Genomic DNA, 110284 nt, shown 5'->3' with positions numbered 1-110284 from the left:
TGCTGTTGACAAACTTTAACACATCAGAAAAGCGGATTAATGGCATGGACAATTATCGAAGGCTGTTTAGATTGTTTCAAGGTTCCACCCCAACTAAATTGGGATTTATTCAACGGATTTAGTTTTTTTCAATAAATGTAAATTAACTTGAATGGTCAATAATTTCTCCTCCGCAACATTTTTGTTTTACCGTTGTTTCTATTTCTGTTATGTCTACCATGTTATCCAGTATATATATATAATCACGGCAGGATAGACATAGGATAGAATAGACATTACAGAAATTAAGAAATGGACCTCTATTTAAAATAAATTGTAACATGTCTGCTTTATGTGGGACATACCAGAATAAAATGCAAATTTACAATATTACACCGAGAATTGTGTGCCTCAGACTGCCCATCTTGTGCCTACTTCTTTTCAGTACATCATACTATATTTAAGGACAGTCCACTATATTTGTCCATTCATACAAATGAATTACAGCGCGTTGACCTTTTCAGTGTCATTTTCATGTTTTTTTCTTCTTCAGACAAATGGCCTGTGCCATTTAAGACACAGTTGTCGATTCATGTCATTCAGTTGTAGATTAAGCAACATATAAACGAATCGGATGCTTCAGCCAAGTGCAGTGTTGAAAGTAACATAAAAGCAGTAACAGATAAAGTGGGCTGGATATTTACAAATCCTTTTTGAGAGGAAAGCCATAATTAAAAATAAATAAATAAAAGCATTGCAGTGGTAAAACAGCCCCCCCACCCCACCCCCATCCCCGCACCCCATGTTCTAATCCAAAGTTTTTTTAGTGTCAAATGAAAACATTGTATTTTTGTGACGTGTAAACTAAGACAGGCTGCTTTTACATCTAACACCTCACAGTGTTGAAGGACATTCATATGTAACATTACAGACTCTGGCAGTGATCATCTGGCATGTCAGGTTGGTATAGAGATGGAGACATTGTGCCTAAATGCATCGCAGATGAAACCTGTGTTACTGCATACATTGGCACTACTGCACTTGACTAAAGCATCCAATCAGTTTATACCTTGCTTGATCTACTGGTGAATGACATGAATTAATGACTGTGTCTTAAATCACATAAGCCCGTTGTTTGGAAAACAGTAAAAATGACAATGAAAAGGTTGTGCACTGTAATTTATATGAATGAACAAATATTGTGTACTGTCAATGTATGCAGTAATACAGATTACATCTGCTATGTATTTAAGCACAATGTCTACATCTCTATACCATGGCATGCCAGATAATCACTGCCAGTCTGTTATGTTACATATGAAGCTCGTACAACACTGTGAGGTGTTAGATGTAAAAGCAATGTGTCTTAGTTTCAACGTCGTGAAAATACAATAATTTCATCTGACACAAAATAAACCCTTTGACAATAACTTTGACAATAATGGGGTCTGTTTTATCACTTCAGTGCTTTTATTTTTAAAAGTTACGGCTTTCCTCTCAAAGAAGGATGTCTTAATATCTGACACATTTTTTCTGTTACTAATTTTGTGTTACTTTCAACACATTTTATGTCAAAGTTGTCTCTTTTATGTTACAAATATACAATTTATGTGTCACAACGGGCGACCGTGTTGAAAGTAACACACAATGAATCGTCTTTAATTACACACAGAGGTATGTTTAAAAAATGACACATTATGTGTTGTTCTTAACACATTTGTTTTGAGCGTGTTTATGTCTGAAACCATAATACCTTTCTTGTTTTAAATTAAATCTGCTTTTCAGACACTAAGCTGTAGGTGTAATTGGTCTATTGCATATCACTAATAAACAATCATCCTTGGCAATTTGTCTTCATGGTTATTAATATTGGCTTTTTTTAAATCACAAATTTACTTTTGTTCCAAATGGAGATTGCAACAGCAATGACATGAAACAAAGAAATGATTCTCTAATACCTGACTGGAACAGTCTCATCTCATAAATCATTATTACTAAGACTGTCAGAATGAAAAAAGCAAAGGGTGCCAAGCAATCAATCATGAATATGTATGTATATATAGGAAAATATATTTATCACCGTGCCATGACGCTGATACAGTGTACACAAGTCAAACTGGTTTGTGCTACATGGAGTTATTAGTACAGTAATCACTACTTCCAAGTAATAAAAGACAGCAAAGAAAATAAAAGGAACAACACCAACAGCAGCCATTTTAAATAGTGTGGTGGTTTTCTGCAGATTTTTCTTCGTGAGAGTCATGCTGTAATGTGAGATTTGTTGCCATACCTGTGCCTGTGGATTCCGGAAGAGGAAAAATGTTTCCGTTCTGAGCGGAATCTGTCACATGAACATCAAACTTTAACACCCTCCTCCATCTCTATTTTGTGAGCTACAGGTCTGGGGAGGTTAAAAGGAGGTCATTTCAAAGTGCATATTAGCACACACATAGCTAACGCTACTCAAATTAGCTTCTCTGTATCACCCACGCAAAATCTCATTTTATTTGTCTAATCATAAAAGATGATCACAATAGAAGCCTACAATTCCAAAATGGCAATACATGACACTGAGTGGAACTCTCGTCTAGATTGTCGGCCTTTTTGGTGCCTCGTTTTAATTAAAAATCATATTTATTTCTTTAGATATATAGCCGGGCACCCAAAATAAAATGAAGCAAAGCAAAGACGTGAATGGCGGTGGAAAAGTCCCGTAATTTTATATGTAAGTGGGTGAAGTAACGCGATCCTCCCGATCTGCCTGCTTATGATTCATTCGCAGGGAGGGTGGGCAGGTTCCATTGTAACCCAGAAATGTGCCTTCGGAGTAATGAAGGCCTCTATTGTCTGGCTCTTCCTGTCATGAACTCAGATCACGCAGCCTGAACAGGTAGCAGGGGAACGCTGGTACTGCACAGATAGCCGGCCACACTGGAAATTCACAGGCATGACGGTTTCACAGGCGCTGCACAGGTATCATGGACTCACAGGTGCTAATGTTTCTCACTTTCGCTCCTTTCCAGATTTATTATTCATTACTGATGATGTCTTCCCTAACAAAAGTTGATTTTAAGTGAATTCACACACTCTTTTTTATTTAATCTAATTTATCTGGAATGCGTTACATTCTCATCCTGACAAATTAAAAGCACGAAATGAGTATTAACGTGTCCATATGTAGAGTGTTTCCCACAGAATTAAACATTTGCAGAAAAAAAACAAACAAAAAAACAAAAAACAAAAACATATTCCTTCAAAATATGTGAACACACACAACACAGAGAACTCGGGCACACTGGGCAAACGCCCACATCTGCGGGAGACTATGTAAATCGTGGGCCATTACACAGCAAGGAGCTCCACGATAGATCCTTATCAGTGACTCCCCCATTTGTCAAACTTCTCGGAACACCCCATGTCCCCAGAAAGAGCCCACATTGAGCCAGTCACTCGGCAAGGCTTTACGGTGGGCCAGCTCGAACTCTGTAAAGCGAGGGTGATAGTGCTTTACCCGCAAACCAGCAGCCCCCTTCCTCCATTCCTCCCGCGCCGTGCGTCCCCCCCGTTTCGCACTGAAAACTCCGAACTGTTCCCTTTGTAAGGGGTGTGTGTGGAAATGATTTCCTTAATTTTTATAAAGCAGAGAGCTCCCTTTGGTTCAATTTTCACCAACACCATAAAGAGCTGAGGTGGCGGGAGGGGCTTCGCGCATCTGTTTTTCCCATTGCCGCGCCTTTAATGATCAGGTAATAAAAGTTCAATTTGACAGAAATTACAACAGATGTTTCAGACCATAAACCTCAGATAAAACACATTTTTCAGGGTGAAACTTTAACCGCTATGGCCACCCCAACTTCCCACCTCAGATCTGTTTCTTAGCTCATGTGACTTTATGTTACTTTCTTTTTTTTTAACCTGGATACGTATTTTGCTACCCAGGACACGAGTAGTCGCGCATAATACCACTATATTATGTTTATATGGATAAACGTTGAGATTATACATATAATGTGCAGAAATATAGCCGACAATAAATCATTTAATTTAAAAACCTATATTTAAATATTTGTTACAATATTACACACTGTTAAATATAGCACAATTAAATGCATATTATTATTGCCATTGGTATTATTCGAGTTGTTTTTATGAAGATAATATTCTTGTTCTTTATTCGGAAATGCCATAAAAGGGCGGTGCGTAAAATACGGGGTGCAGTGAAATTTGTAAAATTTAATTCACTTGAGAGACAGGCAGCGTGAGCCGAGGCTGCAGTGTACCCCAAGGAAGGCGTTCAAAAAACGCAGATTGTTTTTTAAAATCAATTTACATTTCACATTGATCATTTATTTTAAATGATAATTTTCATTATTAAAAAAAACGGCATAGTGCTCGTAGAGCTACAAATGGATAAAACTACATAAACGGAGGGAAAATATATCCTAAGATCCACCAGCATCTACGTCCTGCTGCAACAATGCATCCGTGGCTGCTCAGGTACCAGAGTGACTGTGCTTTCTCACACGATATTAATTGCGGCGCAACATAATTCTAATAAAGCCAATTCATATGGTGTCACCGCTCTTCATGATGTATGTGACGCTGTGAGAACTTTCTTGTTTTTCAGGGCTCGTTCCCCTCTCTCACTTCCTGCAGCCCCAGAGGTGTGACAGCTAAGTTCACATACAGCTTTTTGCGGTTCCCACGGCAGTGGAATCCGTATCGCGCTCTAGGGTTTATGCAAGAGCGGCGGACAAGGCATGGCAGGAGTAGCCTACGGACCTGCAGTTTCTCCAGGGCAGCGAGACGTAGTTTTCGCACATTGCATGTGCACGGGTCCGCGCACGGCCCATTGACAACAGACTGTGGGAAGATCGTGCAGTGACATATTTTTGACATTTCTAAACAGCGATACGCCTCCGGATTTGCTGTGAGGTAATCATTTGTGTAAAAGGGGAAGAAAAGTCCTGGCCAGGGGCGAGGGAAAGTGAATAGCTGGGATAATGAAGCGCTGTGAACTGTTTGCGTATTTTCCATTGGTGCGGTGTAACGATGGAATGCCTGAGAAAAATCGCAGAGAAAAGTGCCAGAGGGCCTGCTGATACGATTTAAAGGGAAAAAGCAGGTCAGCTTCTTTTTTAAACTACTGCCACACATCGCTGGCGCAGAACATCCTATCCTATACTCCTAGCCATCACTGCAAAATCTGGGTAGCATCCTTATCGTCCAGCAACGACCCAACTTTTGGGCTAAAGCTAAGAACTTTTTAATAGCAAGTAATCTAACCACTTTTTTGATGCACTTAAGAAGGGGACCTACGCCAAATATTAAAATGGAAGAGAACCTTTTGTCTTTAATCAATGTCAAACCAAATGAATGTATCACGCCTTGGTTCGTGTGTAAACAACTCTTCAGATGGTCTTACGATCATAATTTGAATGTCATGTGTAAGACAGCTTTAGGAGGGCTTGGTTACCGTGTGAACGGGTGACCTGGGAAAAGCAGGATGTCGGGTTCATGGGCCAGGTGGGGGCAGTCCTCTCTCTGGGCCACGTGGAACAGCTGATGCCTCAGTGCAGTGAAGGGGAAACTCTGCTGTGGGGAAGCGATCCTCCACGTCACGTTAAAAACAAGGTCCTTTCTTGCTCCGGTCATTTAACATCCCATGACACTCAAGGAGTAGGACATTCCTCTGTGTCCTGGCCAAAATCTGACATTCGGAAATGTTCATCTAAATCCTGGCCTTTCAGTTATATCCCACAAGTTTAATTAAATCAGTAAAATTTTACTTCCTCGCTCTGACACCCTAGCAGACTTGTGATGAGCGTTCTGTTGGAAATGGCTGCCGTGCACAAACCCAAGTCAGCGATACACTTTAGTTCTGGTGAAGTGAGTCACCCCCTCTCTTCGGGGAAAAGTACGGTGAGATCATGAGATTAAGGGTGCTGCAGAAAGGAAAACCCATTATTATAATCAGTACACAATGGCCGAAAACATGACTTTGAAACCAATAGCCAACAGGGGCTACAATCACCCTGATAGACTTCCCATATTTGTGCCAGGTAATTGTATGAGACACAGGGACCCAAAGCGCACTTAAAAGCATGAGTTTCAAAATAGGGCTGGCATTCTTGTTAGTGTTCTAGAATTGAACAAGACTAGAGTGGTTGACTAGAAGAAGATACACAAACACTTCCAAGGAGAATACTTTTCCTTCATTTTTATGAATGATATGGTTGCCGAGTACAGATTTCTGCAGATATTAGTACATCCTGTCGTGTATTTGAGTTTACATTTGTGGCATATGCAGCTGTATGGAAATATGCTTTCATTTGTTTATATAGTAGGCACTGAAATGCATGCAGTCTGTCAACAAAAAAATATACTGCCTGTGTAACTTTAGATTTAATAGGTATTCACGGAGAAAGCCTTTGCTGAAGTACATCTCGTGTCGGCCGTATTAAGGCACGCAGGGACATTTTATACCCAGAAGTATTTCATGTTTACTTTCTGACCTCATCTGACGAGTTACTTACGGTAGCTTCACCAGTTGCCGTTCAGATAAGAGTTAGCAAAACAGGCCAGAATGAAAAATAATCTTTAATTTTACAGCTATGTTCCCTGTCGTAGAGTTTCAGTCAGATAGCTTTGGATCAATTGACAGCAAATGCCCATTCTGTGTATAGTATTATGAAAAGCACAATTTCTCACAACTACCCGCCATGAAAATGCACAGGAATATAATGTGTACTTGGATGGCCGGTCGCCGTCCATTAGAGTTTAAGCTGTATGACTACGCAGTGTGTTTATGCGCGGACTTGCAAGTATGCGCTGCTGACGGGCGCAGCAGGTGGCAGAGGTTTGCGCAGAGTTCACTGGATTATCTTTCCAGAATGAAGAACAGAGGGAGAGGGACAGGGCGAGAGAAAGAGAAAGACACGCAGCGGAGAGAAAGAGAAAAATAGCAGAAAGAGAGAGAGAGAAAGAGAGAGAGAGAGAGAGAGAAAGAGAGAGAGAGAGAGAGAGAGAGAGAGAGCAGAGAGACAGAGAGACAGAGAGAGAGAGAGAGAGGATGGGCTGATTTACTGTAGCTCCCCGCTCTCCAGTTTCAGGCGCCCAAGGCTGCTTGTCAGGGGTTGACTCTTCACCGGAGACACGTCTTAAAGAGTCCCTGGCAGCCCCTGGGAATCCGGCCTGTCTTTACTGCTCCTGAGCTCTGATATTATTACACTTTCAATCCCCCCCACTCACCCCCCACCACCACCCAAAAAAGAAAAAAAAAACATCTTGTCTTCATGAAAGAGAACAATGTCCTGCACTTCGGCTGAGTTTCCTGCGGGCTGGACCGGTAGCCCCCGCCGACCGGGGCGATTCGAAACAGATTTGCGGCCCGGCTGGAAGGAGGGAGCGAGCGGGAGGCCGTGCGCCCGTCACGCGACGCTCGCCCACCCCCCCCCTCCCCCCACCGCCGGTCCGTGGGAAGAGGCCGCTCCGCCAGGGTCGTAAAACGGCGCGACGTCCACGGCCGCGCTCGGGAGCGCTAATAAATGTGTCTGACCACCCCCCCCCCGCCTGAGGGTCACGCCCGGCTGTCGACTCGCCTCGTACCCGCCCCCTGCCCTTAGCGCCGCTCCACAGCCCTGGAGAAGAAATAAATAATTTCCCCCCGTTCCTATTGGAACACGGAAACCACAGAGGCTATTTTTCCCCCCCTGTCCACCTTTCATCCATTTCCTGACTGGACTGTGGTTGAGAAATCGTTCCCTCAAATCCGCATCTATATACGGTGTGTTTCAGATAGTTAAACGCCCTTTCTTTCTTTTTTTGTTCAACTTTATTAAATTTATACTTTATTAAATTCATAAATCACATTTTACAGTGCGTTGTTATGGCTGACCAGAAATATGAAAATAGCCATTTTGTTTTTATTACCGAAGTTGAATTACACAGATCCAGAAGGACAGGCCACAGCCGTAATTAAGTATGCTTTGAGGAGACAGAGACATGCTGGGGACCCCAAACTCTGCCTGCCTGCCCTCTTCCACCTGAAAACCTGGGTTCAGGGCCTCGCTGTGACCCGCCTACCCCTGGCTGTCCCGGCTGAGCCCACTGCGTTCCACCCCCCCCCCCCCACCCCCAAGGCAGGGCACTGTGTCCCCCATCCCGGCAGCACACTGGACCACCACACTGACCACCTACTACACTGAACTTTGACCCAGGGGTTGGGCAAACAGCAATCACGGGTTTCAGTCATTTATAAATGACTGTACTCTGATTGCAGAGGGCAGATTCAGAAATCTTCTCAAAAGATAACAAATTACAGCATGGACCAAAAGAAATTAGACAAAGACACCCTCAAGCAAAAACAAAAAAATAAAAAAATGGAAGAAAATACACTGGCGCAGCGAAATGAGAGATCTCAAAGATGAATGCCCCTCAAATGACAGACAGCCTCTGATGACTGCACTATACCCAGCTATGCTGCCATATTGACACGTCTTCTTAGTTAATAAAAGTGTTTAATGTCTTATTGATGTCTGCCGGGCTTTGGAGATCGATGTTACAATGCGTAAGTGATTAGGGGTCAATACGCCCCATGAAGGACACATGCCTTTATGGACCGGAGGCCCAGAGGTGGCCAGACGGGGGGGTAGAATGACACCCAGACCCCTGGGTTCCCCTTTTTAACCACTCCGGTTCTGCTGCATTATTATCGATCGGAGCTGTCCCGAGTAAAACAGCGGGGTCCCCCCAGAAATACCCCCCTCCCCCACGCACCCCCATTACCCTCTCTCAGTGTTAACTACTCTACGGCCAGTCTCTCCCATACCCGGTGGCCATTAAAAATTAATCACCACGGTGTTAACGAGGAGCACGGAAAGTCCACCGTTCCGTAGCGACGCACATAGCGACGGACCTACCTGGGAAAAGATGACTAAAGAAAATTAATGGGAAGAAGGAGGGGTGGGTCTTGTTTTTTTTTTTTTTTTGTTGAGAAAGGAAGACACCTGTTTGACTGGTGGAGCTGCGTGCCCCGAAGGTTTTTCTGAGAGGCCTGCTCATTAGTTTTTAGCAGAAGAAAGGGGCGGGTGGGCGGGGACGTGACCTTTGCCGCAGCGCCGCGTTGCCCGGGGAGGCAGGTAGACCAGAGAAAGGTGAGAGAAAGTCAGGGGCGATGCGCTCATTTCCTCTCCCGACTGCCAACTGGCTCCGGGCTCCGTATCTTTGCTCCTTCACCTCTCGGCTATTGTCTCGTCATTCCGAGGTGTGTGAAAACTCCTCCCTGACGCGGCTCTGAGGAGGCTAAGCGCGTGAAGAGAAGAGCGGCGAGCGCTATGCCTAAATATGGGCGAGAAGTACCTCTGCATCTTCACAGTACATTACAGTCACTTAGCAGACACTCTTATCCAGGGCTAACAGTATGTACAGTAGTGGATAATGTCAGTGTAACACACAAAGACACGGTATCGACGTCGTAAACTTTAGAATTATAATTACTATTATTAATGGGAAATGAAGCGTGTTGAAGGCTCACACATCTCCGAAACCTCCTTTTTATTTTGCGCCTCCTTTTGGGAGCGGTGGCCAGGACCGCCACATCTCGGCTGGCCTCAGCTTGGCTCTCTGGCCTGCGGACACCGAACGTGTTTATGACCAAGTCTGCGGAACACTCCGGAAAAACCGCCGGCAATTAGAACAAGACTGCTGAAATACCCAGCTATTACTCTGAAGTAATTTAAATTCCCCCCATAAAATTAAAGCCAAAGAAACTCTGGCGTAACGTTAAATTTCAAACTGTAAAACTAATTTACAGAGCGTTCCAAAATAAACTGTCCACATAGTTTTTAGTGTACCGAAACTTAACCACCTCCGTTGCACGGGTTTTAAAGGCTTTGTATAGTGAAGTTTTAGTTTTCTGAGTCTTCTACTTTGTGTGAGTCCATATTGTGTGCAGCAGGACTTGCGCTGTAGGCTATTTGAATACTGCTAGATGATTTATGTGTTCTACCTGGGCCTACCGCGGTATTGGCTGTTGTCTACTGATCCCTTCAAAAGGGCAATGGGATTGGATGGATCTGTGCTAACTTTGTCACGTATATTCAGACATTTTTCTTTGTACAGCACATAAACATTTTACTGTATGCTATCTTGATGAATTGTTGAATGAAGTGGGAAGCATGAGAATTCTGAGCTCTGATTGGGTAGCAGGGATTAAGATTAGGCTGGATTGGATGAGAGATGGCAGATTCTTTATATAAAGTACCCTGGAGGAACACAGCCTGCCAGCCTGCTCTGAACATCTGACTCCAGACTGTTGTGTGGGGCGGGGCAGGGGAATGAGCATGCCCCCCCCCCCCCCCATACACACACGCACACCCGGCTGGGCTGTATCCATTATTAATCAACCCCCCCACCCCCCCCTCGACCCCCACTGCTCCTCAGGATCCAGTGTCCCATCAATAATTCAGTTCCCTCTCATTAGGGGCATATTTTTATTGGCTAATTTAATTACATGACAAGTAAAAAGGGTTCTAAGACCTGGCCCTCTCTGTTAGCCTCATCATTGTATTGATAAATCTAAAAGATGGAAATGAATGGTAACAGCTTGGGAGCTATGATTTATTAATGTAAGTGCCCCTTGTCTGAAAAAACAGTGTGAATGTACATGTTCGCCCATCCTGTGATTTCTCATGTTGCACTGTGTTCTGCAGTGCATCCAACTTGGAGAAAATAATGTCTGAAATTAAAATAAAACCACAGCCATTATTCCTCTGTTGCTTTGAAGTGTTAGTGGGGAATCATTTCAAATATTATATAATTGATGTCAGATAATAATTTATTCAATTTAGAAGGGGTAAAAGTGTACAGTCACTGAAAGTAGACTCAGATCAACATGAAGGCTTTGTCCAATCTTGTCACTATATGCAGTGTTTTTAAATATAACACGTTCATACTCAAAACAATTCATTTAAAACTCAATTTTGAATGTTCTTTTGTAGGTTTTGTAGCTTTTTTCTTTCCAGGGGAGACACTGCCGTTGTACTTAATCAGCATTGCTTCAGTATATATCCAGCAGCATAAATGCTATGTAAAAAGTTGTGTAAGTCGCTCTGGATAAGAGCGTCTGCTAAATGCCTGTAATGTAAATTAATGCAATGAGTCGTATGACAGAGAGGCAGACAGGGTTTCCACGTGCACGCTTCTGGCACACGTGAAGCCGCTTGACCAAGCCGGACGAGTCGAACGTGCTTCGCGCTCTCCAGCCCACCCGCCCGGGCGCTGATCCTCAACGGGAGGACCCCGAGACAGGCGTACCCCTCACCTGCCCCCCTCCCGGGAGCCGGCGTTAGCATGGTCTCACAGCGGCCGCCACACACCCAACGTCCTGTCATCCAGAACAGACGAGAGAGGAAGAGAGCGCAGAACTGCCCTCCCTTACGTAGCGCTTCCTCCTCAGAACCTGATCATTGCACACCCCCGCTGCCCACGTCGCCTCCCCTAACGCCCCCCCCCCCCAGCTTCCCAAACACGCCACCGTTAAAGTGATCTCAGGGCCCGGTAACTCGACCCGGCCTATTGATTGTACTTTCACTTTGCCGTCATTATCTCCTCGCTCCCCTGGTGTCTCACCCGAGAGAGGGAGGCCGCGTGGCTGTGGTGGCGTAGCCCCGAGGAACCCTGGCTGCCCCCCCCGGCAAAGACATGTTCCGGAACATTCCAGATATACTCTAACTGCCTGCCCTCACCCTCCCTCTCTTTGACTTCAGTGTTTTTTTTTAGTTAGGTTTTATACGTTCACGTGTATTCCAGATGCCTGGCGTTCGTAACACATGTGCTTCTCGAGAGCACCTCACATGCCGCAGATAAAGTGGGACGCGAAATTTTTTTTCATGGAAATTCCATCCAGATCGTGAAAAATAATAAAAACAAATGCCCCGTACAACGGTCGAATTGTTCGCACCAGAACTAGAGGATGTGCTCTTGGTGTTGTGGCTGGTGATACATACATACCACAGGTTTATACGGCTCCTGATCGTACCTGTGCTATACCATCTTCATGTGCGTTAAATTGTCCATTTGTGTTAATCTTACTTTCTTTCTTTGTGAGCGATTTTGAATTGCACAATATATCCATCCATCCTTTATCTATACCCGCTTATTCCTGGTCAGGGTTGCAGGTGTCCCAGCATGCATCGAGGGGCAGAATACTCCCTGGACAGTTTGCCAGTCCATCGCATGCGCAATATATAAGAATTCAAAATTTCAAACAAAAATGACGAAACATCACTTGATGAACAGAGTGTAGAGATCCTGGCCAAATGCTCTGGGTGGTACCACTCTGCTGTAGACCTTCCCAAAACTGGGAAATAACAGTCTTCTGTCATTACAAATAGCACTGATATGTAAAACAGCTGAGCTGAATGGAAAACATATTTCCATTTTCTCCATAACAGCGTTTAGTTGGGGAACTGAAAGGTTGTACGCTTTCATGTTTTCTACCTCTGTGAGCCCCTGCTACTCAGTACTCAAAAATGTTTTGAGTCACTAATGTCTCCTTGCGACAAAAGAATGCAAAATGTTTTTAAAAATGTATTTTGCATATAAATTGTCAACAATTGTTCTGCCGTTTTACACAGTAGAAACCAAGGCACGGTTCTGTGCCAGACTCGATTAGCTTGTTTTGTAATGTAAGTGCAACCATGTGAGGTTTGTGGCAGACAAATTTGGTCTTGAATGTAATAAAATGAAAGTTGATTCATGAAATTAGTGTGAAGAAGAAAAACAGAAAATAAAGGAAAACAAATAAATTATTGTCCGTAATAGTAATTGTTAATAAAGGATATAGTTGATATAGCTTACACACTGAAAAGTATATATCTTTCTCATTAATTTAATCACAAAATAGATAATAAATATACATGAACAAATACTTCTGAAACGGATAAGTTACTGACTGGGTGTGGCCAAGGTCTGTACCTGTGCTGATGAAATGTGCTTAACTACACCATACATGAGATGGGAGTAAGCATGCTCTATGATAGAGACCATGCAGGGTAAGGGGTTTAGTTGAGCTAGTGCTTCCTTGCTATTCACCAGATTGGAAAGGTTATAGGAGGTTAGCCTCCTCTATCTCACCAGCTGCGAGACATGCTCTTCTAACATGGCCCAGATTTTATGGAAAGGAGGAGAGAGAGATAGAGAGAGAGAGAGAAGGAGAGGGAAGGAGAGAGAGAGATAGTGAGAGAGAGAGAGAGTATGTAGGCAAACTGGGAAGAGGGGAAGCAGATTAGAAAGGAAAGAATAAAAAAATGAATGGCATTTTGTAAAGCACCTCTTAAGTTAAGAAAACAGGAGAGCTGAGAAGAAACAGCTGTGAACGATGAACGCTGGCATCTGGGGCAAAATTAAAGGCTGTTAATAAAAATAATAACCGTCTGAGGCCGTAGCCAAGCGTACCCGGGCAAGGAGATCCAGCCAGCCATGAGGATCCAGGGCTTTTGCGCCGCCGCAGGGAAGTGACATCACCGCGCTCCAGCGGTGCCACACGGGCAAGCGTGACGGCTCCAGACGACGGCACGCACGCGAAGTTCCCTGACCAGGGAAGCCCCCTCTCTCTCTCTCTCTCTCTCTCTCTCTCTCTCTCTCCCCGCTGCCATCTGGCTCGATCGCCCGGACCGCTCTGTCACACACACACCGCCAGTGTTACTAACGGGGGCTCAACGATATCCCCTCTCGCCAAGGAAAAAAAGAACCCGCTAAATATTAGCAGATTTTCTTTTGTTTGCTTTTGGAAAATGAAGTGCGGCTGAAATTACTTCTGACCGGCAACAACAGTTTAAAAAAAAAAAACTTTGCTTGGTGTTTCGCTTGGAGGAGAGAGGGGGATGTAAGGGGTACTGCTACATCACGACGGAAAAGAACTTTCAAATATTTCAAAATGGAGCGAGGCACGCTGTTGTAAACTGCCGAAAGCGGTTGGTCACCCTGCGCCGAGCCTTTCGCTTGGTGCCACGGTGATCTCTGGATGACCCTCTGGGGGAGGGGGGGAGCGAGGTGCCAAGCTTACTATAATTTTTTGGAGGTTTTGGAGGGCTGAGGGAACGTGTATGAAAAGAGACGGCTGTGAATCGCCAAACCTGCACAAACCCACCGCTGTAATAAGGCCTAATCTCAAGTCTTCTCCCACAAGAGAGAGAGAGAGGAATAAAGAAGAAAGGAAAGAGAAGTGTGTGAGAGTGCAGAAGGGTGGGGCTGGGTGTAGACACTCGTCCTTAAAAAGGGTTATGTATGAGACCCTCCATCTGATTGGTCACATGTTTTTGTTACCGGCCTTATATTGGTTTTCCAGTGCCCAAAAAAAGACCCTCTCACCCCCCTGCCAATGGTGGTAAGTGGAGAGACACTCACCAGACTGGCTCAACTCAAAATGTGTTTTTAGTCAAGTGTGTCAAGTGCGTAATAAGAGAGGATCAGCCATGCTTGGTCTCAGTCCTCCATTCAGTTTTTGGATAAATGAAGTCCCATTTAATTAAATTAATAATTTGATGAAAGAACCACTCAAACAACCCAACCATAAAGCTGTCAATCAATCGATTAGTCAATCAATAAACCAATCAATAAATCAACTAATCCATCAGTCAGTCAGTCAGTCAGTAAATCAATTGTAATGCATGTCTTAAATGACACTTTTTAAATTGTATTGTCATTGTAAGCCATGTTTCCCAGAGGGAATCAAATGAATACCCAGTACCACATAAAGCCCCCATATGTCCTGCACGCTTCCCATCTCCACATCTTCCTGTGACGGAACAGAGCTCCCACACACCTAGCCCTTGGGCCCGGACTGGCCAGAAGAGGTGAGTCTTGGGATTTATTAGCGTTTCTCACAGCCCAGTAGCTACTGGACAGGACACTTTGGACAGATGTGTTTTGGAAAAAATTGGTACCCCTTGTTAGTTTATAATTTGATTTGCAAATTGGTTTAAAAAGTAATGCATTTTTATAGGCCCTATCATGATTTATACACTGACTAAAATTAAGTTTACGGCAATACATTGCAAATATGTGGACGTCTTTACCACTGAAAGTGGTCGTATATCGTTGTAAATTAAACCAAGTGAAGACTTCTATATCTTGATATCTTAATATGTTTCAGTAAAATGACATATATTTTCAGTGTTGCATTTCCATAAAGGCATTTCATAATTTTCTTTCAAAGAAACACATCACTCCAATCGCATCCTAAACCACATTTACATGTGCCTGAGAGAATGAAAGCAACATTTGGGGAGAGATGACTGGGGAGGAGAGGTGAGACCTAACTTTGAAGAGCAGGACTTTCACTAAATGCACATGACCTTTACCATAGCTACACGTGGACTTATTTATGCCACTGCGCGCTTAAAGAAATAGCACTCAGAGAACTGAGAAAGCCACGGCCTTCATGTGTGTATTTGGTACAGGTTCTCTGTCTCGGGGCTGGGGCTGCCCTGTGTATACCTATTTTTCTTCCAGCCCCTCACTGAATTGTACCAAACAGCTAGTAAGTAGACCCTTTCAAAGCTTATTGTGTGATGATTAGCTAATTCTAATCTAGCTAACTTTAGAAACAGCTCTGCCTGCCATGAACGAATGCCCCTTATTCACATCCCAGGAGTTACACTCAGTCAGACTGATAAAGAGGCCTAAAATTTGAATTCAGTAAATTGTAGACCGACAGGTAAAATCAGTGGGGTCATAATCATTGAAACTCTGGACACCTGGGCACAGAAAGCCATTTGTGCAGAATAAAGAACCAAAGTAAATGGCGAAGAATCAACCCTGCATCATGTCATAATGAATGAAATGAAGAAAGAACTGAAGTATATGTTGTTAACAACCTTAATTTATCAAGAGGTTGGTTGCTACAAAAACCAGTGTTAATTTGGGAGGGGGTGGGTGGTGGTGGTGGTGGTAGGGGGGCATCACCAAGTCTGCGAATGCCAAAGCAGCGAAACTGTTATCTCATTATTCACAATTCCCTATAAGGATATCAGTGACACTAATTAACATCCAAGATAAGTGGGCTTTTTCCACTTTTCACACAAACAAAGTGGCCTATCCACTCTTCAGATGGAATAAACACAGAAGCATCAGAAAATAACCATCTCTTCAGCTCCTTGAGTGGATGTGTTTGAAACAACTGATCTATCAAGCCCCGGATCTTATTGCTGTTGTGTCCATCCCACGTTCAGAGGGACATCTCAGGTAAAGCACACAATGAGTTTTGTAAACACTTCAGCGTGAATTGGAGGAATCGCCAGTTAACACCACCGTTTTGACCCAAGGCTACCTGACTATTTGGGGAAATAACCTATTTATCCACTCAAACAAAAGGGTCTCTAGGGGACGCCTCTCAACCAGCACACCCCTATTTGATGTTTTCCAGGGAGAAAACTGATATCTCTCAATGTCTTTCTTTTTGTTTTGTGTCTTTCTTTAATGAATTCTAAACTTACCTGCAGACATATTTTCAGCCATTGTCATTTTCTGGAACTGGTTTTTTGTAATCTGAGAAAGATACTAGTAGACCCAGCCCTCTGTATTTGTGTTAATGTCCATTCTTGGAAGTACAGAGAAAAGGTAACAAAAAAAAACTTTATTTTTGGTATGAGTTTGCTTTTTGTTTATTTAACTCTCCCAAAGATGTGCTATACTATCTATGTTGCTAATGAGAATAACCTTATTGAAAGTACCATAAATCCCATCGCAACAGGATGCCCTATGTCTTGAGAAGAATAGAGGAAGAAAGCTCAAGCTGAAAAACTTAAACACAAGTCCCTCTTCTGAATCAGAGGGTTGAATGTAAAAAATGTTTAAATGCAAATGTACTTGTGTATAGTAAGACTGGGCTACAGTCTATTTCAAGTAGCTCCTGGGTGGTCTGTGCTGGAGGTAGACTTAATGTACTTTAGATTTCGAGGTGCATATGTCCGCGTTCTGTCTTCTTGATGCTGGCTGCTAGTATTCTTTGGCTGCATTCAGTCTTGATCTGGGCTGTGTTTGGTTTTGGTCTGGCCGATGTTCAGACTTGGTCTGGGCTGTGTTCAGTTTTGGTCTGGGTGATGGTCAGTCTTGATCTGGGCTGTGATCAGTACTGATCAGGATTCATCATGATCAGTGATGTGTTTGGGGTTGATCTGGGCTGTGCTAATGCTTGATCTGGGCTGTGTTCAGTCTTGATCTGGGCTGTGTTCCATCTTGATCAGTTATGTGTTCAGGGTTGCTCTGGGATGTGTTTGGGGCTGACCTAGTCTGTGTTCAGCATTGGTCTAGACTGTGTTTATTTTTTGGTCTGGGCCTTGTTCCATCTTGATTTTGGATTTGTTTATAATTGGCCAAGAGCAGGAGTGTCCAATCATATCTGAAAAAGGCCAGTGTGGGTGTAGGTTTTTGTACTAGCTCAGCACTAAGACACCTGACTCTACTTATCTAGGTCTTGATTGAGGACCACGATTAGTTAATTAGTTGAATCAGGTTTTGTAGTGCTGGACTAAAACAGAAATGTGCACCCATACCAGCCCTTTTCAGATAGAATTGGACATTCCTGGTCTAGACTGTGTTCAGTCTTGGCCTGGGCTATGTTCAGGTTTGTTCTGGGCCTCCCAGTCTTGGTGTTTGGTCTCGATCCTGGCCTGCGCTTGATGTTTCTCTATGCTCACTCTCAGGATCCTGACAGCCCACTTTAATAACTGCATGTCAGAGGCAGTCAGCTCAGCCCCTCCCCAACTGTGAGTTTTAGCCCTAATTTCAGCACCACTTACCGAATCATTCAGTCATGTTTCCCAGTCTTTCAGCTCCCTGTCCGTGTCTCAGCCAGTCAGCCGGGCCGGGGCGGTCTGCGTCTATTGCACCGTAATGGAGCTCAAGCTTAAAGTGTTACATCTGACAGTTCAAACAGAGCCCGTGATGTCAGCGCCCAAATGCCTGAGAATGGTGCTGCTGCTCCGGGATGCCCTGTCTCCATGTTCATGTGGTGTTCATTAGCTTCAAGTGCGTCCAAACCTCCCCCCCCCCCACCTCCAGAGCAACTACATTTTCCTCCCGGTGTCTCGGAGCCCAAACCCCCAAAATTCCACCTCAATACCCCCGTGCCCGCCGCCGCCACCCCTCCCCCTCCCTCCCTCCCTCCCTCCCCTGGGGGCCGGCTGATTGACAGGCCTGCGTTCTCCAGAGGGATTATGGGGGGACGAGGGGAGGATTAAGGAGACTGAGCTTCATTAACCTGAATGTTTACACAAGCTGATCTCTGGCAATGAGACTCTTTCCTTCCCACAAGTGTCCCCTTCACGGCTCCGGGCCCCTCCCCCTCTGGCCCCTCCCCCTCTGGCTGCAGGCCGCCGCCCCGCCATCGGCCGCTTTGTAAATGTCACTCTCAGAGCCGGTAAAAATGGCCGCCGAGGAGGGGCAAAATCTGGCACGATAAGGAGCAACAATTTAGCGCTTAGCCCTGAAATAATACGCAAAAATTTCAGTTTAGAGTAAAATGAATAATAAAAAGTAAGAGGTGATCTGTTTTACCTGGCTGCTGTGTTAGGGCTTGTAATGTGGGGTTCCAGAGGATCTGAAGAGATTCTTCACCTTTTGCTTTCACCTTTGCAGCCTCGATACTCAACATCAATGAAAGCTTCACTCTATTCGTCAATTACATTATTATTTGAATATTTGAATTTACAGAATATTTAATATTTATTTATGTATTGAAAATATTTTCAATTACAAATGCAAATGCACTTTAAAAAGGGAATACATTTCTAAATATATTCAAATACTTTCTTACATTATAAAATTTATTCTGACCAAAATTCTATTAAAATGTAATTGATTTCAACTATTCCATTTTAATTCACGAGAAAAAAATGAAAAACAGTTGTCTTTGCTAATGTAACGTTTGCATTTGTTTTCAAGTTGAACGTAAGGACAAATAATGATTGAATCCAGGCCTCTATACAAAGTAATGTTTGAATTAGTCATGAAGACTTTAAATTCATATTAACCCAGGTAAACCGCGCTCAAACTTTCGATGGAAATAATTTCACAAAACGAGCCTTGTGGTAAACTGGAGTTTGCGCAGACAATGACAGACTCCCTGTACTGAAACAATAAGCTTCACATCAGACATGTCCCTCTGAGGGGGAATCAAGCATTTTTATTAGTTTCAGAAGCACGACGGTTGCATGCTAAATTCCCCACTTAGCATTTTAACCCTCTCCTAACCTGAAACAGCCATTACCGGAGGAGCTGAGAAAACCTTCGACGCGCTAGCAGACGAAGGGCAGTAATAATTTATTACACGTCGTAAGGCAGATTCAGAATGCCCTGACTCAAGGGTTTTTTGTTTTTTGGTTCCCGCTCTCTGAGGAGCCATTCAAGCGGCTCTCCGATTTGAGCCCGGGCTCTGAGGAGCGCTCCGAGGGCTGTTTTCCTTCGGCTTAAGAGGCACTTGGGAGACGGCGAAGGTGAGAGAGCGCGGGCGGTCCCCGAAGGGCCGTCGCGGCAGCGGCGCTAGCACGCGCTGTTTGGTTACTCTGGGGCCGGTGTTTACGCAGCGGGCGGAACAGACAGCCGAAGGGCCGCGGACGGGGCTTCCCCGCGGAGGGAGCGGGGCGGGGCGGGGCCGCAGCCGAGGGGGGGGGGGGGACTGAACCCACCTACAGCCACCGCAAAAAAAAACAAAAAAAAACAAGGCCCCGCAATACGCCGCGGACGACGAAGAAATACGATTCGCCAGCCCCTCAGAGGCCCGGGAGAAGACTGTCACTCAACGTAGGCGAGGAGCGGTTACTGCACAGTCAGCTGAGCCGCTCGGTACGCTCCAGACTGGCGAGGGAGCGCAGAGGGTCAGGGGATCTGCTCTGCGGGGGCTAAAGTGATCATCCCGAATGAACATGTAGACTTTGATAAAAAACTGAGGTGGGCGTGCAGCAGCCCCCCGGGGTCATGTGGGCGTGTGATTAGTGGTGAAAGGCAGTGGTGGCGGGGTGGAGTGGGGGGGCTAGGGACGGGTTGGGGGGGCTGGGGGGCTGGGAGGCTGGGGGGGGGGGTATGCGTGCTCCTGATGGCTGATCCCAGCATTGCTGGCATGTGGAATTTCAGACAGGAAAGAGGGGAGAGAGAGAGAGAGAGAGAGAGAGATGATGGGAGGTGAGTGGGGCTGAGGGGGAGACGCAGGAACGGTCGGAGGGAAACATCTGGAGCTGATTTGGCGGCTCGGTGTGGACATGGCCGGCCCGCGCTTGTTTTGACTGCCATTCCTGGGGACGTTGCGGGCTGTTTGTTTTTGAATAGCAAGTGGGCTGTTAACCGGTGAGTGCGCAGTGTGGACAGTAGCGGGAAATTAAATAAACGGAGAATCAAAGGGTAGGGGGAGGCGCTTGTCACACCTAAATATGTCCCCTCGCAAACGTTATTTGTATGGTTCCAGAGCAGATTTGATTGAATTCAATTTGTATAGCACTTTTTACAGAGACACACAAATAGGCTTTAAAAGAAAATAAGAAAACTATAAATAAGAAAACAACCCTGAAACGCTATAGAGTGGGAGCCCATCCACTGGCTGGCCTGGCATCCATAGTTACAGTTAGGCTAAAATGACAACACAGAGTTCATAGGGCTAATAGGCCTCCAGTTTGCATCATGATGGTTGTTGGCTTGCTTCTTTCTGGCTTGCATCAGAAGAGGGTTGGTACAGGGATGCTCTGTGAACTCAGTGTGGGGGGGGAAGGGCAGAGTAGCCATGCAGCCAATAGTCATAGGCAGTGAATAATTGAGGAGGGTTAAACTGTAATGCTGCTGAACCAACCTAAAGAAAAGGTTGCTGGCTCTATGCTGGCACTTACATAAGTCTTTATTTCACGGGGGTGCTGCTTCGTAAACAAGGCTTAAATAAAACAGCGATACAAAACATTACATATTACATTACGTTTATTTGGCAGACGTTTTCATCCGAAACGACACACAGTAAGAAACAACATATGCGTCAGGAGACGTCATTCCATAAAGAAAGCTGCTATTAAACCTGCACAGCAATGAGTGAACATACTCAGCGAAAGTGGCTTCAGTCTGAGTATGTGCAATGTTAATGTAATAAGTGCTGCTAGGAGCAGTGCGGGAAATCAAAGGGCAGTAGGGCTGAGCAGCGGTCACTGGCTGAACCCGGTCCTCTGAACTCGATGACACATTGAGGACGTGCGAACGGGATTTGCTCCAGGAGAACCTTGCATCCAAGGCGGCCCAGTAACCAGGCCCTGGGCCCCAGACGCCGGGTACGAGCCGTCACCGCGGCGCGGTCGCCAAAGTGCATCGGCATTCGAACGCGCCGTGCCGGTTTGGGAGCCTGAAGCGTTTCAGCCAACGTTTCGCCGGTTGCTTAGGGACGGATGAAGTGTGAGTGAATTCATGGCAGAGGGAGCCCCTCTCTGCTGGAAAGGCATCGACCGTTAGCAGCACGGGATGGCCAAACAAAACAAACCCCGGGTGCGGCTCAGACGAACGGGGAGAGAGCAAAGCAGGAAGCCTGGGTGGGAAATGTGCAGCGCAAGCAGAAATTAAGAGAGCTTCCCTGAAGACAACAAAAAAAATAATAATGATGCAACTTCAACTTCAACCGACTACTGTACACAACTCTGAGCGAACGCTGGTCGTCTTCCAGCACCCAGTGCTTTCATGTGATTGTCATCCGGTCCAGCGACGAAGAGGGCCGCAATTACGAGCTGCTCTCCCGTTTCACCGGGGGGGTGGGGGGCGGGGGGTTAGGGGGGGGACAGACGTGGCCGAATGCTGAAAAGTGAAAGTGTTTTCAGACGGAGGGAGGTGAAACTGTAGAGGGGACTGGGGTTTTCCTCAGAGAGAGCACGGGGGCTCTGACGCTAATTGGGAGTGATGTGTGTTTGGTAGCTGCAGCTCCAACAGCAGCCAGGCCGCCAGGGCGGACTGCCACATCTCATCCAGCGTCACGCGCGGCGCGCTGCGTCGCACACACACACACACCAACACACACAGGTTCAGAAAAACGCCATTCCAGACCCCTCCACTCCTGTGTGTGTGTGTGTGTGTGTGTGTGTGCATGCAGGATGGCTGTGCATGTATGTGTGTGTGTGTGTGCATGCAGGATATGAGTGTGTGTATGTGTGTGTGTTACTTTTTTGAGGATATGAGTGTGTGTATGTGTATGTGTTACTTTTACATTTTTTGCCATTGGATGGCAAAAAATGTAAACAACAACTACTACTACTGCTGCTTCTGATGCTACTGCTACTGCTTCTGTTGCTGCCAGATAGGGTTAGGGTTAGGGTTATTGCTAGGGTTAGGGTTAGGGTTAGAGTTACATTTAGGGTTTGGGTTACAGCTAGGGTTAGGGTTAGTGTTAGGGTTACAGCTAGGTTTAGACCTCTTTAGCAACCACCTCGCAGCACCCTAGCAATCAACTAGAACACCCTAGCAACTGCCTTGAACTCCATAGCAACCACCTAGCATCACCCTAGCAACCACCTTGTACACCCTAGCAACCGCCTAGAACTCCATTGCAAACCACCTAAGAACATCCTAGCAACCACCTAGCAACACCCTAGCAACTGCCTAGAACTCCATAGCAGCCACCTAGCAACACCCTAGCAACCTCCTAGCATACCCTTGCAACCACATTGCAACTCCCTAGCAACCACCTAGAACACCTTTGCATCTGCTTTGAACTCCATAGTAACCACCTAGCAAATCCCTAGCTACCACCTATAATACTCAGCAACCATGTATAACACCATAACATCTACCTAGCAACACCCTAACAACCGCGTAAAACACCATAGCAACTACCTAGCAACACCCTAGTAACCCCTTAGAACACTCTAGCAACCGCATACAACACCATAGTAACCACCTAGCAACAGCCTAGCAACTACCTTGAACACCATATCACACCAAGTTTTGATGAAGAGTTAATTTAGCTCTGTATGTGTCGCAGATCAACTCATTGCTGTGATATTATAGCACATACACAATACTCTGTTTCTGCTCATACTACAGACACTGTTCACTCTGTTCAGCACAAATTTGACTTTGCTTTGACGGCAGCTACACTTCACAATTTCTGCAGGAATTGTCTAGTTGTTATTATTATTTTTTTTTATTTTATTTTATTTTTTATTTTATTTATTATTATCAGGGTGTATTCCTGTCTTTCACACAGTGATAGCTGGGATTGGCTCTAGCCCACACAACCCTGAACAGGAGTAAGTGCTTTAAATAACGGATGGACGGATAATAGTAAATTTTGTTTATGCAGCGGCACGAGAGCTGCAGAAACACTGACCTGAGGGTGACAGCTGGTAAACAGCAGCGAGGAACACTAAACACGAGCCCCGGCTTTCTCACTGCTTACCAAACAAAGCCCAGGTAAAGCGGGGGAAGTGTTTGCTTAAACAGGAATGTCTTAATCCCCTCAATTTAATCTGAGGTGGGGGAGACAGTTGTGCCCCCCCCAACCCCCACCCCCCAGGAAGTTTCAGTGTGTGTGTGTGTGTGTGTGTGTGTGTGTGTGTGTGCTTGCAAGTGTTCATATGTGTGTGATTGTGCTTCACAGGTGCTGTCACACTGCAGTTTTGGGTGAATTGGGTTGATTACTTTAACTTGTTTAAGCATTTTACAAAAAGGTTGTAATTTCCAAAAGTAAATTAATTAATTTAAAAAAAATCTGGAAACTTTAAAATGTTGTGTCATTTTAAAATAAATTCATTGCTTAATGTACAACAATGAACTTACAGATCTCTCTGCTCTATTTCATTTGATTTAATAAAAATAAATATTTAGGATTCACATATTTTTTCAAATATATCTGCAAATTCATAAGCTGTTTTTTCTACCCCCAAAATGCTAATGTACACGGTTGATAAATGGCTGCTTGAGTGTTATTTACATTCAAATTTTTGTTGATTTTAAAAAATGTTTTAAAAACATTTTTAATACGGAAATCTGTGTCTATCATGGTGCATTCATGGAGTTTATTCTGATTCTGATCAATGACGGGGCGGAGTCCACGATATCTTGACTGGTTGAACCTGTGGAGAATGGAATATAGCCCTACTCAGCTTCACTGTCACAATGCGGAAACTCTGCAAATGAATAATTGGCTTGTGGTGGCCATTTTGTTTCACGTAAAAATATGAATGACAGAACTGCTGCTGTGTGAGAAGATGTAGCTGGTGTGCAATTTGGTATGTGTATTAAGTCTAATTTGGGGCAATCTATCTCCAAAAACTTATCATATTTTTGTGAATTCATTTGAATTTCATTTCAGTTTTTTTTAAGTAATGGGAGGAAAATAATCCCATTCATATCAACATGCGGCCTTCTTTACTGTTTGAGTGATATTTTATATCCATTCAAGTTTTCATCTTTTAAATATTTATGTTCCCACCCCCTGCAGTAATCTACATTAGAGTCACAGCTGGTAAGTAGAGCCACATACAGTATTAGATGACAGCTTATTGCCATTGTTTACTAAACAAAGCTCATGCAGGGGATGTGTAACTGCTTGGTTAAACAGGAATGCTTTAAGTCCTCAAAGTATTCATCCCTCAGATAATCTGAGGAGGTGGGCAGTGCTGCAACTGCTTCCTCAGTGTGAGTATGTATGTCTGTGTGCCTGTGTGAGTATGTGTGTTTGTGTGTGTCTGTGAGGGTATGTGTGAGTATGTGCTTCTTTGTGAATGTGCGTTTATGTGTGTCTGTGTATGTGTGTTTATGTGTGTGTGAATATATGTGTTCATGTGTGTCTGTGTGAGTATACGTGTTTATGTGTTTCTGTCTGAGTATAGGTGTTTGTGTCTCTGTGTGAGTGTGTGTTTATATTGAGTAGAGTATGTGTGTTTATGTGTATCTGTGTGAGTATGTGTGTTTATATGAGTACAGTATGTGTGTTTATGTGATGTGTGAGGTTGTCCTGCTTGCATGTACGTGTATATATGCGTGTTGAAGGAAATGTGTATGAGTGTGTATGTGAGTGTGTTTGTGTGTGTAGTGTGTGTGTGTGTGTGTGTGTGTATCTGTGTGCGTATGTGTATGTGAGTGTGTTTGTGTGTAGTAAGTGTATGTCTGTGTGTGTATGTGGCTGGTCTTGCATGTATGTGTGCCTGCCAAAATGTCATAGAAATTGGAGTTCATGTAATCTGCATGTAATTGGTATGTGCCCTTTAAATTCACAATTTTAATGATGAAGAAAGCCAGGCCACTCGGACGATTATATTTCCAGAAGTCCGATGTGATTTGAGCTGAGCAGGTTGCCACATTCGAGAAGTGGTGTGGCACCAGGGCATACAATAGTAAATGGTTCTGCATAATCAGATCATTGACAATCACCCACAGAGGGACAGCTTTCATCAACACCATGGGCAGATGAACCTTATATTGTTTCACTTTCAAATATCATCAACCAACGGTTACCATAGACCGTCAAATTCCACCAGGTGGAAAAAGGTCCTTTCCAATACCAAATGGGAGACGCAGACACGGACGTTCAGACACATGTTTTTGGATCCGTGTTTCGTTAAGCTGGATTTGCGTTAGCACCCACAGGGTCGTGCCTCTCCCTGTTAATTCCATTCACATTTTCGGTGTTTGTGCCTAGCGCCGGCGCTCGCTCAACGTGCCGACAGCGCTGGCTTTGTTCAGCTGTAATTGCGTTAGCACCTGCAGTGCCGTGCCGTTCCACTCGCGTTTTCGAAGTTTCCAGAGAGCGACGCTGGACGAGGTGACAGGTGGCCTCTGCCGTTCCTTTTTCACAGACGAACTTCCTGTGTGATCGCATCGCTCGGCACCCGAAGGAGAATGGAGCTGTTTACTATCTAAATCCTGTTTATGCATTTTTAGCGGTGGAACATTGGAAAAAAAAGGTTTCGGATCATGCGATTATGTTTCAGGAAAATGAATGAATGAATGAACAAAACATATAGCACTTTTCACCCTCACCCACCACCAATGTATAGCACCAAACTGGGTGATGCACAACAGCCATTTTGCGCCAGAACACTCATTATTGCACATTAGCTGAATATACTTGGATAATGTCAACTCCCTGACTTAATTTGAGCTTTAATTAATTAATTTATAATAATTAAACAATGCTTTATTCATCTCATGATCTGAAAGTGAAAGCAGGAACCTCACCTCATTCACTACCAATTCAGGAAAATACATTCTGAACCTGTTTTTGTTAATATGTAAAGTTCGGATTTATCCATATGTACGGATCCATTTTTTGCACATTAATTAACAAATACATTTCCAACAATTATCATAAACAGCCCTGAAGGTGTATCACATGCATGGTGTGCATAGTAATGATACTTGCTATCCAGGAAGGATGACAGTTTACAACAATCATGAAAAGGCCAACTGAGGGGGAGTACTGTTTCTGTAGAATCCCAACAGCATTAATTCACTCTGACACTCTGATTCTCTGGCATTGAAACGTATACCTTGCCCTGTATACCATCATCGTGAAAGCATTTTGATTCGCGAGAGAACATTACAAAGCCCGGAGTAAAATTTCAGACCACAGGAAATACCGCTCTATATGCATACTGTAAACCTATGAATGTGTTTATCTAGCTTCTACTTGTGTATCTCTCTCTCTCTATCTGCATCTGAATCTGCACATACTCATGAGCACACACACACACACACAAACGCACACACACTCATGCACACGTACACGCACACACACACATTTATATATGTTTTTTTTTTGTTGTTGTTGTGAAGTTCAAGAGGGCACTTGTATGGGGACAAATGAACATATTTCTGCAAAAGCCGTTCAGTGATTCACCTTCATCTGCAATAATTAAGCCTGAAAATGAAATACAATCACAGGAAAATACAGGGTAAAGTTATAGATACTTTAAGCTGCAAAAAGAATTCTTCCGCCCATTAAGAATATTTATTGTCAGCATTTTTAAGAAGAGGAACAGGAAGGTGCTCTCATCTTTTTTGGAAAACACCTGTGTGTGTGTGTGTGTGTGTGTGTGTGTGTGTGTACGTGCATGTGTGAACAACCCTTTTTAACCGCCATTGCACCCTACCATGCCAGTGGAAACATTTGTTGCCACATGTAAGTCAAAGCCTATACATACAGTAGTTCATATAGAGGAATTTCATTGGACAGGCTATAAAATATTTATCCAAGTCACTGGATTTTTCTGTGCTGTCCTTCAGCTGTCAAACCTCAAACTTTCAGTGCAGTACGCTTTACCTCAAACCACCCTTTGTACAAAACTGCACAACAGCCTCCCTTTCCAGGTTGTGCTTTCACTCTGATTCACTGTGAGGTCACATTGATATAAATCACATCGCTATGCAAACCTAAAGCTCACTCGTTCTCACCTCTGCTTGCACTGGGGTTCAAAAGTGCACATGAGCCATATATATCATTTCTATAATACCCTAATTGCACTATTAGTCACCTGCTGGATGTTAATGAACAATAAATCTTATGTATAGCCTGGAGCACAAACCTGACATGTTTGTGCGTCACTTGAATCTAAATCTTCTTCATTGATCATGCAAGTTAAGACCTTTCAGTAGTTTTCTCAACAGGAAAAAAACAAGATTCTAAATGTCAATCTTTCGTGCTCATTCAGCCTAAAAAAAATGTAAACCCACATATTAATTCATAAATAGCATGAAATATTGTTGCAGTTTTAAAATAATCATAGTTTTTAAGTTATCTGACTGTCTTATAAAAGACTGTGTGCACAGAGTTATGTCACCTCACCATTAAGAATTTCATAAATTTCATAAGCGGCAGGGAGGATACTTACCAAAGTTTAAAATGGCGGTCGAAGGAAACTACATTATATCCAGCCATGACAGAGTAGCCATTTTCAGAACTATTGATTTGGGAAAGGTAATATACCGGAGAAGCGTTTGAGTCCATCAGAAGATTGCTACTAGAAAATATACTACATTCAAAGTTCAAACTATTAAATTTAAGTCCAAAGTCTAAAGATTCTAATGTTTTGAAACAGCTTTGCCTGTGGATTGTCTTTTTTTATTTTTTAAACAAAGGCTGACATAAAAGTGCAATAAATTTATATTTTACAGACATAAAAAATAAAGAAATTAATAAATCAACTTATAGCAACTGAGAATTGGAATGGAATTGAAGCCAGAAGTGTACTGGTGCTAATATCAGGATTGGCACTGTAGTCTTATCACTTAGCAAAGTACTGCAGCTTTCTGGCCAAAAAAGTAAATGCCTGGGCATAAGAATAGAAAAACATCAAAATTTCATCTGTTACAATTCCCTGGGTACATATCTCTGTACAGCAAACAATAACACATAACATAGCACATTGACCATTACAACTACAAATCATAACAAATGCTACTGTTGACATTATTAGCACAGCTAGAATAATTCCAAGAGCAGCATAAATTACTTCTGCTTCTGCTACGTAGCCAAAAAAAGCTATTTATACAGGGCTTCGAGAAAGAATTAATCAGTCCCACACTCTCAGAGCACTGGAACAGGCGATTACAGGTTATTTCTGTGAATGCGGGTGATTATCTCATTATGCTATCAATCACCCTGGTCACCTAGAGGGCGAAAAAAAGAGAGGAAAAAAACGCTCAGGGACCTATTCAATCAATACAAGAGGGGGGGGGGGGTGGGCTTCTAAATCAGCTCTAATAGGCTGACAGGCGACGGTGAATGTGTGGGAAAGTGAACGAGGTTGGCTTCAATGGGAGTGCGTGCGTGTCCAGGTGTACCACGGAGAGCTTCCTGTTACAGCCTCCCCCCCCCCCCCCCCACACACACACACCCCCTGACACACATCACTCACTTGAAGTGCAAGGATTGCAAGTACATTATACCTGAGGACTCAACCCCGGAAGCCAAAATCAAATAAAAAACGATGACACGTGTTCCACCGCAAGTGAAATCAACATGATTTGTGATCACCGGTGAGCGCTGTAGCTCCACCTCGAAGGCCGGCGGCTTTTTTTCAGATTAACTCTTAAGCCAGGTCAGGCCTTGGCTGGATGTTTTTTTCCTTGACATTTTATCACCATTCAGTTTTTTTTACATTTTATTATTTTTTTTTTTAGGGAAAAAAAAATAATTTTTTTCTTTACATCATCCTTTACTTACATCTTGCACTTTCTTCTCCTTTTTTGATCTCTTAACACTTCTTCAAGCTTTTTAACTTATTTAAATATTTAGGTTAACCCTTTAAGATTTAACATCGACTAGAATGCCCTTAACGGTACATTTTAGTGCTGATGCAACAATTACTACTTATAATTGACAGCAATGGAGTTCCAGAACACTGACAAAAAACCCACACTAAACCCAGCTAAATATAATGTGCTTTTTTCCCATCAGGAACATTCTGTTATGTTACTTTATCACTGCAACATGACTGAAAGATGTGAGCATGTGGTGTGAGTGTCGGTCTGTAGGGGGCGTTCAAACACAGTCACAGCTCAAGTCCTTCTCCTCTGTTGGGACAGTCTGGCTGGGCAACCTGTTGCCCTGGCTCCTCTCTCAGCTAATCTCAACACTTAGCTAAACTCAACACTGCTGCTGCTCTGGCCACTCTCTCAACTCAACACTGCCACTGTTCAGTTCTTCTCTCAACTCAGCACTGCTACTGTTTGGCTCTTCCCTCAGCTCAACACTGCTACTGTTCAGTTCTTCTCTCAGCTCAACACCGCTACTGGTTAGCTCTTCTCTCAACTCAACACTGCTACTGTTCAGTTCTTCTCTCAACTCAACGCTGCTGGTGTCTGGCTGTTTTCTGTACATAACACAGCTACTGTTTGGCTCTTCTCTCAGCTCAGCACTGCTACTGTTCAGTTCTTCTCTCAACTCAACACTGCTACTGTTTGGCTCTTCCCTCAGCTCAACACTGCTACTGTTCAGTTCTTCTCTCAGCTCAACACCGCTACTGGTTAGCTCTTCTCTCAGCTCAACACTGCTACTGTTCAGTTCTTCTCTCAACTCAACGCTGCTGCTGTTTGGCTCTTCTCTTAGCTCAGCACTGCTACTGTTTGGCTCTTCTCTCAACTCAACACTGCTACTGTTTGGCTCTTCTCTCAGCTCAACACTGCTACTGTTTGGCTCTTCTCTCAACTCAACACTGCTACTGTTCAGTTCTTCTCTCAACTCAACACTGCTACTGTTCAGTTCTTCTCTCAACTCAACACTGCTGACGTCTGGCTCTTCTCTGCACTTAACACTACTGCTGTTTGGCTGTTCTCTCAACTCAACACAGAAAATTTATTGACAGCCTTTAAAAATATTTACTGCTCCACTTCCCCTCCCCACGGGCACACAGCCCGTAATCTCCCTGCCCGTTTATTAGATCATTTGTCAAACGCAAGAGCTTTTCTTCTCTCTCTTCTCTCCCCCCCCCCCCCAACTTTCTTCCTTTGGGAAAATTATTGTGCAACAGGGCAGCAGATTAACTCCTTCCATCCCTCCTCTTGGTCTTTTTAAAACACAATTTACAGCTGATTGGTCTCTGCTGTAAAGACAGCCAATTCCAGGAGGAATGCTCCAAAACATTTGTGCAAGGCCAGGCGCACTGGCCTTTATAAGAAACACATGTTGCTGGTGAGGGGTGGGAGGGTGGGGTTGGGGGGAGGGGGGGGGGACCGTGCCGGTGGACGGGCTGGAGACAAAAGGCTGCAGCTCATTTTGGGAACCCAGTGGAACAGGCAAGGGTGTTGGGGGAGTCGCCGGGCGGACACGGAGAGAGTTGGGGGAAAACCGAAGACACGCTTCGCCCCACACTTTGTGAGCGACACACCCACGGCCTCCCGCTTCCGTACCCATGAGGGCCCTGGGTGGGGCTGAGTCGGATTCAGCGGCGGGGAGGGGGGCCCCCGTCACCACCCTGGCCGGCGGTGGAGCTTCCCCCGGGGGACGGTACATTCGGTGCGTTCCCGTGCCCACAGGTATGTACCCCCCCCCCCCTCGTCCGTCTCAGCTCCCGGCGCCCACCCGTGCCCCCGCCAGCGAGCTGTCAGATCCCCTCTCCCGTCCCCCTCCTCCTAATGGGAGGCGACGGGCCTGGAGCGGCCAGCGGCTCGGGGAGTTTGTTCCACTCAGGCTGGCTGAAGCGCCCACTTTCCTAAACCTCAGCCTGCCGGTTCGCCGGGCGTGCACCGCGACTCCCGACCCCTTTTTTCCCCCCGTTCCTCGCGGAAAAGACGGTGCTGGAGGTGACCTGCTCCGCGGGGCAGGAGGGCGGGACCACTGGCAGACGTATGAAGAACAGGAGGCACCCGAAATGCAGTTTTACCGTTTAGCAGATATTTATTTATTTATTTACAGATTTGGCACCTAACGTGGAGCTGAGCATGTCCAGTTCCTTTATTTAAAATGGCCGATTATCTGCAACCACAGCCGCGTTCACGCACAAACACCACTGCCGATACCATGCAACAGATACCCACTCTGGGCTGGACGGAGAGGTCTGATTGGAGGGTATGGTGTAATCATTGTCTGAGGAGCGGAAAGGGCAGTACTATCTGCAGCTTGGCATATCATTACATTACATTACATTACAGGCATTTGGCAGACGCTCTTATCCAGAGCGACGTACAACAAAGTGCATAACCATAACCAGGAACAAGTATGACGAAACCCTTAGAGAGAAGTACCGGTCCAAGTGCAGGGAACAACCGCTAAGTTCAACTTGGACACTGAAGGTTAAACTGATTAACACTAACACAACGAGAACGGCAACAACGCAATCTATGGAAAAAATACAAGCAGTAGTTAAGACAGTTCAGTGAGAGATTTGAGTTAAATGTGAGCAGACACCAGAAGCTCAATTGAGGGCAAACTGGGGCTCAAACAAGAGATTTCAAGGGCTTGCACAAGGTGCTATGAAGCCTTTTGGGCAAGGAAGGGGCAGATTCTCTGGGTTTTGTGGAAAAGGACCAGGTAGGACCAGGTGGTTGCCCCAACCTGTCCTGAGAAGCTCAGCTGGTCATCAACGTTCACACCATGGTTTCCAGCTGAACGAGCGAAAGACAGTGCAGAGCCATCAAGTGATCAAAGCATCAATCTGCCAGGAACCTTTGGCTGGCATGAAATATAGATATAACCTATACATTATTAATTATAATTTATGAAGTTAGAACTCAACTTTCAGAAGACATTTTGATAATTACAGACTGCATTACCCAGCATGCATCTGAGGTCACTGCTGTCTATGACCACAGGGAACAGTAGAGATGCTTCAGATGCAGTTGATGAAAATGGATGACAGGGATTTTCATTCAGCATCGGGATCCAAAGCACACACAATTGGCTGCGGGTAGTATTTCTCTCCATAAAAATTCCAAACGTGAAAGAGAGCTGTCAAATTAAACAGTGAAAACAGCAGGAGAAAGCACAGGCGTGCATGTGAATATGATGCAATGTTTTTGTATGTGTTAGCCTTCAATTACTATATATTAAATATCACATAGCTAGCTAATCTGTTTTCCAGTCTCTGTACCTTGGATCTTTGTGTTGTGACAAGGCTTTTCATAGCAGCAGTACCAAACTGGCAGCAGTGCCTCTCAGTAAAACAAAAATACATATTCTACATGCTTTGTTTAAAAACCCATAATCCCCTCATTAAATGTGAGTTTGAAAAAGTAACCGCTCAACCACAGAACTCAATACATCATACCAGAGTGACAACCAAACAGAAAGATTTGTGATTCTTTTTTTTTACCTTGGAAAAAGAAAATTGAGTCTGATTCAAACTGTTGTGCTGTAGTGGCTATTTTGAAACAGCCTGTTCTCTTCAGTAGAGTTCAACCCATTCCCTCTACTGACAGGATAATTTGCAGTAGCATTGAAAATGGAGTTTGGCCAGCCATTAAATACTAGTAGCCTATACGTGATATTTTCTTGAATAAGCATTTAATAATATGTGCATGCAATACATACATGCATACATACATATATAGACACACACACATACTAACAACTTAAAAGATTGATTGATAGATTTGGCCGGGTGGGAAAGGACAGATGTTTGAGAGTACATGTTCTCATGTTTTGATCGCCCACTCGGACCTATAGTTTCAGTCGGGCAGACGCTGCCAACACAAACAGGACAATTCCTCTACAATTAGAGACGCTAAATGCAGTTGACTTGGTGCCCCTCGCAGCTCGATGTCTGCAATTAAACCCGCTCTCATCCCAGGGAACTGCCTGGCTGGAACTGATTGCGCTCCAGCTCCGACTCGCGTTTTGATTGCGCGTATTACATCCCGCTCGTGCAAACGCATTCCAGCCCGATCGCGTCGCTAACAAGTCCGAGTACAGCACGTGGCCGAGTTTGGTATTTAGCATTATCACCGAGCGCACAGTTCACTCCGTCGTGTTCCAACTAAAGAGCTCCAGTCTCAATTAGAATATTGTTTTTTTCAATCACGACAGAATCGAAAATGAAAGAGGCCACAATTTCAGAGAACAGCACAAAGGGCCATGTGTACAGTCGAGGTTCTGACGGGTCTATTGCAACATCGCAGGACATTTATATTTATAGTTTTGACTGGGGAGAGGAATTTAATGGGGATACAGTACCTTAAACAGAATGTTTTGTATCACCCCCCCCCCCCTTTTTTTATACAAACAGTTTAAATGTGACAGTGACACATTAGCCCCTGAAAAAGAAAAAAATAGAATCAATACAATAAAATAAAAATAAAAAACATTTAAAAGCATACAATCACAGGGAGTTCTACAGAAGCTGGAAGGGACTGCAGGGCCTGAGGTGAGTATGTTCCTGCTGTGATGGATGTGCAGTTTAAAGAGCGAGAATTAGGATGTGTACACACACACTTTAGTGATGATGTGATGATTGGCAATTCAGTGAGCAGAGAGGGGGAAGACTGTGGCATTGCTGCACCCATGTGAAAAAGTAATTGCCTTGTTAAACTTAATAACTGGTTGCACCACCTTCAGCAGCAATAACTGCAACCAAATGCTTCCTATAATTTCATATCAGTCTTTCACATTCCTGTGGGTGGAATTTTAGCCTACTGTTCTTTGCAGAACTGCTTTAATTCAGACAAATTTGTTAGTTTATGAGCATGACCTGTTCCCTTCAGGTCCTCCCACTGTATCTCTATTGGGTTTAAGCAAGGACTTTGACTAGGTAACTTTAAAACTTTTTTTTCTTTTCAGTCATTCAGATGTGGACTTGCTTTTGTGTTTTGGATCATTGTCTTGGTGCATAACCCAATTATGAACCAGCTTCAGCTCACAGACAAATGATAGGACATTCTCCTTATGGATTTTCTGGTATAGAACAGAGTTCATGGTTCCTTCATTAAAGCGGTCTATAGTTCTATGGATGTTCTTCTGGGATCTTTTGTGACTTACTGGAGGAGTTATCACTGTGCTCTTGGAGAAATTTTTGCAGGATGACCACACCTGGGAAGATTCACCACTGTTCCAAGTGTTCTCCATTTGGAGATAATGGCTCTCACCTTGGTTTAGTGGAGTCCCACAACCTTAGAAATGGCTTTGTCACCCTTTCCAGCCTGATATATTTCAACAACTTTTTTTCCTCATCTCTTCTGGAATTTCCTTTGACCTCGGCATAATGTGTGCAAATAAACTTTGTGGTGACTACTTGACTGTGATGCTTAGGTTCAATATGAGTGAGTTTTAGATTCAACAGGCTGGCTCCAATCAAGCCTGGCTGTGTTCAATTAGATGAAACTATTTATCAATTCAATTTGGTTAATTGGTTGATTTTTTTTACTTTACTCTTTCACATTAGCGATATTTGATCATTTTCCCACAAAATAAATTACATAATAATTTAAGAAATGTGTTTTGTGTTTATTCAGTTTCCCATTGTCTAATATTACATTTTGTTTAAAGATCTGAAACCGTTCAGTGTGACAAATATGCAGTAATAGAGGAAATCAGGAACATCAGGCAAAAGCTTTTTCACAACACTGTATGTGTCTTATAACAAGGGAAACAGACAGGAGCCAAAAGTGGGAACTTCGGGGGAGTGCGTGTGTGTGTGTGCGCTCGCGCATGTGTGTGTGTGGAAGGGAGTGAGGGGGAGGAATAGTAGTTTCATGCTTATTCACTTTTTATCCTTTAGTTACTGTAAACATGCTTATACTGAGAGTCCCATGAATAAACATGTCCATGCAAAGCAAGGGCATATTTTGTGTTTGGTCAACCATTGAAATGATTGGGGCCAGCTGAGGTAGGGCATTTGAAAGCGAGTTTGCAAACTGAAAGAGCACTCTACGTCTTAATGAGAATCCAAATAGCAAAACATTTAGCAATGAGGCAGAAGTAATCTAATTAGACCCCTAACTGCATTTCTGCTTTACTGGAAGAGAAAATCGAACACATGGAAATCAAGAAAGAGAAGACTTTTTTCCTTTGTTTATTTTGCCTGTTTGGATAATTGAAAGGCTTGTTTTTACAATTTACTACTACTGCTACTACTAGCACAACTAGCCTACTACTACTACCACCACTACACTACTGCTACTACTACTAATAATAATAATAATATTGACAAAAGGTCTCATCTGAAATGGCTACCTTTTTCCTTTGTACTATTCTTAATAAAGTGAATGAGGACTATTTTTTTGATCAAGTTTCCTGGGGAGAATCAATCACATAACCACAAGGGTCCACACACTAATGGTCACTTCTGACGCTAGTGTCAATGCTAAACCAATTGGCAATCGCAAGGCCCAGGAAATAGATATCATTACCTCTCACAAAGCTATCCTCTTAGAAAACCTTTATCTTTGAAAAAAGGGATGAAAAACCAATTTACTGTCTGCAAGTCAATCATTTTTCAAGAACTATTAATATCAGACTGGAAAAATAAGTACGAATTTTACACTGCATACAGGAATATTTTGAGCCAAGGGCAAAGTTAAATTCTGTCTCTCAGTTGTTGATCCCAAAAGCTGGGATAAAATAATATGCTGTCATAACTGCTGAGGTTTTAATGTATGAAATTAAGTGCACGCTTTATTCAATCTGACTCACGAATACAATGAACAGTTGTTCGATTGTGAAGCTTCCCTTGCATAAGATAGTAAAGGATCCCTTCTATGTAGACAACTCAATAGGTATACTCTGGTAATATAATGGCATTCTGGTATAGTCGTTAGTCCTGCTAAACAGATGCAGTTTCAGATCTCAAATGAAGTGCAACTGTTTTAACCTTAAGTGAGGTATTTACCCTGAATGACTGGAACAGACTTCAACTGACACGGGTAATGCGTGAAGGATAATAACGATCTTCATACTAACCAATGTCGCTGATTTCCTCAAGCTGCTCCCCAAAAAAGGGTAAGCTATGTAACGCACCCTGGCCAATGGCGTCTACAGAGGAAATGAGTAATGACCTCTATGACTTACATGACTAGTATGATGCATCGTGACCAGAGCGGCCTCATAAATATCCGTCAAGCATAAAGCTCACGTTGCCTTCTCTTCATCCTTCATTGCACTGTAGATATAAAACTCCCTTTGTCATTCTGGCTATTGGTGCAGATTGAATATCCCTAGCCGGTCTTGGCAAGAACATTATAGATATTATAAAAGTCTTTATATGCTAATCCCCACGGTTATGAAAGGTTCCCTGCATTTTTATTATTTTTTATGTTTCCAGGAAAACCTCTTAGGACATCTCATTCTCTGTTTCTGCACAACACTTATAATCCTCTGCTGAGGTAATTTACCAGTCACATTTACCAGACTGCTCCTTATCACTGTCATAACACAGCATTTTTCTTTGCAAATGAGATTTTAAAATCTGTTGATAATGTCCCAGATCTCTTTCATGGCTCACTATTCAACCATTATAGCCTGATGTAGATACAAACAAACTAGTTGAACTACCATTCCATTACTTCAATGAGGATATATAATAATTACAATCGGGAGCTATGTGGCTTTAATCTCATGGTGGCTTAATAGGGTAGCCTACAAAGTACTGTTCTCCATGGTTGTATAAGGCTTATACTGCCCCTCGCTGGGCAATAGTTGAATTCCTCCTTATTTCATGCATTCCGTGTAGTCATCCAAACACTAGGCGGCGGCAGCCTAATAATAATAATAATAAAAACATTCTTTACGGATCTTCTTGGAAAAAATTTCTTGTTTGTGTACAGATTCGTATTTTTTAAGGTTCACATTAGCTAATGTCTTTCCATTTTTGTCATAAATAACAATTTAATAAAACCGGTACAATGGGATGCGATGGTGGCACAATTCCAAAAAGACATGAGCTGGTAAAAGGACCCAAAAAAGTCGAAAAGGTGGGTACTGTGTGGACAGGTTAGGTACCTCCTTAGCATTTCCTTCGTTCGCTTTGTTTTTGGCCTTGTCTGAGTTGTAGTGTGAGTGAATTATACTGCAAATAAAAGTTAAGAAATGACAATTTATTTTTCAAGTGAATGGGCTACTTTGAGAAAGTACACAAGCTAGCTTGTTAGCTACCAAGTCGATTACCTGGATAGCTGTTTGGCTCAGTAAATCGATCAACTGTAACATTAGCTAGCCTACGGCAAGTGAAATGACTGCTCGGTAGCTAGAATAAGCGAGTTTACTTGTCATAGCTAGTTAATAGTTAACTGACTTTAGTTACCGATTTTTATTTCCAAAACCAGACTTGTGTGAGCTTGGTTAGCAATCTTGTCCCAAGTTTCAATTTAACGATAATGACCTGATAGCGCTAGCGTGACGAATTTAGCTGTCGTTCTGTATCAGTACATCCAATGACAGCACGAATTAACATGGATAGCTAGTCTAGATTAGCTATTTATTTTACAAATTTTTCCAATCATTACAGATAGATAGTCTAAGCAAGTTTGCTAGACATTGTACATAAAGCTAGACGTGAGGCCGAAAGTACGTTAGCTAAGCTGATTGAAATCGATAAAGCTGTTACCATTCGCACTGAAATGACAAGTTAACGACCACGTTAGACTACGTATTTGTCGGCGTTCTGGCGTAACTTTATCTTCATTTGTAAAACTATTACAACCGCCCAAACCACGGACTTGACATATAGGGAATGTACTAATTGGGCCCATTACATTAGTCTACATTTATTCGGCAGACGCCTTTATCCAAAGCGGCGTACAATAAGGGCATACCGAACGTCAGAACACATTCAATTGGGCCCACTATTTAATGTTAGAGTCCCTTGCTTAGCAAGTTTTGTTCATATGTTTTTTATCGCCACTTGGTTTTTATATCAGTTGTATACCAGGTACCAGACAGATGAATTATTACTGGATGACTCTGGTTTGGGGTTTGTGGCAGGTCGATTCTCAGCCTCTTCTCCCTTCTCTGTATTCCTGGAACTGTCTGATAACACAGATATAATCAGTAACGGCACCTTTGTTGCACATATTTTTTTTCTTCTAAATATTCATTTTCAGTTTTGGGAGATTGAATGAGTCATATTAATTCACACGTTCTTTGTTTTTGCTTATGATTTGAAGCATTTTAGGCTAACCAGCCGTCTAGTGCTTTTTTCTGTATTCAAGATTTAGAAAATACGCGTCAAATTAACGGATGCACACATTGCAGTGGCATATTTCGGGCTGCTTGCAATCAGTTCGTTTTCCCTTTTTTTCGTTTGGAATTGACAGCTGTGCACCTCGCTGCTGTAATCCTCTTTTATTATTAATCCTCTAATCGAATACGATCGCTCTCAGACCGGCGACTACACAATCACACAGATTTGTATTTCGCAGTGCACAACGGTCTCCTTAAATAACGTACTTTATTGCGACTTTGCACGATTGCCGTTACCCAAATTAAGAAATTACATTTTTCTTCAATGTATTTTGTTGAAAAGCTGTAATGTTGTTTTTTTGCCGGTGTAGATTGATAAAAACGCGGAGCTGATCGCGCGATGGAGCTATTGTGCGCTGAGCCAGGAGAAACTGCGACGCCCCATCGTAGCCTGCGAGCTGGGGAGGTAAGCCACCTTCAACCAATCGTTCGTTGAGTTTTGTGTATTGCCAGTTGTTTACAAACAGGACGTCACATGGCTACACATCGCAGCGAACATTTTCCAGTGGGAGTAAAAACAACAAAAAATCACCTTTGACCAGGAAAAAATAAACAGCTTACTAATTTGAGCTGTGACGTGATAACTGGACAATTACCCATTGACTCCTGAAACAATAATTAAGCCAAACTGAAACTAGTGGGATTCAAAAAGGAATAGCCTACATGAAACACAAACGTATAGCAAATTAAAAAAAAAACAACCTCTTATTAGCTATACGATTATAAAATACTGCTGAAAGGCGGTAAAGTTTAAACTGCTTTCCAAACAGCTGACGGCAGGTAGTTGTTGCAAGCAGTAATTTACGTGGTATTCACGTTACAAATTAATTATGTAACAGATTGTTGAAGTTTGTTTACTAGAATGAAGTAACAGTGTTTTGCAGTGTTACTGGCATACTTATTGCCTTCATACACATTATAGCACTTACTCATTGTTCACACGTTATCATTCATTGTTATGAGCACGTGCAGACCCTGACGTGTACGGTCATAATTTGTGCTCGATTCCCAAAAGGGCTTGAGTTTGTCTGGGGCAGGCTGCATGTGGCCACCTGCTGAACGTGGAACTTGATCACAATCTCTGCAGGAAGTGGGGTGGGAAATGGAATAGCCGGTGTTTTCCTGCTGTAGAAGTAGTGTAATAAAGATAGGCTGAGAGGTAGATGTTGTAGGTTTTGATTTGATGCATCTCAGTCACCTTAATCGCGTGAGAAACAAGACTGCAAGAGAAAAATGGCCGATATAGGTTTAGAAGCCAGTGGAGAATATTTAGCAGGTGATTGATGATGTGAAGGGTTAGTGCTACGTGGTTTAATTTTTGAATTTCTGCGTTTGCAGACTGTACAATAAAGATGCCGTGATCGAATACCTGTTGGACAAATCTGCGGAGAGACCCAACACGGAGGTGGTGGTACATATCCGTGGGATGAAGGTTTGTACTGTAAACTTATACTTTAATCAGTCTCGGCTTATGAGTGACATCACAAGCTGCCTGTTTAAGCAGTGTGGGAAAAGCTGGTAATTAATAGCGTGCCCACGGTGTGGAAAGGGAAAGGCCATTGCAATTGTGAACGGGGGACGGGTAAATTAAAGGCTGCCTTGCCGGCGTGTTTGTGTGTGTGCTTTCAAGCACGTGTGTGTGTAAAACCGCGTATGGCAGTGTTTCTGTGTTTGTTTTTTATGATATGTGTGTTGGGGGGGGGCAAGCCCATTCCTCTTTGTGTGTGTTTGTTTTTATGATATGTGTGTTTGTGTGTGTGTGTGTGTGGGCAAGCCCATTCCTGTATTTGTGTGTTTGTTTTGATGATGTGTTTGTTTCTGTGTGTGTGTGTGTGTGTGTGTGTGTGTGATGGGGTGCAAGCCTATTCCTGTTTTTGTGTGTTTGTTTTGATGATGTGTTTGTTTCTGTGTGTGTGTGTATGATGGGGTGCAAGCCCATTCCTGTTTTTGTGCGTTTGTTTTTATGATATATGTGTGCATATGTATGTGTGTGTGGGCAAGCCCATTCCTCTTCACGCATGTTTGTTTTTATGATATGTATGTTTCCGTGTGTGTGTGTGTGTGTGTGTGTGTGGGGGGGTGGGGGAAGCCCATTCCTGTTTCTGTGTGTTTGTTTTTATGATATGTGTGCTTCTCTCTGTTTGTGTGGGTGTCTGTTTTAAGTGTGTGTTTCTCTCTGTTTGTATGCGCGTCTGTTTTAGGTGTGTGTTTCTCTCTGTTTGTGTGCGTGTCTGTTTTAAGTGTGTGTTTCTCTCTGTTTGTGTGTGTCTGTTTTAAGTGTGTGTTTCTCTCTGTTTGTATGCGCATCTGTTTTAAGTGTGTGTTTCTCTCTGTTTGTGTGCGTGTCTGTTTTAAGTGTGTGTTTCTCTCTGTTTGTGTGTGTCTGTTTTAAGTGTGTGTTTCTCTCTGTTTGTATGCGCATCTGTTTTAAGTGTGTGTTTCTCTCTGTTTGTGTGCGTGTCTGTTTTAAGTGTGTGTTTCTCTCTGTTTGTATGCGTGTCTGTTTTAGGTGTGTGTTTCTCTCTGTTTGTATGCGTGTCTGTTTTAAGTGTGTGTTTCTCTCTGTTTGTGTGCGTGTCTGTTGTATGCTCATCAATGCACACGTGCGTCTCCCTGCAGGATCTGAAGGAGCTGAACCTGACGGACAACCCGGCCTGGGAGGGGGAGAGGGCCAACTCAAAGGGGGACCGCTACGAAGACCTGCACTGCGCCATGTTCATCTGCCCCGTGGTGGGCCTGGAGATGAACGGCAAACACAAGTAAGACCGGATCCCCTCCCCCCCTTCGCCCCCCTTCCCCGCCCCTCCCCTCTCAGGCCTCTGTCAGTTAACAAACATTGGCATTCCTTGGACTTTGCTCATTCGGTTGCATCCTAGAATTAAGACGCCTGCGGCTGTGTAGCGACAAACCGCTCGCGCTTTACCTCATCAGCCGGGAAACTCCCGTTCGCCGGGGATTGGTCATTCGGTTGACAACAGCGTCTTAAAACCGTGATACCGCAGGCCTCTGCGTACGTACAGAGGAGCAGACACACAAATGGGGTCATGCCCTTGTTGAGAAACTGGGATCAGTTCTCTGCGAATGGGTCCGCGGGTGCTGGCAATTTTATCTGTACAACCCATCATTTAAAAGTCGCAAGACTGTGCGCTGGACTGTTAATTAAAGATACGTTTCACATGATGACGAGCAGGTATAAAACTATGATGATAATATTATTATTATTATTATTATTATTATTATTAGCGGACCCTATAGTGCCTTTGGAACGTGGTTTGACCCTGGCCCTACTAAAGCTTAACAAGCACTTTACTTTTTGGCTAGCACTTAATAATAATAATAATAATAACAGGGATTAAAGTTCTCTGTCTCTACGACGGATTTCCGTCATTTGGATTACAGAAAGGCCGTGTATGAGATCAGTGTAGATCCGAAGGAAAAAAAAGCGAGGGGAGGGGGGTGTTACGGGACTTAGGAATCGCGCTACCAGGTCATAGGTAGCTGATTTGTATAGGCATACAATCTACTTGGATGTCGGTAATTATATACACTCACCGGCCACTTTATTAGGTAGAACTTGGTAGTACCGGGCTAGCCTACTGACGCTGCTGGAAGACTGGGCAGCGGCTACTAGTTAAAGCCACAAACTGAAAATCATACACTTCCTTTCTTGACAATATAACAATGATATGTATAATAGCGAAACAATCGGAGACGATAACATAGCCCCACGGTGTACTGAAGCAGGCTAATCAATTAATCACGTCTCGGCGGACGCACATTCAACTTTAGTCTACACACAAGCCGACGTTAGATTAACACCGAAATATACATTTCTAAACGTGACAAAATACGCCAAAACCCCCAAATTACGAGAGTCTTAATGTCCAGCAAGCAATAGAAATAGTTCAAATACGAATTAAAGCCGCAAGCGGCGTTGGGAGGGGTCCAAGCATTGGCACAATTGCGCCCCTATGGAGCGTTTTTTAAATGGTTTTGTCCTCATGATCATATACCTTCACCCAACATATCTACTGCATCGCCATGGATGTCTCCTAGCCGCTAGGCGTAAAGGCCTTTACTATGTCGTAACACTAAAGGCTATTTTGTACTTCTGCATAGTACACGTAAAAATGGGTCTGTGTAGGGGTTGTGCGCAATGTGCGGTTGCAGACCACGGCCGCATTGAAGACGCACACCTCCTCAAGAAATTAAAAGTGCGTAGTTAGTAACCAGTGCCCGCATACGCCGTAAAGAAGATGATTGGTTGACTGCTGACATGAGGTCACTGGCATATGGCTCTGACTAACAGGTTATAACAGTTGATTCACAAAACCGATAGGCAACGGTAAATATGCGACTAAAAGCGCTTTTGTCAGGTGAATGTCTTCGTTGCAACAAGTTACATCTAGCTGAGCATTTTTGTGGTCATTGGTGCAGTATTTAGTAGGTTTGGAAATATGAATGAAGGTGTTGTCTTTTGATCTATAATGGTCTGTAACAAAATCTAATTACGTGGCCTGGGCAACCTGTGCAATATGCCGCACAAGTATAAATGATCTGGCCCTTCGCGAGTGCCGCACACAACGGAAACTATGCAGACTACGCAAAAGTATAAAATAGCATTTAGATGGTCCGGCGTGTATGTAGAGCTGCAGCGCTTCCTCGCCACAACTAAAATAGGCGTCAGACACATATTCCAATCCATTGCTCAGCTTAGCAGAGAATGCACATTTCAGAGCGCCTCAGAAACAGAATAATAACACATAAATACACATTTCAAATAATAAATACAACATTGAGAAAAAACGAAGCAAAAAACGAAATATCAGCTCGCGACCTGCGTGCTGCGCGCAGAGTAGCCTACCGTATCATTTATTTAGACATTGGCAGATAAGCAAATTTTCGGTTACGCTGACCTATAAAACGCTATTCCAAAAGCAAAATCAGCCACCTTCCCTAAAAAAAAAAAAAAAATGCCAGGCAGTGTGTGTGTACATGCCCTAATGGGGGGCCTCCTCTGTAACTTGTTTTACAAATTGTAGAGGGGGAATATGACTTGGCCCCACAGCCGGCGGTAGCTATGGGCTAACACGCGTCTTGCTCACCCAATCAAAGGTTCCATCCAACAGACCCCCCCGCCCCCGGTCGACCGGCCCTGCTTGGCTTGAAAAAAACTTTCAGTCAGAAGTTCTTTTTGTTGCTTTAATCCCTGCAATAATAATAATAGTAAATGGGCTGATGTATTACTATAACAGCATCAGTGAAATTAGACATACATTTTCAGTGTAAGTATAAGTGAGCTATTTTCTGTAAATAACAGTTAATTACTTATGACATTATGTAACAGTTATACATAGCCATAAACATCAAGTTCAGTTCACACAGTAAACAATGGCTAGATCAGAAAGTTATGGTAAATCAAACTAAAATGAGGCATGACAATGTGCTACAACGTCAAGATAACAATGAACGTGCAGTATAAGTGCTGGATGAAGGTACGAGGGTAACGCGAAGGTGCTAGAGGAACAGCACATAAAGATACAAGCGATATGAGTCATCCTAGACTGGGAGTGCCCTGCAGAGTAGTGACAGAGTTAATCTAGATACAGTCTGAAAAGGTGCGTCTTCAGACCACGGCGGAAAAAGGGCAGGGACCGAGCGGTGCGTGCAGGAAAAACGCTTTGAAGACCGTCAGTACGCGCCAAGGGCGTGGGGGGGTTGGTGGGGAGCACGCGGTGCACCGGCAAACACAGGGAACACGAGCGCCCGAACCAGCCACTCGTTTAAAGGGATTTTCAATTTGGGTGTGGCCACACCTTCATACTGTGTAAGACCTGCCAACGCGTCGCTTCTTTTAGGGAAATAGCCAGGGCTGCGGGCGCCGGGAACAGGACCGAGGAGAACTCGCCGCAGGGGCGTTTTACTGGCCGCAGGAGCGTTTAGGACTGGGGGGGGGGGGGTCACTCGGTTCAGAGTCCGAAGCCGCGGTCGTGGTGCTGATGAAGAGACCGGAGCCCGTGTTCTAACAGAAGGGAGGGTGAGGGCGGGAGGTTATTTGCACAGCTGGCCGGCGGGAACAACGAGGGTGTCGCCAAACAATCGCCGGACGCGGGAACCCTTTTCATCCCTTCCGGCCACGCCCGACCAGAAACGCAGCGCGAACGTTGGCCGCCTCTGAGTTGCCGGAGCGATATTTTTGGAAACACTCATTTCGGCGCACGCACAAACAAAAGCCATGACATTAACGCATTCTGCTAGGTCATCCATCTGACTGTGGTGTCCAAAAGAGTTAAAAAAAAACATACGTCTTTACAAATTCTGAACAACATTACTAGCTAGCTACACAGTACACATCGGTTCTTGTAATGGCCAGTCGTTGTACAAAAAAGTTGCTGAAATTCCCATTGGTGCATATGCACAAAAATATGGCACAGTGTTCGCTGTTATGATTCCCTTTTTATTCACTTGCAAGCCACTTGGTTGGTAGCTAGCTTCTCAGGGTGGCGAGTCCTAAGTTAACAAAACCATATCTTGTTGGGAGGATATGTTTCCTCTTTCTTTCCCTTTTTGAACACTTTGACTTGTCAGCTGTGAATTTGACTGTAAAATAAGCCCATTAAAATAACGGACTTTTGGTGGTTGTGCGAAAAGTCAACACAGCGATGTGTTATCAACCACGTGTTGTCGCAGTGAGTAGCTGCAAGGCATGGTTCTCTTTATTTAGCGGTTACTGTGGGTCGTGTACGCGAGTTCACCTCGGTGGGAGTGGCTTTGGACCTTGCGCGGCTGGGTCTGAGCGCGTATCTTTGCAAAGCATCCTGGGACGCAGCCGACATTAGCGTGCCGTCTCTGGTCTGTTACACGAACGCAAACGGCACCCGCGCGTATAATCTTCTCACAAGGCCCGAAAAGAGTTTTAAAATTTAACTGTCAGCATGGAAAAGATTGTCATTGATGATGATCAAAGAATTCATATCTTTGAATCACAAATAAATGTAATTGGCGGATACTGCCGTACTACGCACAGGTTTGGAGTGATATAATGTATGGAGTCCGAGTTTATATTTGTTCACGTAAATGTGTGATGTAACGGACGGAAAGTTCCGGAGCTGTTTTTATTGTTCTGGAGGTTTTTTTTATATGGTGCTTTGTGGAGTGGTGGGGTGGCCCGAGCGCGTAGGGGATGAACCTGCATTAGCAAGCACCGTAGGCCAAAGTGAGAGCTGGCCATGCTAAAGATGAGGAGAGCTCTGGAGGAGCAAGCTAAGCACATCATTCAAACACAGCGTGTGGCTTCGGTGTTCTTCAGCCCGGCGACCCAGATATCCCTTTGCACAGCCGTGACGTGAGGTTAAAAACTGCAGCTGAGATGTGTGAGATGTTAGGGGAAACTCAGTTGAAAATTGCAGAGAACGGTGAACATGCCCAGTTTGGTTAAAATGGCCTGCTTTTGCATTCGTTTGCGTCCAAAAAAAAGCCTGAGGCTTTGTTTATGAACGCAATGCACTGTGGGATTGCTGGCTCTGGCGAACGGGGATCTGGCCGCTAGCTATTCTTAATTTCACGCCGTCTGCGTTTAAATTTGCATTCGCTTTCCAGGTGAGCCTCCATTTTAATGAACTACCGCATTAACAGGAGCCGTAGTCCCTGGGAATGATTAGTGGAGTTCCGTCGGTCATTATTATCAGCTCTGACCTCTCTCTCTCTCTCTCTCTCTCTCTCTCCCTCTCTCTCTCTCTCTCTCTCTCTCTCTCTCTCTCTCTCTCTCTCCTCTCTCTCTCTCTCTCTCTCTCTCTCTCTCTCTCTCTCCCTCTCTCTCTACCCTCTCTCTCTCTCTCTCTCCCTCTCTCTCTATCTCCATCCCCCCTCTCTCTCTCTCTCTCTCTTCTCTCTCTCTCTCTCCCCCTCTCTCTCCCTCTCTCCCCCCCTCTCTCCCCTCTCCCCTCTCTCCTCTCTCCTCTCTCTCTCTCTCCCTCTCTCTCCCCTCCCCTCTCCCCCCCTCTCCCTCTCCCCTCTCTCTCTTCTCTCTCTCTCTCCTCTCCCTCTCTCTCCCCTCTCTCTCTCTCTCTCTCTCTCTCTCTCTCTCTCTCTCTCTCTCTCTCTCTCTCCCTCCCTCCCCCAGGTTCTGCTTCCTGCACACCTGCGGCTGCGTGTTCTCCGAGCGAGCCCTCCGGGAGGTCAAAACCGAGATCTGCCACAAGGTGAGGAGCGCTCTCTCCCGCGGGGGGCCGGGCGTCGCCGTGGGAACGCTGTATTTAGCGCCTCCGAGGTTTTTAAGGCGGCGCTCGCAGGTCTCTCTGGCTCCAGCGCCCCGCCTGCCAGCCGCTCGGCCGCGCATCGCGAGCGCGGGGGGTAAAGGTTCTTCCTTTCGCAGGTGAAAGGGGAACCGCCCGGGGCTTCCAGCCTTCTGAAACAATGCTGGGTCGCGTGCGCGGTGCACGTGCTCTCGTGCGCGCCTTGGCATCGCAAGCGTGGATTTATAGGGTAAATAAACGTAGCCAGGGCAGGGAATGTCAACATCTGGGTGGCGCGTCTCGGTGTTAGCGCTCCCGGAGCCCCGTATGAAATTCCCGCTCCAGGCGTCGGCCTTCCCCGTCGTAAGCACGGACTCCTCCGGCGAGTTTAAAGGTGCCGCGTCACCTTTAAGGCGACCCGTTGCTCAAGCTCGCCGTTGCGCAACGCGGAGAGGGACCGGGGTGGGGTGGGGTGGGGGGAATCAAAGAGCACGCTCGGGCCCTCGTGCCTCTGACGCGGTTACGCGGCGACCGCCGAAAAACTCGCGTCCGCGCGCGAGAGACAAAGAGTCCGGCGAAGGGGGGGGGGGGGGTGGGGGGGGGGGCGTCATTACCTCAGACCGCAATCCCCGTGCGCAAACAGAAAACCCTCCCGCATCAGGACAGGACGTGCAGCACCTTACGCTCAACGTCGCGCTTTTTAAAAAAAACAAAAAAAAAAACAAGCATCAATAAGGCCCCCACTGCAGCCTGTAATTAGGATCGTTAATGCGCACTTGTGGGTTCTGTTGTGCACGTTAGCTGGGTGAATGTGAAGTGGGCGTGGCCTGTTGCTCACATGACTCGTGAGGGTGGATGTGCTCGTAAGTGGAACTTTGCTATCAGATTGCTTATCTTTAGAAACTTTGTTTGCTGTTATTTCAAGCGCCGTTTTTAAACTTTTAATTTCCGGTCCCCTCTCCCACACGTTGTCTGAGAGAACGTGGGTGGAGCCGTCTTTGTGCAATCAAATTCTTGGCTGGCTGTTGAGCCCGCCAGCCTGCTTTACCTTTGTTTTCCTTTTAAAGCAATCTTGCCGTCGTCATTCAATAATACAACAACTGTATCTTGGGGTATTGTCTTGCTTCTACAGATTTGACAGCATAGATGTAATCTACATCCTCAACTAATTCTAAATTCCCATATGTGCCAACCTGTATTGACTCACTGTGGAGGTCAGAACAGCTGAGACTGTGACCCAATTCAAACGACGACTGAAGACCCACCTCTTCAGGCTGCACCTCTCCCCATCCCTCCCTTCCCCCCTGTAAATGACTAAACTTAGGGTTGTAACTAGGCAGCTGTTTCATAGGTGACTTAGGCGCATCAACTGTCTTAACGACTACTTGTATTTTTATTTATTTTTATTTTTCCATAGATTGCGTTGTTGCCGTTCTCGTTGTTAGTGTTAATCAGTTTAACCATCAGGGTCCAGGTTGAACTATGCGGTTGTTCCCTGCACTTGGACCGGTACTTCTCTCTAGGGGTTTCGTCATACTTGTTCCTGGTTATGGTTATACACTTTGTTGTACGTCGCTCTGGATAAGAGCGTCTGCCAAATGCCTGTAATGTAATGTAATGTAATGAAACAAGGCCTGTAAATGGAAGTGTGAGGTGACTGGTAGAAAGGTAGAAAAAAAAGGATGACCCTGGTAGGCTGAATGATGACGTGATTTCTTGGAAAAGAATGAATCTCCAGAATCATGTAGATCATCTCATCTTCTAATGTCGTTCTTTGCGCATTGATCAGATACAAACGGTTTATTACCAAAAGCATCAATAAGGCCCCCGCTGCAGCCTGTAATTAGGATCGTTAATGCGCACTTGTGGGTTTTGTTGTGCACGTTAGCTGGATGAATGTGAAGTGGGCGTGGCCTGTTGCTCACATGACTCGTGAGGGTGGATGTGCTCGTAAGTAGGAACTTCGCTATCAGATCGCTTATCTTTGTAAACTTTGTTTGCTGTTATTTCAAGCGCCGTTTGAACTTTTAATTTCCTGTCCCCTCTCCCACACGTTGTCTGAGAGGACGTGGGTGGAGCCGTCTTTGTGCAATCAAATTCTTGGCTGGCGTTGAGCCCGCCAGCCTGCTTTACCTTTGTTTTCCTTTTAAAGCAATCTTGCCGTCGTCATTCAATAATACAACAACTGTATCTTGGGGTATTGTCTTGCTTCTACAGATTTGACAGCATAGATGTAATCTACATCCTCAACTAATTCTAAATTCCCATATGTGCCAACCTGTATTGACTCACTGTGGAGGTCAGAACAGCTGAGACTGTGACCCAATTCAAACGACGACTGAAGACCCACCTCTTCAGGCTGCACCTCTCCCCATCCCTCCCTTCCCCCCTGTAAATGACTAAACTTAGGGTTGTAACTAGGCAGCTGTTTCATAGGTGACTTAGGCGCATCAACTGTCTTAACGACTACTTGTATTTTTATTTATTTTTATTTTTCCATAGATTGCGTTGTTGCCGTTCTCGTTGTTAGTGTTAATCAGTTTAACCATCAGGGTCCAAGTTGAACTATGCGGTTGTTCCCTGTACTTGGACCGGTACTTCTCTCTAGGGGTTTCGTCATACTTGTTCCTGGTTATGGTTATACACTTTGTTGTACGTCGCTCTGGATAAGAGCGTCTGCCAAATGCCTGTAATGTAATGTAATGTAATGAAACAAGGCCTGTAAATGGAAGTGTGAGGTGACTGGTAGAAAGGTAGAAAAAAAAAGGATGACCCTGGTAGGATGAATGATGACGAGATTTCTTGGAAAAGAATGAATCTCCAGAATCATGTAGATCATCTCATCTTCTAATGTCGTTCTTTGCGCATTGATCAGATACAAACGGTTTATTACCAAAAGCATCAATAAGGCCCCCGCTGCAGCCTGTAATTAGGATCGTTAATGCGCACTTGTGGGTTCTGTTGTGCACGTTAGCTGGATGAATGTGAAGTGGGCGTGGCCTGTTGCTCACATGACTCGTGAGGGTGGGTGTGCTCGTAAGTAGGAACTTCGCTATCGGATCGCTTATCTTTGTAAACTTTGTTTGCTGTTATTTCAAGCGCCGTTTGAACTTTTAATTTCCTGTCCCACACGTCGTCTGAGAGGACGTGGGTGGAGCCGTCTTTGTGCAATCAAATTCTTGGCTGGCGTTGAGCCCGCCAGCCTGCTTTACCTTTGTTTTCCTTTTAAAGCAATCTTGCCGTCGTCATTCAATAATACAACAACTGTATCTTGGGGTATTGTCTTGCTTCTACCGATTTGACAGCATAGATGTAATCTACACCCTCAACAAATTCTAAATTCCCATATGTGCCAACCTGTATCGACTCTAATCCGTATCGACTCTAACAATTGATAATAGGCCACTGAAACAAGGCCCGTAAATGGAAGTGTGAGGTGACTGGTAGAAAAGGTAGAAAAATAAAGGATGACCTTGGTAGGCTGAACGATGACGATTTCTTGAAAGAAATCTCCAGATCATGTTAGCAGTGTGTTCAAACTCTGCCATGGAGGGCCGTGTGTATGCAGGTTTCATTCCAGCCTAGATTTTGATTATATAATTTGTTAATATTTGCGAAGTTAGATTGCAGGTTTGTGCCACTGGTGACCGACGTCTTGGTGACCACATTGTCTAAATAAATTTTCTTATTTCTGTGCTTCATGCAGTTAAACGCTATGGCTGAATGAGTAATTGGACTCCAATTAAGGCAGCATTAATGGTTGGAATGAAAAACTGCTACCCGGGCCCTCCATGTGCAAGAGTTTGACACATGATGTAGATCATCTCATCTTCTAATGTCGTTCTTTGCGCATTGATCAGATACAAACGGTTTATTACCAAAATGGTTTATTACCAAAATTAAGGTTATTGTTATACCATATTGAGGGAATGCCATTTGTTGTATCTCAGCAGTTTTTCTACTGCTCAAAGATTTGATGTCTTTGTTACTCTGTGACAAAACTTCAACGTACAGCGTGAGACCAGAAAGCAACACATCCTGCAGAGTTTCCCATACATTAACTTTATTTGGGGCGGCCCGCCAAATAAGATTTTCTGCATTTAGGCTAGTTGTTTATTAATTAAATAAAAGCCCCAATTGCCAACCGCCCCCCCCCCCATAAATAGTACTAGATAGTGTTGCGTAGATAATAAAGGATAGTAGTATTATCTCTTCATTGTAACTTGTTTGCTGTCGCTAAATCTTGGATAAGAAAGTCAAGTTTTGCAGTGTTAACGACGACTGAAGATTTACCTCTTCAGGCTGCACCTCTCCCCATCCCTCCCTACCCCCCTGTAAATGACTGTAAGCTTAGGGTTGTAACTAGGCTGCTATTTCGTAGGTGACTTAGGTGCATCAACTGTTTTAACTACTGCTTGTATTTTTTCCATAGACTGCGTTGTTGCCGTTCTCGTTGTTAGTGTTAATCAGTTTAACCATCAGGGTCCAAGTTGAACTATGCGGTTGTTCCCTGCACTTGGACCGGTACTTCTCTCTGGGGGTTTCGTCATACTTGTTCCTGGTTATGGTTATACACTTTGTTGTACGTCGCTCTGGATAAGAGCGTCTGCCAAATGCCTGTAATGTAATGTAATGTAATGGAGGGCGGAAGAGGAATTGCTGCCCTGCACATCCTTCTTTTAGCTTCCCGCTATCTGTTTGTCCCTCTTCCTCTAGCACGTTCTTTCTGTGCTCCTCCCTCTTTATCTCGCCTCTTCTCTCCCTCTCCACAGTTTTATCTCAAGAGCTGTCGCATGCTTTGCGACCTCAGCGAGACCACACCAGTGTGCGGCTCTCATGCCTTAAAGCAGAGCGCACACACACACGAGTGTGTGTTTGCGTAGGCCCCTTCTGCAAACCGCGCGGTTCCTGGTTGAACCGCTCTGAAATTAATCTCCTCTTAGCCTGTGTCACACTTTTTATTATAAGACCGTGTGTGCTGCCGCCGCCCTGCCGAGCGGACGTTTCTGTCAAGCGTGCCCTTAAATAGCGTTTCGGTCAGAGAAGCGAGGCCATTTTAAATTCAGCCGCGCGCGAACGCTGCCCTCTCGCCTAGATGCGGTTGGGACCCCCTCGTTTGACCCGCTCACGTGGGCTTCCCCCCTGCTGGGGCAGTGGCAGGACGGGGCTGAGGCGCGAGTCCACACCGAAGGGACGGCCCGAATTTAACCGTTCTTCCCCGCGCTCCCGCCCCTTCGCTCGCCCGGGGAAAAAAAAAAATCTTTCCTCATGAAAGCACTCCCTGCCCTCCCTCCCTCCCTCCCCCCCCCCCCCGTGCTGCGGATTCAGGAGCGTCTATCTAACGTGCGTTCGTTTCCCGGTTGAGCGCTTCACGGAGGCGGGGGTAGGCTGCGGGGGGGGGCGCCGAGGCCTCTGTTTGGCTGCGGGCGCGGGTCTGAAGGACAGAGCGTCCTCTGGAGCGCGGGGAGCTGGCGGCTCGCCGTGGAGACGGGGGCTCCGCTCCGGATTTGCACCGTAAGTGTCCGGCTCCCGCTCGGCTCGCCGCGGTCAATCATTAACCCGCGTACCTGCCCAGGCCGGCCAGCTTTCGCACCGCAGAATTTGCCTGGCGTACCGGATTGGGTTTATCTAATACCTCCTTTGACCGTCCTGTATCCAGGACGTGAGTCATTAGGACCTTTACAATAGTATCTTGGGCGATGTGGATGACAAATGTCCTATAATAAAAAACATGATTATATTACTTGCCAAAAGATTAATAATTCGAGCATCAAACGTAGAGGATTTGAGATTGCACAGATTTGCAAGAACCGGATGAACATCATTTTAAGATGGAGGGGATGATTGCCATGAATGCTGGCAAACTTGCACAGCATGCAGCCAGGTGGGAAAAAAGTGTAACACAGCAGGGTTGGTCTTAGTTGTTTATGTTTTGCATTTTCTTTACTTTTTATTTTTATTTGTGACTCTTAAGCAAGTGAGAGTATATGAATCTATGTATGGGTGCAAAAAAAAAACCTCCTTTTCAGACGTAGGCGTGAGGTAAGAGGCACAAATAAGGCAGGTGGATTCGTAGTCCCTGAGGGGATTAAAACTAGGAAATAACCTTCGGTCACCCGGCGCGGAGTGGCCATGGTCTGAACTTGGGTGAAACGGTGTTAAAGTTCAGGCTAATTCAACAGGGGCCGTCTCTCTCTCTCTCTGCAGGTAGACAGGCTTCCCTCTTTTAAACATTCCGGAACATTCTTTCAGGCATCTCTCGTTTTAGTGTGGCTTTTGTCTCCTGAAAATGGCCTTCTCACATTAAAGTGTTCAGTAGCTGCCTGCAGGTCGTGTAGTGTGGGCTGCCCCACCCTGGCGTCATACGGAAGTCTTAACGGTGAAGCCGTCCGTGCGTTCAGTTAGATTTGTTCTCGGTGAGGAGAGGGTCCAGCGGGGTCCAGCCTCGGGCGCGTTCTGATGTAAACACCGTTAGCGTTACTGAGCAAATAAACACATTTGGGAAGAGTCCGCAAAAATAACAGAAAACAGCAGCCTCTCGGAAACGGCGGGTTCTGGAGTATAATTCATTTATTTGACCGCCAGACGCTCTAACCAGAGCCGGCGACATGACCGTGACGCGACAGCGGGATTCGTTTAACGCGTCGCACAGGGACAGCGAGAGCGCAGACACAGTATAGCAAGCAAGAGCGCGGCTGAAGCTTTGAGCTGAAAGGACGGGGCTAAAACAGGGGCCCGGAACATTCCGGAGAACGGCTCGGCTCGGCTGCGTCACACACACACCGCCGCGCGCCCAGATGCTAAATACGACCCGGCGGTGGCCGTTATCTCCGGGTGACGCCGCGCGGCCGCGCGCATCGTGGGACGGCGGTATCGGCGAGGCTGTGGCGGCTGATTAAAAAAGCCCTCCGCCGGCGCCGCGGGGACCGGAAAGCTCACGGGGGCGTTTGTCCACGGTTACCCGCGTTTCCTGTGGGCTCGGAGCGAGCCGCGCCCACACACACACACACAGGCTGCCCAGACGACAGGAAACAGGCCGCACAGGACAGACTCCACAACGCCGGGGACAGTCCGGCGCCTCGTTTGTCTTCGTAAAGGAGTAATCATCATTTCACAGGATAACTACGACGTTGTTTCAGAATTTCTGAAGCCGTGTCCTTCGCACCTTTCACTGGACTCATGAAAAAAATAAAATTATAAAACGGCATCATGGTAAAAGTTTCTTTCTAAAGGCATTTCATAATTAAGCGTATAATGTTGGCTATAGGGTATTTTTTCCCCCGAGACTGTTTATGTAAAAAAAAACAGTAAAAAAACAAAGAACAGGTGGTCATGCGATAACTTTTATGCATCTCTCAATACTCGGTTTGGCTCTTAAGTAGCTTATAAACACACACTGTTGCTTTTACACTAAATGCAGCATTTCAAGACATTGGCTTCATGAACATCACAATGTATTTTTAACATTTAACGCATTCACTAACGTTTCTCATAAAAAATATCTTTGATATAACTGGTAGTAGGCCAAAGGAGGAAACACCAGCTGTACAGAGGTAATTATTTAAAAAATCATTATTTATACACATATATTATTTTATCCCATGTATTATTTAATCCCATGTATTAAATAAGTCACACAAACATTTTGTGAATTGTGAAGTCAAAGTACCTTCTGATATTTCAATAAATATAATCTCGTAGCGCTTATTATGGTATGCACTTTCACTCGTGTGTTGGTTAAACAGTGTTCTGTTGCATTTCCTGGGGTCTGTCTCTCCTTGTTTTTTAAAGGCCCGTCAGGCTCCTTTTGCAGGCTTCCAAAAATGGAAGCGCTTGGCGCACCTGACCCCCTTCACAGTGTTGAATCTGAATGTTGAGTCATTGCGAAAGCTGCCTTGCTCTGACCTCGGCGTCCGCGTTCCGAACTCGTACCGAAACAAAATGGCCGCTCCTCGCGTTCGGGGGGGGGGGCACGGCCCCGGACCAGAAGCGAACGAGGCGGGCGTTCCAGTTCTGGAGGGGAGTGACGTCGGTCTGGGAGTTGCGCGGGGTGGTGCGGCGGCGTCCCGTGCGGTCCGGATGCCCTAATGGGGACGGGGACCCAGGTGAGGGTCCCTCTCCCATCCCCCCCCGGAATTAACAGTGCGTCACCCGCCTGGTGCCATTAGTTTACTCAGGCTGCTAATGAGGCTCCGCTCGCGTCCTCCGCGCATGATGCAACCCGGGAGACCTGGGGGCCCTTTCGCGAGGCTTTCTGCGCTCGCTGTTCTCTCGCGCTGTCAGCCAATAATGGCTTTCATTACTGGAGGTAAATGAAGTGGCAGTAACTTAAGTTCGGCTTGCCGTTTAAACAAACCTTCCCCTCGTGCCGTGCGCTTTGCAGTATTCGTAGGTAACGTAGAATCTTCCAGCACGACGGGCAATACGGTAACAGTCGGATTACATTCAGAAGTTATTGGTAAATCTTCACGGTGTAGTCAATATTTAGCACATTCAGTAGACTTTTTCTCTAGTCCGTATGAAATTAGAAATTGCTTCTCCTGAGTTCCTGGCGTGTTGCAGGAGGTCCACGCTGGGAGCACATTCCGGCAAGCACACCGTGTTCTCACTGTGCTACTGACATGCTCTGCCAATGCCGTTAGCCCCTGGGCCAGTTGCATGTTTTGCATGTACACCACACAGTACTGTAGCGCTATAGCGCTGGTGTGGCGAGAGCCGTGTGCTTCCGATGACGTCAGCCGCCTAGCACCTGAAGAGTGGAACCACGGTCGGCCACGGTCGGCGTGCCAGGACACGTTCGATAGTGTCCTGAGGCAGACCCTTGGTCTTAGCCGTCTCGATGAGCTCAAACCCTGGAATTTCTCAACTTTAGAGCCCAGCCGACACTCAAGCTGATAGTCTTTACAGTGGGGGGGGGGAAGAAAAAAATTTGCAAGAAAACAAGCCGACCGTCTTTCGTGCGCTGAAACTGATATTGTCGCGATGTGCCCTCGTACGCCGCGGGCCCTCAGCGCGGTTTCCGCCTTCGACGGGAGCGCGGACGGTCCGGCGGCCGCGACGGCGGGAAGTCGGCGGGCGCTAGGAAGGCCCGGTCGTGTCGTTGGCGTTGGCGCGCGCGCCGACCTCGTCGGTCTCCACGGCGAGCCGCCACCCGGGCTTCTCGGGGACCTCGGCTTGCCGGAGCACCTTCTGCCGGTGCCACTCCTCCATGCAGTCGGTGGCCTCGGGGAACGACAGCGTGGAGAACTTGTTGGCGAACATGTTGCCGTTCCTGTTGACGATCCACGGCAGGTCCCCGAGCCCGTACACGCAGATGTTCCTGACGTACTGCCCTGCGTAAGGAAAGCGGGGAACATCCTGGATGAGAATCCCATCGCCTTGTGGTTTGTGAGCGGTCTAAGCTGAGCCTAAATGGATTACATTTACATTATTCTGGCATGTAGCAGAGCGATTTACACAGTTTTTTTTACATAGCATTTACATTATATCTATTTTTACAGATGGATATATATTGAAGTTAAGTACCTTGCTCAAGGGTACAACGGCAGTGTCCGACCTGGGAATCGAACCTGCGACCTTTAGGTTACAAGGCTAGCTCCTTACCCAGTATACCACACTGCCTGATCTAATCTGCGGTGTTAAAGGTGAGTGCGCTGAGGTGTGCTGTACCTTTGCAGCCAGAGTGGGCCTGTCCCTCCTGGTCTCCCCATTTAATTGCGCGGACACTCCCCTCCCAGCCCCCGTTTCTGTAGTTTCCTGGTGCATCTAGGAAAGGTAGGAAAAAAAGCTGTCAGGGTGATGATGATGAAAAGATCTGAATCTCTGAAAGATTCTTTTTTATTTTGAGTTGCAGTTTGCATGCTGCATCAAATCCAGAAGGCTAAAGCATTATTAGCACACTTGTTGTTGTAATTATTATTATTATTATTATAGTTTATCAGTTTTTTATCCATAGTGACTTGCATCGTAAGTATTTTTTTATAAAAATGCATGAACACTATCTGTTAATGGTGCTAGGCAATTACTGAAGCAGTTCAGGTCAAGTACGCAGACTTGTGTTTATAGACGTGAGATTTGAACCTGCACCTGCTGCTGCTCCTTTACTACTGCACTGTGTTGCCACGGCATCCCACAATCCCCTAGCTTATTATTATTTTTAATGTGAATATTTGACTATATGGAATTGGCAGCCCCTGAAGCACTGTCTCAGGCTTGGACGTACCTGGTATGTGGTTCAGAGTCACCCAGTAGTGCTCGTCTGGGCTGTAGGTGTCCTTGGACCACTCCAGCAGGTCCCGGGCCACCCGGCTGTTCAGCACGTATTTCACGAACCCCCGGGTGAGCGAGTAGTACGCCGTCCCGAAGTAGATCTCCAGCTTGTGCGGCGGGGGCCCCTTCTTGTAGCCCCGGCCCCTGCGGGCGACGTGGGAGCCGGCCACCTCCTTGTACTGTATCTGGGTGCGGTACTTCATGGTCGGCGGCTGCTTGATGCCCGGCGTCATGTTGCGGTCCCTCCACGGCTCGCTGCGCAGGTAGCGCACCAGCTCCAGGTTGCTCATGATGGGGAAGTCCTGGCCGCAGAGGTTGATCACCTTCCTCCAGGCCACCGGCGACCTGGCCAGGTCCCGCATGCAGTTGATGTCGGCCTGGAGCCGGGAGAAGCCGGCGTACGTCACCCTCTCGCTGGCCGAGGCCAGGAAGACGTTGGGGAAGCAGCCGGCCAGCCTCTCCACGGCCGCCCGGTACCAGGGCTCCGCCTTGGCGTCCACGTGGACGCAGTAGACGTTCTGCGGCGCGTACACGGCGCGGAGCAGCCGCGCGAACATCTCCAGCTCCTTGTGTATGGTCACGATGAAGGCCAGGGGGTACTCCTCCTCCTCGCGGCTCAGGGGGCTGGTGATGAAGTGCAGGTCGGCGGTCACCGCGGCGCAGTCGAGGTCGGGAGCCGCGAGGTAGCCCTCCGTCAGGCAGTCCCTGCGCTCCCACGTCGAGCCCTCCCGGCCCCCCAGGATCGGCCTGCAGCCGGGGGGTAACGGTCTGCAGAGCTGGGCATTGGGGCTGTGCTGGGAGGCGGAGCTGTTGGAGACCTTGGCCTTCAGGTAGATGGCGGGGCTGTTGGAGACCTTGGCCTTCAGGTAGATGGCGGAGCAGATGAAGATGCAAATCACCAGGCAGAACAGGAACCTGCACTTGGCACCCTTCAGCTGGAGCATACTACTGTCAACACGCAACCTGCAGGGAAAGAGAGCAGTATCAATACTCAAATCAAGACCCACAGTGGTCAACCTGCAGGGAGAGAGAGCAGTATCAATACTCAAATCAAGACCCACAGTGCTCAACCTGCAGGGAGAGAGAGCAGTATCAATACTCAAATCAAGACCCACAGTGGTCAACCTGCAGGGAGAGAGAGCAGTATCAATACTCAAATCAAGACCCACAGTGCTCAACCTGCAGGGAAAGAGAGCAGTATCAATACTCAAATCAGGACCCACAGTGCTCAACCTGCAGGGAAAGAGAGCAGTATCAATACTCAAATCAGGACCCACAGTGCTCAACCTGCAGGAAAGAGAGCAGTATCATACTCAAATCAAGACCACAGTGCTCAACCTGCAGGGAAAGAGAGCAGTATCAATACTCAAATCAGGACCCACAGTGCTCAACCTGCAGGGAAAGAGAGCAGTATCAATACTCAAATCAAGACCCACAGTGCTCAACCTGCAGGGAAAGAGAGCAGTATCAATACTCAAATCAAGACCCACAGTGCTCAACCTGCAGGGAAAGAGAGCAGTATCAATACTCAAATCAAGACCCACAGTGCTCAACCTGCAGGGAAAGAGAGCAGTATCAATACTCAAATCAGGACCCACAGTGCTCAACCTGCAGGGAGAGAGAGCAATATCAAGACCCACAGCGTTCAACCTGCAGGGAGAGAGCAATATCAAGACCCACAGCGTTCAACCTGCAGGGAGAGAGAGCACATGCAGAGAAAAATCTATTGGGTCTCGGAAGTTATTAAAAAGCTGCACAGAGGAGCTTACTCCAGCTTGGGTGAATGAGAGGCATCAATTGTAAAGCGCTTTGGATAAAAGCGCTATATAAATGCAGTCCATTTACCATTTACCATTTAGCTTACTCGGTGTTCAGTCTTTCTGATGTCAGTGGACCGTCATACCCAGCTCTGTGGAAGAGGTCTGTTGTTGCCCCTGTTCCGGAAAATCCATGTTCAAAGGGATACTTTGAGTGTAGACTAGCTGCAGTAACTTTCATAACAATGGAATGTTTTGAAAGGCTTTTGTTGTGTCTGCTGTGTAAATAAGTCAACGCCCTGTTAGAGCCATTTCAGTTTGCTTAATGATACAGACATGGCACAGACAATGCTATCACAAGTAACGTTCATCTTATCACTAGACATCTGGAGGACTCTGAGTCTTATGCATGTCTTCTGTTTGTTTATTTTAGTTCAGCATTTTGTCACTAACTGGTTCAACTCTTTCTTTGCACACCACACGCAACAGGTCAGAATTAAAGGCCCTCTCTTTCAGTTGTTAATCAATGAATTACTCGGATGGCAACTAAGTACCTCGGTGGCTCATGGTACTCTGAGTTTTCAACGCCTTGCGCTGGCACTTGGTAACCTGGGCAACAATTTTGCTTTTTCCTTCTGAGCCTTTGTTACTGTTGCGGTCTGCATAATGCCGCTGCGGCAATGTCAAGTGCATCTGTACACGTTGAAGAATGCTTCTGTTTTTCGTATGCGTAGTTCCATATCTTAGTCTTATTACACGTAAGCTATTAGCATTTTATCAGCAACCGAAATTACCGAGCGGGCCTTCGACACACCCCTCTCGGATGTCGTACACGCTCGTACAGGAGCCCCGTGCGGCTGCGTGAGCTCTCCAGCTCTCTCCTCGGTACACGTAAATGACTGTAGACACAGCGACCAGGATGCGTTCATTATCATATTTTTTGACGACACGCCCGTTCTTGGCCCGTTGAGTACGGTGTCTGTTTGTCACTACGAGACGCACATAATTTTCTGGAGTTGCGTGACAGACGCAATCTTGTCCTCTACACTGAAAATACGGTAGAAATGATATTTGACACAGTCCGCGGGGGGCCATAGCCCTGTAGTTACACACAACACTTGCATCGCTCGGGTTACGTACTACAAAAGCTTGGGAGTCTGAATGAATGGTCATGTTGATTATATCCGCTCTGTCCAAAGGAGAATGAATGTTCTCTTTAGGGCTTAGGTTTTTTTGGTGTGGGGCAAAGCATCATGCTCCTCCTACCATTCCGTTCTTGGAAGTAAATCTAGTTATATGCACCTGCCGGGCGAACACGAAACATTTTCACAGTGTAGTGGCAGTGTTATTACACGGGCGAAACATTCCGGTAACGTTGTGGGAACGTTTTTGCGTCAGCTGCCGGCGGTTTGGCAGTTTGTCCGTCCGTCTTAAGGCCGTAGCCCGTCGGCTGCCGCCGAAAAACCACGGGGGCCCGCCGGTGCCCCTCCCCCCCCCAGCCACGTGTGAGCGGTCTGTGATCGGGGTACCCCGGGAGAGACTCTCCGGTCCGTTACGCACCCTGCGCGGTGAGGACCATCTCCTGCCACCGGCGCGTGGACTGAATCGATACGGGCCGTCTTAGATTGCCATTATTACGGTCTCTGTTCTTCTTTTTTCTGTATTGCGTAAACCTTTTCTTTTTTTGTATGGCGCCGTATGGTTGCGTATGCCGTGCCGTTTTTAATCCTGTGGAGAACTTTGCCCGAGCAATTTTCTTTTTGGCACGGCAAAGTTTCTTATCTTTTGTCTGCAGTTGTGGAAGTGTTCGCTCAGTCTTTGTGCCTCCAACTGGAAGGGCTAACGGTCGTGCTTTTGATCCTACGCTACTTGATAAACAGACTTTAATGTCTTTATATAACTTGGCTTGACAGAGTACACCATTACAGTGTGGTCATGAAAAATGCTATGGATGGGAAAAATGCACATCTTTGATCATCGAGCCCATTGAATGGCGTTTCCTGGTTAGTGCGAATGATAACCAAGGCTTTTCAGAGGGAGACGTTCTTTTTCTCCAGTTTAACCTCGAAGGATTCTGTCAGGGCCTGTTTTATGGGTTTTGGGCAGTTTAGCTCCGATTCTAGGCGAGCGAGCAGCGTTTTCAGAGTAAGTGTGTGTGACTCATATTTCTGACAAACGTTCGAGGAACAAGTGGCAAATGCTATTCCGAAGCGGAAGATTGCTGAGAAACTCAAGAAGAACCTGGAAGAATTTCCCAAAATGGAGAGCGTTCAGTTGGCTGACGTTAAAACCTAGTGGGTCTTAACTAATTGCAGCTGCTCACCTGAGCTCGCTGGAACCTTTGTTAGTGCTGACGGTTCAGTTCGAGGTGCGAGAAATGAGCTTAAATATGTGTATGTACTCGTTTAATGAAATCCCCTGAGGGCCACTGCTGTTATCACAAAACCAATCTAATGCTTCTTTATATTGGTATCCACAACAAATAGGGGTTTAGTGGACAAACTGGTTCTCGTTATCAGAACAGAAGAGCGGATTGATTAGTCGTCGCAGAAGCCCTGAACCCCGAACCTTTTTGTGTTTATAAATCCGTGTCTACAAATAAACAGTCTGTCTTTGAGATTCAATCTCATCTTGATCTTGATATGCAAATGTCACATGCCAGCATGACTCTCCGGGAAAAGAGATGCTGCATTTTCAGGAAACACCGGTGCAGCCGTTGGACTGAATGCCACACAACTCCTACCCCAGAATTCAGCCGAAGGCTAATGCGGTTTATGCCGAGAGCGCTCCCTCCCGGGTTTCATCACCAATATGTCACACGCAAACACCTCAGAAAATGAGATGCAGCATTCTTTGGCAAACACTGTTGATTGCTGCATAGAGAGAGAGAGAGAGAGAGAGAGAGCGCACCCATAAACACAAAATGAAGAAGAAGGAAGATGTTTTTTTTCATTTTGTGTTTGTGGGTGCGCTCTCTCTCTCTCCGTGCGGCAATCAGCGGTGTTTCTCAGAAATGCTGCATCTCCCTTCCTGTAGTGTCATGCTGGCATGTGACATTTCGGTTCCAAAACACAAAGGAAGCGGTCTCGGCATCAACTGAATTCTGGGGTAGGAGTTGTGCGGCGTTCAGTCCGGCGGTGAACCGCGTTAACCAATCAGCCCAGGCGCTTAAAAGGCGTGCTGCTCTCCGCGTTTCGGGGCCGAGACCGGGAGCTCACACCGGGAGAGCAAGTTTTTGAGTTTCGTTCGGATTAATTTCGGTTGAACAAGACGAAAAGCCACCGAAAAGCAGGAGGAGCCGGTCCGCTGGAACGCGGGCGAACTACGAGCGGAATTCTGTAAGGTGGAGGCGGAAGAGGGTTTCCCGAAAATGCAGCATCTCTCTTCCTGTAGTGTCATGCTGGCATGTGGCATTTCGGGTCCAAAAACACGAAGGGAGCGGTCTTGGCATAATCCGAATTATCCTTCGAGAGAGAGAGAGCGAGAGAGCGAGAGAGCGAGAGAGCGAGAGAGAGAGTGTACCCACATAAACACAAAATGAAATGAGTATCTTACCTCTTTCCCCTCACAGTAAGCATCCTTGTAATCATGGCACTGTACAAGGAACATGCTCTATTTTCCTTCTTCATATCAGTTTGCTTTCCTCATAACTGAGTACACTGATACATTGACAGTAGACGTCTGGAGACGGAAAGCATAGTGGAACCTGTCTTTCCAAACATTTCTAAGTCTTTTAAGTACGCGATTATGCATTTGATCTCACACTGATCCCGCGAACGTTTTTGCCGACGCCGCCGCTAAGCCTAGCGCCGGATAACGCCGCGCGGCGCGGGCGTTTTCAGCAGACCTCAGCGCGCTTTGCCGAAACGTGTTCGGGACCGTAAGAGCGTAGGCGGTACGGTTTGGTTCTTTTAAAAAAAAATATATATATATATTTTTTACCTTTGGCGGCGTTCTGGGGGAGCCCTCCGCAGCGTGCGAAGGGTGTAGCGAGCGCTCGGGACGTACCTCGGCTCCTGCGAAACAGAGTCTGTTGGCAGCGGGGACGGTTAAACATTAGCGAGAGTCCGGCGGAGAGGAGCGTCGGTGGTGGTGGAGGCCGCCCGGGGTGGTGGGGGGGGGGGGGAGGGAGAAGAAGCTGCTTTTCGGGTCCCTCTCGGAGTTCCGCGGCGCGTCAGTGCCCTACGCCTGTCCTTACGTCTGCGGCTGAAGGTGCGATGACTGCGTCCCCTAGGAGACGGGCGGCTGTCCTCGCCTGGTAACCGCCTACTGCTTTCATCAAGCCTCAGCTCCAGCTCTGTCTCCTCCCCCCTCCCCTCGCTCTCGCTCTGTCTCCTTTTATCTCCCTCGCACACTTTTCCCCTGTCTTTTTTGCTGCCTCTCTCTCTGTCGCTTTCTTATGCTGTGTCCCTCGCTCCCTCTGTCACGCTTGCCCTCTCTCTCTCTCTCTCTCTCTCTGTTACTGTTGTACTCGCTCCCTCTCTCACTCAGTCGCTCTCCCCCTCTGTCTCTCTCTCGCACACACAAGCGCACTGACTCCGCTGCTCCCTCTCTGTCACCTGCTCTGTTTCTCTCTCTCTCTCTCTCTCTCTCTCTCTGGCTTTTCTCTCGCTTCTCTCTCCCGCCTCCTCCTCCTCCCCCCTCCCCTCCTCTCCTCTTTATCTCTCCCTCACACCGCCCGCGGGCTGTTTTTCCAGTCGCCGCAACCGCCTGATCAAAACAGCTGGGATCCCCGTTCCCGAGAGGGGCGGGCGACCGGGCGTCTGGGGGCGAGGGGGGGGGGGGGGTCGTTTTCCCCGTCCGTCTTTCTTTCTTTTCCTTCCCGCCGCCCCCCCATTCGTTCGTTCGTTTGTTGCCGGGTCAGCTTTTGAGATTAGCCCTCTCGTGTTGACAGGGACAGAGGTCACATTGAGCCGGCGGGCCCCCTGGTGGCCATTTTGTTTTTAGCCCTCTCTCTCTGGCTGAGGCGGCTGCATTACTTTTCACAACATTTTTCTAAATAATTTATAATACAAAAACTGTATAATTATTTAATAAAGTGAATAGCAGTGAGAGGCTCTGTGGTCTGATCCACTGCAAAAAAAAAGCATCTTAGCCTCAAAGTGTTTCAGTTTTTTTTCCTCTCAAGTAGAAAATAGCAGTCTGATTTTAAGTAACTGTTTAACTAGTGAATCGTCATACTCCTGGAGGACGGAGTGTGGCACAGTGGGTAAGGAACTGCGCTTGTAACCGAAAGGTCGCAGGTTCGATTCCTGGGTAAGGACACTGCCGTTGTACCCTTGAGCAAGGTACTTAACCTGCATTGCTTCAGTATATATCCAGCTGTATAAATGGATACAATGTAAAGTGCTAAGTAAAAGTTGTGTAAGTCGCTCTGGATAAGAGCGTCTGCTAAATGCCTGTAATTGTACTCAATAATTGTACTCCGTTGGCAAATTGGAAATGAGTGAAACTCATGGAAATATGTTAGTCTTATTCAGCAAAAGAGCAATGCAGATAAGATTATAAGTGCAGGTATAGGACTAAAACACCCGTTTCCGTTTCTTCTCTTAGCCGCGCGCCGCGCGGTTCCTGTCGCGCACGCGGTACCAGCCAGAGGAAATCAAACTCCTCTCTTCCTCCTGTCTCCCTCACGCCCTCGCGCCACCGCAGAGTCCTCTTTCAGCGCAGTCCTCCTTTCATTTCCCTTTCCTCCTCGCTTTACCGAGGCGCGGGCCCGGGCGAAGGACCCAAATCAGTTGAAGTCACAGCGTAAACGCTGCATGATATTATGTTGTGTTTTATGGGGTTGTAGCATTAAGATGAGAGGCCTGTTTTAGGGGGCTGCCCCCCCCCCCCACACCCCAGGAGAATGTATTCAGAGTTTTGTGGGTTAAAACCATGTGAAGCACTCTGGGGGGGTTAGGGTTAATAATGGGGGGGGGGGGGGAATGACAAAACAAAACACCTGCGTCAGTTTTCAAAATTATAGTCCAGTCAGCGCGATTAACAATGGAACGGGTATCCTGTGTTAAAAACGGGTATAATTATACTGAGCCATTTCGTTCTGACGCGATCCTCTTAAACCAGATCCGTCTTCACAGATATGATGAATTCCAAATAACTTCAAAGGCGAACGATGCGGGATTTTTTCCTCGAAAAACATTACACAACAGCCGTGGTATGGCACGTCTACGGCATATCATTGATCTATATACGATCTATCTATGAATCCATCAGTTTTTACCTCGAAAAATATTACACAACAGCCATGGTATGGCATGTCTACGGCATATCATTGATCTATATACGATCTATCTGTGAATCCATCAGTCTTTACGCACTCTTGCCAAACTTGTGCACCTTTACATGCACTTATTGTTCTAAAATGTGTTTGGGGCATTTCTGGGCGTAGCATTCTTTTTTTTGTGGGTGGGGGTGGGGGGGGGTGGGGGGTGGCTGCAGACCCTGTGGTTTAGGATTTCTCCACTGAGCGGTGGGACAGAAACATCTTGTGTCACTTTTAAATTTTTCTTCTCCCCTCGTGCGTTTCCTCTTTTTCCTCTCCTGTCGTGGCCAGTAATGACAGGCCTAGGATCCTCAGCCAGATGTCGCAAGGCAGGAAACGGCGGCTAGGTAGCAACCTGCCGCCGGCGTCGCTAAGCAGCAAAGCTTCCATAGGCTTTTCCAGATACGTACCCTCTGCCTTCTCAAGAAAGGTATGGTGTTGAAAATTTACATAGGTATTTGAATAATTGATTTTACCGCCATTTTCCTGTCACGCCTTGACAGATGTGATCCACCTGTCCGACAGAGACCGAGGCGAAGCAGTGGCCGCCGGCGTGACGCGAAGATATCATGCAGAAAATGTAAATGTATATTTGAATAATTGATTTTACCGCCGTTTACCTGTCACAGCTTGTCAGACGTGATTCACCTGTCCAACCGAGACTACTGCTTCACGGTGGCTGCTGGTGAGATGCTTGATCATAGGAACGTATGTTCCAGCTCTCTCCCTCAGCCCGCTGTGCATTTTGCTTTTTGCATAAGGCTAAATGCAGCGTCACCCATAATCCCTCGTAACCAGCTGCTGGACACCAAGTGTGGAGTCTTTGTTTCATCGCCTCTGGTAAACAATATCAGGATAGGGAAACCTACGCATTGGCCGTCGAAAAGAAGTTTGGGAGTAAAAACTGACTGACTCTGCCGGTGCCCACTGTGGCCAGTAGCTCCATGGGGCAATGCGTGGACTGCATGTTAAAGCCGCGTTTTAAAAGGTCTTCCTCCGACTCCACTCTGCGAGAGCTTAGCTGCGGTGAGCGGAGTGTAAAGAAGCAGCTGGCGACTCCACGTGCTTCGGGGACTGCGGACGTCTGCGCCCTTTCAGATCGTCAGTGGGGTTTACGCGTGAACGCGGCTGCGGTTGCAGATAATTGGCCGTTCCAAACTAGGGTGGGAGCTGGGCATGTTCAGCCCTGTGCTGGGTGCCAAATTAATAGGAAAACAACAAAAAACAGAACTAACAAAAAAAGAAGGGGCTTCGCTCAGTACATCAGAAGCTTAAGCCTTTAAAGCTTCCCCATACCCCTCCCCCCCCCTACTCCCACTACCACTGGTTGTTGCTAATTCCTCCGTTGAGAAGATGCTCTTGTCCAGTCGAGTCTAAATTGACATCGAGTAATTTCTGTGAGAAATGAGCCCGATGACTGAGAAGCCTGCTTTTAAGACACAGATCCTCTGGCATTACCCTGACCGCCTCAGGAGCTCAGCTCAGCCACTGCGCTAAGTGCCCGTGGGACGACCCGTGGCGTTACGGGCAGAGGAATCGAAGAGCAAGAACCAGAGGACAAGAAATACGCATCTAATATTTAACAAGCTGAAGCTGGGGTAGTGTGTTAATGGAGTAGCTTTGGCCTGATTTAGATAGAGTTTAGATTCACTTGAATCTTGAAATGGAGTAGTTAATGGGGTAGCTTTGGCCTGATTTAAGCAGAGTTTAGATTCACTTGAATCTCGAAATGGAGTAGTTAATGGAGTAGCTTTGGCCTGATTTAAGCAGAGTTTAGACTCACTTGAATCTCGAAAAGCAAGATGCTCCTGAATTGGGAGCACTGTAGAGCCCTAAATAGAATGACGTTTAGGGCCCCCCCAAAAGCTCATTCTAAAAGTCGGCACGCTGTGTGCCGACTGGGCCCCGTGGCCCCGGGGATGAGTCTCAGACCCTGACCGCAAGTCCAGAGCAGAGTTCACATTGGCCGAGGCTCCTCGGCTGTCTGCTACGTTAGCGCCCTGACATCCGCAGGCTAGCGTGTGAGTTAGGAAACCAGTGTGGTTGTGCTGGAAATGAGGAAACACCCCCCCCCCCCCGCACCCCCTTCCCCAATAAAGACAACCCAATCGTTAATCGGATTGGTTAGTCCTTATTAAAGCAGAAAAATACCCTGGTCCTCAGACATCAATATTTACATAACACATAAAATGTATGTCAGTATATCACATAGCACATACAGCTCTGTACAGCACACCGGATAAACTGTCATCACAGATTGTATTTGTACAGCGTGGAAAGTAAACGCTTTTATTTTAATCCACACGAGGATTTAGGTACCTTTGTCGATGCAGCTCACAGAAGAGGAACGATATGATTACAGTTTTTAAAATTTTTTACGTGATACGAGCTGTTACGTATTAAATGTATTAAAACGTAAAAATGTAAAAAAAAAAAAAAAAAAACATTAACGTTACCTGTGATTAGCTTTTGGGTGTCTTGCAAAAAAGGCTGTAGGCCCACAAATGAATAAAAAATAAGCTTGTTTTTTTGGTCGCCAAATGCTGATATGGTGGCAGAGGAGCTCTTCTGAGACCACGCGAGGCGGCGCGTCTTCAGTCTGCCGCGAGTGGGCGGAAGTCACCGTGGCACGCAGTTTCAGATGAGCTTCGCATTCCTGTCCGCGGCAGAGCGTTAATTTTGTTTTTCAGCCCGAGTCAGCGACCTTCGTTCACGCGCCGGTGTGCTCTGCCTGGAGCTCCCCGGAGCTCAGGAGGCTTCCCGTAGAACCGTCGCAGATAAAAACTCGAGACGGTCTTTTCTGTTCTAATTTCTTGGAAACTTGCGTTGTCGTTGATGGGTCCCTGTGGCGAGAAGCGCGTTCTCTCGTTTTACCGCACATTTCCTCTGCGCATCACTAACGTATTCACAAAGCGTGACTGCGGGGAAACACCTGTTTAACCTATCAGTTCAAAGTTTTGCACCCCCCGTTGAATTTCCATTGACTCTCTGCCTTATCCACTGGATGCCTCATTATGACGCACATTCGGATCATAGTGAATGTTACAAAAAGAGATTTGACCTACGTCAGTTTCAGAGAAACATTTGATCATTCGCAGTTTTTAGTTCCCTTGAGAAATGAAGCAAAAGCTGGTGGGAAAACGGAAAAAACTTCACATTTGACTCATCAATCAAACCGCACTTTATTTATATATCACAAGTCATACGTCAAATACAGCTCCGAGTGCTAAGCGGAAATAAGAGGCTCATATCTTGGGCACTAGCGAGTCCACCCTTTGTGGTTGTAAAAAAGAAAGAAGAGAAACTTGGAATACCGCAAGAGACCGGTTTGCAGTAGAAAATGACACGCAGAAGAACACTCATTCTGACCAACCTGACCCTCCCGAGTCGTTTCCTTTACTCGCCTTGGTGCTGATGACCCCTGGTGGCCGACAGGGGTCACGCTGTGAGCGCAGGCGTTCAAATGGAAAGGGTCGGGCCTCTCGAAAAGAGCGTTTTTCACCCGTGACCCATGATCTGTCAGATCAGATCAAATGAACTTTTTCTCTTTTTTGTTTGGAAACGTCTTATTCATTCATCACCCATGTGTCACCTGCACTCAAGCATCTGTTGTATTCCAGCTACATTACTGCGTGACGCTTAGTAAAAGTTCAGTCGTCCAGAATGGTCCCAGAAGGCTGTTGACAGTAGAATTGCATTGCTTTCAAATACCACTAATGATTGTCTTTAAAACATATTTGCGATCTTACACCATATCACTAGGAAGGCCAATTTATTTTTACTTCCCCTTATCGCCCATCGGCATCAGACTTGTCCAGCATTACAGCGTTCTTTTTCTTCACCCATAGCGGCCTAGATCATGAAACCACATGTTGTGAAACTATTTTCTTGGAAAGAAATGATTTGCTGCAACACTGCCTTCTTGCAAAGCACAGATGGTGGTCAGAGACCTTATTTGGGTCAAATAGGTGTGCAAGAAAAACAGGCAACATACATACAGAGAAAATGCATGCGAGAGGTTAGGACTAACTCAGTGACACAGTAATCGATGATCTTCTCAGATGTTGGGAATATACTTCTGTTAACTTTGCCATCTCTGCTCTAAGTTCTTTGTTGCTCTGAAGAAAAGCCACATAGCTTGGGCTAAGAACGAAAGGTAGTCCTCAAGAGAAACATGTTCCATAGCTAAAGAAATTAAAGTTAAAGTTGAATATTGGTAATGTGAGAGGGAACTCTTAGCTATTAGCTATTGGACTAGGGCCTTGAGTGCTTGAAGGTTTAGTGACAATAGATTATACACCAATGTGTAAACATCACAATCCAACATACAAGTTGCGAAGAAGGATAAAAAATGGAGGAACGCTCTCTAGCTGTAGTACAGGGTAGCTGCAGCACCACAGAGGGACTTGTGCTACACTAGCAGTAATGCAATGCAACAACAGAAAATATAGAGAACATATGGCATTTGTTCTAATTCTTGAGACCGTGATTTAGAACTGTGATGATGATCATAAATATCGAAATACCCAGGATGTGGGGGAAAAAAAAGAAAACAAAATTACAATTATTAAATTCAGATTGTATTATAAAATGAAATGAATAATTAATATTACTATGATGATGTATTTATAAATACTAGTCGAGTACAGTTCATAATTCTGTTATCAATATGTATTATACCAGACGGTACAAATTAAAATGCAAATTAACCCGCCAGAGTTCCAGTTTGGAGGTGGAATGCCACAATGCTACACAAGTGGGCAGTATACTGAGAAAGCTGGGCAGGCAGGCTTTCAGAAATAATAAAACCAAGTAACCAGGACGTCACACTGGGGCGGTGTTGTTGATGTCACTTGTGTTTCTTGTGGAATGTATGGAAATGTAGTACTGGTATCTGCACAAGTTTGTAGAGACAACAGTACTACATTTCCATACATTTCACACTGGGGCGGTGTTGTTGATGTCACTTGTGTTTTTTTGTGGAATGTATGGAAATGTAGTACTGTTGTCCCTACAAAGGTGTGCAGATACCACTTCTAAGCAAAACTATTTTCTTGAAAATAAAGGACACAACTGCATCGATTCCAACATACTTATTTCTAAAATATAGCGATTTTGTTGTATACGCTAAGGGAAAAATGTACGAAGGCATACTACAGGCACACTGAGAAAAGCACTAAATTTGCAAAACAAGACAAAACACAAAATGGAGTCTGTACTTAAAGAAATTCAAAGCGCTGTACTTTTAAATTAATTTCTTCAGTCATAACAAATTCTGTAGGCTCTGCTTCTCCCTTCCTCTTTTTCTGTTATTTGGAGTGCACTTTTACACACACACACACACACACACACACACACACAGTCTTCCCTTACTCATCAGATTCACAGAGAATGCACAGCTTTGGTGGTTTGTGTGAGCAGGGCCCACACACAAATCGGTTGCACTTCAGTTTTATTTTGACTGCGTTTTCGCGACCTGACACTGCGATTTCGGAGCTCATTCAAAGTCTCAGTTTCTGTTAACAATTGAAAATATGTCTGAGCATATTTTCTCTCATATATTAACTCTCAGCAGAGTTAAAATCCATTTCTATAACTACAATGGCCACAATTATTCATGCCCTATACTGCTAGTGTAACACGCCCTAAAGTCTTAAAATTTTGAGTGATTGCGAAATTAGTTGATAACGGGCTTGATTGAGAAATTCAAATAAAAGCGTCTGTCATTCAGTTGCTCAATAGCGTGCCGGACGAGGGAGGAACACATTCGCACATTCGTATTTCTTTTCTGAGTCGGTTTTTTGGAATTTAAAAAAGTAATTCTAAGCCCAAATATTTAGGAAAATTTGCAGAAGGAGGAGTGTACTGCATTTACAGTGTTGGTGCAGTTTTCATTTTAAAGTCTAATTTCCCAATGGCGTAGCCTCTGGCCTGCCTACTGTTAAAGGTTAATTGTGATTAGGGACACTTGATCTGTTGCCTTTCTGCGTACTGTTATCCTTGTTGTATCCTATTGCTGCTTTTACACACACATGGAGGCGGAAAGATTAAATATTAAATAAATAGTGGTAATAAATTGTCCAGATCATCACATTCAGTTTGATCTTGACAGACTTACGGGAAGCCTTACGAACACAAATAAAGCCATTGCAACAGTTCTGTGCACGTCTGCGCTGACGGTGGAAAACGTGTACGTCTGCTCCCCGTAAAGCCGTTCTGACAGAGCGGATGATGGAAGGACGTCGTTTGCAATGTAAAGCGCGGAGTCCCGTGCCGTGGCGGTGTTGCCTCTTGCCAGTGCTGTCTGTGGACGTAAATGAGCCGAGGCCGGCCATTGCGGCTCCGCGGCGGGCTGGGCCAGGTGCTCACCCGCCTGCCCAGGTGCGCTAACGCTCGCTCCCGTGCCCCGCAGTGCGGAGACCCCTTCCAGGATGACGACATCATGATTCTGAACGGGAGCAAAGAGGAGGTGGAGCGGCTCCAGCGGAGGATGGAGGAGAGGAGAGCGAGAGCGAAAGCGGGAAAGGTATCAAACCCTCCTTTCCTTTTATCCCATGTTACAGTATCAAACACTCCTTTCCTTTAATCCCATATGATATCAAACCCTCCTTTCCTTTAATCCCATATGATATCAAACACTCCTTTCCTTTAATCCCACGTTACAGTATCGAACACTCCTTTCCTTTAATCTCATATGATATCAAACCCTCCTTTCCTTTAATCCCATATGATATCAAACACTCCTTTCCTTTTATCCCATGTTACAGTATCAAACCCTCCTTTCCTTTTATCCCATGTTACAGTCAAACACCCTTCCTTTAATCCATATGATTCAAACCTTTCCTTACGTTACAGATAATGAACACTCCTTTCCTTTAATCCCATGATATGAAACACTCCTTCTTATCCACATTACAGTATCAACTTCCTTTCCTTAATCCCATATGGATATCAACCTCCTTTCCTTTAATCCAGTACAGTATCAACCCTCCTTTCTTTAATCAGCTACATATCAAACACTCTTTTTTTAATCCATATGATATCAAACCTCCTTTCCTTTAATCATATGATATCAAACACTCCTTTCCTTAATCCCTATGATTCAAACACTCCTTTCCTTTAATCCCATATGATATCAAACACTCCTTTCCTTTAATCCCACGTGACAGTATCAAACCCTCCTTTCCTTTAATCCCACATGATATCAAACACTCCTTTCCTTTAGTCCCACGTTACAGTATCAAACACTCCTTTTCTTTAACCCTTCATATTATCAAACCCACTTTCCCTTTAATCCCACCATGTAATCGAATGCTCTTTTTTAAACTGCTGATATTGCAGTTTACATTTTTTTATTCTGTTCATCACCCTGAGTCACTGTCCAGCACATGTCCATTTTAGCGTTAAGAAAATTAATAATTTACTAGACATTATGTTTCTCCCTCGAAGGGAACAATATATATACACTTAGCGGCCACTTCCTCATTAATGCAAATGGCCTGCTCTTCTGAACAGAGAATCATGTGGCTGCAGCTACATGGTGAAGGGATTTTGTCTTTAAAATGCGTTCCTCTCCGAGACCATTAGCATGCTTGGAACTGAAAGCATTTCCAGACCTGCACTAATGTTTACTGTTTCTGCTTCAGAAGCCCAAGAAGAGTAAAGCTGCTGAGACTGTTTCAAAGCCAGAGGAAACAAAAGGTACATTATGTTGGGTTCTAACACAAATAATGTGTATTTAAAAATTATATATATATATATTTTTTTAATATTCAAATTTCATCAAAGAGGAGCCAATAGACAGAAATCTGTCAGGGTGCGTGCGGGGGTTTGGACCCAAATGCAGAGGGGAAAAAACTCCAAAATGGGATGAACAAAAGACTTTACTAACAAGAAGGGAACACAAGAGAACAAAAGGCCTCGCAGGGCAACTCTTCAACACAAAGGTAAACTTCAAAATACCAAACACAGAAAATCCAAAATCCAAAATCCAAAAGCGCGTGGAAACAGATCATGGCAGGAACACATAGGGCAGGAACGTGATCAGAGGCATGACACAACCAAACAACCAACAAGGATCCAGCACTGAGTTCAGGAGACGGGAAACTTAAATAGGCCACGACACAGACGAGACACAGGAGGGCTCCCTGAACAATCAGGCCACAGAGAGGGAAGGGAAAACGAGACAACCAGGAACCGATAATTGAACAATTGAAGACGATAATACAATTAAACAGGACACACTGTCACTGTTATGGTCGTCCATCTTGGGGCAGGTACCCTAGATACTCAAGTCTCCCCCAGGGGACTGGTAGTCCTGCTGGTTTTCATTCTTCTCCTCCAATCAGGACTGATGTAAACCTGGAACACCAGGTGCGTTCATCTCTGGCCCCTCGGTATCATTAATCGACCAATGAACCGTCAGACGGAAAAGAAAACCAGCAGTATTGCTGCCATCCAGGGCCTGATTTGAGCACGCCTTCACTAGACTTGGTTGATGCTCCTTTCCTCCACTACCACCTCGTCTCCTTCTCCAGACTCCAATCTTCGTGCCCTCCCTCCCTCCCTCCCTCCAGTGTCCCAGTACTGGAGGAGACGAGCAAAGCGCACAAAGCTGTATTAGGGCTTAAACTAGCCTCCGCCCCTCTTTTCCTCCACATACTTTCAGGCAGGAGACGAGTGGTAGTGGGGGAGTGGAGGAAAGGAGGTTAGGAGTGAAAGGTGTTGGGACCCTTAGGCTCTTGAAGAGGTGAAAAGTACTCTGATGGCTGAGTTGGTAAACACGCAAGCTCAGCCGGTTTCACTTCCTTTTTATTCTGTTCCTGAGAGCTTCCTGTTGACAACAATCTTGTGTATGATGCCATGTTTTTCCCTGAAACTTGAATGCAATTTCCAGTAAATCAGTAAATTTGAAGGCCTCAAAAATCCATGAGAATGGCTCAGTCAGGGTATGAGAGAGAATCCTTCTGTGAGATTGACATTTACGTGGATTGATAGCAGTTTCCTAAAAGGATACCACAGATTGTGTATGAAAGCTACTTTCTTCCGTGCATCATTACATAATGCAGTAAAGCATAAATGGGATTTCCAACTGTACAGATGTTCCTTTCATAAAGAAGGGCAACAGGAAGAGGCAAAAAAAGAAAATGTCTCCTGTGAATAACAGCAATAAATTAAATTATGTGAACATCACAGGGAAAGTTAAAGCCGCAGGTCTTCTGCTACAAGGATGTTGCGAACATTCTAAAGGATGGCCATTGAATATCCCCCACTACCTTTAGATATAAACCGGAAAATTTCTCAAAATTATTGTCATGCGTTCTGGAATTTTCACACCTATGTTTGCCTGTCTTAGTCTCTAGGCCAGAGATCGGCAAATCACGGTCCTCGAGGGCCGAGAACTGCTGGTTTTCCACCCTCCCCTTGCCTGGGAGTCAGGTGTGAAGACAGTCTGGCCAATCAGTAGCACTAATTACCCGGGAGAAAAGAAAACCAGGGCTGGATTTGGATTTGAGGGCCGGAGTTGATGATCCGTGCTGTAGGGCATTATCCTGGATTTATTTTCAGTTCTAATTCTGTATTTATCGCATCTATGGTTATGTTTTGCCATGGTCCTAATTTCAGATGCGGTATACAGATTTGATTTTCTTCTCTTGCCCAACTCGATCGGGTCCATCCTGAAATGCAACCGCACGGATAAATCTCTCCCTTTAGGTTTTCTCAGTGTTTTTGTGAATGTAAAGTTTTTTTTTTTGTTTACCCTCAGAAAACCCCGCCCCTCCCAAAGCCAGCTCCTCAGAGCCCAAAGTGGCGGAGCAGAACGGCGAAGATGGCGGCTCCTCGGGTCAGTACTGCGCAGCGCCCGTCCTGGAGCGCGCCCGTCCGGCTCCACGCACAGTACAGCAGCGCCTCACGCTTTCTCATACGTTTACAAGGCTGTCCGTGTTGGGTGCCAGTCTTGTGCTTTGTTACTGGTGTTACTGTTGAATATCATTACATAAACATGAGTTGTTGCGCTTGTAGGCTTTCTGGGGTTTTAGCCCTGTAATAAATAGTGATGGATAAATCTGAGCCATCGTCTGCGCTGCCACTAATTTGATCGACATTGACTGACTGACCGACCGCGTTGGTCATTTGTACCTACACCCTGAGCCGACCAGAGGAGGATGGGTTCCCCCCTTGAGTCTGGTTCCTTCCAAGGCTTCTTCCTATCTGTTATCAGGGAGTTCTTCCTTGCCACTGTTGCCTTAGGCTTGCGCCTGTGGGGGTATAGGCCAGGGTTGTCTGTGAAGCGTGTTGTGATGATTGTTTGTGAAGTGCGCTATGTAAATAAATTTAGATTTGATTTGCATAGCCAATAGAAGCGACGCGTTGATGGGCTTTGGGTTTCGGTGTGACGGTGTCTCCTGAGGGATCCAGTCGATCTCTGTCGCCTGTCTCTGGCATTCCTCCCTGTGCAAGGCTTAACACCATCTGTCCCTCTCTCTGTCCCTCCCTCCCTCCATCCCTTTCTCCCTCCACAGGCCCAGGGCCCTCCTCCTCCTCTTCCTCTTCCTCCTCCAAGCTCTCCAAGCCTGCAGCCGCCGCGGGAAGCAAGCGCTCCATCCAGGAAATGGCGGAGAAGTCGGAGACCTACAAGTCCCTGTTCACCACCCACAGCACCGCCAAACGCACCAAGGACCAGACCTCCAACTGGGTCACCCACACCCCTTACCACTTCTAACCCCCCCCCCCCCCCTCCCCCTCCCCCTCCCCCTGTACCCCCCACGGCCTCAGCAGTTACCTAGATACCGCTATATCCTGCTCCTCAGCAAGCCAAAATATTACTCTACCAAAACACCCAAAACCAGACCTGGGTCGGTTCTATTTCAGTTGAGATAAGTGACCACTGTGAAGTTTCAGCCTGAGGTGTCCTTGCCTCTCCTGTAGTACTGTGAGGCACGTGGCATGTCAATTCAGTCAGTAATTTAAATGTCTTCATAGAACATTCTGGGCATTTTTCTAATTGGTGGATTCAGTTTCAGGTAGCTTTTTGAATGGACTGAATTGAAATGGAATTGAGCTCTACCTTGCTTCTCACCCGTCTGTGGTTATTAGCCCCAGCATTGCTTTTATATTATTACACGGCTGAACTGCTGCCTGTGTGAGATTTTATTATTTTTAACTTGTAATGTGATGAAGGGTAGTAAACTCAATGCTTCAAAAAATAATTTTCTTTTTTTTGTAATTCCCCCGGTTCACTATGATGTTTTTTTTTGTTGTTGTTGAATGGTGCATCTTGAAGGAAGGAAATCTTCAAAGATGGAGTGCAGTCTGGATCTGGTTGTGGTTCTGGATCTTCATTTTTTTCGTTCGGCATAAGGTTCTGCGGGTTCTACATTGTAATGATTTGCATCCTTTTCTTCTTATTGTTTGTTTCTGTAGAACAGACAATGGATTGAGTGGAATAAAGATATTGAAAATGAGTTTTTTTGTTTAAATCCTGATTGCAAATGCAAGACCAGTCCTCCTGCCAATGATAAACCCTCCTGAGGAGTCCTCCTGCCAATTAATGGAGCGTTCGTGTGAAATTGGTACTTCCGATCTCCCAGTGCAGTGGCTGATGTAGGACGGGTCCCCTGTCTTGTGTTGGGTTAAGCCCAGCTCCTTTCTCCCTGGTCACTGAAGGTCTCACGGTGCCGACTGTATTGCGGTTCCCCAGTGGTTCCTGGCCAAAGTGTCACAGCGGTTCTGTCAGTCTGTCCACCAGCTCATACCACAGGTACATTTTCTTCATATTCCGTCTTCACAGCTGGCACACGGTGAGCATTCTGGCACAAAATGGCCGCTCACATTATTATGTGTCACATACGGGAGATGCTACACATTGGTGATGGTTAAGATGACATTTCTCTCTGCACTCACTATTCATTGATTTGAGGCGATGAGAAAGGCACTATGTAAGTGCAATTGCTATTGTTTGGTTTTAATCTGAACAAAAATCATCTGGATAACTGTCAACCCATTGGGCCTCATCCACAAAATATGTGTACGATCACATTTGATCGTAAACTGTCTAAGAACGTTCCCAAGAATAAAAAAATCAGTATTTGTTCATGGCTGTTTGCTTATTTTTATCACATGAACAGGATTGCGCATAAAATTTACAAATCGTCAGCTTTCATCATCTCATACACTTGGGATACGCACAAAAATAAAGGTCTGCACATGTCATGAATCCCATATTGGTTTTTCATTGGAATTTTTTAAAGAAAAAAGTAAGAATAATTTATGAAACTTTTTTTTGTGAATGAGGCCCACTGTGTATGTTTTTAGGCAATAGATTGCCACAAGGTGGCAGCAGAGGTTAAGCAAATCCGGGACAGTCAGGACACTGTAACTTCGGCAAAAAGTCGAAACGCATTTAAATGTCATAAACGTATTTTGCTGACGTTCATAAATAGTAATGCAATGTTCAAGCAGCCATTTAAGTAACTAGATGATACAGACGGCTACTGTGGGTCAGTGGTTTTTTTTTTTTTTAACATTTATTTTTTAATCAAGCCAGAGTTAGTCTTAATGTATTGAATGGTGCATACAGTCAGGTCCACAATAAATCGCACCATGATAAAGATGCAGAAAAAAAGACTAGACAAGGAATAGCACCATTACAGAGATACAGAGTTTTTCCCCGTGTGCACCAGATATTGTACTTCACTAATGATTCAGTGGAAGCAACAGAAATAACAGCAAGTTATTAATTTTTTTTCCAAAAAAAAATAAATAAATAAATGCACATAATTTTCACAGTTATTTGCACCCGTGTGATTAGTACGTAGTGCAGTCTTCTCTGGCAAGGATAACGAGCCCTGGGTCTTTTCAATGATATTGGATAAGGAGGGAGAGCACATTTGGAGGGATCTCAAACCGTTCCTCCATGCAGAACCTTTCAATGTCCCTGATATCCTTAGGCTTTAATTCCGGAGACTGAGGACCCCTTTGCAAAACATTGATTTTGCTTTTCACAGAATCTTTTCTGTGTTGATTCTGAGGTAGGTTTGGGGTCATAAGTCTTTTTTTTTTTTTTTTGCAGTAGCTAAAATGTCTTTATACATGGATTTCGCTGTGCCATTGGTTTTTACAAGAGTCCCACTGACAGAAAAACAGCCCCAAAGACTCAGTGATCCACCACATTAGACAGTAGGCATGGTACGTTGCCCTCTTTTTATGCAGACAGTGTATATGGCCAGTAAGTTACATTTTTGTCTCACCTGTGGTGTTTGGCAAAGTCTAGATCAGGGGTAGGCAACCCTGGTCTTGAGGAGCCTGAGATGGTCCTGGTCTTTGCTCAGTCCAAACCTACAATATCACTGGATTCATTTTGAATGATCACTGGATTCATTTTAAATGATCACTGGATTCATTATGAACGATCAGGTTTAATGAACGCAGGGGCCCATGCGCTGGAGGCACTCAGCATTTCACCAATCAGAATATTAGGACTCAGACATACAAACAGTTACAGCTTTAAAAAAATGATCTAGGGTGTAATTATCCTTTATTCATCCATCAAACTTCCGTGATAGAGCTCCGATGGAACAAAAACCAGACACGGCATTGGTACTCCCGGACCGGGGTGCACTTGTGTCCTCTTGAAGGCTTAAATTCTTGCGCTAACAGAGCCCAATGGAATGTTTATCTGTGTATTTTTTGGTGTCATTTCTTGATTTTTGTTGGGAAATAACAATCTGTCTCTTTTGATTTGACAGTTATTTGGCTTTCCCGATGGTGATGGATGACAATGAGTTTCTCTCATTTTTTATACCCTTGTGAAACAGGAAGTGATGCAAGCCCACGATAGAGATGCAAGCCTTTAGACTGAGACGAATTTACGTACAGTAGATTCAGCAGATTTAGCAGCACCTTGACGGGCAACAATTTTGACATGTAGGCAATGTTTTGAGAATAAAAATAGTTATAATAATAATAATAATAATAATAATAATAATAATAATAATAATAATAATAATATAAGTATAGTTTTACAATGCATAAAATCGGTTTTTTTAGTTTTCACCAAGGATAACAAAAATACTAGATCTGGCTTAATGTCTTATTTCGGTTATAATTTGGCGATTAACAATCAAAACTCCAACGCCAGTATTTGCAGTTAGACCAGAAGCAGATATGTTTCGTTCATGGGCACATACACCTCCATCGTATAATCACATTTGAAATCTACATTCGATATGTTGCCTCGGGTGAGACTGTCATGAAAGAAAGAACTGACGTTGCTCTTACTTTTCAGACTTGTTTGAAAATTCACTTGTAGAGAATGGCCTGTGGGCCCTTGCTGGTATTTAAAAACACCGCTAATAGTCACTGTCAAGATAAATAGCTTTTGGGGGAAGGAATGGATGACACTTGGAATCTAATAATGATGACCTTTCGAGTGAATATTCTTAAATAAATCCTCAGCTCAGCGTTTTGCAGGTTGAATATTTGTGGACGTATAGATCATGATCCATCAAATGTTAATAATTCTTTGCTCGTTTATTTGACGATCGGATTTGAGTACAACCGAAGCAGCCGGACACACAAAAGGCAGATGCGCGCTTGTTTAACCAAAGACTGTTGGGCGTGGATAATAGCCCGTTTGAAGTTGCTTTTAGGAAAATGTATTCGAAGGAGTGCATTTGCAGTTTTTTTCCTGTGATTTGCCGAGATAGTCAACCTCGTTGTGCTTAATGGTTAAGTTTGATTGATCACATTAGACTTTTCTACGTGCATGCGCGTAGGTTATCAAACTGCTTTCCAGTACGTGTCGAATCCAAATCTGTTGCGTTTGGCGTACTCCAAAATGTGACCCATAATTTGGTTTGCCAATAAATGCGATGATGATCGTTTCTTATATTATAGGGTAAGGACACTAGGCCTATTACATTTGTGTAGAGTAGCCTAATTCACGTCGCCTACATCATGAGTTGATTTCTCTGTGAAAAATCTATAATTCAGAAATGCAGATGTTGCATGTATCGTTTAAAACGTCGGGAATTACGGGAATACGTAATTCTATGTTCTCCAATTATATTGTATGGTTCTTGTCATTTTAAAGAAATACAAACTATTTTTAAAATGCAGTACTATCCTCACCAAGAAGAAATAAAAGATCTCCGCAAAACTTCATTTAAATTTCAGTTTATTTTACATGAAAACGTAAAACGCGAAAAGACTAGACGTCATTTCGGAAGCACATGCTTCTTGTATTATTATTATTATTATTATTATTATTATTATTATTATTATTATTATTATTATTATCCTACCTTAGTTTTATTTAGCCTACTTCTTCATATTATTGGCCATATGATGAACAGTAAAATTTCCGTTTGTATACTTAGGCAAACGCATCAAATGCTTGGGGGTATTACTGTACAGTACATTGAAATTTCCCGCATGAAAATATCTTCATGATGTTAAAATAAAGCACAGCTATTTTTACATTTTAAATGAATTCTCATTTGCTGTTCAGTGGCATGGTTTTGGAATCAGACACGTAGCCTGAGACTCACGTGTGCGACGGCTCCCCCCCCTTTTTTTATCAGGTCGGAGCCATAAATTTAGCTCTTGAATAGCCCGTGTAAGCTTTATGAGTTTCATCCTATAATTGAATCGTGACACAACATGCTGGACCATTTCAGCTTTCAGGCTGAATGTGTCTTGTGAGGAATCCAATCGATCTTTGTCAGCTATAGTGATTGGAATGCTTGATACCAGTGGAATGTTTTGTGCGCAGGTGAATCACAGTATAGTGCGCATGTGCGAGTGTATGGGTGTCAAGATCCAGGTGTAATCGGCAGCACAGACCACTAACGCATCAGCCGTAGCCTCTCCTTTGGAATTGTTTAGCGATCAGCGCAGATGTCTTTATTGGAGAGGTTAGACTGGCAGGTAAGTTAAGATATTTGGCCATAAATGCAGATTCATTTGACACAATCGGTGATTTAGGAGATATATATATATATATTTAGATGGAAAATAAAACTTGACGGTCGGCACCTGTACTGACAACCGTAGCCTAATTATGAAGCATATGGCCAGCGACATTTTGTTCGTGTTAAATGAAAAGTTAATTCCACATCCAGAGGGTTTCTGTGTTTTCAGTGCTAATCGAAGCGGATTACGTTTTGGCAGGAGTACCTGACATATGCTTCATTGAGCGATAACGACTTTTGTTGCCTCCTAAAAATAAATAAAAAAATAAATAAATAGCATCCCAAGTATGTAATTTTCCACTAATAGCATACAGGTAATTCGTCCAATGTATGTCAGATTATTTTTTCTTTTTCATGTAATTTTGGAACAAGCTGTAAAGCATAAAGGTAAACTAGCTGCTGTAATCCTATTTGGGACTGTCAATATTGCTGTTTGTTACACTATAAATCAAAGATGGCCTTGAGGCGTCCCACGTTTTAATGATGGGTGTATTGAAGAAATTGCCCTATATGCGTTGCAGGCCACAATTGGTTGAAAGGAATAAAAATGTATCCCAAGGGTAATTTGGACAAATACGAATGTTGAACGGTTACTGCTAGTACTACTAAATAATAATAATAATAATAATAATAATAATACTACTACTACTACTACTACTACTACTACTACTACTACTACTACTACTAATAATAATAATAATAATAATAGGCTATTTGACACAGCATTATATCATTATATGCGATAAGGTTTTCCGTCGGGCCTGCATAATTTACAGGTTTTGGGCAAGTGGCAAGATAGGAATATTAGACTATTACTGGTGTAATTCAATTAAAAATTTCTTGTACGAAGGGAAGGCGGGCTGTGGCAATTTTCTTTAGAATCTACGTGAAAAATAATAACGGCCACTTTTTTAAATGTTCAGACAACAAGGTGAATGCTATTAATACAAAGAAACATGGTGAAAAATAGGCCTATTTTGACCGCAATTTGTTTTACAGATTATTTGCTAGACCTTACATTTAACAAGTTAGCAACCAACATCACAATAACAAAGGTACACATTTCAAATGTCTAATTTTACATTTCATCCAAGCCTAATGGGTATTAACTAACCTTTTCTTTCTCATGCGTGCACTAGACGTTTTATTGCACTGGCACATACAGATTTCTTTCAAGAAACAACTAGCCCATATGAAAATTCAATTTCTTGGAAAAGATCACTTGGCTGTCGCGTAATACGGACACCACTAATTAACGATTTAGTGACACAAATGGTAACAAACAATAAGACCGACACTCAGATCAGATCACGGTAAATATAAAACAAAAATGAAGCTAATAGCATGTAGCCTAATGTTTCAATAATTGTGATTTTCTGACGCCTGAAACAGCGTACAAAAATTAGACATTGAAAGAGACCAGTCTGTAATTCAATGTGTTCTTAAAAACAATGTCAAAGACTGAGTCAAACAATGTAACACAGGTGTCAAACACGCAAGGCAAAACGTGCAAATGGCTACGAATGATTTAATAGTGTGTGCAGTTTCATTTCAACTGTCAGCAACACGAAAAGCTGTTATTCCGGACGTCTTGCGTTTGAGAAATGTATCACGTGGACGACCCCTAAATGTTCTAGGCAAATTAAAGGGAAGCAAATTGGGACAAATTCATAAAGAATTTCCATAAGCCTCTTTGTTTAAATAGGCACAATGAATATCACACTCAGTTCCCGAACACCCGTTCCAGTTGTTCCAATGTAAAAGTCATATAGAATAAAAGCTGTCTATTAAAGTTCCACCTACTGAAGTTGTGAGGATATGACAACATCACTGTGCATGGGTATAATACAAGGAGCTGTTTATCACTATTCACTGTGTTCAACAAATTGATTGTTGTGATGTTTCACGGCGCATGTTATACTCGGTTAGAAAAATCCGTGAGTACGCCTACGGGCGATGGGTAGTCTGAAATCACCACGTGGGCATTTATTTCTGGGCCATATCACAAATAGCAAGTATGTGCGAGATTAATCAGTTGGATGATTCCGTTTTCCTCGCAGACTTTCCAGTTGAACCTGGACAAGACGAGTTCAATATCTAGGCTGAGTTCATTCCATCAAAATGACATTCCCCCCTAAAAAATAAACCGTACTATCCTTATCCTAACTATGTCCAGTTTATATGCGAGTTCACTGCGTGATGTGGATACATACAACAGCCTACAGTGACTGTTAACAGATATGTCTTAACTTTCACATCAACACTATTGTGGAGCACATGAACGGAGAGAAGATCTTAGTTTTAGACCTGTTTTCTTGTTTTAGACCTGTTTCCCGCCCCTCGTCTAGTAGGTACGCATGAAGTAGCCAACTAGCTATTTCATTTTTCACTGGGAACTAAATCAAATGTTGAATATGTCATCATTTAAAACACAAAAACCTCTGTTTTCGAACTTTGCTGCAACGCACCCAAGCGTAGCCTATCACCGCAACCTTGGGCTTAAAATAAGTTTTCAATACGGTTCAACTCCACCAAACGCGGGAATTGAAATTAGAGACAAGCAGCCAGATTTAAGTTACTGGTGTTTGGGAAAACACCCTACAGCCGGTAAAAAAAGGGGTTGTAGCCTACCTCGTATTGTTTACTTGTTGCAGCAATATCGCCAATGACACATTTTCAAATTGGATTCCCAATCGATTCCAAGGGAAAGATTTTCCAAGTTCACAATACTGAGAACACCACTCAAGAGCAGTAGAAAGGAAGGGACCCGTTTGTGCAACATAAATCGCATTCATTACCTCATTTGATGACAATTAATTTGCGCTGTTGGCAGTTGCCAAGTTCTGTCAAAATTATGTAGAGATGATCTAAAGGTCGCACTGAGATCCTCAGTTCATTAAGTTTGATATTTGTGATAGAGATAAAAGGTGCAGACTGCCAGATATCCAACCTGTTCTGGCAAGTAGGCAATAAAGCATGTACATTCAGTTGCGTGATTTAATGACACCCCGCGCTCTTCTCGCTGCTTTGAATTTGAGTGATATTTAGCCATTTACTTCTCGTTTAATGACTCATTCCTTTGGCACCGGTTTGTGAATGATCGTAAGTTTTACCTGTGTCTACTCGTGGGCTCCGGGCAGCGGCGGAATAGGCCGATTCAATAAACTACAATGGTTTCATTGTGTCGCGTTGCACATTTTCACATTAAAATTAGTTATTATTATTATTATTATTATTAGCATTCATAATAATAATTATAAGAAGTCACCACCATTATCAACACCTCATGAGATATGAAGCTTTTACATGGCAAATATGGAAGTACTTCATAGGTTCATTAGATGTTAAACGTATATGTCTCTAAATCATGTTTGCTGTTTTATGTCTGTGAATATAATATACATAGAAACAGACGGACAGTAAAGGGATTGGTCAGTTGTTCAATGAGTCACATAGTAACCAATTGGCTGTAACTGCCTTTCCAATAGAAAAGATGACATCATCTAAAGCACCACCTCTAAGGGGTGGCTATGCAAATATAATACTCCTTGCAAGGACTGTGTACCGAGCCAAAACGAGCAGGGTATCTACACCGTTGTGACCGTCAGAGGGAGTAGAGATACTTAAATTCAATGCTTTGCTAAACGCTTCCGACTGTGGCGTGTACTGCGTCTGTCTGCAAGCGGATGGTTGTTGACAGTCTGTTTCGCATATTTTGCACTTTAGAATCAAAACCTCTCGCACCTTTACATCACGCTGACGGCTAAGTCCCAAATAAGCCATTGCTATCTGTACTAGAAAGAGAGGTTGATTGCAGGAACAGCTAGTTTCACTACCTGGATTTATACGAAGACCCAGTCACCGACAACATTGCTGATTTCAGTTTGGGTCGATTCAGCGTGAAACAATGTTGTGGAAGTTAGCTGATAACGTCAAATACGAGGAGGACTGCGAGGTATGTAGCCTATCTTAACCTCTGGATATGGTTTTGAAAATTGTGTGACGTTCTTCCTACCACTAAAGGCAATTACAGACTACAGCGTTTTAGGTGGAAACGAACTTGTGTATTTGTGTTTTAGGCTAGTTAATTATGCTTTTGGAGATATGTTGAACGTAATGTTGATAAGTTGCTGTAACATAACGATAACTATGATATAACTATTAATCAAATTGTTATAATAGTAACGTTTCAGTTACATAAGAAACATTTATTCAATTTTGTAACTGCTATAACCATGATTAAATTAATTATTACAGCGACAGTACCCAAATTCGTTTTGGTTGCAATTCGATTGTTTTATGCTTCCCAGGTGTCTGAACCGCCTAATTATTTTCACAAATAGTGATTGGACTGGGAAGACAGGCGTCACAATTGATAACATATCCGTCATTATGTAGGTTATGTGTTATCGGGTATAGATTTGTAGCCCACATTATTAATTGTTGTCATGTCAGCATTAGGCCTACCGCAATGTTTTGGGGGCTATATATTCAGTAGCCTACACGTTCTTGTTTCTCCTTTTGATTTTGGGAAACTGCACGATCGGTAGACTGGTTTCTGTGTGTGAGCATGAACACCCGTACCTGTGCCATGTTTGATCACGTTGTATAGTCGACGAACTGAACTAAAACTAGGCTATAATGTGGTTTTTGATCGCCGCCTTAGTTACAGACTAGAGCGTTAGGAATTAACCAACCAGTTTAACTGGTGCGGCCCCTCCTTAAACTCATTACCCTGTTCTCTGTCGAAAATCTTTACAGATTTTCCTCTTCTAAATGTCAACATTAGCCTACCTGTATAATATTCACGTTTATTCACGTTTGTCTGTATATGTGCGATTGGCCAGTAGGCCTATCTCTGGTAGGTAATAACATAAATAATTTCAATGAAAAAGCATTTGCATTTTTTAGCTATTTATTGATGAAGTTGTATTTGCAAGGTGACTAGTAAGTGTCATTTAATACCATCTTACAATGAAAAGGTCTGCATTGCGATGTATGCGTTTTATGAATGGACAAGGGCAGTTGCCGTCGTACGGTGTACGCAGAAATAAGCGGCCTGAAACTCTTGGTGTGTAAACCTTTCTCTGTGTAGCCTATTTATTATTTCACATCATAATGTTTCCGTATTTTATTTCAACATCCTGTCCCTTCAAATTGGCAACAGGGGTAGGTAATATAATGCCCCCCTCCCCCCATGTCCTCGAAACTTGGACGAAAGGGAGCCATTTCACGACCCTGTTGTGCTCAATTAACCCTTGACCTTTTGCAAAGACATTAATAACTTTTTTACTTAAACTTAGGCCTATAGTTTTGCACAGGTCTCCTAAAATGTATGATGTTACATTAGGCTGGCTATAGCTCCTACAAAACCAAATAAGCGACAAAAGGTTGTTCGCGTAATTATTACATCTCTGAAAACGAAATGCCAAAGCGAAAAAGGCAACTTGCATTTGGAGTTTGGATCAAGCTGATAGTCTAGTCTATGTTTTTTGCAATATCCCCCAGATTTTAGTATATTGCCCCAGAGCAGTCCTCAAAAATATCAAATAAAAGGTAACCCAGCATTCAAATCCAAAATAGCGTTGTCACACGCATGGGGGTTTTCGCGTGAGTATGGTCAATGCAATGCAAAACGCTTTGTCTAGTTGCATCGAGTCATAATTAAATGGCAAAATTAAGAAGACACTACTTTTCCATATAAACACATTTTAATTCAAACACGGGCTGAATAGTGTTTTATTATATGTTGTGAATATCCTATTATTGTTGTTGTTGTTATTATTATTATTATTATTACTACTACTACTACTACTATTATTAACATCATTATTATTTACCAGACATACTAAACGTTGCACTTCATCTGGCCCAGGATCTCAACATGGCGTTTAAAACGTATAGCTGAATGTAAACGGATTACTGTGCAGTTTTTAATGTGAAGGCTTCACTTCAGACGTTATTGTTGATTACTGTGGTCTCCCTTGCAATATGATGGCTGGAGAGGGTGTTCATTGCAAGAATATGAGTTTCCATGCTCAGCGTTCCGCATCGGCCGAATTGCCTTCCACTTTCAAAATCAAAATAATGCTGGATGTTTACATTGAATCCACGTGAGAGTAACGTAGCTAACCTGGGACTTGTTTTAAACTTGGTGAACTGGCCCGCTTATGGGGGGTTTAAGTGAAATATGAAAGCGGATTTGTCAGAACTTCATATGGAATTTAAAATAATATTCTTAAGTGCGTTTAAATGGCTTCTGAGAAAATGCTCCCCATGTTGAAGGAAGTGAACATTGCATGACGAATCACTCGGATAAGTTTGTTCAAACTTAAATTAATGAAAACATGCCAGATCTTAACTTGGGGTGTGTAATGTGCGCGCCAATTAGTCGAGTAAATGTTAGACGGTTAATGCCCGTGTCAACAGGAATTCGTTTTTATCTGGGATGAAAATCCTTCATAGGTGTTGCCGTCACTAAGACAGTCGATACAGTGTAGCCCTTAAGCAATGAATATGAATATTTTAGACAACTGTGGAAGCTCAGTTGTAAACTGTTTGTGTAATAATTTGCCTATTCTCAGATATTGACACGTATGAACATGAGCTCAATTTAGTACATGCTATCTCTTTATTGTTGTTATTAATATCGCTGTCCCCCCTTCTCTCCAACTACCAAAGGAAAGACACGACGGGAGCAGCAATGGGAACCCCCGACTGCCCCACCTGCCTGCGGTGAGCCAGCACCTATACAGCCCGTCTCCTTCTCTATCACATTCGGGCAGCTCAGACTTCCAGCCGCCCTACTTTCCGCCACCGTACCAGCCAATATCATACCCCCAGTCCAGTGACCCGTATTCCCACCTCAGCGACCCGTTCAACATAAACTCCCTACATCAGTCCCAATCAACTAATCAACAGCAATCCTGGCCCGGGCGTCAAAGTCAAGATGGAATCGGCAGCCATGGCCGTAGTGGCTTAGCCAGTCAGATTCTTGGACTTGAAGGAGGCTCCACCGGCGTGCGGAGAGAGGCATTCCGAAGGCCGGAGCTTCTCCCCCCGCACGTGCACGGCATCGACTCGGCCGTTATCAGCGACAATTTAGGATTGCACGAGATGGCCCATAGCTTGGACGACGTGCAGGTGAGTCTTGCTTTAATATTTTAATTGATTGTTATTTTTTCTTTTTTGGGGAAATGATATATATATTCGATAATCTATAAACAAATTAAAATATGTAACCATTTTTTGTATGAACGTGTTACATCCAGTGCTTTTTTTTCTCTCAGCACGTCGACGATCACAGTATTATCGTGGCAGACCAGACTGTCATTAAAAAAGGTTGGTATAACTATTTCTCTTTAAAAATATAAACTGGCAATAAATAATTATTGTGCATATAGATTATCACATCATATTAGAACACGATGCGGCTCGTCGTTTTGCTCTATTTTATTATCTTTAAGTTTCAAAAGCTGCCATTAACAAATTAACATAAAAAGTACATTATCATAGCTTTCACGCCCATTATACACTTTCATATACACTTTTGTTGCAAAACCGAGAATGTCAGTTTTTCCTGAATGTATACTTTTTTTTCTTATCAGTATTTAAATTAATTCAAATATTTGCAAGACACGGAATTAGGAGACTATGGACATTGTGTAGAATGTAGGGCACATTTTGTTAGAAAATCCCAATGCATTTTCCTTTATTAACATATAGTGCTGACACACTGTTTTGCGTTAGTTCCTTCAAGTAATGTGATCTCATCTCGCATGAAGTAAGATTAATAGGAACGTCATTCGGTTGTTAAATGTTCCAGTTTTAATTTGCTTTTTAAGACGTAACTGACTGAACCGTTCCCCTTAACAAGCGTGTGCCCACTCCACTTGCAAATTATTTGAATAAGGTGGAGCATGTATTGAAAACCAAGAGTGTTCGAATAATTTTGAATGCAAAATTCTCCTTTTTATATTGGTGTTAAAATGGGAGATTAGTGCGTGGTATGCTGTTGATACCTGGGAACAACGAGCTGCCGCACTTTATCCAGAAATAGCGTTTAAATGCATGCTTTACTAGCAAAGCATGGTAATAATTAGTACTTTTCTAAAAACAGCACGTCTGCCTATTGGCTAAAAGATATAACAAGTCGCAGAAGCTATCACGTTTATGTAGATGAGTGTTCGAACGTAATCCTTTAAAATATTTTGTTTTCTTTCATTTAAAAACCGGGCAAATAATAGATCAAAATAAAAAAAAACCAAAAAAAAAAAAACAGCCTGAGTACCTCTGTAGACTTAGGCCAATTCCCTAACCATAGAATATTTAGCGTTTTGTACATTCGCCTATAGCTCGTGAATAGCCTACTTCTTTTCCTCCAAATGTTGAGGCTTGCAGTGACTATCCCAAACGTCACGGAAACAGTTTTTCATATTGTTTTAATATTAGAGTAAAAAAGCACATCTCACCTACATCAGTACGTCACTGAAATACATGACAATGAAGAATGGAAACATTTTGTAATTGAATTAGTCCATGCTCCAGAGTTTGTTCCAGGCTTACAATTTTTCTAAAAACTGAAAAGCAACAAGCACCTCATGCAAGCATTTCTCCAAAGGCTTTTCATGACTGTATATGTATGTATCTGAATGTAAAGTATGATTTCATTTACATGCACTATATATTGGTATCTAGCCTATATATATATATATATATATATATATAAGTTGACAAACTGGCAGCTTCAGGGAGAGGGGGATAATTTTTTGACTTGAGGTTGGGTCCAGTGTGGGGGGTTTCAACCCAAATCCACCAACCCCCCACACATACAGAATATAAAAAGAAAAATTATAGTGGTAAATAAAATGTAACTTAAGTGCCTGGGTACTCGGGTGTTAAAGCTGACGTTTGAATATGGGAAACGCATTCAAACTTAACCGTGAGTTTGTGCTGATGCTACTCCAGGGAAGGGCACGTCGGTGACCTCTCAACGATATTAAGCACCTCGGTTTCGTCGGCTTTTTGTTGAAGTGAGGAGTGAGAACTGTATTGAGATTCAGGTGCTCCTCCCTGAGTTTCAAATTGTGAAGCGTGGAAAGAGGAGTGGCCTGGTCTGGAGCTTGCTGACACCCCTAAGCCTTTGTTAATCATGAGGAGCACTTAACTAATCCAGGTTTGATCCTCCTGAGTTGTTTTCATACTGAACTGACTTTTGAATAGAGGCGCATTAAAATGCCCCTTCCCGAATAACTGGCTTGCTGACAAAATTCTGGATGCACCGCTGCTTAAGGATGTTGTGCAACTGCAAAACCTCTTTTGAAAGAGATTTAAGAAAAGGAAGAGGGGGGGAAAAAAAAAACTGTCATAACCTTTTGTCCTTTTAGTTTTCTGTCTTTGTTCTTTTGAATTTCTTTTTAACAGTTCACACCAGGGAGCTGAATTCTCAACCTTTGAAAGCTTACAAACTTACTTACAAATACTTTATTTTTTGGGGTTAGAATTTTTGGCTTGCTGAGGAATTATGATGGTTATGTAGTTTTCAGAAAATGTGTTGCTGCACCATGATATGTGATAAAAGATCACAGTCCTTAATCTTTAATTAATTAATGTGAAGAGATTAGATTTATTTATTGAAGGCAAGCAAACTTTAATTTTGCATTCATTATAGTATGCATTGAGGCCTACACTGGCAAATCATCCTGTAGGCTGTATGTTGAGAAACTGACATTTCATTGTTAAAGCAACTTTTATCATTAAACTTCCATTACTTGTTCAAGCAGTATACATTCAGTAATTGTAAATTGCAATGAAAATGGGTAAAGTGACTTATTTACTTATTTATCAGAATAAATGCATTTCTGGTGGATATTTCCAAAGTACCCCTAGCTAGTCTGAGGCCATCACTAATACTTATAATGTAGGCCTATATATGCCCACATTTAAAAGGCTATCTAGCAGCCGTCACAGAAAAAATCTCAGCCATTTTCAACAAAACTTCAGCTTCCAGTGAGATCCAATGTGTGACAGATTCAAGTTAACATACTGATAAAAATTAATGGGTGCATGAAACTTCATTTGATCATAAAATAATTTTTTTTTTCTTGAGAGGGTTGATGGTGAGATTCCATTCTTTTCAAGACAAATTTACTTTTTCTCTTTGTAACTCAATAAATGAACTGGACTGGCAGCCATTTTTGCCTTTTCTCCACAGTTTTAGAATCAATGCTACAGATCCTTCATTTTGAAAAGAAGGAAGCTTTGCTGTGTTCTGGAGAGGAAGTGTTGTAAATAATAACGTAAACATTGTTTAAAAATATTATTGGTAAAGGAGAGCAATCATGGGTCTTCAGAGAATATTGGAAAAAGAAACTGCTGAACATGCCATAGTCTTTTACTTTTTCAACAATTAATTTAGATTGCATGTTGGTCATATTTGATTCAGGACAGCTTAAGATTTTGCCTACTATGAGTGCACTTGTGAAACCTGATTTTCTATTAACTTTTGATAGATAATTCATTTTGCAACAATAAGAAGCACAAGGAAGACTTGAATATCTTTAGAAATGCAATGAGAAAATAGGACACCAAAAAAGGGAATTAGATATATATAATTTAATGTGTCAGTTATTTTGAAATGAAACTGAGTAAGCACAAAACACATTTTTTATTTTTTTTTAAACTAACGAAACACCAGTATCACCCTTGTGAAAAAGTAATTGCCCCCTTATTTACTCAATCTACCAATTAACCTAATTTAATTGATAATTCGATTCAGCTAATGGAACACCGCCAGGTTTGAATGTAAACCTCACTCCTAATGAACCATACCATCAATGTGAAGTTGTCATCACAAAGTTTCTGCAAGTACACTATGCCATGAACTATGCAAAGGAACCTTCAGAAGAGATGAGAAAGAAAAAACTATATATCTAACTATTATATATATATATATAAAATATATCATTTTGAGAAGGGTTACAAATCCATTTTTAAGATCCCATCCAACCATAGTGAGAACCATTATCTCCAAATGAAGAACACTTGGAACAGTGGTGAATCTTCCCAGGATTGGCCGCACTGCCAAATTTCTCTTTGGACACAGCAAAAACTAATTCTGGAAGTCATAAAATATCCATGAAGAACAACCAATAACTGCAGACCTCTGTTCAAGACTCCACAATAAGAAAGCAACTTGGCAAAAATGGGATTCATGGGAGAGTAGCAAGGTGGAAGCCACTGCTAACCAAGAGAAACATGAATGCTTGTCTCGTATTTGCAAAAAAAAAACAAAACTGGATGATCCCCAAGATTTTTGAGATAATGTTTTATGGATAGATGAGTCAAAAGTGGAACTTTTTGGATGGTACTGGCAGTCAAACATGGTGGTGCTAGCGTGATGTTATGGAGATTCTTCGCTGCCTCCTGGACCTGGACGACCTGCCGTTGTTGAAGAAACCATGAATTCTGCTCTGCACCATAAAATTATTTCGGTGAATGTCCTGTCATCTGTCCGTGAGCTGAAGCTGAAGAATAATTGGGTTATGCAGAAAGACAATGATCCAAAACAGGAAAGCCACATGTGAATGGCTGAAAAGAAACAAAATTAAAGTTTTGGAATGGCCTAGTCAATGTCCTGACTTAAACCCAATGGAGATGTCATGGCAGGACCTACGGATCTGTCCATATTAAATCAGCACAGAAAGGGCTAACATTCCTCCACAGTGATGTGAAAGTCTGATATCAAATTATAGGAAGTTTAGTTGCAGCTATTGCTGCTAAATGTGGTGCAACCACAAGTATTAGGGGGCACTTTACTTTTTCACATGGGTGACATGGGTGTTTGTATAACGTTTTTCAATTAATAAATGAATGAATGTGTATGAATGTGGTATGATGGAACATAGTAGTACTGAAGTTTCATTCAGTGAATGCCCAGCTGTATCAGTTACAATTTCTATGAGAACATCCGCTGAAATAATTAATAATTCTAATATTAACATAACAGGGTCATTCTGTTGCAAGTTCACTGTCTGTCTCTGATTTTACTCAAGTTTTACTAGTGGTTTTCTGAGGGTTTCTGAATTCAGATGTGATGCTTATTTAGAACCAATCCCCTTCAAGTTGTTTCAGGTCAAAGGTCAACCAGTAATTAAGAGCCCACTTCTCCTTTTCCCAGAAAAAAAGCCTTGGAGCGGCACTTCCCTTGCAATTACGCGAAGCACCGCATTCAAACTGTATTGTTTGTAATCATTATTTGATTGTTGAGGTGGATTTTTAGATCTTCACATTATTCCTACCAACTGAAGATTTATCTAAAGACGTTTGAGTGGTTTGTAAGGATGGAACTCATAATTATTACTTTTAAAAACCTCTTGGAGAACATTTTATATTTGTCTGCATTTGACTGACCTTTGACCATGTGAATTAAAATGAATGCTATCATTTATTGACTTGACCCCCCACCCGCCCCTCACCCCCCACAAAGAAAAGAAAACGTACAAGCACAATTTTTACTTTTACTAATTTTTACTCTTTTTGAAAATATTTTTTTAAAGCAAACTCGACAGAGTGGTCCCATAATGAGAATTTTTTTCTCCTGAATACTTAATGTGCTTTAAGAATTATGTGTAAAAATATGATTGCATGGTTATGGTTGTAGAAAGTGCTACACTGCTGACTACGAGTTCAATAATGTTGTCTCATGCAAGCACAACGGCATACAATATCCTAAAACTGTTTTCTAGTGTGTCATTGCACGGGCAATTTACATTTGGTGAAAATCTGTTTGTTCTTAGTGTAATTGTGTTTCTGAGTTTGTGTCCTAACCGAGGGTGATGACAAATGGTTCTGCCGAGAAGGGCTTCATGTGTTCAGGATTTTGCAATATTGTTTCATTCATGCCAGATAGCAGTGGCCATATGGTCCTAGCATGGTCTTCGGTTGTTTTCATGCCCTGCTTTGTCATTCTTGTCTCAGTATTAGGACTACGAAGTGGCAGGAACCACGATCGCTTACAGCGGACTTATTTTGAGGGTGGCTTTCTTGCGGGTGAGAATGAAGGTATATGTAGAACTCTGTGTGATTGGCAGCTCTGTCTGGCGTTGGAGAGTTTTTGGAGCCTCGAGTCTCAGTCTTTCTGAACTGTGTGTGTGTGTGGGTGTGTGCGTGTGCGCGTGCGTGCGTGCTTGTGTCTGTGCGTGTGCATGTGCGTGCGTGTGTTTGTGTGTGCGTGTGTACGTACATGTGGGTGTGCGTACATACGTGTGTGTGTGTTGCGTGCGTATCTGTAATAATAATTCTACTCAGAATATACATATGCCTGTTCCTTCATTTAAGGGGTCATACAAGACAAATGTATGAATAATCCTTCATGGAATCTCATTAGTTATCACATCTGGGCTCGTAACCGCATGTGCATGTATACGTGGAGGTTCTGAAGGCCACTCGCGAGCCTCAGTCCTGTAGCGCACAAACGGGGAACGAGGCGTGTCTTTTGTTTTGACTCGGCTGGGGTGGTCAGCCAATCGGAAGGCGGTTTTTCTCCTTGCAATGTGTGGGAGGGGCTGGGACTAGTGCTGTGGCAGTTGGGTTTGGTGGCTGTCCAGGCACAAAAAAAAAAAACGATTTTCCTTTCCAGGACGTTGGCTTCAGTCTAATAAGTTTCAGTCCCAAACGGTCTCCGTTTCTCTGTGTGGCAAGAGGAAGGAGACAGGCGAGTTCAGGTGTTAGTTCCGGACTGGTTCCGTCAGAAGGAGTAGATTTAAGAATGGCTGACATTTCCCAACTCTTAAACATGGAGACAAGCTATGGTGTTTTAGTATGTAGGACGCTTTCTAGAAATATAAATGAAGTAGGTCTTTCATTCTCTTGTGGTCTTCTTCAAAGATGTAGGGACTGCATCCTGTGATTAACAGATATAATTTAATTATGAAAATTAGGTACCAGACTCGCGCCTTCAGTATGTTTGTGGTTTTAATTTTCTTGCTTAGTGGTCAGATTGCACAGTGATTGTGCAGGTGCTTTCAGTCTGTTTTTGGTAGCTGTTTGGTTTAGTAACGATAACTATTTTGAATGAATTTTGGAACAGACATTGAAATGAACGCAGGCTGACTTCACTAATTGGTTCACCCCTGTCTCGATGAAGATGTGCTAATTGGTGAAATCAGCAGGCGTAGTGATGCTTTGGAATGAAAACCTGCGTTCTCTTGCCTGTTCGTGGCACATGATTGGGCACCACTGCTCCGCGGCAGTGAACATTTCTCTGAAGATATGGAAGTCCTGTAAATGTTTTTATTTTATTTTTTAAACACCCATTTATTAAAGTCTCCCTAAAAAGTAATCGTGCATGGGCTGTGTTAGTTTTTAGCTAGTTCGTTTTTGAATAACCCTCAGATGTTTCTGTAGCTGTTGCTGGTATTGCTCCATGTGTTTTATTGACTTTTTTTTTCCTTCTTCTTCTCTCGTGTGTGTTTGTTTGTGTTCAGGTCCCGTGTCTCTCCATAAGGGGAACACGCTGGGCCTGCCCTATCAGAAGGAGTCTCTGCTGGGCATGGTGTCCAATCCCACGGAGGTCTTCTGCTCCGTCCCTGGCCGCCTGTCCCTGCTCAGCTCCACCTCCAAGTACAAGGTGACGGTGGCCGAGGTGCAGAGACGCCTGTCCCCCCCAGAGTGCCTCAACGCCTCGCTGCTGGGCGGAGTCCTGCGCAGGTGAGCGGCCACATGCCCCTGTGCTCTCATCACCGTTACCTTAGCAACTACGCACCAGTGCTCTCATCACCGTTACCTTAGCAACTACACACCTGTGCTCTCATCACCGTTACCTTAGCAACTATACACTTGTGCTCTCATCACCGTTACCTTAGCAACTACACACCAATGCTCTCATAAGTTACCTTAGCAACTACTCACCTGTGCTTTCATCACTGTTACCGTAGCAACTACTCACTTGTGCTCTCATCACTGTTACCTTAGCAACTACACACCTGTGCTCTCATCACTGTTACCTTAGCAACTATACACTTGTGCTCTCATCATTGTTACCTTAGCAACTACTCACCTGTGCTCTCATCACTGTTATCTTAGCAACTACACACCTGTGCTCTCATCACCGTTACCTTAGCAACTACACACCTGTGCTCTCATCACCGTTACCTTAGCAACTACACACCTGTGCTGTCATCACCATTACCATAGAAACTACACACCTGTGCTCTCATCATTACCTTAGCAACTGCACACCTGCATTCTCATCACCATAATCTTAGCAACTACTCCCTTTGCACTGCCATACCTGGTACCTTTTTTATTACAGACCTGTGTTGTGTCTTCAACAAAGCTGTTGCCATACCTGTAATATTGTACGTAGGTATTTACACATGGTAAATGGAGAAAGCACAAAGGAGGATAACTGAACCTGGGTGTAAATGAGAAATTGTGTTGAGTGAGTGTTTGTTTTCCTGTGATTGGCTGCTTGTTTGTGGTCATGCTCTGTTCACTAGGGTGTGGAGTAGACATGTTTATGATGAAGTGTGATGCAGTTGTACCTCTGCGTCTGTGCATCTCAGCATGTGTGAGGAGGTGGTGGTGGGTTGAACTGGGGCGGGGTTGTGAGTTACCAGTTACCAGCACTCAGCAGTTGACCCTTGTGTGAGCAGGTAGAATTGGCTCTGGTTGTGCAGGGTGGGTTGGGGCTTTTACCCAAAAGTTGCATCTTTTTCTGCAAATGCATGTTTATACCACCCCCACACACTGGTGCACTGGGCATGAGACGCTGTTAAGTAGGTCATGGAGCGATGCAGGGGAGGGAGGGGGAGATGGGAAGAGAGAGAGGACTGGGGGGCAGTGAGTGAGAGAGTGGGGGGGGGGGGGAGGAAACTGGGAGGAAGCCCTTGCAGGCCCTCCCAAAGATTCAACCCCCCCACACCCCACCCCACGGAGCGCTTCGCAGTCATGCGGAAAAGCGCATTGGCTACAGTAGTGGGGGGACTGGCGGTCTGCCATTTCCCCTGGCAAAGTTCTGAAGTTGTGCCCTTGTTACTGCTGATGTTTTGTGAGGTCAAGGATGGGGGTTTTGAGCTTTTTATAATTAATTCATTACTGTTTAAAAAAAAAACAAAAAAAAAAAAAAACTGCATGGTGAGCCCATGGGACACATGCTAGCTTTAAGCCCTTAATACTTTCCATTTCCCACTCTTTTTACATTCAGATGCTTGTATATAAACACAGCAGCTTTATGATGGAAACATGACCGGTTTTATAGCCATCATATAAATGCCTAATTTTAAATTTCAAAATGACTGGACGTCTCTGGTGTGTTGCTTTGGGATTCTCTTTTCTACTAATGAAATACAGGGCACAATTACTCATTTTCAGGAAACGTTTAATATTTTTTCTAAAATATGCATTTTTCTTGGTTTGTGTCCACCAACTGTAGCTATTAGCCATACGCATGCTACATATGCTAACCTTCATTCTGTATTGAGTTTCCTTAAAATACCATCCTGTGACCACTTGTTTCACATATTGTTTTGAAATGGATTAAGATTTAATGTCTGTATCTATAACGTGCTGCGTTGTAGGTGAGCGCTTGTGGATAATTCTGACAATGCATCAGCAGTTCCCGTGAACCCTTGTTACCTCAGTGCCTGACTCAGGTCTTGGCGCTCACACCAATGTTTCTGCTCACCCACGCAGAGCCAAGTCTAAAAATGGCGGGCGGTCTTTGCGGGAGAAGCTGGACAAGATCGGGCTGAACCTGCCGGCGGGCCGACGAAAGGCCGCCAACGTCACCCTGCTGACCGCGCTGGTGGAAGGTACGGCGGCCCTGTCGCTCGCCGCGCCGCTTTAAAGCTTCCAGTCGTCATGGTTACTCCGTATTCCACTCAAAGTCAAGAATATCGGCTCAAATGAAGGGGTCCTGACTGCTACATTTTCATGTTTTTGTTGATGTTAAGTGACTGTGAAATGTTTCGTATTGGCATAGTGGTAGGGGCAATGTTTGTGTTCATTATGTTCTGCTTTAATTGTTCCTTGTCTTGCATATTATTTTATACGTTGTGCCAACTGGCACGGCCTCCACGTTTGAAAACCTTTTGTGGTCTCCTCAGCCTCAGAGTATTAGCGATTGTTGATATTATCTAAGGTGACTTTTCCAGTGACATTTTACGGTTGCTAAGCAACCAGCATGAGTCCCCAAAGAGACGCTAAATGCTTATGAAACAGAATTATGCAGTATACGTTACGATGGCTAATGCTGCAGTTGTGATATTGATCATCTGCAGAATTTAGGAGAAGCTCAAGAACAATATACAAGACATGATTGAGGTGTCAGGTGATTGGAACATTTCTGCGATATTCGTACATTAGATACTACTTTTTTTGCTCATTTTCCTCTTTTCATTGGGTTTGTATTTGTATTTTTCTGTATAAATATCCTGCTTCATAGTGCTTTGCGTGGATGGCAAATAGAGATTTTGACTTGCTTGCAGATTTGTGTCGTGTGTTTCCTCCCATTTATAATCCCTGGCTCAATAAGAATTTAAAGCCTCACATTTTATGTCAATCAAGACCTAGCCTGGTGGAATGCCTGGAATTTTTGTTTGTTGCCTTTCTGCATTTTATTTTATTTAAATCTTTTTGTCCTTATTGGCTATTGATGGTTGAAAGCAGCAGTGCGTCTCAGAGACTTTGTCATTTAGAAACTTTGACATCTGAATCAAAGCTTGTTAACGTGATTGGATGCCATGAGGGATAAGTGTCCTTAAAGACTTGGGACTCTTTGAATAACTGTGTCTTTGAGCGATGTGCATGTCGATCAGCTGAGTATGTCTATGGCTGCCATGGGCTGTGGCATAAACTCATTAAAACCATGCAGGGAAACTGCAGGCTAATCCTGAGAATGTCCCCTCTTCTCCCAGCTATGGAGCCGGGCTCAGCTGATTCACTGTTTGACTCCATTTCCCAGAATCCTCTGCCCTGAGCCTCGCCCAATGGGTTCGTCCAGCACCATATTTCACCCGACTTGGAACTGCCTCACCTTTCGACTCCTTTTCGCCCCCCCCCCATTGCAGGTGAAGCGGTTCACCTGGCCAGAGACTTTGGCTACGTGTGCGAGACCGAGTTTCCGGCGAAGGCCATCGCGGAGTACCTGGGCCGGCCCCACGTGGAGCGCAACGAGATCAACTCCCGCAAGAACATGCTGCTCGCCGCCAAGTGAGCGCCGGCCATTTCCTGTCCCGTTTCAGTAGCTCAGGGCTGGTCGTGTGTAATTTAACCCAGTTAAAACTGCATTGGTGCAGTAGCTGAAGCTATTGGAATGATCTTCCATTTTGGATGCCAGTTTCCAAGTCATTGGAATAGTTTTTCATTTTGAATGCTTGTTTTGATGTCAGTGTGTTGGCTGTAGTGTGTCCCTTCGTTGTGTCTTTTTTGCTGACTCCCGTTGAGTCACATTGATGACTGTCAAAGCTTTGGAAATTTGTGCCTGTAATAACTGTCCTGTCCCTCGCTTCATTTAAGTCGTTTTGAACAAAAGCGCATTCATAATCACTCTGCACTGCAACCTTATTTCTGATTTACACTCTGACTTTGACAAAATCTTTTGTGGTATACAGTACTGGCCAAAAGTATTAGGTCACCTGTAGTTTAAAAAAAGAAACTTCTGGTGGGGAATTCAATTAATATATACACATTTATTGAACCACACAACAAAGTACAAACACTTCTTTCAATTTATACATACAGTAACACAAAAATGATTGGATTGGATTTGGATAGAATAATTTCAATAATTGTTTAATTATAATTAAAGCCGAAGGAAGCTATTTTGAGTTGTGTATAAGATTACTTTTTAACACAAAAGTAAGACTCATTTGTGTTATTGTCATTAGAAATTGGAAATTGGTGTAATGCTTTTGGCCTTAATGTATATCATTATGTCTGTACACATGTGAGTGGTTCTTAAGTTTGTTAGCCATTTGAATTTTGACATTACTTTTTATCTTTCCTATTTATATTTTGTTCTCCACACCTCTACTTGAATGAGCACAGTGGGGCTCATGGGAAATGTAGTTTTGATTAGATCCATGTGCAGGTGCATGTTTGGAGTGTCAGTCAGCGTGTTCCTGGCTTGAGGTGCGGCATTGCCCGGGGGAAGGAGCCTAAAGCCTTCCGTGTGCTTTTCGCAGGCAGATCTGCAAGGAGTTCACGGACCTGCTGACCCAGGACCGCTCGCCGCTGGGCAACTCTCGGCCGGCGCCCATCCTGGACCCGGGCATCCAGGGCTGCCTGACCCACTTCAGCCTCATCACCCACGGCTTCGGGAGCCCCGCCATCTGCGCCGCCATGACCTCGCTGCAGAACTACCTGAACGAGGCCCTCAAGCAGGTGGACAAAATGTACCTGAGCTCCGGCGGGGAGCCGCAGGGCGCCTCCGACGGCGGCGGCAAGGCCTCCGACAAAATGGAGAAGCACCGGAAATGAGGCTCCGCCCCCTCCGCGCCCAGACCCCGCCTTACGCGCTTCCCCCTGGGACCGCGCCTCCACCGTCGCGTCGTCGTTTAAGTATTTTTTTTTTTGTCCGACCGTTGTTCTCGACCGTTGTTTTTTTTGCGTTTCCGGGGCAAATTGCTTTGCCTTTTTGTATTCCATGGTCTTCCAGAAAAAAAAAAGTTTTTATTTACCGTTGGTGCGTAAGGCTTCCCTGAAGATCAACGTAAAAAGCCGTTTTTTTATGACTCGGGAAGGCTGAGTTTCGCCTGGAGCTGAAGACACAGACTTTTGGACACCGTAACAGGAGCGAGAGCGAGAGTTCACTCACCTTTTAGGAATGCACCTTTTCCCGAGAGGAGTTACTATTTCCGTGGATTCCGAGCAGATTGTTTCTTTTCTTCCACGATTTGCTTTCTGTTCCCTCAGCGTCAGCGTCGGTGCAGTGTTTCCATTGGACTACAGAGGACAGTGACATTTAGCCAGATGGCGATGGTTTTTTTTTTTTTTTTTTAGTTTTGTATTTTTTTTATTTGTAAACTTTTATTTACATTTACAGTGTTATGATGTTTGGACTCTGGGATTGCTGTGGGCTGATGTGCGAACGTGCGTGCGTACGCACGTACATGCCCGCGTGTATGTGTGTGCGAGTCTGTGCGCGTGTGCGTGCGTGTGTATATAGGGAGATTGGGTGCAGATAGTTGTGTAGCTGAGCTAAGGCTGATAGCATTTACTGAATGGGCAGCCATGCAGGGGAGGAGGAGGAGGAGGAGGAGGGAGGGAGGTAGGTTGGGGCGTGGGTGGGCTGAGTGTTAAATAGACGGGGCAAAAGGGGGTTGGAAAGGGCCGCTCTTTCATGGATTTCTTTGCGGCTTGCACAGCGAGAGAGGGCTGAGACCAAATAGTTTCCGCGTAAACAAAAGCAGCATCAGAAACGAACCTGCAATCGGCACGCTTGTTCTGGAACATTCCCCCTCACTCAACCTAAGGCTCAACCTTAGTTCTGCAAAAGCCATGTTGGGCTTGGTGTCCCTCCGGTCCGTTCTGAACAGGCCTCCCCCACGTTCCCCTGGCACTTACTTAACTGGAACCTCTAGTTAAAAGTCTGTTCAAAATGCAGGGGTTCCCCAAGGGTCTCTTTAAGACCTCTCTAAATTGTGTGATATCTTGACCAGCCGATAGAATCGTCACCTGAATTGTCTCGTGAGTTAAGACGTATGCATATTCTATACCATTCCAATTTCACAATTTGATAAAAGGACCACCAAGGGGTGGGGTGGGGTGGGGGGTGGTTGTGGGCGAATGCAATTGTAAACCTTTTTCCCGTGATGTTTGAAATTTTTTTTTTTTAATCAGTGTAAACTGTTTTAAAAAAATTTTTTTTATTTTTTTTATCTACCCCTCTTGTCTTTCCTTAATGTAAATATCTATTTTAATTTATGTTGTAATTTAATGGGATTTGTAAATACTGGTAAAAGACTGGTGTACTACTTTTTTTTTTTTCTAAAAAAAAAAAAAACCACAAAAGTTTTAACATTTTATAAACGGGTTTGCTTTTTTATGATATAGCAGCGAGGCTATGGGACTTTTTGAAAAATGATTCAAAAAGAATAAAAATTTGACAGGCTATTTAAAATTGTTTGTAAAGTCGTACCGCTTAAACTGTTGTCTTTCTTCCCGTATGTGCTGTTATGTGAAATGGAGTTTCTTTCCAACACTGGGGGAACTGCTTCACCCGTCAGTTCCTCTTAGTGGAGCGTGTTTGGCAGATTATCGGCAATTCATGTGTGTAATTTTTTTTTTCTCTTTTTTCTAAATAAACGGCAAAGCACGCAAAAAAAAAAGAAACACTAGCATCATTATGTCATAATTTAACCGAATGTTCAAACAACCCATTTAAATTTTTATGGGTGAAGACCGCTCTTGGGTGGAGCGTGGCCTAAAATTGGTACGTTGTTCTCCTTTATAGAGCACATCTCTGACCAGAACCAGAAGTTCTCCGGGCATTTTCGATGGATGGAATTCTCAGTTCTCATTTCAACAGTTTTAATCTCCATCCCGTGAACTGACGTGGTGTGTACTGTTGGCTTTGTAGGGGTGTGATGAAGGCACTGGAGTTTCCAGTTTCCCGGTTTTGTTTCCTTTTTTTGGTGCATTTTGAAAATATCTGGCGTCATAGTGTTACGGCCATTTTGCTCTGGGAGTAAAGCTTCGTTCTTCTTCTCCATTAGACAACGATGACTGGATAAGCTCAGTCGTAGTTGGCTCAGTCGTGAAATATTGGTCATTAGGAATGCTGTCGATTTTGAAATTTTTATTTTTACTTTTGTTTCATTTTATATAAAATGCATGTGTTAAAACCCCAGAAATTTAGGATTTTTTTTTGTTGATCTTTTTTCACAGAAAACAGTATGTGTGCGTGTGTACAGCACAGCGTAGTACATTTTTAATCCCCCTTGGATGTCTGTGCTCAGCGATGTGCGCACTCTGTATCGGTGCGTTTGCATTGGCGGTCATTTCGTTGCACTCCTCCTCTTGCTTGTGTGTGCCGTTAAACTGGGGAAAGAGGAGACAAGCTGCTACGCTAGCGGCTAAATTATAGCTGCTCTGACTGTTGCTGCAACTCCTGACTCCTGACAGGAGAGCAAGCAGTAGCGTCTCCCTCAGAACCAGTCTGACCAGACCTGTGGCATACTCGCTCGCTCGTAACTGCCTTCAGTTACATATATTACCCCCTGTGGGAGGCGGGGGTGCGGGTGGGGGGGGGGGGGGGGGGGCAGGGGTGTTGAAAGCTCATGCGAAGTACCTGCACCCTGTCATTAGCCTTAAAGTTTTGTTCTGTATCCAGGCTGTCGTAACGCTTCTACCCCCTGAGATGTTGACCAAATATTCCAAAAATTCCTGTAACCTTTTCAGTTCCCGCATTCATTCCTTTGTACATTAGCTACTGTTTGCCCATATAGATATTAATCTAGGAAGGGAACAAAGCTTGTCTTAAATGTTTATTACTCTAAAAGTAGGGACTAACTTCTGAATCGGTCACTTTATCAGGGTATTTGTCTTTGAATGAAATGAAGAAAACAAACACTTAGGATCATGGTACTTTTTTTTGCAACATTTACAGAATTTGGCATGACAGTCATCTCTTTGTTTAAAGACAAAAAAAACTGAGACAATGAACCAGACTGAGAGCGGTTAGCGCACACTGTGAGCTTATTTAACATTTCTAAAAACACAGTTCCTGTGACAATTCATTTTTGCGATAAATGAAAGGGACATCTTCAGTTGTAGTGACATAACCGTTAGTGTGGGTTACCAGAATGGGTAAGGTACGGTGTCTGAACAGGTGACCTTTCTGCTGGAAGTCAGTAGTCACAGCGCTGCTCAACTTTTGTAAGCAGTTCTACTTATAGTCATGTGTTTGTGTGTGTGTGTGTGTGGGTTTGAGCCCAGTGTGCAACAATAAAGGTGGAAGTACCCACCAATCCATATTATTCCTCCTCTCCTGGTCAGCTGGCTAACATGGCAAAAAAAAAAGAGAAAAAAAATCTTCAATATTTTAGTCTTGTGATGAGTCGTAAAATCTTTAAAAAAAAATTTTTTTATCTCAAATTGAAAATATTACCTTGTTTTTAGTTTGTATCTACTTAGTAAATTTTGTTAACATTTTTATTATTTTTATTTTTGCAAAAAAATTTAAGTCTAAATATAGGCCTAAAATATGTGTGAAGATTGACGTATCTTTTGATTTTCACAGTGACCTGTGTCGCAGTGCCAGTCCTCTGTTTCGGAGCCGCACACGTCCTGTCTCTGTCCAGAGGGGTAGGGATGCGGTGTGTGGGCTGAGGTCACTTGTGTGTCATAAGTATCAGACGGGGCATTAGTACCCGTGCAGAACTGTGTGTCTCTTTATTTGCGCTGGGTGCCTCCTGTACATCAGAACAGAAGATCCACGCTCAGACTGGGAAAAAATAGTTATCATTTTTATTGTATTTAATCTTTGTTACACCATGAAGTTTAATTGAGATAAAAAAACATATTATTCTGGAGGGAACCGCATAAATGAATAGTGTGTTTCAGAGGGGGAAAAGCCTAATACTGATCTGTATGACTGCATTTCATTTGACTCCAACACTGCATGCTATAGGACCAAGTCTACAACACATTCTGGAGGTTAGCATAACCATAACCATTGTTTAGTAATGAAATAAATCACCGTTAGCTAGAAGAACTATTTTAAATCAGAAAAAGTAAATGGATGTCATTGTGACTTTTTGTAATTGGAGTAGCAGTGAGAGGAAAGACAGATGCATGTGAGATAGGGGAATGAGAGTGAAGGCAAATTATGATATTTTGGGTTTGTGAACCTGGAGGCCCTGTTGAAACCATTGTTTCAAATAATGCAAAAAAAATAACGGTGAGTAATGAGTTTATAAAGGGATTAAATAGCTGCTTAAGTTCTGAAAGTCACTTTGTGAGCCTGTTTATGAGCATTGTATAATTACCTCAGTCGCATTCCTCTTTCCTTATTTTTAACATAATGGAGTGTTTTATGCTGTCTTCTTTTAAAAATAGAGCCCAGCAATCTGCAATCTGATCTGTAAACTCAGATTACAGCTATATAGTAAATGCACTGTTGGATTGGTCTGCGTGTCTGAATTGCCGGTACTTCCTATCTTACTATCTACCAATCGCAGACTGATAATGCTTGTCTGAGGTTGTGTCCACTTTTTTGCATATATGCAAACGTACTCATAAACCCAAGGTGCAACTGTGTTTTTCCAGAATCTATGTTAAATGTGGAAATGCTTTTGCAGCACCAAGTCCAAGCCTTGGTGAACTTATTCAAATGTTCGATCAATTTCCGTGCAAAGGCAGAGAACACAGAGAAAACAGAACCTCGGGATTATAGCAGAAGTGGAAAGACTTGAAGAAAAAGAAGGTTTGAGGAGGAAGGTGGTGGGGTGGGCTTGAGTTGGGGGGTAGGGGGTGGGGGAAGCGAAATAATGAGAACACAAAATGTCGGCGGGGGGCGAGCATCTAATCCTGGGAGAAAATGTGGTAGAAATTAATCTAAATTACAGACGGCGGATGTTTAGGTGGGGCAGGGAGGAGAGGAGTGGGTGAGTGTGCTGGAGGGGGAGGGAGGGAGGGAGGGGGGGGTGTGGTATGGGGCTAACAAAGCGACTCTTCTTTTTGTTCTTTTTCAAATGTTCTGTGGGAATGCGGTGGCCTGTCCCCCCTCCTCCACCCAAACACCCCCACCCCCGCCCCCCCACCCCCCCCCCACCCCCCAAGTACGCACGCACGCACACACAACTCCCGAGCTCTGAGCGGGCAGTCTCGCCGAGGCCGGTGTGATTAGCCTCTGCCCCCCCCCACCACACCAGACAGCAGATGTCTGCGTTTCTAAGGGAAACGGGCCCTGGCCGCGAGTGCCGCGTAAGACCACAACAATGACGTCCTTCCCCGGGCCGAGGGGGCGAGGCACTTCCCGCACCGGACTCCCATTTTACAGCATGCAAATGAGAAATTACAGGATGGCTGTTCCTGTATGTGGGACCCAATGAAACACAGCTGCCCGTCCCAACGAACTCACAAGCCTTGCCTATCTCCCGCTGGTAAAATATAAACTACACAAGCTGGCTACATCTGGGAAGAACAAACTGCACTTAGTCAAGACAACATAAACATTATATATATATATATACACAGGCCACAGACGGTTGACAAATTAAAGGAAAGACCAACATAAAGTGCCTTAGTAAGGTGTTGGGCCACCAAAAGCTGCCAGAACAAGTTAAATGTGCCTTGGTATAAATTCTACAAGTCTCTGGAACACCATACTTCCAAAAGACATTCCCTCATTCAGTGTTTGAATAATATTGGTGGAAATATTGTATTTATTTGCAGTGACCCTTCCCTTTAAGGGGAGAAGTGGACCCAAACCATGCCAAAAAAACGCCCCCGCAGCATGACAGTCACTGGACCCCCTCACTGTAGGGGGTCAGGAATTCAGGCCTGTATAGTTCTCTGGATGTATGCCACACATACACTCACCCACTTCGAGAATACGGTGAAGGAATAACTCTGACCTGACCGTATGACTTTTTTCCACATCTCTGTAGAACAGTGCCTATGGTTTTTGCACCACTGAACTCTCAAATGTGCATTGTCTTTGTAATTAGGGTTTATGCACTGCAACCATACTATAATATCCCTCTTTATGTAGTTACCGACAGACTGTTCTTGCTGACACAGTTGCATTGACATTCTCAGTCACCTGATGAAGAGTTTCTCTCCTGCTTTTCCTTATATATCGCACTAATGCACAAGCATCACAGTCATCAAATATACACCTTCAACCACAATTTCTAACCATATTAACTGATGTCTTTCCCATAGATCTAAATGCAGATGTCACACAAGTAACTGCTCCTACTGAAACACTAGCCAGTTGTACAGTCTTTGTGACTGAAGCTCCTGCATCCATGCCCCAATAATGAACCCTCTTTCAAAGTGACTTAGATCTTTTCCTCTTGCCATCTTGATCCAAAATTGAGGTCAACTGGGCCTGCTCAGCATTTTTATACATGCCACAGAGCATGATAGGATGTTAATTCCTTAATTGTGTCATGCTGTACACCTGCATAGAAGCATCTGCATGCAGGCATGTTTCTCCACTCATTGATTCAGGTACTTCTTTTTGTCACCCTTCTGGAAATATATATATATATATATATGGTGTGTGTGTGTATTTTTATACATAAACATACAGTATATACACACACACACACGCACACACACATATATCTCCAGATACGGTCACCACTATTTGTATTCCGGGCTTCACGAATAATAAGATTTCTGATGCCCGAATGCTACATTACTCTTAGCTTTGAAGTGTATGGTGAGGACTGGAAGAAGCCCTTACTGCTTTAAGCTCATCTCTCCTCTCGTAATCCCGCCTGTCCAGCCGTGCTCCCTCTGTATCTACAGACCACATGCTCCGCTCCCAGCCCCCGCCCCCCCCCCCCCCTCATTCCTAATCAGGGCGCTAATAACAGACGCCCTAATGACAGACTTAAGCACGACGGACTCTCCGTGGGACCACAGAGAGCCACCTGCTCCGCGCTGGGGCTTCGCACGTCCCATCAGCCTCCTTCCAGTGCATTGTGGGAAGGCTTGATTAGGCCAGCTGGGAGTCCCGGCTTCCTTTCACACTCTCCGATGCTCTTGCTGTCCTGTTTCTTCGCAGCCCCATGAAGAACAGTCGCAAAACTTCACTTCAACCTTGCCACTCCAGAACAACTGAATAAAAGGTAACACAAAAAGTGTTTACTTTATATATATATTTTTATAAGGAATGTAATAATATCGACAGGTGACCACCAAAAATATAATTATGTATGTTCAAATAAGAATAGAGCTAATTCCTTAATAAATTAATTAGTCCTCACCCCTCGAACCAGCCAAATCTTGTACTGATGCATTCAGAAATAAACAAAAACATGGTTTTAAAAGTACTAGAATGGCTTTGTGTATATTACTATCATTGCTTTGTAGATGCATTGTTCAATTATTTGTTTGTGTTAATTATTGCATTGGTTTACGTTATTTAACCTCATTACATTTTGCTGTTTTGCGCCTCGATGCTTGCGTGCTTGTATTTTAGTAAACCATGGACAGAACTGAGAGGAGGTAACAGAATCTGTACTGAATGCAAATAGATATTTCAATGCATAACCAGTCTGGCTGGAGTAGAAACGCACCATGATACCGCCATACGAAATGAAACAAATGTGCATAATAATTTATAAAGACTTGTATATCGTGTAGAATCTATACTGAAAATACAAAGAGGGAGTGATGCTGTAAACAAAGACAATAAATATAAAAACGATACTCATTCTACTACTATACAAGTTATAACTGATGAAGTAATGGGAATGAAAGGATCTTGAACACACTCTTAAGCTCCGGAGTTTTAAAGTCCTGAAGTTCACAGAAGTTAAATGATCCCTTATTAGTCACAATGTTAATTGTGGGGTCCTGGTGCGCCCGATATTAGTCTTTAAGCCCTTTGAGCTGGGGTGCTTAATCATAACAGCTGTCCTTCCTACTAAGTCTTCCTGAGGAACACACTGAATCAAGGAATCTCGTTTCCAGTAATATGTGCTCTGACAAAGGCTGTGGTCAAAATGCGTCAACGCACACAAAGTCATGAAGTAAAGATGCGATCTAAAAGGGGTTTACAGTAGTTGTTGTGGGGAAGACAGGCAACGTTACCCAACCCCTTCTCTTTTTACTGGACATAAGATTCCTGGTCTGAACAGGAAGCCTTTGAGCAATGCCCCTCTTAGGATTTGAGCCCGCAACTCTCCGGTAAAAAACCCGGTTCCCATGCAAGCGCTGTATGTGGCGAGCCCCAGAACCAGAGGGGTTTGGACTTCCTCGTTTCCCCTGGTATGCTTTTCCGACTCATTGCAGTCCTCCTCCCATATCTCTGCAGACCAAGGCAAGTGGAAACGTCCTCTTTTTCTGGGCTACTGAAGCGGCTAACCAAGTTTCTGTCTCGCTCTGCTTAATAAACTGTGGCAGGGATACAGCAGAAAACAGGGACGCGCTGAAGAAAAAAATTAGAGAGAGGATTTGGTTCTCAAATGAACATCTCCTGCTTGTTTACCATCGCATGGGGGCAGCCGATGTCGCTCCGTAGTTTAATTGGGGTAATGGGTTTGTCTCGAGCGATTACATTTGCGGGAGAATTCTCTCCTCGTAAGAGTGCGATAATGGCTCTGCATCTATGACCTCGTTCCGAACCTGAGGGTGAAAATCAGGACTCAGTGAGCTCAAGTGCTTGACCACGAAGGGCCTTGTTTGTTGACTATTCTCAGCCGTTGGAGGGAGATTGAGTGAGGGAAGGCTCAGAGGGCGGAGCGGAGTGAATTCTGCAGAATTCAAACACGCTTTCCAGACCGCGCCTATTGGCCCATTACTGTTCCCACCCTGGTTCTCTGTAATCGCACCACCACTACCATGGACCTTCACACCACACGCTGATCTCCAGTCACTTAGTTACACTTCAGTCCCTGCTTTCACTGGATTATCGTTGATTTTTCATTAACATTTGCACCATATAAACAAATTCTACACGGTGGTATCTAACGAGGATTTTTATTCTACACAATGCATCTATGGTTCATTAAGCATTTTGCCCAACTTTGACTCATAATTATATTTGTGTTTTTTATTGTTTGTTGTTGTTTTTTTTATTTATTTATTTTTTTGTTCAAGCAGAGCTCAGCAATCATCAGCATGAATACAAAATAAAAGGATAACACTTAAGCACAATTTTTATTGAATCCAGTGCAGTGTCTAAGCAGTATGTTAACAGAATGCATGCGTAATATATTGTATGGGTCAGAAAGGCATTCGCTTGTGTGTAAAATACTTTTTCCTGTGCAGTGTATTACTGGAACATAACACATGACTTCATTCATTATTGGTGTACATTACATGGCCGTTTCCTGCAATTGCTCCCCTCTTTGCATCACTGCTGATGTAATTTCCTGTCTGGATACAGGAGTGCTGAACCATGGAGAGTGTTTTCCTCAAGCAGTTATGTCTTCTTTTTCCAGTGGAGGATAGCAGCTGTCACTCTCCACCTTCCACCAAAGACGTGT

At 44.1% G+C, this 110284-nt stretch overlaps 3 protein-coding genes and 1 long non-coding RNA gene across 11 annotated transcripts; 3 read left to right on the top strand and 1 right to left on the bottom strand.

Moving 5' to 3' along the window:
* Positions 1-33109: 33109 nt before the first annotated feature.
* On the top strand, positions 33110-34864 carry LOC135238062 (uncharacterized). The gene is made up of 2 exons (XR_010325004.1): positions 33110-33800; positions 34214-34864. It is a non-coding gene; the product is annotated as an uncharacterized LOC135238062 (long non-coding RNA).
* Positions 34865-37156: 2292 nt separating this feature from the next.
* On the top strand, positions 37157-76601 carry rtf2 (replication termination factor 2). Its single transcript, XM_064304107.1, has 9 exons — positions 37157-37341; positions 38920-39014; positions 39947-40040; positions 41228-41367; positions 46731-46809; positions 71549-71662; positions 72783-72837; positions 74903-74980; positions 75660-76601. Exons 1-9 carry the CDS (start codon positions 37273-37275, stop codon positions 75857-75859), a joined length of 924 nt encoding a protein of 307 aa, XP_064160177.1. The 5' UTR covers positions 37157-37272; the 3' UTR covers positions 75860-76601.
* On the bottom strand, positions 54173-67893 carry gcnt7 (glucosaminyl (N-acetyl) transferase family member 7). Of its 4 annotated transcripts, none has more exons than XM_064304104.1 (4): positions 67593-67893; positions 57065-58074; positions 56512-56607; positions 54173-56174 (listed from the first exon to the last, which is right to left on the bottom strand). In XM_064304104.1, the coding sequence occupies exons 2-4, from the start codon at positions 58053-58055 to the stop codon at positions 55921-55923; spliced, it is 1341 nt and encodes a 446-aa protein (XP_064160174.1). In that variant the 5' UTR covers positions 58056-58074; positions 67593-67893; the 3' UTR covers positions 54173-55920. The 4 variants fall into 4 exon arrangements, with proteins under 4 accessions (XP_064160174.1, XP_064160172.1, XP_064160173.1 ...); XM_064304102.1 differs by lacking the exon at positions 67593-67893 and adding an exon at positions 62877-63481; XM_064304103.1 differs by lacking the exon at positions 67593-67893 and adding an exon at positions 62811-62863.
* A 4361-nt stretch (positions 76602-80962) lies between the features above and the next one.
* On the top strand, positions 80963-102446 carry tfap2c (transcription factor AP-2 gamma (activating enhancer binding protein 2 gamma)). 5 transcript variants are annotated; one of them, XM_064305618.1, is made up of 8 exons: positions 80963-81066; positions 87792-88253; positions 88400-88451; positions 94089-94172; positions 95597-95819; positions 97806-97924; positions 99182-99323; positions 100298-102446. In XM_064305618.1, the coding sequence occupies exons 1-8, from the start codon at positions 81037-81039 to the stop codon at positions 100590-100592; spliced, it is 1407 nt and encodes a 468-aa protein (XP_064161688.1). In that variant the 5' UTR covers positions 80963-81036; the 3' UTR covers positions 100593-102446. The 5 variants fall into 5 exon arrangements, with proteins under 5 accessions (XP_064161688.1, XP_064161690.1, XP_064161687.1 ...); XM_064305617.1 differs by lacking the exon at positions 80963-81066 and adding an exon at positions 84693-85065 and having other exon boundaries at positions 94089-94160; XM_064305616.1 differs by lacking the exon at positions 80963-81066 and adding an exon at positions 84693-85065.
* Positions 102447-110284: the final 7838 nt, after the last annotated feature.

The sequence above is a fragment of the Anguilla rostrata genome, chromosome 13 (assembly GCF_018555375.3).
Source record: "Anguilla rostrata isolate EN2019 chromosome 13, ASM1855537v3, whole genome shotgun sequence".
NCBI lineage: Eukaryota > Metazoa > Chordata > Actinopteri > Anguilliformes > Anguillidae > Anguilla > Anguilla rostrata.
Note: the sequence above shows the minus strand (reverse complement) of the source record. Positions and strands in the feature narration are given on the sequence as shown.

Excerpts from the sequence above, each read along its gene's own strand:
- rtf2 (XM_064304107.1), top strand. The coding sequence starts at position 37,273 with ATGGGATGCGATGGTGGCACAATTCCAAAAAGACATGAGCTGGTAAAA. Across the intron at positions 37,342-38,919 it reads GACCCAAAAAAGTCGAAAAG|ATTGATAAAAACGCGGAGCT; the intron begins GTGGGTACTGTG and ends TTGCCGGTGTAG. Across the intron at positions 40,041-41,227 it reads TACATATCCGTGGGATGAAG|GATCTGAAGGAGCTGAACCT; the intron begins GTTTGTACTGTA and ends GTCTCCCTGCAG.
- tfap2c (XM_064305616.1), top strand. The coding sequence starts at position 85,018 with ATGTTGTGGAAGTTAGCTGATAACGTCAAATACGAGGAGGACTGCGAG. Across the intron at positions 88,254-88,399 it reads ATAGCTTGGACGACGTGCAG|CACGTCGACGATCACAGTAT; the intron begins GTGAGTCTTGCT and ends TTTTTCTCTCAG. Across the intron at positions 95,820-97,805 it reads CTGGGCGGAGTCCTGCGCAG|AGCCAAGTCTAAAAATGGCG; the intron begins GTGAGCGGCCAC and ends TCACCCACGCAG.
- gcnt7 (XM_064304104.1), bottom strand. The coding sequence starts at position 58,055 with ATGCTCCAGCTGAAGGGTGCCAAGTGCAGGTTCCTGTTCTGCCTGGTG. Across the intron at positions 56,608-57,064 it reads GACTCTGAACCACATACCAG|ATGCACCAGGAAACTACAGA; the intron begins GTACGTCCAAGC and ends TACCTTTCCTAG. Across the intron at positions 56,175-56,511 it reads GGCCCACTCTGGCTGCAAAG|GGCAGTACGTCAGGAACATC; the intron begins GTACAGCACACC and ends TTCCTTACGCAG.